This window comes from Thunnus thynnus, chromosome 17 (assembly GCF_963924715.1).
Source record: "Thunnus thynnus chromosome 17, fThuThy2.1, whole genome shotgun sequence".
Lineage (NCBI taxonomy): Eukaryota > Metazoa > Chordata > Actinopteri > Scombriformes > Scombridae > Thunnus > Thunnus thynnus.
Window position 1 is genome coordinate 22,735,001 of NC_089533.1, and position 104,455 is coordinate 22,839,455.

Consider the following 104,455-nt stretch of genomic DNA (forward strand, 5'->3'; position numbering starts at 1 on the left):
GTGCATGGTCAGCATGAAGTCCAGCTGTAAAGTTTATGTTTAGAATCCCAAAAAGAGCCAATGTAGAGTCCAAGACTTTGGATTTGGGCTTTGGATAATTAGCAGGAATACATAGCCAAGAGAAAAGCAAGCAGAGCAACAGTGGAAAAATGGAGGGATGATAAGAAAGATGGAAGTATGGAATGAGACTTTGCTAAAAGGGAAGGAGAGGGAACAGACAAAGATGAAAAAAGAGAGGAGAAGAAAGTGAGAGAGTAGGCGATTCTTATTTAAAGATGAGCAGATTGTTGCACTTAGTGTGTTTGTGGTCATGCATAACAATCACTGTGGGGATCTTTGTCGAGAGAAATTCCTCCGCAGCAGATTGCAGAAGGCAGAGGTCTCTGACATTGTGTGCTTTCATATTATTGCAATCACCTGCCCTCATGAGCGGAGCCGCTGTCTTTGATTGCTTGTTTGTGTTTGTGAATGATGCTGGGCCATTATGTATGTGAATGTGTGTGTGAGATTCCTGACAAAGTAGGTGGGTGCTGGTCAGGTCAGGTCAGTTTGTTAGAGTTGGCTCCGCACAACAGCAATGGGACACCAAAGTAAACAGCACATTAAACAAGAAGTTGGATAGTGCTCTTATGAGGAATAAAGGCAGATTATACTGAGCTATGCAGCAACAGAATGGTAAACACACAAACACACCCACACACAGCGTCTATGATTTAGAAACATCTCCTAAGTTAACCCCGATTATAGAGAACGTGAAGTCAACGTCAGCACCATGTTGAATTTTGGGTGCGCGCCATGATGTGAGGATCGTGAGAATCCCGCTGCCTTTCCGTTGGTGAGGTGGAGCTATGAGTCGGTTACTTTTAAAACATTCCTGCATCAAAGTGTGTTCTGCAGCTTAAACATGTAGGTATTTATAGCATTTTGTACAGGATGCTTAAAGTAAGTGAAGTCCATTGAGAAGTTTAAAGCAAGGCTGTAAACTGAAGTTATACAGTGAAGTTCACAGTTCAGAAATAGTAGAGCTGATGCAAGCTGAGCTAACGCCATCATGATATGAATAACATGCTGACTACTGTTTTAAATATGTTTTGCACAGGTAACCCCTGTGAATAAATGTGTTGCATCAGTTTGGACTCAGAGATTCATTCTGAACCTGTAACACACCCAAGCTAACTGGCTAAGATTTAGCATTAGCCAGTCCCTGCTTTATTTAGCAATCAGCTATCAGTCTGCTGTTAGTAATCGCTTGTTAGTAACCAATACACGTCTCACTGTAACGTTACATTTTTTATGTCCAGCAGTTTACTCTCAATTCACATCCGTCAATGTAATATTTAAACTTAGAAACATCTTGTGTTATACTTGTGTCCATCAACAGGCCCACAGCCTGCAGCGAGGGGCAGAGCTGCATCACAGTGAGTGATGAAGACCACAGCAGCAATATGGGACGCCTGAAGAGACTGAACCTTGATGCAGGACATCCACCAACCATTGCTTAGATAAGTATTATCCTCTCAGTCTGCACAGCCAGGAGAGACAGCCTGATGGAGCCTGTGTTGATGTTTTGATGGGAGCATAAGCTGTTTTCAATAGTTTCAGACAGAAGCATCCAGGGGTTGAGCTGTGGCTGCTGTATATTAGTGTAAACCTTCACATACTCCTTTTGTAAAATAAAGTTTTATTCTATACAATTCTGATGTGGTGTAACAAGTACATTAGGAACAAGTACATTAATAAAATATAAATGTTTATGATTTCTGTGAATGTTCAAACTTTTGTCCATCTCTACATTTCTTTCAAAGACTGGCAGAGTGGACATGAACATTAGAGGGTCTACTGTCCAGGCTGGAGGTGTCTTCATCTCCTGCACTGTACAGAGGCTATGGCACAGGCTGCTTCTGTAAATACAATCACATATGTAAATTAATTGTATATAGATCAGTTTGAGCTCAATGTATAAGTATATTTGACCACTGAAATACAAAAGATAACTAACTTTCCTCCTTGGCTCTGTATAATTGTTATTGTCACTTCACAGTAAACTTAATTTAAGTTCAGATAATTATTGTTCTTTATGATGAACAGATGTTTCATCGCTGTCTGTCCTTTAACTGTCTAGTAAGTTTTGTTTTTTGTCTGATTTAATAATTGAGCCAAAAAGAGGAGTGTTACCTTTGTGAGTATGACTGTGCTCTTGCAGTTTGCCGGCGTGTGAATTAGCAGATCTTGCACCCAGCCACTGCAAAACTGTTCATGAGCTTCAAGTGATTTGTAACTTTTAAACTATTTAACCAATTTTTTAGCCAAACAAAAGAAAAAGGAAAGCAGGCAACCATCATAGCACCGTAGCAGGCACAGGCAGGGAACAGGGCGCGTTCCTCCCAATATGACGCCCCCATCCCAACATGCAATGCAGTGTGTGCACGTATCTTCACATTCCCTATAGACACATTGAAGACATATGATACTTAAATAATTAATTCTGTGCTAAAAATTTAACAGCTCACAAGCTGAAGCCAAGCACATTCTTTTGCCACATGGACACAAAGTAAAAAAAAACAAAAAAACACTAACACTTCCAAGACACACAGTGAGAAGTACGCATAAAAGTTTATTTGGATGTTCTGTGCGTGGGCTACAAATGAATGTAAGACAATCTTGTGAAACCGATCCCTCACTGAAGATTAAATCCAAAATTATGCAGGACTCAACCTGATGCTATTCTCTCATATGAAAGCAAACTATTTCCTAATTAGAATTATATGTACTTATGTGATCTCTCTGTAATAACAGGTTGGCTGTAGAAGCAAAAGATTACAGGAGACGAAAGGGAAAGAGGTGAGACACTGTAGCTACGAGGCAGTTTGTCTTTGACAGCATTCAGCCAGCTGTCTCTCTTATCCTCAGCACCACTCCTGCTGACAGTTTGAAGGTTTGTCGATGCGAATATGAGGTGTTAAATAAACAGGATTCCTCTTGGAACAACGAGTGGAACACAATCTTTGCTGAGTCTGGAGAAAAGGAGACGACCAGGGTGTATACATATGAGTCATTTGTGGTTCAAGATTTGAAATCCACCTCTAAACATGGATTTAGTCTGCTTTCCAATGGAACAATCCAAATATATTTCTACTCAATCATGTAACAGCAGGGATTAGCGACATTACTTAAATGACTGCCAGAGTAGAAGCTGTTCTGTAACAACAGCATTGGTTAGCATAGCACGTCCAATTGTTACATTTAAAGAATATGAATATGGTTAAAGTGGTCATAATCAATATTTTTAATATTTACAATGTAACAACATTGACAGTGTCAAAGATGTCACTTCTAGTAATGAACCTACAGAGAATTGCCACCTGACTCTGCAGCTCCCCTCAGCTTTACAGAGCTTTACAGAGCTTTTTTTGCAACTTTACTGTTTTGGTTCACTCTCACCGCTCTGATAGTGTTGTAGTAGCTGTTTTCAGAGAAAATGCTTTAAAAATCCACTGTACACTACCTGCTTTGTGGAGCATTTAGCAGCCTAAACAAAAACAGAGCTAAAAGAGAGTGAATATTGGACTTAGACTCACCAGGTGAACAGAAGCATGACTCCAAATGAACGATAATGTTGCTCTGTAACTGCTGGCTGTGTAAATAAGAAACTGTTTGTAGTAAAAGTGTAGTATATCAAATTAAAAAGTGATACTGTATGTCAGTGTTGTGTTCACAACTTCTTTCTGCTGCCCCAACTGGCCAAAAAAAATCAGTTAATGCAGATTTAACTTTGATGAGCAAGTTGCAAATGTGCATGAATTAAAAAAAGATATTTAAAGGAATACACTTACATCTGTATTGTAAATATTTAGCTTGAGCCAGCAGTCAGTTAGCAGGGTTGCCAACTTTGTGTACCTGGCTGGAGTGAGATTTTGATGGGCTTAATCACTTAATCACATACGTGCACATGACTTATTCATGTGCACATATTTGGATTCAATTCACAATCAGGATTTAAAACTGTGCACAGTTTGCATATGTGAGGAGAGCGGGAGCTTAGGTCTAAGATTTAAAGATACAGCCTGACTACACCACCCCAGGACTTTCACTCAGGGAAATATTCACAATTTCACAATATTAGACACACGCTAACCCAATAAAGGGCACACAGGTTCATTCATTAATGAAAGTCTTGTTGTTTCCCATATTGAAACTACAACATTTTATTGAATATTCTCCAGTTAAAAAATAACAATAACAAGGGTTTACACACACACACACACACACAGAGCTGAATATATGCATGGACACACACTCATTCAGTCAGCCAAATACGTCATATACATCAGTGTCCTTCACTATTTTTTTTATGGATGCCACACTGGCAGGACGGACAGCCACACTAACCAGTAAGTAAATCTGCCTACTAATTTGTCATCCCATGACGTACAATATGTAATGTAGCCAATGCAATCTGAATTAAAAATAGGCTTAGCTTAATACAGGGATGAACAGAGGCAAACATCTCCTTGACTTTCTTCATGTTATATTTGTAGTGTGTTGTTGCAGTCCCTGTGAATTATGGGTATTGGCTGCATTATCATAATTAGAGATCATTATTGATACCCCTTATTGGTCCAGTATTAGCCTAACCAGCACACTGTGGTTGTGTAAAACATACTGGTGGTGGATGGGACACTACAGGCAAAGCAGCATAAAGCATAAAGTACTTATTGGCTTTTTATTTGCAAAGGTTTTGTTGCAAGTAAAAAGCATAGTTGTCATCAACTTAAAATGTTATCTTTTACTTCTCCTTGTTCCCTCATACCTGTCAACATTGGGCATATGGGAGATTTTCTGGGACCCCTCCTGACCATAATTTTTATATTATGAAAAGGGTTTCCTCACTCAGCTCCAGAGATCTAATCAGCAGGTGCCTGTACTGCCTGCCCTGCTGTAATTGATGGACGGTTAATGTGTTCTTTGTGGCTTCTTGGGCGCACTTATGTTTAACAGACCTAGCATGGTTAACATCATTTTCCCCACCATGACCAACACTAAAGTTCAGTTGCTGAGGTCAACAACATTTTAACAGCTAAAGAAAACACCATGTTAATAGAGTTGTTGTGTTAGTACCTGTATTAAGAGCTCTGTAAGTCATTTTAGAGCAGGTTTCAATCTTGTGCTTTGACTTTTGTTAGTGGGGATGCCTTTAAGTTTATATTTGGATAACAGATTGTGCCTTTAAAAATATTTAACAGAACAGCAATTCATCTAGATACAGCTGTAAGTTCCTTACCAGATTTCCTGCTTTGACTTTGTTTATGTCTCTCCATCACCTGATGCCTGGGCTGCCTCTCTCCCTTAAACTTTTTCTTTAATCTTGAATTAGTTCTTTCTCCTTGTTTGTAATGGTGTCTTTCAGCACCGTCACATCTTGCAATTCTTCCTCGATTCTGTCTCCTCTTTCCTGATTCCTTCACTCTGAAAATGTAAAAAACCTTCCTTTAAAAATCTCAGTGAGCATAAAGCATAAATTTAACTTCTATGGTGTTAATTACAGTGAACAAACAACACACAGTGGGAATGCAGCAGCAGTTAAGATATCCAAGCAATCAAGCTAATGTTACGTTAAAATTACTGTAAAGTGGGCTAAAGCAGCAACACAAGATAAACTAGATGGTTAAAACAACACTAATGTCAATTTAAAAAACTTAAGCTCCACTTTTTGCTGAGGAGTTTTTGCTAGCTACTTACTTTGTGGTCCTTTGTCGGACATTATTATTCAATGGTGCACATGTCAGTTAGTGTCATATATGATCCTCTGAACTCTGATTCATTCTGTACTATGAAAGCAGCTCCAGTCTGCCTGCAAGCTTCAGCATGGAGGATTTGTTTGTTTGCGTAGCACGGGTGAGTGGTGGATTATTGGTCGCTCCCTGTTAACAGTAACAGATGTCTCCATGTCTCATACGAGGATACAATGTTCAGACAGAAAAAGCAAGCACTCCTTGAAGTTACAACAGAAACTGTGGTAGGTAACCGGTCTGACTGAGCCACCAACAGCTGTAAAGTGATGGGAAATTTGTGGAAACACTATTTCAAAATTTGAGAGGTGGGGAAACAGCGTTCACATGCGTTTAGTCTCAACTACAACCCTGTGTATAACTGTAAAAATAATTCACTTGGTTTAACTGTCACTCTATACCAAGAGGACTTTGACCATTCGCCTGTTCATCTCTGTTGGTGTTGCAGTGTTTTGGCATGAGAAGAGTTTGGGCAGCATGAGAGTGTGAGACTTAAGGTGAAAGCATGTGTCACATGCCATAAGCATGAGAGTTGGCAAACCAGTGGTTAGGCTATTTTGGCTTAGCTAGCTTAGCTTATTCTAGCTTAGCTTAGCTTAGCTTAGCTTAGTTTATCATAAAGATTGTTTAAGAAGGAGTGATTTTTACATTTCACTTTTTGTATGGATTACAAACAAACGAGATTAAACATGTTAATTAGTGAGCTTTAGAGGTGCAGTTATTCGGATGTTATCTTTGAACAGAGCCAGGCTGCCTGTTTCCCTATTTCCAGTCTTTATGCTAAGCTAAGCTACATATTTAATGTACAGACATGAGAGCAGTATCAATTTCTGTATTTCCCAAAATGTCAAACTATTCCTTTAAACTTCTGCAGATTTTCTTGAAGAACAACTTAAAACCAACACTATGTATTCCTGCAACTTGCTTCAGAGGTCAGTCTTGCTCTTCAATAGCACTTTTTATGCCTTTAAGTTTTCCACTGATGCCTTTTCACATAAGCACAATGCATTAGTGCTTTGAGTTCCCTTCCTTCTACATGGGGGTTGCAATGCTACCTGACAACAACATAGTTCAAGTCAATGCCAATGGAAAATGTTTCATTAATGTTTTTGTCCTCCATATATCTAAATTTCTGCGGCACATAGTGTTGGATAGGCATCGAGGCAGAGCTGATAGGTGGTAGAGCAGTTAGGTTGAACCTGATAAAACAAGTGGTAGATGATCCTTATTCACCATGTGCTGAGAGCCCAGTATTTGTATCTGTATTTGTTGAGGCAGCAAAATTATTTGTATTAGTATTTGTATTTGAATAAAAGTGGAATGAGGCTTAAAAATGCTGTTTTTGTTTTTATTTCACTTTTAATTTTAGAAAATTAAAATGTTCCAATAAGTGTTCATTAATAAACTATCTTATGAAGGAGGTCCCCACACAGGGTCTCAAACTGGAGTCTCCCAGATCATAGACGACAGCACTGACTACTGAGCTAAAACTTTATTCATCGCCTCATCGCAGACAGACCTCTACCTATTTATGAACCCATAACACAGAGACAGCACACCGTGCAATGTGTAGGGAAGAACCTCGAAGGCGATTAGTGCTTTTCACTTTTCATTTATTGCTTATTTTTTACAACCTAACTTTGTGGAAAGGAGAAGGGGAACAACAGGTTATGGTCAGTAGCTCAGCTTTATCTCTGGGGAACACCTCCAACTCCGGAAGTGATGTCCAAATTAGGAACTGTGTGTCATGTAGCAGGTGGATGTGATTCCCCTCATTGAGACCTGCTGATAGATGTAACAGCGGAGCAGAGAAGAGAGACTGAGACAGCGATGTAACCAACCTGCACGCTGGTATTTGACATGTTTTGTTTTTTTCCTGAAAACAAATAATTTTTAAAATATTTTATTGAAACAAATATTTGTTAAAAAAAGCCCCACTATTTGTGCTTTGCTGAATAACGTATTTGTATTTGGGCACACCCATAATACCTCTACTGCATGTGCTCCCTGGATTTTGTTAATCGATGATGACCCCTGACAGATGCCAGAAGAACTGACGCAAATGGATTTCTCTTTTTCTTTTCTTTTCAGTTGACCTTCTGAAATGAAAGATCATAAGACAGTGTATGATTGAACTCTTTTTGATGTTTTTCGTTGCATGCAAATCCCACATACTTAGATTTCAAAATCAATCCATAATTAAAAGGAAAAACAGACTTGAAGATCCATGTGTGCTGCGGGACACCACTGGTATGCAGCACTCATAAATCTACACAAAGTTTTGTTGACATTCATATGGCAAAATTCACAGCTGCGGGACAACAGTGGCCATCAGAGGCTCAGACAAGGAGAACAGTCCTGAGAAATGTCTGTCCTTCATCCTGTCTGGCTGCATCCCCCACCATCCGACGGACCGGCAGAGCCAGGGAACGAGATTACATCACTAGATGTTTTCAGGGACTTGATCTGAGTCACTCACTCCTTAATGCATCTACTGTTTTCAGATTGAAATCAAAAAATGAATCACTGAAGAAAATGAGCCGTAAAATTAGCAGCAAAAATATTAGGACTTTCCAGTTAAGGGCCTGGTATGGCAACTTATTTGGGAGTTGTTGTTGGATTAGTGTGTGTCTGTGTTTCATCCGCTCTGACCGACTAAACCACAGAGCAGACTGAGGTACACCTGCTTAACCACTGAAGGAAGTACAAGCCAGCTCAAATAGGTTAGGATGTATCTTTAGTGTTTTTAGAGACATTATTTTGTTGGTTTACATATTTGTGGTCATGCCCTCATTGTGAAATTCATGCTCTTTCCTTCACTTCCTCACGTCTACATTGATTCCCTCTGTTTACTCCCACCAAATGCTAATTCTTTCCTGCCATTGCTCCTTCTTTCATCCACATGCTGCACTTCTACCACACGCACATCTATCTATCTATCTATCTATCTATCTATCTATCTATCTATCTATCTATCTATCTATCTATCTATCGTGTTCAGACTCAATTTCTCACAGCTTTACCTCCAATGTCTAAATGCTTCACTTGAATTGGCCTTTTTGTCTCTGATACAGTGTCACCTCCTCCTCTTGTATGACCTCTCTCTTCAGTTCAAGCCCAGATGTGCTTTGCAGGTGCACCCTGTTAGTCACAACCATTGCACTCAGCCCCGTTGGGAATCTCCCATCCTGTTTTTCACTTCTTCTATTTTCATTTCGTGGTCATTTATCGGAGACTCTTGGCACAGTCCACCGCTAACAAAAACATGCTTCTGGCCCTCTAAAGTGCATTCATGACATAACTCAAGAACTAGATATTTAGTTGCACCGGAAAGAGTGGGAAGGCTGTGAAGGTGAATGACCACCACAGATTATTGGCTGCATGAGAGGGAGTGATAAAAAGGAAAAGTACCAAACTTACATGGAGGTAAAGAGAGGGGGATGTACGCAAGGAGAACAGCAGAAATATGACTTTAGAGATGAGCTGAGGGAGAACAAAACATTGGAGGGAGCGTGAAAAAATGTGCCATTTCACATTTTTTTCCTATGTAATCACCCTCTCCATGTTCTCTCATTCGCCCTGTTTTTGCCTCTTCTCTTCTGTCTGATTAAGTAAGTCAGATTGAAGAGTTAAGAGTTTGTTCCTAAATAAGTTTAGGAACAAATTCAAAACTACTTAACTTAAATAGGGTGGTTGAGTCACAAATCCACTTTACCAGAGTAAACATCTTTGAAATCTGACAGAAAACAATCAAGCTCATTCATTTTTGCTTCCCTCGTTGTGTTGGTATCTGCCTATAGGAACAGAACATAGAATATCTCATGTTAAAGAACCAAACCACTGCTCAGCGGTTCCAGATTTAACAGCCTAATATGACCGCATCACTGAATATGTCTGTAACCCCAGAGCCAAAACATCTACAACCACAACATGTGCTTTCTCTCTCTGCTCCATCTGACTCCATCTGACTCTCTCGCCACTCTTAATCATGAGTTCCCCCGCTCTTATCTGTAAGCGGGGTTTATCTCTATCTTTATATCTGTCTTACTGTTTATCTGTCTGTCTGAGCCCTGCTGATTCCTGGCATAGTATGTCATCCTATTCCTGTTTGTTTACTGTTGGCGAGGGTCTGCAGCTATTCACAGAGTTTTTCTGGCTAAGTCAAATGTGATGTGGTGTTGCATAACTCTCAGATATACACCATAGAAATGTTGTTCTGTGTCAATACTACATTAACTTTGACATAAGTACTATGTATAAAGACATGCTGGGTGAAACACAGCTGTTTAGCTTGTGTATAAGCACTTAACTTTGTTTTGAGACAAAACAACTTGCACCTCAGACATCTTCACAAATATGTGTTCTTAATAGGCATAAGTATGAGGGTGATCACATCCTCATTTTCCATTATGTTTACAAGTGACACGCAGAAAAACAGAGTTAATGGCCTTTATGAGAACAAAGATTCCATTGATGGAAGTTAAAGGGATATTTTACCCAAAATCCCCCCTATAAAACAACAGTGTAGGCTGCTCTCTGAAACAAACACCAACACAAGTACAGTACATGCTTCTCTACATATGACATATGGGGGCCAAAAAGTAAAGTTAGTCCATGCGGTGTCTGTATGGTGTTCTTTTCATATTTTGCTGCCGTGCTGGCAAACACAGCAACAAATATTATCATGTACCTGCTATGGAGCAGGTTAGACGCCCCCTGTGCCAGCTTTTCCTCACCCTCCTCTCTGCCTTTCTGTTTACCCTTTGCATGTTTTTCTCCATTCCTCCTCGTCTCTCTGTCATCCACTTCTTTTTTGGTGAAGGCGTGGGAGTCGGGGGGAGAATGTGAGCTAATACTCTGGTCTGATTAAATGGTGGAAAAGAGGGCTGATAGTATGAGGAGGGAGGAGAGAGGGCGAGGGCTAAGGGGAGGTGGTGAGGAGGGAGTCGGTGGGTGAAATGAAGAGGGTGGGGGGACATGAGGTGAGTATAAAAGCGTTGCTGTCAGGAATTAGGAAATATTCCTCAGGAGAAAATACACAGAGAGATATTTCCAAGACTTCTCACTCCATAATCACGGTAAGTACATTAGAGCAAATAATCTCTTAAAAGTAATGGCAGATGAAAAGTAGAAGTATTTTACATCTTTTAACCAAGCAAAACTTTGTCAAAACTTCTAATTTTCTGTATTAACTGATGTCCTCAAGATGTATCTTTGACTTTTTTTAATATAATGCAGCAACTTGCAATCGTCTTTCCCTGCTTACTGTAATACAGTAGGCCTACAGTCTGGCTCTGTTTTTGATATGTAACCTTGGGTTGGCTCTGTGCATGTCTAGCATCATGCCAGCGGCTTTTTCCAATGAGGTGGGCACATTCTGCCTACAGGGGAGTTGGCTGCGAACCCTCAAGGACCCCTACTAAGATTCAGACGGGCATAAAATTCTGCAGACACTGTTGTCAGCACCTCACACACACACACACACGCACACACACACACGCACACACACACGCACACACACACACACACACACACTCACACACACACGTCTAGCTGTCCTTGCCAGCCTTTGTAAGTAGCTTTTTGAACTTTGGGCCCCGGGCTTGCTGTTCCTGCGCCCACTGAGTCTGGATTTGACTGAAGCCAAGCCAGCTTGAGGGGCTGATGTTAAGAGCACACTGCGTGAGTGTGAACGTGTGTGTCTGTGTGTGTGTTTATGTATAATGAAAGCAGCTATTGACAGCGAAAAGAGGGAGAGGGAGGGGGTTGCTGAAATCGAATCCCATCCAAATCCCACAAACAGTAGATGGGGATGAAAGCTTTTCTGGAGCGCAGGCATGCGAATATAGCATGTGTGCGTGTGTGTGTGTTAGAGAGACAGAGTGAGTGTGTGTGTGCGCTCCAAGTTGGACATCTGACTTTGCCGTTTGTACAGGTGTCACACACCTTACAATAGGTTTGCTTGAGTGTGAGCCATATAGAGCCATATAGAATACCTGCTTCTTTGTAATTACAGTTATCTCCCTGCATTACGTTTAAGTGTATTTGGACTCCATTAATTGGCACTTACACAACTATTCTCAGCCACAGCTGTACTCTCGTGGTTCTTCCCATAAACTGAGGTTGCAGCTGCTGAATGGTGTGTGGGGATTTGGACCTGACTCTGTCTCAGTGAAGGTCTTCAGTGTGGTCTTAGGAACAGAACTTTAGTTTGTGCTTGTCCCATGCAGAAATTCTGCAATATATACAGCAAGGAGAAAATAACATATACATATCAACAGGGCAGTTTATATCAGTAGTTTATATGTCTGGCTCTAGCTTTCATATACACAAAACCACAGGCACAGATTTAGAAACTTTGCCACTTTAAGTCATCTATGCTTAGTTGTGGTTCTTCCCTGTTTACCCTCAGATTCAAAATCTAAGCCAATTTTTCTCTCTTTATGTTTCTCTTCCTCTCATTTTTCTCTCCCTTTTCCTATATAACTCTTACTTTGGTGCTGACATGGCTCACCGAAACACCTTTCTCCTGTTTTCCAGCAGACAGGCAGATAAACAAGCCGCAAGATGAGGAGCCTTCTTCAGTGTCTGGCACTCTGTGCTGTGGTCTCCCTCTGCGTCTGCTATGGTACAGATCCTCCCCTGCATCCTCACTGTGCTATCATTCAGCAGCTATTATCTATTTATAAACTGCAATGTGTCAGATACAGACAGCGATTTATCATTTATGATTAACCACATTCCATGTTTTTCCCGTAGACTCTCATGAAAGCACAGAATCCCTTGAAGGTGATTAAATGTTATCTCTCGTTCATGGAAAAACATGCATGCATTTCTAACAAATATGACACAGCCTGTTACACAGAAAAGCATTTACATCTCATTTTACCCTCCACTAACATTTCCCCACCCTGTAAAAAAACCTGATCCCTGATCAGTTGCATGCCTGACCTGCTTAAAATAGGAATTTTTGTCTAGTAAAGTTTTGTGGTTGCAGATTTGTTTGTGGCCCCGCATCAAGCCAACGCATTCATCCCGCCACAGAGGGGCAACGCACACAACCCACCCAGAGGAAACGGCTTCAACTATTACTTTGGAAGGTAAAGCCCACAACCACATATATGCACACAGAACACATAAACCTTGATCTATCACGTACAAAATGGATAAAACCACATACTCACAAAAACTGACATGCTGACACTCAAGAAAATGCACATTAACACACAGACATGATGATTAAGACAAAACATAATGAGACTATTAAACATCTACATATGCTTAAAACATCCACACAAACACACAGAGCCTAAAGCTGAGGATAAATGCTTGAATGCAATAATTATGTTCATGAGATTAAACAAGAAATATAACCAAAACCAAAGCCGCTGGCTGTTATGTATCTGTTTCTGATTACAATTCTCTTCCTTGTCTCTCTTCTGCTCACCTCATTCCATCCTCTAACCGTCTCTGTCTGCCTTTGTATATCTGCTCTCCCCCTCGCCCTCCCTTCTTCCATGTCCAGGAAGATAAAGTCTCCAGCGGAGAGACAGGCGGAGATCTGTGAGGACTACTCTCCCTGCCGCTACTATGCCTATCGCAACGGCTACCAGCAGGCCTACCAGAGATACTTTGCGTCCCAAAATCAACCCCAGAGACCAGCTGCAGCTCGTCAATACTAAAACTTAAAGTATCTGTCTGTCTAATGCAAAAATGATCATTCTCGTCTGGATATGAGTGTGCATTACTACATTCCACATATCCTTTTATATAATTTATGTTGTTTTTATGGCCTCTTCTAGATGTGATATGACAATCCTAGAAGAAAACACATTTTTATAAATACTGAGGCATCCAGTAAGGCTCAAATCTCCTGGCAACCCATCATTATACACATGTAGAAATACATGACCCATCTTTTATATAATCTCAGGATAACTTTTTATCCACTATTATCACACCTTCCCAGCATTTATGAGATTTATGTGATGTGCTTGAATGAAAATGACTCTGTTTTGCGCACTGTTCGCTAACCATTTCTTACATTATCCACCTATCTATGCAGGCCAGCACTGTTGTCAGAGGGAATAATCTAGTTTTCTTTTCATAAGGTGTATCTGTCACATTGTGTGTCAGAGATTATTTCCATTGCTTTGAAAAAACAATAAAATCTCCTTTATTGGGGTTTGTCTTAATCCTGTTTGTGCCATTTGTTTGCCACATGGGAGTGTTTTGTATTTAGTGGAAGTGTTCGCAGATGTTAGAATGATAGTGGTGAAACTTTTGTGAGTGCTAAAGATAGAAAATTAGCATGAAGGCTTGAGAGTAGCCCAGAAAAATTATTTAAGAAGGGATTTCATTCAGAAAATTGATTTCCTGTTGTGATTTTTAACAAGCAGTGACCTGACGATGAGTCATGTCACAGAGTTAAACAAGGACACATACTGTACTACTGCATGCACTGCTGACTACAGGGTGTAGCAAAGATTGAGGTTCTTGTGATCTTAGGAGGAATCTCACATCTGCTTGTCCTCGCTGCTTCAGACAGTCATGAAAACAAAGACAGGTCAGCAAACAGTCAATGTCCGCCAAAAAAACACAGTGATATTGGATGTTTGTTTTTCTATGTCGCCACGAGGCCACAAATGTGCGCAATTAAAGATGTCCTGGGACTGAATCCTTGAAGTCCCTCGGTGAAACGAGACAGGGCACCAGCACTGAACCAGACAGTGAAATTACACCCCGTATAATGCTGTCAAGACCGGTCCAGAATCTAAATATCCAGTCAGAAAAAGGAACATGAGAGAGAGAGAGAGAAAAAAAAAATCTCAGAACCAATTTTCATATCATAAATTTAGGAAGTTCAGAGGATTTTTTCAGAAATACATCTATGGTAATATATATATATATGTACTGTAGTAGCCAGAGAACATCAGATACTGTTATTGAGTGTTTGGCCAAATTCCCAATGTTTAAAATAACAGTTTTCAATGCAAAGTCATGTTTTAAATAAAATGAAATTACATGTGCCACTCTACTGTATGTAGCTCTCTACTTCATTGGCAAACAACCACCCATGTGTTTTGGTAAAAATATCTTTGCACATTTCAAATTACCCTTCCAAAACTCTTCAAACAGACTGGGGTTGTTTCTAAGTGTTGCCTTCTTTATGTAGGAAATCACTGCGGTTTGTAATAAAAGAAAAAACCCTCAGATTAAAATCATGTCACATAATGAGAGACAGTGGTTTCTCCATTTCAGTTTGAATGACAGAGTTTTCTGCTGCATGCACTTATTGACCTAAGTGGAAAAGTGTGTGGGTGCACTGTAAAACTCTGACCTCTCCAGGCTGACAGCTGGCATTGCATTTCTAACACTTCATAAAAACTTTTTATTATCATCTCCAAATATGACATCAAGTGGTCTGGTTAATTTTATTCTGCAGCGAAATCCATGTAATTCTGTGTCTCTTTTTGGTGTTTAAGCATGCCAATTCAAATTCGTTACCACTTTTTTTTCATTTTTACACAAAAACCTGCCTTTTCAAGGTGTAGAAAAAGAAACTCAGATGCACATGCAAACAATGAATCAAAGGGACAATCTGGCTTCTCAGCAGCTGCTAAAATGGCCTAAACAAGGTGTAAAATGTTTTTCACTGAGAGCCACTTCCAGAGGCTGATATTTGTGGCTATCAGTCACCCACATTTATTTTCTCATCACCTATGCTTTAAAACAAATACCCACCTTTTGGAAGCAGAGAGTCTACATTCTTTCTGTGTGTGTGTGTGTGTGTGTTTGTGTGTGTGTGTGTGTGTGTTTGTGTGTGTGTGTGTGTGTGTGTGTGTGTGTGTGTGTGTGTGTGTGTGTGTGTGTGTGCATGTGCGTGTGTGTGCATGCGTGCGTGTGTGCATGCGTGCATGTATGCATGCATGCATGTGTGTGTGTGCATTTATGCAAACAAACATATTCATAAAATGTGATTTTGTATACACGATTTTTGTGGAGGTGTGTATTTTTGCGTCTGTGTGGGTGGGTGATACTTGATTCCCTAACCAATCAAATATCCATGTCACAGTGAGGGCCTGCATCTATAAATTGGAGTGTGTATTTATGTACATATGTGTAAGAGAAAGAGACAGAAGACAGAACAGTCTCCAGTCCTACTTGTTGCCTGATACTGCAGACGCTGAAGAAAGAAGCTGAAAGATGAAGACTTTGGCCATCCTGGTTCTCTGCTCTCTGGCAGTCATCTGTCTGACTTCAGGTAAGATCTACACAGCTATATGCAGACTTACACCCTACATGTTAGAAAAAGCTCTTTATTAAAACACTATATTATATTATTTCAACTTCAAGTATTTGTTACTCTGAAAACAAAGTTTAAAAACTGATTTATTTGACTTAAGTGAAGACAAAGTGTTGCATTAAACTTTGGTAAAAGGAATCAATTGAAAAAATGACACTTCCTGCGCTGAAAATTTAACAACAAAATAATTATTATTCATATTTTTCTCTTCATTTTTGACAGATGCCTCAACTGGCACCCAGCTTGCAAGTGACAACCCTGCTCAGGAGGGTAAGATCATGATTCAAAAATATGATTTTGACTGTATCATCAATATGCATGTATTCTGCCACAGTTTATGAAATCAATTACTATGTAAGTGTGAGTCAGTCACTTGATTTTCAGAAATGTTCAAGTGCCTCCTTCATAAAATTAATAAAAAATAGTTTAACATTTGTTTGAAATAAGTCACATTTACTGTAGAATATTGATCAAGAAAAAGCAGATTTCAATCTTTCACACATTGCATCAATTCTGACATGCACTACTGTACATTCTATATTACAGTATATTACTATCACTGTATATATCATAGTTAACATTATAGTTATATATATATAGTCAAAGCATCTTTAGTCTATATTTTGTAGTTTTTTAATTGTATTTCAAGATTTCAGATTTTATTTAGTCTATATTAGTTATCGTGTATGATCTATCTATCTATCTATCTATCTATCTATCTATCTATCTATCTATCTATCTATCTATCTATCTATCTATCTATCTATCTATCTATCTACCTATCTATCTATCTATCTATCTATCTATCTATCTACCTATCTATCTATCTATCTATCTATCTAAAAAATCAATATTTTAAACACAAAACAGTTCTTCATTTCTGCCGACATTTTCAAGCCTGATCCTCCACACATGCTTTTATTTGGTTGATTTTATCAATATAGGCACATATTGATATAAAATCCTATGTATTTATACAATGTTTCACAAATGTCTGTAAGACATAGTTATGCTAAATGTGCATGATGTGCAGGTTTGTTTGTGGAGAGGGAGCAGGCCTCTACAGTTGTGAGACAGAAGAGAGCTGCTACAGAGTTATCCCTGACCCAGCTGGAGAGGTATTTCAGTGGTCGTGCACCCTCACATATCAGCATCAAATTCAATTTCATATCTATCTGCTTTTTAATCTAACATTGTCCAATCATGTCTTATTGGTTCTGGATGATCTCTTGATTGAGTCAAAGATTAGATTAGATACCGAAACATATACAGTTGTATCTTTTCTATCATCTGGAATATCATGAATCTGTGGTAATTCCCACCCTCTCTCTCTCCACTCAGCCTGAGAGAAGTATGTGAGGCCAACCTGGCTTGTGAGAACATGATGGACACCTCTGGAATCATCGCTGCCTACACCGCCTACTATGGACCAATCCCCTACTAGAAGCCAAACCACATCCACTAATTGCTCATCACCACTTTCTTTTCTTTAATTCCCTTTTTATCACATTGAACCTTGAACATTTTTCTAAGCACATGCGCAAAAAAAAAAACTTGCCAGTATGTAGAAGTTATTACACCAATGAAAAAGCAGGAGATGTAGGGATACAGATGTGAGCAGATGGGTGAGAGTAGAGCAAGAGGATTGGCATGTGAATATTTTTCCATCCTGCATAGACCCACACAATTGTCGCTATAGTTCTATCATTTCTGTCAGCCTGTAGAATAGTGTGATGACATTTAATAAAGATGAATAAACTCTGCTTTGTGTGCTCTGTTATTGTTCCCCACCTGGAATACTGGATAAATAAACATAGTTAATATATATAGTTAAATCATATTCTACCTGATCTGCACTAAATGTTTCCCCATGTGTGTAGATTACAGAACTGTATGACACTTACCTGGTAGTTAAACAAATAATATTAGATATATGACGATGTTAGAACAACCAGAGCCGCCCATGTTTGTTTACATTTTTATTTGAACAAATGAAACAGAGGGAAACCCATTTCAGTGAAAACAATTTGTTCTACACCAGACGTTATTATTTGATTTTACACAGTCAGGGCTGATGTCTACACCCATTACCAATACACCATGTAATACTGATGATATTAAGTTTCAGATGTATCACATTCATTCACTAATGGAACTACTTTGACTTACATTATTGCCCCAGTTGAACATGAGTATGACATCAAAAACTGCAGACAATGAGCCTTTATTGGACAACAAGAGCGTCATTTCACCACCCGTTTCTGTCTTTAACTAAATCCAAACATGCAGACTTTGTCTCCTGGAGGTTTTCTGGGTTGTGAATGCCAGCGTCTCCCTTTCAATTTAATATCTGTGAGCTCACATGAGTCACATTTCTCTGAGTGACTGATAAAACCATTCTTGTCATCAATACAGGAAAAACCTCTTGAATTTGGAGTAAATCCACTTTCTGTGGTTGGACTCTCACATCAAGTCCAAGTCCATGGCTGGACATATAAACCAGATACTGGAAGTGTTTGCTAACTTTGGCTGTTTCCTCTGAACATTATCCTTATAAATATATTGTTTAACACAACATGAATCTGGTCCTCCCCGCTGTATTTACTTCACATCAGATCCCCTAAAGCCCCTCATCACCAGAGCAGCGTCATCATCAGGACATCATCATAACATGAAAGTCCTCTGACACATCATCCCATTTTGGACAGACTTGGATTAGATTTTTTCTTGCCTGACACTGCTCCTTGTATAGAGCATCAATATGCTCTCTTGCAGCTGTAATTGGTGTAGAAACACTCTGCCATTTTGGCACTGACTTGAGTCAGACAGGTCTATCATCTACTCCATCACAGAAACTACTCTGTTGTTTTTGCTGTTTATTGTTACTGTACAAAGGAGACAGAGATAACAGAAAAAGAGAAAATGAGAAGAGATAAGATTCACAGTACAAAAACCATACAACATAACAAATCATAATCATCATAACTGTATCACTATTGACCCAGAGGTGTCTTGTGTTTGATGATGTGAAGCATGCTGTTTGTATCTGACTGATTTAACTAGTTAGTACTTCTGTTTACCTCTGGAAAGAATGGGTAATTAATAGAGCTGGGTATTGGTACTCCTTTAAGGTATTGACCAAAATAACCCAGTACCAAGTAGTATCGAAACTCCTCCAGTCAAAAAATACCTGCATTCGATTCTTTTTTTACCCTGATCTAGAGAAAAATGACTATTTGTATGGTTTTACTTGCAGACAATCACCCCAAGTGTTCTTCAGTTTAATGTGACGTGTGATTAACCCACTACTTCAGCAGCTACAGTCTGTAGTGATAATACTTCATTGTACAGTTTTGTACAGTTATTTAATAAATATTCCAATAATTTGAACACTTTCAAAATGTATTCATGTAAAAATAATTTGGATGGGGAGGAGTGATGGTATTCTACGCAACTGCTTGTTGGGTATTGAATGAAATAGAAAAAAAAAGGTACTTAAGTATTATATTGGTATCAGTATCACTTTAAGGGTATTGGTATTGGTACTGGTATTGTAATTCTTAAACGATACCCAGCCCTGGTAATTAATGAACCTACTGTACATTCTATATTACAGTATATTATTGTCACTGTATGGTGTTCAGTATATATTATAGTTAACATTATAGTTATATATATATATATATATATATATATATATATATAGTCAAAGCATCTTTAGTCTCTATTTTGTAGTTTTTTAATTGTATTTCAAGATTTCAGATTTTATTTAGTCTATATTAGCTATCGTGTATAATCTATCTATCTATCTATCTATCTATCTATCTATCTATCTATCTAAAAAATCAATATTTTAAACACAAAACAGTTCTTCATTTCTGCCGACATTTTCAAGCCTGATCCTCCACACATGCTTTTATTTGGTTGATTTTATCAATATAGGCACATATTGATATAAAATCCTATGTATTTATACAATGTTTCACAAATGTCTGTAAGACATAGTTATGCTAAATGTGCATGATGTGCAGGTTTGTTTGTGGAGAGGGAGCAGGCCTCTACAGTGGTGAGACAGAAGAGAGCTGCTACAGAGTTATCCCTGACCCAGCTGGAGAGGTATTTCAGTGGTCGTGCACCCTCACATATCAGCATCAAATTCAATTTCATATCTATCTGCTTTTTAATCTAACATTGTCCAATCATGTCTTATTGGTTCTGGATGATCTCTTGATTGAGTCAAAGATTAGATTAGATACAGAAACATATACAGTTGTATCTTTTCTATCATCTGGAATATCATGAATCTGTGGTAATTCCCACCCTCTCTCTCTCCACTCAGCCTGAGAGAAGTATGTGAGGCCAACCTGGCTTGTGAGAACATGATGGACACCTCTGGAATCATCGCTGCCTACACCGCCTACTATGGACCAATCCCCTACTAGAAGCCAAACCACATCCACTAATTGCTCATCACCACTTTCTTTTTTTGAATTCCCTTTTTATCACATTGAACCTTGAACATTTTTCTTTGCAGTTGCGCATAAAAAGCTCGCTAGTATGTACAATGACATTTAATAAAGATGAATAAACTCTGCTTTGTGTGCTCTGTTATTGTTCCCCACCTGGAATACTGGATAAATAAACATAGTTAATATATATAGTTAAATCATATTCTACCTGATCTGCACTAAATGTTTCCCCATGTGTGTAGATTACAGAACTGTATGACACTTACCTAGTAGTTAAACAAATAATATTAGATACATGACGATGTTAGAACAACCAGAGCCGCCCATGTTTGTTTACATTTTTATTTGAACAAATGAAACAGAGGGAAACGCATTTCAGTGAAAACAATTTGTTCTACACCAGACGTTATTATTTGATTTTACACAGTCAGGGCAGATGTCTACACCCATTACCAATACACCATGTAATACTGATGATATCAAGTTTCAGATGTATCACATTCATTCACTAATGGAACTACTTTGACTTACGTTATGGCCACTAGATGTCCCCACTTGAACATGAGTATGACATCAAAAACTGCAGACAATGTGGCTTTATTGGACAACAAGAGCGTCATTTCACCACCCGTTTCTGTCTTTAACTAAATCCAAACATGCAGACTTTGTCTCCTGGAGGTTTTCTGGGTTGTGAATGCCAGCGTCTCCCTTTCAATTTAATAACTATGAGCCCACAGGAGTCACATCAGATCCCCTAAAGCCCCCCATCACCAGAGCAGCGTCATCATCAGGACATCATCATAACATGAAAGTCCTCTGACACATCATCCGATTTTGGACAGACATGGATTAGATTTTTTCTTGCCTGACACTGCTCCTTATATGAAGCATCAATATGCTTTCTTGCAGCTGTAAGTGGTGCAGAAACACTCTTGAGTCAACTGTATGGTGTTCAGTATATATTATAGTTAACATTATAGTCATATATATATAGTCAAATCATCTTTAGTCTATATTCTGTAGTTTTTTAATTGCATTTTCACGATTTCAGATTTTATTTAGTTTATTTTAGCTATTGTGTATCATCTATCTATCTATCTTGAGTCAGACAGGTCTATCATCTACTCACAGAAACTACTCTGTTGTTTTTGCTGTTTATTGTTACTGTACAAAGGAGACAGAGATAACAGAAAAAGAGAAAACGAGAAGAGATAAGATTCACAGTACAACAACCATACAACATAACAAATCATAAATCATAATGTATGAAGTGTATAATGTCGGAGTGAATGTATGAGAGTGAGTAATTAATACTAGCTGACAAGTTTTATTTCATCCAAATTATATCATACTAAGTTTTGTTCCTTAGCTCACATCTCTGTATTCATTGGGTTCTTTTATGCTAATTAAATATCATGATAAAATGTTAGTGAGTTTTCTCCCACAGGAAGTTACCAAAGAAAATGTACTCTAAACTGATCAATGTTAATGGCACTTTGGGTTTAAATTTATTTCCTCATTGAGAGGGAAACAAAATCCCAAACGTCTTTTCCTTGGCCTTTGGAGTTCCCCTTGCATTTTGCCATGTGTATGTTTACCGCACACTGCATAACTGTATCACTATTGACCCAGAGGTGTCTTGTGTTTGATGATGTGAAGCATGCTGTTTGTATCTGGCTGATTTAACTAGTTAGTACTTCTGTTTACCTCTGGAAAGAATGGGTAATTAATAGAGCTGGGTATTGGTACTCCTTTAAGGTATTGACCAAAATAACCCAGTACCAAGTAGTATCGAAACTCCTCCAGTCAAAAAATACCTGCATTTGATCCTTTTTGTACCTTGATCTAGAGAAAAATGACTATTTGTATGGTTTTACTTGCAGACAATCACCCCAAGTGTTCTTCAGTTTAATGTGACGTGTGATCAACCCACTACTTCAGCAGCTACAGTCTGTAGTGATAATACTTCATTGTACAGTTTTGTACAGTTATTTAATAAATATTCCAATAATTTGAACACTTTCAAAATGTATTCATGTAAAAATCATTTGGATGGGGAGGGTGATGGCATTTTACACAACTGCTTGTTGGGTATTGAATGAAATAGAAAAAAAAGGTACTAAGGTACTATATTGGTATCAGTATCACTTTAAGGGTATTGGTATTGGTACTGGTATCGTAATTCTTAAACGATACCCAGCCCTGGTAATTAATGATCCTGCATAGACATCAAAGAAAGTCTCAGACCAACATGGCATGCGTGTGACTAACATAAGCTGGCAGCATGTTGCAGTTTTAAGAAAGTACCTGGTAGAGCTGCTCAACCAGTCTAACAATACCATGCCCTGAAACATGAAACTCTTAAGAATCAACATCATTGGTTTCTCGGAACACACACACACACAGACACACACACACACACACACACACACACACACACACAATACCACGTGATACAAATACCTCACTACCAGCTCAAACACTGCATCCAAAATGTTTCTTATGTAAAAGTACAAAAGTTTGGCAACCAAATGTACTCAACCCTCAGGCCTTGCTTTAAAATAGTATCAATTAAGCATATTAGGGACCTAAAAGGTCCCCATCAAAAACTGCCATAAAAATATTAGATATCTATATTTTTTCCACTTTCACTGAGTTCATTTTTTAAACTACCTTCAGTCCTGATCATACCTACCAAATATTCATTCAGAATTTCAACCCTTTAAATGCTAGTTTTTTTGATGGTACCACTTATTTTCATAAAAGAAAACACAAAAATTGAAACATTTTCAATACACTAAGGGCAAGTAAGATTTTTTTTTTTTGATAATCACGGTCTGGGATATGTCAATGATTAGCAACAACATTGATATTTATGCATTATTATTTTTTATGCAGTATAAGATTAAGGTATAGATTCTGACCTGTTAACTTATAGTGTATGAAAAGCGTCCTATAACGCTTCAAAGTTTTTACTTTCTAATAGCATATTATCCTATTTGCTCTAGAAATAAAACATAAATACAACATCACTTCAAACAACATTTATTTTACAAAATAAATAAATTAAAACAAAATTCAACATTTAACATTCAAAAATTCAGAACAAAAATGAATGAGTGTGTGAGTGAGTGAGTGAGTGAGTGTGTGAGTGAGTGAGTGAGTGAGTGTGTGAGTGAGTGAGTGAGTGTGTGAGTGAGTGAGTGTGTGAGTGAGTGAGTGAGTGTGTGAGTGAGTGAGTGAGTGAGTGAGTGAGTGTGTCCGTGTCTGTTTGTGCATGTGTGCGTGCGTGCATACGTGTGTGTGTGTCACAGGTAAGAAATGCATAGCTTGAGAACTGGCTGCATGAAATGAAATGAATGCATGAAATGAGCCTGGCATAACCCCTAGTGGAGAGAAATTCTAATGGTATTTATTTGTTCTTTAGGACAAACAGGAGAAAATTGCTCAATCAGCTGGAAAATAGTAAAAACTACAATTTTGAAGCCAGGGCTTCAATTTGAAAGCCTAATAAAATAGAATGCATGGTTATACAATATTGTGGCCATGAGATCAAAAAATGCAGTTTTTTTTTTGAGTGCCTGTATTTTGGCTACAGACACATACATACACACACACCGATTTTTCCATACACACACATACATCACATTTAGACATCCCTACCCACACATCCAACTCATTGAAGCTGCAATATACTTGGCTGCAGAATTCATAATAGTGGATTAATGCCCCTAGTGGAACTAGGTAAACAGCATGCATTTTTTGCACAAAGGGTTAAAAAAGAAAAAATGGCTCAATCAGCTGGAAAATAGTAAAAACTAAAATTTTGAAGCCAGGGCTTCAGTTTGAAAGTCTGAAAGTCAGTTTGAAAAACAGAATGCATGAATTTACGCAGTAGTCAACCACAGGATCATAAAATGTGGTTTTAAAGGGGTTTCGATGGGACCTAAAAGGGCCTTACATGCTGAAAGTTTATAGACTTATTACATTAAGTATTATAGACTTAATATAGGATCTGAGGTTGGATTTCCAAAATTGGATGAAAAAATACACACCTTTGCCAAAAATCATGGCTAAAGCATAATCACAGCCAAAATAATTGAAAAAATAAAACGTTAAAGACCCTTTTAGTTCCTAGTGAGGCACAAGGGTTAAAGTATCAAAGGTAACAGCAATAATTATGCAGTCAGTATTATATAATTATATTATTGTAACATTATCATTGATTTTATCATCATCTTTATATATTGTTGTGTGTTTAATCAGTAACAATGCTTTATTGCATTTTGTGTGTAAATTGTTCATCTAAAAAATAACTAGTAGCTGCATCTGTTAAATAAATGTAGTGAAGTAAAAATGCAGTATTTTCCTCTGATGTGTAGTAGTGTGGAGTTATAAAGCAGTATAAACTGTGAATACTCATGTAGAGTAGAAATACCTCAAAACTGTACTTGTTACTTTCCACTACTGGTGTCATTTGATTATTTGCTCTGAATAAAACTTTTTTAAATCAAAGTTTCATGATATGTTAAATAAATAAAATCTAAATATTGTTCAACATCCGGCCCCACACCTCTCCCTCCTTCTTGCATGACATGTTTGTCTAAACTCTAAATCTGGAAAGTCCCACGTGCATCACCTGGAATCAAAGCATTAAAAGACTTCCCTGTGGCTGCTGCTGCAGACACATTTATGATCCCAGCGCTGCCACAGATACTTAGCCAGCAGGATGGACCTGTTAACATTTGATAAGGACAACCATGACCGTATTCAGGCAGTGGAAAACTCATTTAGTCCTTCAGGGAGTTCTCTGTCCCAGCCGGGTCGGATTCTGATAGGAGAGGGCCATCTGACGAAGCAGGGTCATCGGAAAACACAGCCTAAGGCCTTCTTCCTCTTCAGTGATGTTCTGGTGTACGGAGGCATCATCCTCAGCGGTCGCTGGCATAAAAATCAGAAGATTATCCCTCTAGGTGAGCAACTCATCTGCTTCTCCTGCATGTGGCTAACCAAACTTGATCTAATGAGGCAGAATACGTCCCCTGAAGGGAAAGATAATAATCAAACTGAAACTTTCATTTTTACCTGAGTTTAGAGTGCTTTAACATTTACAGGGAAACATGAAGAAGGTTGAAACAAAGCTAAAAAAGCCAGTTGATTTTTGTTAAATGTAAAAATTCCAATGCTTTATCACCATAAATGAAATTACTATCACCTCCATTGTTTTAATGTGCTGGCAGTAGTTTCAGAGGTGGATATCTCAAAACCTCAGCCCATAAAACCAACATTATCTGTATGGCTAAATCATCATGGAGCATGTCAGAGAATACACTAAACTGTGTGGGCTTATTACTTCCAATGATGTATATGATGATGATATAACTGCCTTCAACTCTATTTTATGCCTTTTGTTTTCTTATGTAGAAATGTGAAGTTTTGAATGTGCCAGGCAACTGGTCATAATAAATCATAGGTAGAAAAGAGTGCCAAGGGATAATTAGAGTGAGTTAATTCATCAGTGAGTAACTTTTTCTTGGAGGACAAGCTCGTTGAAAAGTATCTTTGTTATGTTTAACATCAATATGTCATCTTCACTGTCATTTCAGAGGACATCCAGCTGGAGGACATGGAAGATGGTGTGGTATTTAAGAACCAATGGCTGATACGTACACCACGCAAGTCTTTCTTTGTGGCCGCTCCTTCACTGGAGGTTAAGCAGGCCTGGATGGAGCACATTGAAGAATGTCGGTCCAACCTGCTGCAGTGTAGCAGCCGCCAACCAGGGTCAACCTTTGCTGTTTCCTGGATCCCAGACCGCGCCTCCTACAAATGCATGCGCTGCTTACACAAGTTCACTGCAACCAACCGTCGACACCACTGCCGTAAATGCGGCTTCTTGGTCTGCAATTCATGCTCTAAACACCGAGCAGTGATAGGACACATTCACCCCACTAAGCGGTTGAGAGTCTGCAAGCTCTGCCACACGAGCAATGAGGAAGTGGCTGAGGAGATACCTCGCCAGAGGGGAGACAGCACTGAAAAGAACAGCTCAGAGGAGGATGATTTGGCAGCATCCAGTGATGAAGAGGAGGTGGGTGAGGTGATGCAGGACCAGCTCCCAGCAGGTGGCTGGACTCCAAGATGGGGCCAGAAGGGTACCTATGTTTACGCAAAACCAATGCATCTGCAGCCTTAGTAAAACATAACCACATCAAGACTGTTGTACATAACTGCTGCTCACCATCATTAAACATTCTGGTGTCCTATGAACAATAGATAGTTGACTTTTTGAATGGATTCTGATGAAATTGGATCCAGCTAATTACAGTAGCAGCTTGTTAGAAGTCCATAGAGAAAACCCTTAAACAAGAGAATAATGTAGCCTATTAAGTTAAGAGTTTGTACTTATTTACTGCTGTGAGAATTGTATTATTGCTGCACTTTTTACACTGTGCTTATGTAAACACTTGCTGCAAAGCCATCACAGAGCACCTTTATCTTGTCAGAGCGTTATTGTTATTTGATGTCAGAGGATCTGACAGTTTATTCAGGCCTCAGTGTGATTTTAATCAAATGTGCATGTGTGTGTGTGTCAGTCGCTGTTTACATTTTCACTACTCTATCATCTACTCTTACATTTAGCTTTGAAAATATCTATGAACAATAAAGCACTTAGACAACAAGTAAAAGATTTGTGTCTGTTGTGATGATTTCTCGAATGTCATCTTGAGTGCATCCATGTTACTTTTTCTCATTGTCATTTCTCATTCAGATGCATGCATTTTTCTCTCTCAACTTAAAGGATACATTCACAATTTTTCAAGTCTGTCTTAAAATAAAAAGTCAGATGCCCCTATGAACATTGAAACATATTTTGCTCGCTGTAATCATTCCTCTTGTTCATAACAACCATTAGAAGATACCCTCAAAATCTGGTCACAATGTAGGTGATAATTATAAGCAATTATAAGTCAAGATGCTCAAAGTGAACAAGTGATAAACATAACAAATAACAACAATTATAACAATTGCCATATTATTTCTAATCATAGATGAGTCATTTCTGTGTAACCTGTGTCAAACCTGTTCGACTGGGCTTTCTCACAAGGAACAAGGAAATGTGGCCTTTTTTTCTCACACAAAGATGTTTTTTAATACAGAGTGAATTTTGAGTGATCCTTCCCCCTAAAGGGAGAAGTGGACCCAAACCATGCCAGCAAAATGCCCCGCACAATATAACAGAGCCACCAGATCCCCTCAATGTAGGGGATGAGCATTCAGACCTGTACCGGTTGTATACAACAATACAATACTGTACTAATTCCATTCAGCAATTGTCAGTCGGTTTGAGAGTCAAAATGGCGAAATCAGTTGGCCAACATTTCGTATTCCATTATAAAGGAATTTAGATGCAGATCTTAAAGGGCAGGTTGACAATTTTTCAAGTCTGTCTTAAAACAACAGTCAGGTGCCCAAATGAACATTTAAATGGGCTTTTCTTGCCATATTCCTTCCACAAACATCCTTCTGTGCAAAACATGTATTAAAAGTTTATCTGAAGGTAATATGAAGCTTCAGCTGTCCAAATCAAGCAGATATCTTTCAATGTTACAGTCTTTAGTGACAACGTCTGTACTATACTTCCACTGCAGCTCAACAGGGAAACACTGTCAGAGGAAACACAAAGACGAAATTTGATGCTAAAAAGACTGTAAATGTGTCAGATATCCACTTGGTATGACTTACTCAGACTGCTGAAGCTTCATAAAAGCTTCAGATAAACTTTTAAATGCATTTTTGCACAAAATGACTGTGGACATACTGTGGATTTTGGTCTCCATCACTTACAGTGAAAGCACATTTGAAAGGAATCTTTTAATAGCTGGTATGAATGGGAGGAATGATTACAGCAAAACCTCTTTCAGTGTTCATATGGGTTGTTGTTTTAAGACAGACCTGAAAAATTGTGAACCTATTCTTGAAGATGAAACAGTGAATCAAATTAAAATGGAATTAATTCACAGTTGTCATCCCTGATATTTGTTCAGTAAAGCTCATACTATGTAATATCAACTAACATGTCCTATATAAAACCACTTTCCGAAAACTTGTGTCACACAATTAAAATGAACAATGAACGCTCGTGCCCTTTAGTGGTCGCAGTGAGTAGCTACACCCACAGAGCGTGTAGTAACGCACTGTGTCCAACAGGCAGCAGTGTAGACAAATGATTATACATGCTCTTGAGGCAAAACATCACACCATAATTATAATATACATATCATAAGTCTTTAGTAATGCATATGTAAATAATAAAAACCTAAAGTAGCAAAATGTTTTTATTATTTTAAAAAAGGAGGACCGCTTCCAGCGTATCACCACTAACTTGTTTTGATGACGTCAAATTCGCCTCTTCCGCTCGGTCTCGCGGCAGTAAACATGGCGAACGGCTAACGATTCAGTCCCGACGGCCTTGCTTTTTCTTTTCCAGAGATTAAACTATACGTATTACGTTACATTTGGCGCACAGAGCTGCGTGCGTAGGGCGCTGTGCTCTGCAGGTTTTACTTGAATAAAAGGTAAAGTCAAGTTTTGTGCTGCTGTCCAGGCTAACGCGGCCCTAGCATAGCTTGCCGGTCAAATGCTGCATGACCAGCTAACAGTTAGCTTTGTATCACAGTTGAATTATCTGGCTTCATAATGTTTGCCAGCCTTTTAAAACCTCAGCAGTGTTTCATTACGCTCTGTTTTGCACCTTATCTTTTTATATTGATTTAGTTCGTGTAATAGTCGTGTCTTGGGTGTCAACTAACTTGTTAACTGTAGCTAAACCGTCCATAGAGCATGCAGTGTTTTTTTTCATAATCAACGCTGTATTCCCAGATAGCTACAGTTGTACCAATACCAAAATGTCAATTCTATACACCAAGAGACAACTATAGTGTTGTTATCGGTATCTAAAGTTAAGTAGAGTTAACTTATTTGCAGATGTGCATAAGTTTTCAGTCATCATTGTTGTTTTGATACTTGGCAGGGTGAAGGAGACGCACCGGCACGATGGGGCGACGTTCAACCTCCTCCACCAAGAGTGGGAAGTTTATGAACCCCACCGACCAGGCCAGTAAGTATCGATCATAACCTACATCTGGTTCCCCTGACACTGACATGCTAGTTAAAACCTGAAAAGATGGTTATCTATTGCTGTCAAATGTCAGAAAGATAACAAATATGAACTTGTTCTCCACCTTCTTTACAGGAAAGGAGGCCAGGAAAAGAGAGTTGAAAAAGGTACTCATTGTCTTGAGGCATAAGAGTCACTTTAAATGTACTCTGTCATCTTAAAAATAAAAGTAATTTTATTGTGTTGATAACATCTCCCCTCATTTGTGAATACTCCCACTAGAACAAGAAGCAGAGAATGATGGTGAGAGCAGCAGTGCTGAAGATGAAGGACCCCAGACAGATCATCAGAGACATGGAGAAGCTGGATGAGATGGGTGAGGAGGCTGAATTTGTATGTTGCTATTGAACTGGCATTTGTGCAGTTTAAAATAGGTCTGTGAATGTATCTGTCCTTAGTTCTCTTACTGTAAAAAGATAAGAGTTGTATTGTTATTAAAGTGCATTGCATAATTTGTTTCCAAGATTTAAGGACCATTTCAACATTCATTAATCTATAACCAAGATTCACAATATTCTGAATTTCACAAATAATTTGCTGGCTCTTCTGTAACATCTGCAATAGAGTTCAACCCAGTACAGCAGCCTTTGCTGAATGAGAAGGTGTTGAGGGACAAGAGGAAGAAGCTACGTGAGACATTTGAACGCATTGTCCGTCTGTATGAGAGGGAGAATCCTGACACATACAAGGAGCTTCGCAAACTGGAATTGGACTATGAGACCAAACGTGGGCAGCTGGCTCTCTATTTTGACTCAGTCAAGGTGTGTTTGTGTGTGATTGCTCTGTGTGTATTTTTTATTTACTGTATTTCTAGTCAAGGGTTTGTAGAAATGTAATATTTATCCCTGATGAATAGAACTTAAACATCAAAGGTTTTGATTAATATTAATCCAAATGGGGTTGAAGCATTTGCATAAAATTCAGGAAATTATGTACTGGGAAGGACCAACATCCAGTATGTGTCTTTTGATGAAATCTGTACACAGCATGTTGAGCTTCAACACTTAATATTCTAGTTGCTTTACTTTGCTTAGGCTTTTTGGTGATCATGTATGTTATGTCTTCCTTTTCAGAATGCAGAGTCTGTGGAGGTTGATAGTATCCCTTTACCAGATATGCCTCACGCCCCCTCCAATATCCACATCCAAGACATCCCGCTACCAGGGGCTCAGCCTCCCTCCATACTGAAGAAGAGCTCCTCTTTTGGGTAGGCATTAACCTTTGTATGTGAAAGGCTTCTGTAGTTTAACTCAGTATATGATGCTGCTGAATTTGACTGTGCCACTGAGGTAATTAAGTGTTTTATTTCAACTTTGGCATTATTTCCCTGTACGATTGAGTCAACTATCAATCATTTGTCTGTTCCAAGAAAACTCTGCCATTGCTTTGCAAAGCCACAATAAAGGAAGCTAAATTATGGGCTACAATTTAAATAACCTAACACCCAAAATAGGTTTGTAACGCAGATAATGTGTAGAAAGTAAGTACTGATGCTTTTATTAGACGTTTGTTGTTGTCTTGTAAGCCAATGATGGCCGGGCACTCTTTGTTGTATGACAATGCATCCATTCATTCATCATCTCTCTCCTTTGGCTGTTTCCCTGTTTCTCACAGTAAAGGATCTCTATCGTCATCGTCCGGACCAGTGTTGGCAACAGTGCCAGGTGTCCCACGTTTACCTCCTGGAAAGAAACCCCCTGGTCCCCCACCTGGGCCCCCGCCACCACAGGTCCTGGCACTGTACGGCATTCCTGCTCGACGAGCGTATGGCACGGATGCAGGTAAAGCACACACTGTTCCCTCAATGACTACATTTCTAAATTCATTCAAGTGATTTTTGTGGGAGCAGGAGTTCAGGGATTTTGGATGAGTATTTTGCTTTTGATGATAATAGTGCTTTGCTTTCATAACTGTTTCTGCTCACATTTCTGTGTTGCCCTAACTTTTTTTTTTTTTTTTTTTACAGAGCCCTCCATTCCTGGTTTAGAAAAGGACCCTTCAATGGACTTGGGAAGAGACCGGGACAGTGGCAGTGAGAGTGACAGAGATCGAGATGATGTGGATGACGATGACAGCGAGTCTGAGGAGGACAGTGAAGAAGAGAGAGATGAAGGGGGAGACGGTGACCAGAGAATGAGTGTGGACAGGCAGGATGATGAGAGGGAAAGAGAGGACGACAGAGATAGAGGTGAAAGACATGCTAGTGAGTGTTTTAGAATTGTGTTGACTTGACTTAAAACAGCTTCCTTAATTTTATATATGCATGCTGGTGATTTCTGTTCTTTTATTTTGCAGAAATGTTATGTTTTTTAGGTAAAATAGAGGAAAATTGCAGTATTATCACAGTTACAGTTTTAGAAAACTAGCTTGTTAATTCCCATCAGTTGGTTATCATAGAAAAATGTGTTAATGTCTTAACTTCTTTAGGTCGCAGTGTGCGTTTCGCAGACATCCCTGCAGAGGCCCCCCGTGAAGGAAAGAGGAAGAAAAAGAGGTTGGTGAAGAAGACCAAGGCCATTACCCCACTGCAGGCCATGATGTTAAGGATGGCAGGTACTAGAGTTTACCAGTGTTATTGTTAAATACTTCCTAACCTTTTTTTAAATTTCTGATGACGTGGTATATTATTATCTTTTGTCTTCAGGTCAGTCTATTCCTGAAGAGGAGGAAGAAGAAGAGGTAGAGGAGGAATACACAGATGAATCAGACAGCTCGGACATTGAGGACAGGGGACCGCCAGGTGACAACCAATCCCACCTGCGTCCACCCCCTCCTGGTGGGCCAGTGGGACAGCAAGGGCCTCCACACTTGCAAGGTCCGCCAATGGCTGGGCCTCCACCACTGGGTCCACCCCCAGCTCCTCCAATGAGGCCTCCTGGTCCACCCTCTGGCCCGCCTCCTGGCCCACCGCCAGGTTAGTTACAACATTTTTAGCGAGAATACTTCACTCCAACTCTGAACTGGATACTAGAATAAAACTCTGAACCTGTTATTTTAAGATGTGCTACTGGTACTAATTCTCCATATGTAAATGGATACACTGTACGTCATTTAGATGATATATTCTGTTATTGTCAGGTGCTCCTCCGTTCTTGAGGCCTCCTGGTATACCTGGAGGCCTGAGGGGTCCAATGCCTCGTCTTCTTCCTCCTGGACCTCCACCAGGCCGGCCCCCTGGCCCTCCACCAGGCCCTCCTCCTGGCCTTCCACCAGGCCCTCCACCTCGCGGACCCCCTCCCAGACTACCACCCCCAGCACCACCAGGTAAGCATATGTGTGCAGTGTAAAGGCACTCATCTGTGTGTGTGCATGCACATATGTGCAATATTGACATATCATCATATATATGAAAGCATAATTTATGTTTTAACTTATGGAAAAAGCTCAACTCTGGAGTGGCAAAGAGGAATTTCTCATACATCCATACATCTGTCTTATTACAGGTATCCCACCTCCTCCCCCAAGAGCAGGAGGGCCCCCACGTCCACTTGCCCCACCACTCTCCCTCTTTCCTCCCCCTCTCAACTCCAACGTGCTCAGTGCTCCTCCCAACATTGTCCAGCGGCAAAAAGGCTCAGGATCTGGCCAGGATGGTTCACAGAGCAACATGCCACCACCTGCTATGCCCATGCGACCAGGTGTCATGCAGATGCCCCCTCCCCCGGGGACTGCTGCAGCCTCCGCAGGCACCAACCCTGGCAGCAACCCCCCCAGCCACCACCACGCAGCTACCATCGAAAAACGAGCCAACATTACCTCTGTCGCTGCTGCAGCAGGCAACCTGGCAGCGGGTGCAGCCTCTGGTGGGGCCACCATCTCTGCCAAACCTCAGATTATCAATCCCAAGGCGGAGGTCACCCGCTTTGTGCCCACGGCACTGAGGGTGCGTAGGGACAAGAGCGGAGTAATGCCCGGAGCAGCAGCTGGGCCTATGGAGAAAGTTGGGGGTGGTGCTGGAGGAAGGAGGGGAGATGAAGGCATTGGAGGTGGCATTGGGCAGAAACAGCAGGCAGCCGCTGCTCAGATGGGTTTGGCGAACCCAGCCCAGATGGGTGCTGTGCCTCAGCCCAACATGAAGACTAAAGACCAGGTGTATGAAGCCTTTATGAGGGAGATGGAGGGACTCCTCTGAGACCCGAGGGTATTGGGGGTAATGTTCAGTGAACAAAAGGAATGCATTTGTTTTTGATTTCTGTGTTTTCTGTGCAGAGTAATAGAGGTAGCTTTCTTCAAGGCGAACAGCCAATTTCTCTTTTTAAACCAAGCAAAGGCTGCTAATTTCCTAGTACTGGTCTCATCGTTGTTTAACCTGGACTATTATTTGTTGTATCAAAGACAACGTTAATTGGATGTAAATGTCTGATTATATATGTAATTGGAAACATTTCAATTGGTTAATATTCCACTAGGCAACTCATAAAGAGAACACTATGCTCTGCACCAGAGACTTACAAGTGCTTTTTGTTCTTCAGTATATTATTTCTTTTCCTACAACTGTATTTTTCTCCAGCCAGCTGTTTGTCATTTGTCATGACCTGAAAAAGCATTTTGTATGATTGTATTACTGTTTATTTTATTGATGATCTCCTAAACATGTTGGACATCCAAACAATGATGTGAATGTTTGTCAACCATTGACAAAATACATGTCTGAAACTGTTAGATCTGCAGCTAAATAAATATTTCAAGACCCGTTTTTACCTAATGTCTCAGTGTGATTTAATAATAGCAAGACAATATAAGCAACACACCCATAAAATGATTATTAACAAAATAATTAATTTCTGGATGCTTTATATCTGAGAAATCTTACCTAAATCCCATCAGTGAGAAATTAAAATTCTCAGAATGTATTTCTCCTCGAAACTACATGTTTTAAGGTTTTATAACTTTATTGATTATCCATCATCTTTTTAAGATAGGCGTCATGTCATCAAATATCTCGTGGTTCATCGATCGAGACACAAGACAAAACGCGAAAGGACAGATCAAAAAAACACAAATTCCCATCATGCACTGCGCTTAAGCGTGGACTCTTCCGCACCTGCGCAGTGTGGAGCTGACCACACGTTCACGTTGGGGCGAAAAGCATGGCGGACGACTGTAAGGAAAGCCCGAAGCTAAATACAGATGAAACACTCGAAGGCTCGAGTAGTAATGATGATAACAGCAACGATAATAGCGGCGAAAACGATGAGGCAGTGAAGACCTTCAAAGATTTGGTAGGTTTGTCTTATAAAAGACGTTATTTTAGCACCATAAACAAGCGGCATCTTAGCAGTTCGAGTTAGCTAAAGTAAGCTAGTATCCTATGTAAACAGTATTTCTATCGTAGGAAATATTCCTGTTATCTGACAAAGTTTAGTGAATGTTTATAAATTGGTGGTACAACATTATCCGCATCTTACAAAGGTCTCTGCCTGGTGTCTTTGCTGTTTGCAGGGTGTCACTGAGGTTCTCTGTGAGGCTTGTGATCAGCTTGGATGGAAGAGTCCAACAAAGATTCAGATAGAAGCTGTACCGGTGGCTCTGCAAGGTGAGAGATCACAGTAAACACCTGTCAACTGATCTTGGGTCTGTGCAACCCATCAAATGTGCTTCCTCTAAATGCCAATAGTGAAAGAAGTATTCACATCTATTACTTAAGTAACTATTTAAGAAAAAGTGGTAATAGTGAAAGTCCTGCATTCAATGTGTTACTTAAGCAAAAGTACAGAAATGTTTAGCAACAGGTTCTTAAAGAGTAAAAGTTCTGGTGCAGATTGGCCCCTGTTGGTATTACAAGATTGTATATTATTTTATTGGATTGTTGATTAAATTTTTGATTAATCGTTTAGTCATTTGGTCTATACAATGGTGAAAAATGTTGATTGCCGTTTCCCAAAGCCCAAGATGCAACCTCAATGTCCACAACCCAAAAATATTCGGTTTACTGTCATAGAGAACTAAAGAAACTACAAAATATTCATCTGAAACCAGAGAATTTGGGCATTTTTTTCTTATAATATCACTTAAAACAATTAACCGATTATCATAATAGTTGGCAGTTAATTTTGTGTTGATGGTCTATTGGATTAATCGTTAGGCAGTGTTTCAGTGTTGTAGCTTGCTGTGGTGGAGCTAAAATGTTGTATATTGTAGGATGGGTTCATTTACTGTATAAACCTTGCACTGTATTTTACATACTTAAAGTTTTTTTGTGATTGATAATGTGCAAGATTTTGCTTTTTCACAGTTGAAGTTGATGTGACGCACCTGTCAGTAAAGCTTTCTGGTGCGCCTGAACTTTGTAGTAATTATTGTAGGTTTTTAAAATCTTTATCAGCAAAGTAACGACACCTGTCAAATAAGTGTGGTGGAGTAAAAAGTGAAGCACATCTCTCTGAAAAGCACAGGAGTAGAAGGAGAAAGTAAAATAAAAATAAAGTTCTCAAGTGAAGTACAATCCTCAAAACTGCACTGAAGTGGATGTATCTAGTTACTTTCCACCACCACTAAATATCTATGGCTTCTGTCTGTCTGTGTCTGTACCTTCTTCTTGAACTGCAGGAAAGGATGTTATCGGCTTGGCAGAGACTGGCTCAGGAAAGACTGGTGCCTTTGCTCTACCCATCCTCCAGTCACTGCTGGCCTCACCCCAGAGGCTTCATACCCTCGTCCTCACCCCCACCAGAGAGCTGGCATTTCAGATCTCTGAGCAGTTTGAGGCCCTGGGCTCCAGCATCGGTGTTAAGTGTGGTATGTCCATTAAAGATTAGCTTGTCTCAAATGATGCAGGAGACTTTTTCTGGTTCGGTAATTAACACTTTGTCTCATTTCTGTTGCAGCTGTCATAGTTGGAGGAATTGACATGATGTCTCAGTCTTTGGTGTTGGCAAAAAAACCACACATTGTTATTGGTAAGACCTTAAGAGAAACTAGAATCACACCCAAAGCAAGCAAATGTATTCATTTTATATTGAATTATCACTGTTGTACTGTACTTAAATCTCTGGAATTAGAACTGTAATACCTTGTTACACCTTTTATTATATATATATATATATATATATATATATATATATATATATATATATATATATATATATATATCTTCTTTTTTTTATCTTCTTTTTTTTCAATGAGCTGATAATTACAGCATCAGCGTGATGACGAATAAGTGAAATAAATGTGTTTGCAGCCACACCTGGTCGGTTGATAGACCACATGGAGAACACCAAGGGCTTCTCCCTACGAGCTCTGAAGTTCCTGGTCATGGACGAAGCAGACAGAATCCTCAACATGGACTTTGAGACTGAGGTGGGTCTCTAGAAATTCTTCATTGCATTTAACATGGAGACTTATTATTATTATTATTATTATTATTATTATTATTACATGAGTGGAAATATTCCTTTAATGTATTTGGAATACTGCAACAAAAATAATGAAATCTCTGACACTTTGAGGCTGTTTTCCTCTGACCAAGTTTTCTTTTTTTTGTCAGGTGGATAAAATCTTGAAGGTGATTCCCAGAGAGAGACGCACCTTCTTGTTCTCTGCCACCATGACCAAAAAGGTAGACAAGCACTATTATTCAGACCTAGTTGACAGGTGATCTCCAGTCTTTACAGCCTTGTTTAGTTGTGTGTTACTGGTTGATGAAAACTAATAAGTTGACACTGGAGCATTAAACCACTTGTAGAGCCTGCAGTTTGTTCTCTTGCACTGATATACTTTCATTTGTCTACAGGTCCAGAAACTACAGAGAGCAGCTCTGAAAGATCCTGTGAAGTGTGCAGTATCCACCAAATACTCTACAGTAGACAAACTGCAGCAATACTACATCTTCATACCATCCAAGTACAAGGTAGGGCACAGACACACATTCTCAATTCATGCTGTAATATGCTGCAAGCTGTCTTTTCTCTGTAGCCAGGATATCAAAATGACTTTATTATATTCAAAATATTCACTTCTTTTGTGGCAGGACTGTTACCTGGTGTCCATCCTGAACGAGCTGGCCGGGAACTCGTTTATGATTTTCTGTAGCACGTGTAACAATGCACAGCGGGTGGCGCTGTTGTTAAGGAACCTGGGCATCACAGCTATCCCTCTTCATGGCCAGATGAATCAGGTAGAGCATCAGAGCAACACACAACAAGGCCATCTCTCACACTAACACATTCCAGTTGGCTTTAAAAAGTACAAAGTGTCCTCTGAACTCTGAGAATCAGACAGCAGCCTTGATGATGATGTTTTATACTGAACTGTGATGTTTTGATGAAAGAGGCTTAGTTTTGCCCAAGCACCTATTTTCATGCTCAGTTTCTCTCTTTTGACAGATTTTTGATTAAACAGTTAAATGTTGCAGATGCTGAGTCTTCTCAACAAACAAAAAACATCATTCAAGACTTGTCATTACAGTGCAGTAACCAACACTGTTGCAGAGCTTTCCTCCGCATCCACTACAGCATAAACCACAGAACCATAAAGTACTTAATTTTTTATAACAGCATTCTTTGATGCAGCCTCAGTGCATAGTTAAGTGAGTTTATGATGTAATTTATATGTTGTTTTTTGCAGAGAAATGTCCTTGCTTGTTTAGCATTCAGAAAACTCAACATATCATTTTCAATCATCGTCAGTATGTTTACCATAAGGAGATAAACCTGTGTTTGAAGAAATTGGTAGCCTAGTTTCCCATCATCAGTCACAATAGAGATACATTTTATGTGAGAAGGTTCCACTGCTGCTTTATTGTCAAGGATAAACATCAGCCTTTTTTCAGCTGTGCTGTGAATGTCAAAAAGCTTTGGCTCAATTTTGGCTGGACGAACAGCACCCTCCTCTGGTTTTGTGCCATACTGCAATACAATTTTTCCCCGCCAAATCTGACATGAAAAAGCAGAGCTATTCTGCTTGATACAGTATGTGAGGGTCTATGTATTTAAGATTTTGAGGAAGCGTTTCCATCAGTGCTGCAGCGTCTTTTGCTGTTTTATTTAATGCCGTACTCACACTCTGGATCTTCCTCCCTTTGTTGGTCAGAATAAACGTCTAGGAGCTCTAAACAAGTTCAAGTCCAAGTCTCGATCGGTGCTGCTGGCGACAGATGTGGCATCTAGAGGTCTGGACATTCCTCATGTTGACTGTGTTATCAACTACGACATCCCCACTCACTCCAAGGTACTTTGGTGCTTGTGTTCTCATTGCAGGTTTATTTCATGATTTCATTTGTTTCATGGATTTTTTTTCAATCTGTCTGCCCTCATAGGACTACATCCACAGAGTTGGCCGAACAGCTAGAGCGGGACGGTCTGGGAAATCCATCACTTTTGTCACTCAGTAAGAAATACTGCCTGTTCATTTTCACTAGCGTCCACTCTTCCTCTTTAATGACGCGATTTCTTTTCCCCCGTTGTGCCTCCCTTATTAAATTGTTGTTTTTTTATTAATGTTAAACTCAGAAGTTTGCTTGTCTTCTACCCTTTTTTAATGTGTTGCTGTTTGTGATCTAAGTAAATGAGTGAAAATAAGTTGGTTGCACTAAACTGACACATCCTGTTATCTTAGGTATGATGTTGAGCTTTTCCAGCGAATCGAAACCCTGATCGGGAAGAAACTTCCTGCCTTCCCTACCCAGGAGGAGGAAGTGATGATGCTGGTGGAGAGAGTGAGCGAGGCCCAGAGGTTTGCCAGGCTGGTAAGTCTGAGGCTACGGTCGAATAATCTTTTTTGTTTAGGAAAGTTCCTAACTGAGTGAAATGACCCGGAAATATCTAAATGGCAGCCATGATAAGAGCTGGTTGAATTCTCTAAATGCTAAGGAAAGGTGCTTCAGTGCTTCCTCTCTAATCTCCTTTAGCATAGGGTACACTTAACCATCCTTTATGAAAGGAAAGGAGATAATTCTGTCCTACAATTCTTTGTGGCAACAATATTTAAATTGTCCACAGCCTGTATCAACCATAACAACTTATGTAGTGGTTCTTAAGCTATTATATACATTGGCTAATAACAGATCATAATAGGCATATTAACCATAACACGGAAGTCTGTCTTCTTCAAGAAAACGGATGATGATGTTTTTAATTCAACATGTTTGAAACTTAAGAATGATGATATGTAGGCCTACAGTAGTAGATTTGTAGGCCTAACATGTTATGCTTAATCTTGCGTACATTTAATTTCGTTTTAGTTTCTGACTGGTAGCCTATATTCCTTTTTTTTAAATTCATTTCGAACCTTGTAGGGCTGTAGTCAACCAAAGAAAATCTTGGTCACAGTGAACTCAGCAGCCACACATCTCTCCGTTCTCTATTTCTCTGTTTTGCATCTTCAGGTTAGGCTAACCTATTGTTGCTAACTTTGGAGCTAACCTCCTAAACTTTTCCAGCACTTGGAGAAACAACAGATGTGATGTTTTAGCATTTATTAACTGTTACACTGGAGTCTGTGCTGTACATTTACTGCCTGACTGACAACTTATTACTAACCTTTTCCTCTGCTCTGCTTGCATCCATCGTCACTTTCCTGCCGCTCACTCTTTCCCACCCGCTATACACATACTACTCAGTATTCCTTAACGGAGTTGCGCTCCCAATAGTTTCCTAGGTAACGATGCAGAGGTTAACTCGCATTTCAGAACAGCGCTACACAGAGGCTCCCAAACGCTGTTGTTTTCCAAATGAAAGGATATTTGGTGTTATTTTTGGCATTACAAAATATTTTTTTGGCCTGGCAGGGGTTCTCGTTGTTATAATTATAGGAGAAACACTGATTCAGTAAACATTCAGTATGTTCAATAAGCGCTCAGCAAACGTTGAGTACAGTTAGACCCAGCAGTCTCCATTAGATTGGGTGAGTTCAAAATTCTGAAAATAACAGGGATGTGTTGAATACACCCCTGTTTTCACAGGTAATTTGTTAGTCTGTCCCTCCCGTCGCAGGAAATAATGGATTAATCCTGGAAAGCTATTGATGTAGCACTTTTTTCCTTATGAAAGTAACACGATATTCGTATTATATTGATTGTTTATTGAAAAAGTCACTCAACCAATGAAATTTAAGTGAGAAAAACAAAATTTTGTCTTCCTCAGGAAATGAAGGAGCAAGGTGAGAAAAGGAAAAGGCCCAAAGGAGGAGACAGAGACGAGGATGACACAGAACAAGCAAGCGGAGTGAGGAAGAAAGTGAAAGGAGGACCAGGAGGAGGAGGAGGAGGGAAGAAGAGGGGTGGAGCAGCCTGGAGGGGAGGACGCTGAGGCCTCCACCATTAATAGACTGTACATAACCACAACATACAAAGCCTCTCCTGTTTTTGATGTTAAACTTGATTATGACAACAGCATGTTTCCCAGCATTTAGTATGGGAGCATACGACTATTTAATTACAGAAAACATACTTTTCTTGTCCCTCTAACATTTTTCCATTTGTAATAAAATGCCACTGTAAAACAAAAGCTTGTGTTTGTTGTAGGGTGATTGAGTTAAAATGCTGCTGTTGTTGCTTTCAGACACAAGAGGGTGGTGTTTAGTTTACAGCAGGGGAATGGGAATGGTGACTCAAAGGACCAGTGTGTTTAGTGGCATCTAGCGGTGAGGGTGCAGATTGCAACCAACTGAATATTCATCTTCCTCTTCCAAGCGTGTAGGAGAACCTACGGTGGTCGTGAAACTCGCAAAAATACCTTTCTAGAGCCAGTTTTTGGTTTGTCCGTTCTGGACTGAAAGTCAGGCTACTGTAGAAATGGCGGGCTCCTTGGAAGAGGACTCGCTCCCTCTGTAAGATCATGGACGTATTAAGGTAACGAAAACAATGATTCGTATCTTCAGGTTATTATACACTAATTAAAACATATTAATGAATATTATATTCCATTTCTGCCGATATATCCCCCTAAATCTTACACACTGGTCCTATGACGTGAAAATAGAATAAATATAAAGAACTTTCTTTAAATTAACACGTTTACATGTTTGGATGATTTGACTTTTTTTCTTTTTGATATTTTGTCAAGGCTTGAAGACCTGTGAGACATCAGAAGGCGCCAAAATGTTTAGCAGTGACAATACCAAGTTATTTTGGAAGTTACTTGTAATGTGGGCAAGCAACAGTTGCAATATCCATCACTCTTTAATGCATGTCATTGGTTTGCAGCAAATTGGGGGGTTGGTTTCTTCTATCCAATGATGGAGAGGGGGAGAGAAAAACCGCAAAGTGAGAGCCCAATTGTCTGCAGCCTGCATCTAGTGGGTGTGTGCAATGCATAGATATTTGTGGGGTAGATTATAAAAAGCGCCCACCACAACCCAAAGTCCTGATAAAATGTTTATTAGTGTGTTTATTCATGAGAATAAAGATATAGTGACAGACATCGGCGCACACAACCTATATTTCTCCTCAGGTGAGTCATCCCACACAGTGTGACTGTGGTGTATTGATCTGCTCGGTGAGTTTCTATGTGAGCACAGTCCATCGTAGGCGGGAGCAGCAGCGGTCAGGTCTGCTCGGTTTAGGAGGGGCCCCAGTGTAGAGGCAGCACTGTGCCTGTGGTGCATACCAAAGCCCAGATACATGCCTGCATTTCAATTGTGTGTAGCTGCTAGTTGCATACAGGGTGCACATCAGGGGGAGATCGGACTGCTTGGTGAACAGGATCCGACCGCTGCTTCGCTGACAACACCAGGTAAGTTAGTTCATCACCGCGAGGACGCGGGGGTGAGAGAGTCGCGTGGGGTAATTAGTCCATCAGTGTAGATGAACCGACGTCTCCAGGCTGGAGGACGGAGGTGTCTCATGAAACTTAGTTGGACTACAGTCATTATTTATGTGGTAAGTTAAGAGCCCACCTTTTAATGTGAGGTAGCCTGTAGTTTATACCTTCCCTCCTATTTTTCACCCAGACAGGTGTAAATGACGCTAAACTTACTAATAAGTGTTGGTTTGAGTTAAACAAAACATACAGATAGTAATTTTTTCTCTGAGGCTAATTGTTTTTGTTTATTCTAATTGCTGTTCTCCCGATAATGTGTGGACCTTTAAATAATAGCTATCTTACACCGGTATTAACCGTCTCACGGCATATTCCGGTTGCCTAATTTACAAAAGCTGTGTCGCAGTTTAATTACCGCAGATATTAGCCTAATATTTGTAAACAGGACTTCAGCAGCAAGTTTTCCCCCCCGAGCCGCTGGTACCCGTTCAGTCTGTTTTTTGGGGACTTGCCAATGCACAGTCATCTTATGTGTTGTATAAGCTCCATCTGTATAAGTGTAGGTAGCTTGAAGATATTACCTGGGCGACAGCGTTATATGCTACCGTGGGTATTTTCTATTCTGCGAGCTTTCTAGAAGAAAAATGAGGACTAGTGCCGTTCACGACGTCGCTCCGTCCCGTTTGATCTGCTGCGAGAGCGGTGTAGCCTACGCAGTATGCGCATTATTGTGGCACAGACCCCTTCAGTAGGTCATGCAGACTGTCAGACCGCAATAAATCTGTTTTAATAATATGGTCCAACTTTTAACTCATCATATTGTGCAGTGGTGACATACGGTTTCCCTTGGTAGGTAGGTAGGTAGGTAGGTAGCCTACTTTATTAATCCCCGGGGGGACTTTGTTTGTTGCAGCAGCAATAACAATACACATAATAGAATGACACAACAAGAAAAAAGACGATAAAAATAAACAATAAATTCTACAGGATTGAAATATACAAATGTGGAAATATACAAATGCTATGTAAGAGCTGGGTGTGCAGTAAATGTCCAGGTTCATAGTGGGTATCTGTCTGTGCTGGAGGGGTGGAGGGTTGGGGGGATTAGTCCATGGGTGAGTTATCCCTACCTCACTGTGTGTCCTGGGAATTACTTTGTTATATCAGATATGAGTGCAAGACATATATTTTCATTCATTCTTTCGGTCACACAGAAGGATCCGATTGTTTATAATGTGACTTTTCATATAGTCATGAAAGATGTATAGCACTAAAAAGAGATAAGAATTACACTGAGTGCACAAAATATTTGTGACACTAATCATAATGAAATGAAGGTAAAACGTTATTCATTACTGAGTATGGAGAGGTCACAGAATCAAAGAGGGATATTGGAAAGTTTCAGGGGACACATTAGGCGTGGCTCCTGTTCCTGATATCTTGTACCCTACATGTAATATAATGTAATGTTACATGTAATACCAAGCCCTGCACCCATGTCTGTTCTAGGTGGCCACATTGCTCTGGTAAACCCCAGATAAGATGTCTCATCGGAGTGGGCAAGAGGACCCCGAGCGGTACCTGTTTGTGGACCGCGCTGTGGTCTACAACCCAGCCACGCAGGCTGACTGGACAGCCAAGAAGCTGGTGTGGGTCCCCTCAGAGCGCCATGGCTTTGAGGCGGCCAGTATCCGAGAGGAGCGTGGCGAGGAGGTGTTGGTGGAGCTTGCAGAGAATGGCAAGAAGGTGGTGATCAACAAGGATGACATCCAGAAGATGAACCCACCCAAGTTCAGCAAGGTGGAAGACATGGCTGAGCTCACCTGCCTGAATGAGGCATCTGTGCTGCACAACCTGAAGGACCGCTACTACTCCGGACTCATATATGTGAGTGACTAAGACCCTTCAGAGATTGTTGTGTGTTTTTCTAACAGTTTGTAATTTCCACACTGGGGAATGATTAACCTTCTCACAGATTGCCTGCTTCTCACAGCTGTAGATTGAATTTCACCCCTACTCGTTATAATTGCAAAATGATGGTCAGTATCTCTGCTTGTATGCACGCTAGTCCTAACTTTTAGCCATCTGTCTCTGCACAAGTGAGATCTCATATTTATCAGAAAGGGCAAAGACAGGACATTGAACTTTTTGCTGCTCTGAATGAATGCTGACCACACACACACACACATATTGGCACACAGTATGAGTGACAGATCTCTCTAGTCTTTTAACCGTTGCCAGACTTTTCCCTTAACTTGATCACCTCTCCTTGGTGCCTCTGGGTTACAGATAGTTACCTCCCCCCTTGGCTTCTCTCTCACCTCAGTTAAAGGCAGGCCTCTTCCATAAACACTGCTGCTTTCAGTTTGTTTGTCCTGCCCTGTGCCCCTACTGGTGGGCCTTGTTTGATCACAGAGATGACTTGACCCCTCTCTCTCTTTTGTAGCAGTCCCACTGTGTAAAACTAAACATGTCTGGCCCAAAATGTGGGGTAACAGGGAATGTTTTTTACACCTTGAATGTCTTGTTGAAATCTTGAAGCCATATACAAACTAATTTGAATAAGTTTTAAAATGCCCAAGGATGGAAATCAACACAAGCACTGTCATTTTCACTGCCCATTATCACCCTGAGCAAGTAGCTGTAACCCAGATCACAAGACAACCATGTATATATATATATATATACACATACATATATACATATACATATACATACACACACACACACACACACACACACACACACACACACATATATATATATATATTTATATGTATGTTTTAAGCTCACTTTTCCCCATCCTCAAACACAGTTTTTATAGTAGTTTGGAAAAGCTCTGGTGTCTGTGGTTAAAAATGTAATCCGAAACAAATCTGTGTCAGTATGGACAGTAATGTGATTTTCTTGTCTAATCTCTTAATCATAATATAATTTTCTTAATTTTACTGTATCATGGCCAGAGCTTGAAGTGGTGTATATAACTGCATTGCCACTGTCCTCATAATCTAATTTCACTACAGATGGAGCTGCTTTGTGATGTTCTAGTTGTGTTCTTGACCCATTTAGTGACATGAATCCAGGAATAGTATGTGGGCTGATTATCACCTGAGAGACTCTGGTTCAGGGACTACAGGGGGAATTTGTTGAACTTATGATTTATCCTCCTCACAAGACATCATGAAACATCACCACTGACTCTCAGTAAGACCTGTTCTCTTCAGTGAAGGTGATATTATCATTTGTCAACACTAAAATGGAGCAAACGTCACAGAAATTGCTCAGTTCCCTCCTTGATTCCTCTACATTTTAACAGTTATACCATAGTGTCATGGTTCCTGCTTTTTTTCGTGGTTCAGAATTGGCTTTGGAGCTTGTTAATTTGCCCCTTGGCTAAGAGAAATTGAAAACATGTGTCTGGCTGACTGTTTTGGTTTTCTATCAGGAAGAGAATTTTCCCATTCAGCTCACTCTTAGGAGAAGAATCCCTCTACATACTAAACCTTTCCCAGTGTATTTGACTTACCCCCCGGAGCTCAGCTACATCTTCTGCAGACATATTATAATGCCTCCCCTATAGCTGAGGTGGTCAGGAAGACATCCATCGCTGAATCATAGCGTGAGCATCACAGATCAGCTAGAGTCTGCTAAAAGTTGAGGCCATTCCACACCAATCTTTTTATAAACCTTTATCTTTTCAAAAGTACGGGTTTTATCGGACATGCATGCTGCAGTCCATAGCTCGCTTCACGTTCAGATATTAAAGGCTCTTCTGCTCTCTGCCCTGTTGAAATTGGAACAATAATGGGCACATTTTTAAAATAGAGAAAGCTAAACTGGTGAATTTGAGCCAAGATCCTACAAAGAATTAAAAAAGATGGATTGCACCATGCAGAATACCATAATAATAGAGGTTTGTTGTCGCTTGCTCTGTTGGCTTGAGAAAAAGTCTCGATAATTGAAATCTTTTGCAACATTATGTCATTTGTTTTTGTCCTCTATTGTTGAACCTTTGAAAATGCTAGTGTGTGGTGAAACTTTTGTTCCAAAACAGATTACAGACCACAGATTGAATTTTCAAAGTCAGATGATGAGTCAATGTTACTGATCAACGACTCTGTCAACCCCTCTACACATCGTTATGAACAAAAATCTTATTTATTGACATTTAAACATCAAGCAACTTACCAGTAGTATTGGCGTAATAGGTGTGCATGCTCTTACCTAGCATATGTTTTTATGTGGATTGAACCTTTTACTGGCCAGTAACTGAATCCTTCAGGCTACCACTACATTTTTAGGCCACTGGTCTACATGTGATTCGTCTGGCCTAAGCTGGCTCCTTCCGTGGCCCTTTGCCCATCTGACGGTTCCATCCGTGTGAAGTCACTCAGCCTGTTGGGCCAACTCGTTTATTGTAGCGGCTTGCTATCTGTGAGATGGTGAGTCACAGGCTAACCACAGTGCTAGACACTAGGCTACGCCACACTAGCAGGGCTACAAGCAGGCCTTTGTGTCGTTAGATAAGCCTCAGCTGTCAGAAAGCCTCAGCATTCTTCCATGGCAAAAAGATTGTCCGTCTGTCTGTCTCCTGCCGCCCACTTCAGCTCTGCTGCTGCTCAATGTCCGTCCTATCTTCACCAACTCTACTCTGTTTCCCACACTCCCTCTTCTCCTCTCTTCTTTGCTGGCTCATTCATCCTGGACAATAATGACATTGAGATTGACATTGTCTTTCATTTGCATTTTGAACTCATCTTACTTCTTGCGTCCTTACTTTTTATGGCATATTGAATATTTCTGTGATTCAAATGCTGGATGAATGCAAGCCAAACTTGTCCTACTCAAAACTTGTTCTTTTTTCTAACATGGATCTGCTGCAGGGTAACAGGTAAAGCAGCACAGAAAAAGCAGGCAAAAAACGCACAATTATGCTCATTCTCATATCCCTGTAGACGAGAGAGTTATTTTTAGTGAAGGGTTTAAAATACTGCTCCCTCCATTCATTTTATATGTTTGAATTAAAGTCACATGTGGTCTCGTTTTTGCAGGACATTGGGCTCTGATGTAGTCTGTTGCCTGATTATAATTGGGCTTCTTTGACATTCTGTTTGCTTTTCATGTCACCATGATTTGAAGAATTAACTCTCCACTCTTACACTTATGTGTGCTGAATATAGAATGCCACTTATTCATGCTGCATTGTTAAAGCACTGCGGCATAACTTTGAATCCACCAGCCACCCTCCTCTAAAATTCAATGAGCAAGAATAGCCAACTTATTAAAGCTTGAGAAAAGCAGAAGGTGTCCTGTTGTCGATGTGATTTGAAACCATGCATCTCAGAGTATCGATCATCATATTTCAAAAGCCTAGTCTGATGTATTAGTTAGCTTTGTTGTGAAATAAGTGGAGCAGAGTGCTGTTAAGGGAATGGTCAAGGTCTCCTGTACTCAACACAGATCAATGGCACCGAGGCTTTGCCTCTGCACCCAGAGTGCCCTCTCCTCTGCAGTGGAGAACAGTCTATCCACAAAGGCACGCTGCCTGACTGATCAGATATAGCAGATGGGGTCGGCTGTTGTGTCTGCTGTTGCCTGTGCGTTGCTCAGCTGTTACTAGGCCACAGCCTCCCCTCCCCTGGATCTGATTTCACAGTGGAAATATCACCTTCTATTTCCTGGACCAGGCCAGCCACAGTGGTTTGGCAGGCGGTGTTGAGTTAGTCGTATGGTCTGTTAGCTGGCAACAGTGGTGGTAAATGTTCTTAATTTTGCATTGATCATGCTTTAGTACTGCAACATTTTTCACAATAACTCCTGGTGGGGAAGCAGTAGCAGTGCAGCAACAAGCACGCAAAAAGTTTCTTTTATGATTTTGAGGTATTTTTGTTTGTAATAATAAGGGACATCTAACTTTGCCCCAAATAAAAATCTCAGTCAAATGCAACCACTGTTGTTATTTTTAGAGATCAGATTACATTTCAGTTTATAAAAAAACATGCATATTGAAGAGACATGATGCAGCAAATTACAGTGCACCCTTGTGGCCTTTAGCTGGCTGGGACAGTCCTCACAAACAGTCCAGGTATCTCTCTGCAGCCTCGCCAGCTGTCTCACTGCTGCATGTCGCACAATTGAAGAGAACAGAACAGACCCCCTATTTATAACAGCTGCAATTTTCAGATAAGGGGGAATTAATTTTTCATTAGCCTCGAAAAGGAGAGTGGAGAGTTAGAATTTCAGCTGTGTCTCTCTATCTGAGCTCTCCTCCCCTCAGGTGGGGAGCAATTTACTGGAAGGCTGAGAACACGGTGTTTGTTACGCCTCTGCTTCTCCTCTGGATTGGACCTCAGGGAGCCCGGTCAGCCGGATTATTGCTCCACTCTTCATCTCTCTCTCGCCTTCCTCACCTTCTTTTCCTACCCCTTTCTGCTTTTTTTTGTCTGTATCATCAGCAGTACAGAGCATTGGTTGCTCAGTGCTGACTGAGGGCCCTAACTGAGCTATTACATAACAGCTACAGTATGCTGTCTGCTCTCTGGGGCCCCTTCATCAACCTAGAGCTGATGAGTCACTCTTGCCACAGTGCCTCACTCAGCCTTGAATGTAGTCTTAATTGTGATGCAGATGTCATGATGTGTGGTGGTTTGATATGAAAAGATGACTCTAGAACATTCCTGTTTTTTTTTTTGTTGTTTTTTTTAATATTACATCTTTGATTTTTGGCAGTACTGTATTACAATTTGCGGGTATGATGCCATTTAATTGCAGAGGGAGTAAAACAATAAATAGCTCTTGAAACAATTAAAGCTCTTTAAAACGTAGGCTCATTCGTTACAGACTGTAGTCAGTAGAGAACGTGTCTTTTTATGAACTCCAAGGGCCATGCTGGCAGTAACATAGAGGAGGCTATTCCAGAGGAATTTCATCTTCATCACAAAACTTTTCACTGATCTTGCTTCTCATTTTCTTCTCCTATTCTCCTGTTTTTGTAGTTTTGTTATGCAAGTGTCTCTTGAAGAAATGTAACTGTAGAGTGTACATATGGTCCCAGAGGGAGACAGAAACAAACAAACACGTCTGTCACTCTGACCTTGAAGTCAGTAGTGAGCTAGCTGCCTCTGATCAGCCTGACTGCTTTCTAAACTCCATCATTGTATGTGATATGTGCCCTTTTGTAGGGGTCCACATGTGTTTGTATGACTTATCTTTGCTTACTGCTTGCTTTTGATTTTGTTTGTTGTGTTTCTTGTGCCCATCAGCCCTTTTCTCTCACTCTTGAGCCTCAAGCTTGTTTTCATTATCTGTTAATCTATTGACATTTTTGATGCTTTATTAATTACTAATTAACCAATGACTTCCCATTTTAGCACTGCAGTACTTCAGTTTTGTTATTACTGTACTCTCTTTCACTCCTCTTGAAGATGTAAGGTCCATATATAACTGTAGTTAAGGTTTACATTCAGTAGGTACATACTGTATGTGAGTAACTAGTGAAATAAATAAGGTTGGGCATCTGTGTGGGCCTCTAGGATTAGCCTAATATGCCAGTAATGAAAGTCGGACTACTGGTAAGCAGTTCCCAGCTCTTTCTCTGTGTCATCTGTAGGGGGAATGCAAAGCCCCTATAGCATCTGCAGAATGAGAGAGAAGCAATGCCCCACCAGGGCCTCTCACTCATTCCTGGCTGCCATGCTGCCTGGTCGATTCAGCCTACAGCATAGCTGAGAAGTGTTCATACCACACACACTCTCTGGGGAGAGATATCCAGGCTAATTACACAGCTGAATGCAACACCATAAGTCACAAAGTAGGCTAAATGTTTGCAGCACAAGCTATTTGGTTCAACATGAACCTTAATAATATCCATAGACTCTTTATTGACATTGTGTAATGCTGCTGTAGATTTGAACTCTCTCATTAGAACTCACAAGAAACAAGAGTCTGTTCAATGTTTCATTTAGTCACCCTCAGTCTGCCCTGTTTCTATCACTGTGTTGGATGCCCACCATGATGATGTAAGCTCCTTAAATGTGGGTAATGACTGCTCTTGCTGCACTGATACAATGCAGACCAGATGACCTAAAAGTTAGAAAATTATAAACCTGGATGTGCTTTTTTAAATTTAAAAGTCATTGATTTTTTTATATAGTATTCTTTTTATATTAACTTCAAATTCTGGCGAATGAGTTAATCCTGCCTCTTTCAATGTGGGTTTGAAAAACCCAGGTTGAATGTCATAGTAATATGTTTTATACTTTTTTGAAAATATAGTGTCTGCAGGCTCTCTTTATTGCTTACTGTCTATTCATTTCCCATGGTTGTCTGTTTGTATCTTTAATTACAGACATACTCTGGCCTATTCTGTGTGGTCATCAACCCCTACAAGAACCTGCCCATCTATTCAGAGAACATCATTGAGATGTACAGAGGGAAGAAGAGGCACGAGATGCCTCCACACATCTATGCCATCTCTGAGTCAGCATACCGCTGCATGCTTCAAGGTATGACAGGCAGTCGCTTTCCTCCTTTTATCTTGCTTTTATGAAGCTCCTAACTATCAGTATTAATCTTCATTGACAAGTGTAATAAAATTTGATGATATTTCATGTTTGTCTGTAGTGTGAATTTTATTGTTTCACAACGCTACTTGATGGAATTGTAGAATTAAAAACAATAATTTCCAGTGAGATACTAACACTTATGGGGAAAGAGACATAAGCCATTTCTTAGTTTATTAGGATATTTTGTCTTTTGATTGGCAAGAAAAATTGTGGTATTGGTATTGTTAGGTGCAGTTAAGCTGGAAACTGAGGCGGGTTGTTTGCGTTTTGGTCTCTCCTGGCTGAGAGTTTAGCTCATTTGCAGGCAGCATGGGGTTTGGCTACATAGTCCAGGAGATTAGTGTGTGAAGAAAGTGTGTAAAGTGTGTGAAAGGTCACAAGGTCAGAGAGGATGTGACATCACTGATCATGTCTGAGAGGAAGATTAACTGTCTGGCAGGTTTTTCAGCTGTATCACCAGTGTCATGTGGTTAATTGGTAATTGAATAGTAACAAGAGGCTGTTCAATACTGCCCCCAACGCAGTAAACGCTGGGCAAAGGATTTAGTATTGAAGTGTTAAGTTGCATTGTTCATAGTAAGCTTGTTCTTAATATTATTGGTACAAGTGGTATGCTACACTCATGTAACTTGCCCAGTATTTCTCCAAACCATGTATTGATTTGTTTTTTAAACCACTGTAACCCTTTTTCAACTTCAAATTCATACACCAGTACAGTATTTTTGAATGTCATTCTTTAAGAAGATAGATTTGTGTAGCTGCCCTTATTTTTCATTTTCTCACTTAGATGTAGCTTTTAAAGGCTTTTACTCTTAATTTTTTCATTTTGAAAACCAAATAATAATTCATTTCTATAGTCTCCATTCGTTTTGTTCAGTATATCAACATATCCTGCCAGCAGTGAAGTGAACGACAGCCTCTGTGTTTCACATGAGAGCAACATGCTGCAAGTGGCATGGGTAGGATCTCTAAGCTGCTAATAGCGTGGGTGGTGAGAGGCCTTCCTGCTAGAGCTGATGCCCTGTGACAGAGGGATTTGTAGATAAAATGAGGGAGAGAGAACAAGAGAGTGAGACTGATGAGGAGGCAAAGAGAGAGAGAGCAGGTTCAACCAGCATCAGTCTTCAGGTTGTCATTAACTACTTAACCTCCTGCACTGATCCTGTCGAACAGTCTTCATCCTGCACACACACTGCTAAGCTCGTCCTCATTTTGAGATAAAGCTGTTGCATGCTCAAACCCCTTAGCATGTTCACGGAGAAGCCAGGGCTCATGTTTATTACAAGTCCATGTCAAGTCATCCACCCTAATTAATGTTAATGTTAAATAAAGCATGGTATATTTGAGAAGAGCTGTGTGACTTGTTTTGATGGACTTGTATTAAAGTTCACACTTGCCTGTAGTAAAGACCCACAAGACACAGGACTGTGACCCACTTTGGGTACTGACTAATTGTTTTTGAATCTCTGATGTAGAAGAACCGCTGTGATAAGCAGAAGCTTTATCAGAGTCTATCAGTGTTTAGACAGCTTTAGCCTCGATGCTGTGTGCCATCACTGTCAAACCGTGGAACAGCAGCATTAGTTTCTCCCTTTTGTTTCTCTTGAATGCTGTTTCACATCTGAGATATTTTAATCTTTAAATAACATGTTTGCCTATGTTTCCCTTGCCTTTTATTTTTCATTTGTCTCAACACTCTTCATCCTTAATGTGTCCTTGTCACACATTGTCTGATTGACCTCCACAGCTGCTCTTGTAAAGCTTCAGGATTTGTGTGTCTGACTGATGTGCTTTAGGCTCTCTGTCATTACATGCCCTCATACTGCTCTCTGGTCCCTGGACTCAGCAGGCTGCATCTCCAAACAGCTGAGACCTTTACTGGAGCTCTGGGGTGAGCAGGGCCAGAACATGGACCACATATCATAGTGCGTCAGTTCTCAAAGTTTGATTCAGGACTTTTAAAGGGACAGTTCACCCCCAAATCAAAAATACATGTTTTTCCTCTTACCTGTTGTGCTATTTATTCATCTAGATTGTTTTGGTATTTTTTTGGTGCTTTTAGCACCACAAGCCGAGTGCCAGCCAGTTCCATTGTATTCAAGAGAAGGCAGACATCTCTACGGCCAATATCTCCAAAACTCTGCAACTCACACCAAAACGATCTAAATGGATAAGTAGCACTACAGGTAAGAGGAAAAATATGTATCTTTGATTTTGGGGTGAACTGTCCATTTAAGTGTAGATTAGAGCTGTGAAGTTCATATTCAAGTTCACAGTTGATATGTTGCCCAAACCTTCTAAAGTCACATCATTCATTTCCTCCTGTTTGTATCTCTTTTGTTGCATTTACCATCTGTTCCCCGCTCCAAATATAGCTTTACTCAGAACCACAGATACACAAAGAATCACACAGACACTCCTCCCATCCTTTTATCACCATGCGAGATGTTTGTCTCGATATGGGACACCTCTCTTGTGCCACCATTCTTGTCTCTGACCCCCTTTTTCCCTGCATGAGGTGTTTATTCTCTCAGGCCGCTGTCCCTCACAAGGGCTGGGGCAGTGGAATGAGGTCATTGCTGTCCCAGCTTTCCATACCATGCTGTGCTAAATTCTACAAGCTGAGTCATCATCAAGCTGTCACAGTCGTAACAGCAGCCCAGTACCCACTGTCGGGCTCCTATGAGCAGGAGGGCATCACCATGGATACCTGTGTGTGTATCTGTGTGTGTATGCATGCGACCAAAATAACCTTTGCCAGGGATCTCAAATAGAGGTGTCACTTAGTGAGCGACAGTATTTTCAATGACAGGAAAGAGGGACTTTTGTGTGTGTTATCGACTGAATCTCCTTCAGTCTGTTGAATATGGCGACTGTCTTGTTCAGGATGAGAAAAGCTGTGCCTTTTAATGCTCCAAAGCTATTGCAAAGTATTTAGGATCTCCCACTGTTTTATAATTGCTTTCTTTCTTCTCTCAGTGACTAGAGCAACTGCCCTCTCTCATTTCCACCCTTTTCTCTGCTTCACTTACTAGTTTGCTCAGTCTTCTCCTTTCTTTTTTCTTTCAGCCAGAATGTTCTGGCTTGGAAGACACTGAAGAGGAAAATTCCCCACATCCTTCAAGGCATTTTGGTCGCCTTTCACTTAACATGAAAAATACAACCGCAGCTCTGCTGGAAGCTTTGTGGTGGCTCAGTTTGCTTTGTTCCTTCCTTCTCCTCCTTTGATCAGGAAACACAGGAGGACGAGTTTGTGGAATGTCCACTTTCTCATCACTCCTCCACGTCAGGATATAGCCAGGGTTGCCATGGTTAGGCCTCTGTTTAACGGACAACGTTGTGTCCCCATTTTCTCTTATTTCACATCTCAACCAGTCAGAAAAACAAGACTTAGTCTCTGGCAGGTTTCCAGGTTCCCTGTGTCTGTGCATTTGTGTATTCAACAGTTTTCATTCATTTTTTTCTCCCCTCACCTCATTAGTTAGTTGTCTGTCACTCATAATGCTGTTATGCAGGAAGACAGATATGGAAACTGACAACTGCGTGGTACAGTAATGTTACTGCAGCCCAGTTTACTCAAGGGACCACAAGGTTGGTCACATGGATGGTCATTATTTTCTCTGGTAAATACCACGGATGGCTCTGCATCTATGGTACCACCTAACTTGTACAGGAGTACACCCCTCTTTGAAAAACATCAAACATGTTAATATGCAGACATGCATGTGTGTATGCTTTTCCAAGGCAAGGGAGCATTAAATTGACAGAATTTGGTTTGCAGCTTGGCAAAGAGATTAGACATGCACAAGCTACAGTGGGATTTCTTTAGATTCTTATGTAGTGCCAGTCTTGTAACTCCAATGCATGTCAAGGTTATGGCTGCATTCTGAAACATATGTAATGAGGTGGAATCATTTGAATGTGGGATCATCTTTGGGGCAACACAGATGGCACTGAGGGCATGACACATTCAGAAATGTCTCAACAAAGAAAAAGCAAAACATCTGCCTGTTTCCTTCTATTAAAGAAGTGTTTGGACAGCAGATTTTTTTGACATTGCCTCCAAAGTGCTGTATATATCAGGTATGTGGTTGTTAGAAGTGTGAGAAGGATGAATGACAAGGTTTGCTGGCAGTATTTCTACATTCTAGTCACACAGAAAACATGAACTACCAGATGTTTCAGGTTTAAAGCATGAAACTGAGCTCTCACCAACATCTTCATGTTGCAGCATTGCTTATTTGTGTGAGACATCAGGCTGGAGCTGCAAGAAAGAGACACCAACGCTGGCAGTGTACTCCAAACCAAACTAAAATGTGTGTACTTACACAAGCAAAACAGTGGGTTTATGATTAGAAGGAGGGATAACATTTGGCTTTGATTGTTGCAGCGTGTGCAAGCTGGCCACCCCTCAATACACTGATATCTTTAACTGGTCAACAGTGTCATGTTATTAGTTACTTGCTGCAGTATTTTCTGTATATAGTAGTTAGACTTAAAAGTTTTGGATTGTTGAGCTTTTGAGGTACAAACTGCATTTGTTCCCACTGTAACTTGCAAAGTCCTTCATCTGATGTGGACACGATTTAACAAGACCCGTAGTTGCAGTTAATATACTACTACTGTCATTTCCTTGCAGTGCCGTATTCAACAGCAGTCTGGGAACACAATATATACTGCTGGCCTCCATTTAACCCTTTTGAAAGGAGTACTCTTTTTACAAGTGGAGAGACAGACAGAATACTGCAGTATTGGGAACTATTTCTCTAACTGTATTATTTTTTTTAACAATAGCAGAAGTAGTGTTTAATGGTTGTAAAATTACATATTTGTGTTAAAAATATATCCTCAAATAAGGTAATACAGAGAGTTGCATCCCATATATTGTTTCCATCAACAATCATGAGTCCTGCTTTGCATGAGCTTCAGGTATTCCTAGATATGAAATTTCTCTTATCCAGCAGAGCGGAGAAGGGGATATAGGAGGTAACACAACAGTCAGAGGAGTGGAAAATGTCTTGCAACGCAGAAACGAGAGGGAGGACCATGCTGTGAGAGATGGGGGGGAGAAAGGAGGGATTGTTGAAGACCTTAATTTTGAAGGGGATAGTGGGAAAGGTCTGAGCAAGGATACAAGAGGGGCACACTGGAAACCCCTACAGACACTATCAACAGGTTTGGTAGTGGAGATTTAAGCATAAAGAGGAGAAGATAGAAAGGAAAGAGGGCAAAGAAAAAGACTGAAAAGAAGAAAAAGAGGGGATAGGAGTCATGCAAAAGCAAGAGGGGGCAGAAGGGACAGAGTTATAGGGGAAACAGAGCAGAGGGTACAGGGGAAAGGCAGAGGGGGTGGCCAGCATTGTGCCTCACAATAGGGGCTTTGTGCAGTTTGAAGGGGGCTGGGACCAGAGTGCTGTGTATGTGTGTGTGTGTGTGTGGGTACAGACAGGGAGGCCTGAAGCTACACAGCTCTTCCCTGGGAAATGAGGCCTCTTGTTGGGGCAGTGAGGGCCTTGAGAGAAGGGCTGGTGGAGGGCACACCCAGGGCCTGAGTGACAAGACAGGTGTGGAGGGTCAATGCTAGTAAGGAGTGTGTGTGTTCAAAAGGACTGTCTGTACTCAGTACATGTTCAAGAGATGACTTTCAGACAAATGGGGAAGCCTGTTTAAACATCATGCATGCATGAGTGTACTGCAAACACATTCTGTCTTACCGTCTTTTAATGACAGACAGCTGTGGAGTTCATACAGGATAAAATCAGATTTCTGTTAGGGGGTCATAGAACAGTTCTGATTTATGGTTATGTTCCCCCTACATGTACACATGCAGACACTTTTCCTATCTAACCTGGACAGGGTAATGTTTGGGAGCGCTGTTCTGTGTCAGTCGTCACAGACATATATAAGTATGTGACTGTGTCATGGAAAGAAACCTGGATCTTGGCTTTCTTTGTACTTTTTATCTTCAGATGACATTTTTAGACATGATGGACTGATGAATTTCAGGCTAAAATAACAGAATAAGTATGAATGTTGAGAAGACTTAATGAATTCCACCTGCTTACCTCTTGTGCATCAGTTATTTAGCAAATTAATCCACTGGTATAAACAAATCTGTTTAACTGTAGCCTGTTTGTGCAATTGCTGGTTGTCAATACTCTCAGCTGCCATGTCTTGACCTATTGTGGTAGATGTTTGTGTGAGTATCAGAGACAGTCATATAACTGAGAGAGGTTGTGTGGAGATGATTTATGATAGAGGCACTGTCATGTATTGCCCTCATTCTTGGATAGCGTTGTCATGAGAGACACATAGCATTGATACCAGCAGCCTCAGCACGACATATAGTGTTACCTGACTGGTGCTCTCACTGCCCTCTCACTGACACCCATAACCTTACAACCCACTGCAGGCCAGGGAGAAAAGCAGATACTGTAGCTGCCCGACTGTCTGGCTGCTGTTACTCGGTTTAATGAGCTACTGATGACATCTGTGCATGTGTATTAATCTGAACTCATTCACAAAAGCCTGGCCTTCATCCAAGACTGCAAATCATATCACTTTTTTAAATTTTCATGGCAATTTTACATTTAAGCTGACTGTATATTCAGACTTGCTTGTTGGATGGTGGAAATGCCCATTAAATCCCCCTCCCCCTGCACCTTTCCGAGGGTGGATAAGGTTGGTGTTGTGCACAGCCGTTTCTGTAACTTTCCGAAACAGACAAGACGACATTCACACCCACTTCATGCAGTGATTGGCCAGCTGTGCGGAGGTGAGAAAGGAGTCAGGGTTTCGACATACCTCTCTAGCTCTTCTTTTACATTCACAACTATTACATTCATAACTATTGATGTCACTTTTCATATTCATATTAATATACAAGTGCAACACTATGACTGCTTTCCAGGACTGTCTGAAAATGTGTGCCTGTATTTAAACGAGAACGCGTCTCCCCCATCCCCCTCCTCTCTCTTTGACTGTCGGCTTTTCATTCCGCCTTTAAGTGAAGCTGTTCGTAACAACTATAAACACATCTTCTGAGCGACCATAAATAAAGCTTTATTCTTTATATATTCTTGAATATTTGTTACACCTCTACTTGTCACTGCTGCAGTGACCTAGATTCATTTGTATGTGTCATACTAACTAAATGCTTTTACAACCTTTTACCCTTGTCAGATTTTCAGATTTAGTGTATTATTTTTTTGTTATTTCACTGATTCCATCAGATTCTGTCATACACTGCAACACAGTTTCCCTTCTGTAGCGGAACCCCTGCTCCCCCTTGTGTGTCTGGATTCCTGTGGGGCTGCAGAGCTTAGCACTGTGATATTAGAGGTGCCAGCATAAACACACACGCACACACATACACACGAAAACAGCCTTGTCCTGTTGGATTATGGCAGGCCTAGCCATCACAAAGAACCACAGTGGACCAAACAAGCCACCCGTCGGCTGCCATCTGCAATCGATTACATTGCCAAATACTTTCTGCCATATCTTCCACAACTGCTTTCTCTCCCCTTTCATTGCCCTAAAGGCAACACCCAACAACACAAGGCTAATTTTACACTCTCTGTAATATTGCATGCTGTTGTGCAATACCCTATTAGCATAAACAAAACTGTACATGTGTGAGACTTATAGTTCAAAATGCAGCTTGAGATATCCAAAATCTTGGAGGTATTTTAAGGGTTAACAGTGGGCCAGAGAAATGTGTAAAATCTATCAGGGATCGCTAAGAAGCAATGAGACCCCTAATAGGTAATCCTTGTAGACAGTGACAGGCATGGAGAATGGATGGACATGATGAGTTTTGACTGTAGCAGGCGATTTGGGAGTCGTCCATGATGCTTCAAACTAGATATATAGATTGTGGGGTTTTGTGGGTCTGCTGGGCTCACGTACAGGAACAGAGTCAACTTATTACTATTGTTTTTGGACAGAATTCTGAATTTCTCCTTTGATGAACTTCACCCACAGAGAAAGTGTGCTATTATAGCAGCAGAGGTGTTCATTAAAAGTAACCAAATGTAATAAAAATGTGTAAAATCTTGAAGGAAAATACAGACTCTTATGTTGTTAGGAAAATGTTTCTGTATGATGGTGTTGATGAGTTAGATAGGTAATGGCAACATATATGCGTTTCTCTGGAGCAATTATTGTTAATGAGTTCATGACTGGAATGTGATTGAAGCTTTTTTAGCCAGGCTAATAAACAATGGTCTGAGCAGTGACAGAAGCAGGGAATACATCCCACCCCTCTTCGCTCTTGTGGGAAATGAAAACATGAGAGTGTCTGTGTGTTTCTGCGTTCTGCTATTTTGACGCTGCTGATACTTTGTCTGGCATGACCCCTGTGCTCAGTGAACCAAAAGGTGGATTACATCTCACTGTTGCCATGTATTTTTCTTTGCCATGTGATTTGTATGTGGATATTAACCAGTGACTGAGAGCTAAAACATGCATAAGCTACAGGTAGGACAACTATTCAACCTGCCCAGTTTTCCAGCATTAAACTATTTCACTCCCACCCTCACCAGATGTGACAGCTCCACTCACTGAAGTTGAGCCATGGATTTCCATTGCACTGTCAACACTCTGCTATGCTGCCGTATAGCTGGCACATATCATCAGGGCAGCAGACATTAACTACAGTTAATTCAGAGGAATACACGTTTTAGAATTCAAAGAGTCTTCCAATTATCTTGAAGATGTTTACCACACCAGCCCAGCATCTCTCCATGAAAAACATGTGGGATATGATTCTCTTCTTCTCTCTCTCTCTCTCTCTCTCTATCACTTTATCTATCTCGATACCCCTCTTTTTCTCTCCCAGACTTTTCTCATTTCACCCCTGCGTCAGAAACATTTGAAAAATGTGCTTTGTGGGACTTAAAAAAGGAAAGACTCCAAAAGCCTGTCTAAATGCTCTCTGCGGAGTACAGCTCAGACATTATAACACAAGCCTTACAAGCCAAACACAAGCCCACAGGGCATGGAGATAAGAATCTGAAATTAACACGCAAGAGACCCTGCCTTCCATATGTTTGTGAAGCTATTCTTAAATATTTTAACAACTACTGTTTAACCTGTTACAGGTTATAGTCTATTCCTTTTACTAAAGTAAGCCATCATCAAGGTGATCATGAAACAGAGCAGAGAATTTATGTATCCCATATTTTACTTGATGGTGATTTTGAAGGTTATAAGCTTGTGATGTGCCATGTGGATGTGTTTGGTTGTTTGTATTGTCTCTCAACTCTTGTCTCCACTTTATTTCTGGGCATGTGCAATTAAAGTGGCTCCAGATGTGAAAAGCCAACCACCTAATAAAGAAAGGAAGAGCCAGTGATAGCACAGACCAAGACACAATGTCATTTTCTTTGGGGTTTAGTCAATTTTTCTTGGCTTTAAATGAACTGCAGCACATGTCCTCAAGTGGGCAGAGAAGCCAAGCTGAGGTTGTTTTATATGGATCAAGTAATGCAGTAAAATTTTGGTATGAAATCACACATCTAAAAAAATCTAAAACCATTTTATGCATGTCAAGTTGTTTTCTGTGGAGCCTGGGAGATGTCATGGAGGTTAAAAAAAACTCATTAGTGTGCACAATTTAATAATTTGTGCTCTTAAAGTAATAATTTTGTACTCATTAACCTCTAATTTTGCCTTCTCTGATCTTGTAGAGGGCAGCAAAAGCCTTTCGAGAGCCAGATTATTAAACCGTGCATACAAAGTCGTTCTCCATGTCACCTCCAGGGCTCCTTAGTTTTCTCTTTTACTTTGATAAGAATGTTTAATCTACAGCACACTGACTGAGAGTCTCTACGGGGTTAAATGAGTATTGTTACAAAGAATCCTGACCATGACCGCTTGTGGGAAGATAAATCCTTCCCTTTTAGTTTATGACATCCCTGCAGTCATCTTCAACCCTGTGATCTATAATTCATATCTACAAACACAATTGAACAATAATGAATTGACAAGAATATAATTGTTAGTTGCAGTCCTGTCCTATCGTAATCCTGTAGTTAAGTCAAGTCAGTTTTATTTTTATAGCCCAATATCACAAATCACAAATTTGCCTTAGGGGGCTTTATAATCTGTACAGCAATACAACATCCTCTGTTCTTAGACCCTCAATTCAAATAAGGAAAAACTCTCTAAAAAAGGTTTTAGTTGTTGTTAAATAGATTAACCCTTTTATACCAGAAGCAGTGGAGTGTTGAACTGTATTAAACAAAGAGGTGTCCTGGTGGCCTTGTGGTTATAACATATAACTGCGTTGTTCCCACTTTGATTCCAGCTGTTGCATATCACACCCCTGTCTCGTTCTGCCTGTTTCCTTTCTGACTTGATATAAAAAATCCCAGGAAATACAGTAATCTGAAAAAAAACAGGAGAACTTAACATGCAGAGTTGTTCAAGAGAGGAAGCTCTAAGTGTGAATAATGAGAATAGCTTGCCATTGTGTGTGTTGGATCTCTCTCGGCCCTCACACACTTATCTAGGTGGTCCCTCACACACTGTTGTCATTTCCGAGAGGGTGGGGACATTCACCGACCCATGATAATCTATTTCTGTCTGTGATCTCAGCTGCCAACTGCCATCACTATCCTGAAACTGAATCAGAAGCATTGAAACACCCATAGGATTTCATCTGCAAGTATGTCAGTGGGCGACATGACATTATTTATAGCCGTAAAGCTCCTATGTCTGTTCTATTTCTACTTTCCGTCATGACTCCAATGTGCCACTGTGATCTCTCTCTGCTATCTCCATTTCACCCTGTTCGTTCTCCTATCTGGTCCCTTCCCATTACACCCGTCTCCTTCTCTGGCCAGCAACATCCCTAAACTGCTCTACACCCCTCCCTCTCCTAGGAAGTATTCACTAGTGCCAAATGTGAGGGGGAACATGCTGAGGCTGTCAGTGGGATTTAGGATGAGCTCCACCCGTTTGTTGATTCGTTGATGGCGTGAAAATGTTGCACGTCAACAGCCCATTTCTGCATTATTACTCTTGACATTTTAGTTACTGATTGGTACTGAGGGGAACTGTGTTATTTGTGTGTGGCAACATGTTGACGATGAAACGGCATCAGCTAAAAGCCATAAAAACAGGCATAACCTCCACCACACCTGCCCCTCATTTCCCTTAAACGTCAACTCTGTTGAACCACCAGGCTGCTGAAAACAACGGCTGTTCCACACCCTAGTGGCCCCAGTGCTGATAGGGAGGGAAACCAGGGGCATCCGAATTCCAGCACACACACACACACGCACACACACACACACACACACACACACAGATTGGTACACGCAAATGGCCAGTCAGCTCTGTGGGGCTGTCTGCCCTTCTGTTCGTAGGCTCATGAATGCCTGTGAATGCCTAACTGGCAGCTGGTTCAACAGCATTGCAGTGACTAATGCAGTTGAGCTGTTTAGTCACTCAGCGGATGCAAATGGCCATGTGTACAGAAACGTACATTGTAGTTACTCAATAGAGCTTGATCTATGAGCCAAAATGTCTACTGCAGCTAGTTATCAATACACAGTAAAATGTGCCAAAAAGTTGGGTGAGCATTCCTGTGGAAGCCCAGTATTCGTGTTAGATGATGTCATGTCATTATGCCTTTTACTGCTGACACTTAACAGTTTTGTATAAATTGCTACAGATCCAGCTTTTGCTGTTATTAGAAACAGACCTGCACTTTTGCGACTGTAGTAATAAAAAAATGTAAGTGGTGTAACTGCTGGGATGTTTTAGGTGGTTTTTGGCTTGAGAAAAGTAAATAATGCATTTGGACGTGCAGTTTTCCATCTCATAGACTTTTAGTGTTCATTTTAACAATTACCTAAATAATTAGTTTTTCACCTGAGGCAGTTTTGTATACACTCAAGGAGGCCGCCATCGGACAGCACATGTTTTAGTGGCGTTGAGCTAAGGATTTAGGATTTCCAAGCTTGTAAATGGTGTGGTACAATCTGTTATAGAGGATATTTTGGAGGATCTAATAGAACTTACTGAGCGAGTGTACACAAAGTCACGTAGTGGATGAGGGGCCAAACCATTTAAAATTTTATACACCAGGCACAAATTTGAAAATCTAAAATTCTCAAAGCTCAATAAGTTGTATTTCTCCATTTCCTACATTGATGGAAATGCTTTGGCTTTTTGTCCAGCGTTTTTAGAGTTTGTAGAAGGACACAAGTCATGAGGTAACTGTACCTCAATCACTACTGGTGCATTTCCAACTTCATAGTCTGTTAGTCTTATGAAAAGTGTTATTGGAGGATGTAGCATATTACTCTTCTTCAGCCCACTACTTAACTGTGTTTATTTTGCGTCTTATCATAATTGTTTCGGAAGCTTCCAAGTGACAGTTATACACTGCAGGTACCCACAGACCAGAACACTTCCCAGATCACGCTGGCTGTTTGCTACTTCCACCGTCTGGGAATGTGAATGAGCTCTGTCTCACTCACACACACACACTTAGAGAGCTTTGTTCCTCTGGTTTTAAGTAGCTCTGGATTCTGTCCTGTCTGTGCTTAAGGCCTTTATGAGTAAGCAGGCCACCATTTTTACATTACCTTTGCACTTACACAATCACCATATTCTGCTGTGACTGGGGAGTGTGCACAAGTGTGTGTTTGTGTGTAGCTGTGGGTATCCTTCACCAAATATAAGAGTAGTTTATGAGAGAGCAGCTCACTGTCTATCACTCAGGAGTTTTTATGTGAGTGAAGTGGTTGCCATGACACTAGAATTTTCACTGTGTTCAGTTGTGTTTTACAGCTACTTTTATGAAGCAAATTGTGAGAGGTTGAGCACTAGTGTGGAAAAAATGTGTTACATCCAGTTGCAAAGACCCCAAAAGGTTGAAAATCATGTTTTCAAGCCAACTTGCATTTTGTAACAGTTTTTATAGCTGCAGATTCCCAATGGGAAAGTTGTGTTTTTCTCTTTAATTGATCAAATAATTGAAAAAGTGAGTGTGTAAGCATGAGGTGGGCAGTGAGTTCCTCCATACTTAAATTATACTAAATATTGCATATGAGGAGGCAAGAGTTGGTGTCAAGTTTTCATTTTAGTTATCTTTGCCAATGTTATCACAACCATGAGATTAATGAGAATCAATGTGAATGTAATCATGGATTGTTTGACAGCTGGCTGCACAGAGTTTTTAAATAAACATTAAACACAATTTGCAACAATTAGGAGTACAATTTGTGGGTTTGGGTTGAGAGGCATTGAACTGCACCCATATTGCTGAGGACCATTGATAATAAATGGAGGTAATTATGATTTGGTTTGGTTTGGTTTCAGTATGGCGTTTAATTAGTCTCAAAGCCCGCGCACATAAAAAGCAGCACATGATACGAGTGCATGGAACAGTATCCGCGAGTGGAAGATTTGTGAAACCTTTATTTTGCTTATGAAAACAGAGAAAAGGGCGATTCCACTCCATATTTCTCCATCCAGACCACATTAGACCAGATCCAGATCAAAATCAACTATACTTAGACTTGTCAAAGCTGGACTAGGTTACCAAGAAGACTCCAGAGACTCATTAAAACACAGTTTCAGATATGTGAAACCTTTATTCTATTTGTGAAAATTTGCTTTTGCTACGATTTCTAACACTTTTTCATAAGTGTGAGTGGTGAAAAAATGGAGAATCAGCCTCTAAATATCATTATTTATGTTTCCTTTTGTTCTGTCAGGCAACTGCCTGTCTTTGACCATGTCAGTGATCAAACCAAACAGCCAATCAAAGGCTACTGACCATGGTCAGTATTCAAGTGTTTGGCAGTAGGGAGGGTCGAGCTCATGTTCGTCACAGCCCCGCACTCACGAGACCGCATTTGTGCACGTGGAGCAGAAATGCTTCCTTGCAAGGATGGTGTTCTGCTTGCGGATACTGTTCTGTGCACTCGTATCTCATGCACGCGCCTGGTTTTTATGTGCGTGGGTTTTGAGACTAATTAAATGCCATATTTCAGCTGGGGAGAATTTTATGGTAGTTGTGGTGAAGTAAGAGTCCTCAAACTTTTGCAGCCTGGAGCCCAAAAGAGAAATTTTGTTCCACCCTGGGGCTTACTGAAACTGAACAAAAAGAAATTACTGTTACTCTTGTTTGATGATGGTCCAGAATTTCAAGGTAACCAATTTTGACCCATAGCTTTAATTACATTTCCCTTTTATGCAGGTTTTAGCCCATTAACTACTAATTACTTACAGTTCATGTTACTGCTGAGCATTTTCTAAGCATACAATAACTAAATACAATAAGTTTTAGATTGTTGAACAGGTCTTTCTTACTTCCAAGCAGCAGTAGTGTGGAGCTTTTTGGAGGAAAATGCTCACCCTCTGAATGAGAATATAGTAGATTTTCTCTATATCTGGGCCTCTTGTCAATGAGAATCGCTACATTTACTAAAGGGAACTCCATATACAGTAAGGGAGGAGTAAATAGTTGACAGTCGATTACATGTATCGGTGTTAGAGCAGAAGGATAAACAAAGTTACTGGAGAGGGGTGCTGAGGCTGTATGAGGTTAAATGAGGTCGATAATACGGGGTTATGGTAATGATTGGGGCTTTAGTGGGGATGGAGCGAGAGGGGGAATGCTCTGGAATGTGAAGAATGAGGGTTTGTTTAATCCTCATGGGGGATAAATTATTAGCAGCAAAGGGAACCCTGCTGTGCAGGACAGGGCTGTCTCCTACCATGGGAGCCTAAAGTGAGATTCATGTTTGTGTGTATTGATATCGTACAGCCATGAGACAGACTGTGTGCTGTTTTTAAACTGATTTGTGTATGAAGTTCACATAATGTAATATTTTGTGTTAAGAGTGTGGAAAAAGCCTGGAAATGGCCGTTACATCAGTTGAAAGTATTGTATTCAGAGCTGCCTTCTCTCTGTCTTGAACATGGAGTAAAAGTGGAGCATTTCACCCTTCAGTGAACTGTGGTATGACACTGCAGCGACACTGATTGGGCCAAAAGCTGCCTTTTCCTCTGCTGTCATTTGAATTTTTATTTCAAACAGAGACTGTACTGTGGTCTAACCTAAAACTTGATGAATGAATGGGCCAACTTATTTTCATTTAACACTCACATTACTGATACGATTGGCTGTGAGTTGTTGTGAAGGCACAGCTAAAAGTTCTGACGAGGTGATCAAATTATAAACATCTGTCCTTGTGGAACAGTGATTTTATCTCCAGTAAGGTCCCACTCTTTAGTGCTCCTTAGTGTTCTGAGTAATCTGGCTTTGCACCATTCATGGAGACTTAAACCAGGGAAAAGAGGAAATGAGAGCAACAGAGAGAAAAGGGAAACACAAAGGAGGTAAAGATTTAGTGAGGCAGTAATGAGCTACTGGAAGGGAAGAACATGCTCAGTTTGATTGACCTATGCCTAGCCAGCATGGCATCCTGGGTAAATATGACCCAGCAGTTAGTTGCCGTGGTGATCTAGGAAGCAACAGCTGCCAAGAGGGCAACATGGACCAGATGGATGCATGCACCCACCCACTCAGAGCACAGGTCACGATAGACAGTTTCACATGAATTTTACAAAACTAATCCACCACAAAATGTTTACAAAACTTTTTAAAAAGAACATATTTTTCATTGGCAGACTGTCAAAGATCACAAGATCTGCAAATTCACTTCTAAACAAATACATATATGCAAGAGGCTGTATCTAAACACCGTTCCAAAAGCTGAGTAAGTGCTGAACATGCGAATAAAGGAGAACTGTCATATCTTGGATGTGATGCTCCTTCAAAACAGCAGCGCTTGTCCGATATCACTGCTGCTCTCTACTTGATGGATCAGCGTGTGTTTGATGGAAGAGAAAGCTTCTGGCAAGTACAGTTAATATCTACTTTATTTTGTGTGATATTATAGAAGAATACAATCATAAAGGGGATGCTAGATAAAAGGAATGATTGTCTATCAGGAAGAGCTGAGTGGTTCAAATGTGGAGGTGATGGAGATCCGCAGAGGAGTATAAGGTCAAATGAAAGGAAGGCATCAGAGATAAGCAGGGTAAATAGTTGTCTGATGAGCAGAGAATGAAGTGGCTGTAGAGCTAATGGAGGTTCAAATATGTGTAAGTTTGTAACATTTCTCTGCCATTCCCTTTCCCTCAGTCATGACTGACAGGTGACCTGTGTGCCAGTCACTTGTCTACAAACACAAAACACATCTTTCACATCACTTTCATAGGTCAGTTTAATCATTTATCCCACAAAGATACTAGACAAAAAAGTCGATCTGCCATTTCGTGTCAATGATCTGATCGGTCAACAGGTGCTGAGGTCACAATAACCAGAGATTTCTTTAAAATGATATGCCGTCACATACAGGAATATCGTAACATAATGTAAAAGACTGTTTAAAGACATTTTTCTGTATTTTTTTGTTGTTGTTATTGTTGTAGTTTTCATCTGTAGAGCCAAAGTGTCAAATAGTGGCATGAGCAATGTTATCGCTCATGCCACTACAATTCCAAGCAAATGGCTGCTGCTGCTGCCAGAGGGACAAACATAGTTTCTGTGCATCAGAAAATGTTTTTTCAGGAAAAACTTATTTGTCACATGGTGTTCATTAAGAGCACTTGGGGTAACGAGAGGTGCATTTCTACAGTCAGCAGCTGTGGGGCACCTGGGAGGACCAGAGTGGTGCTTATGGTGTACTTCTCAAATGTAAACACAAAATCAGACAAATCACAAAACACTTTTATCTCATCCACTGCAGATTGCAATTTCAGAAGCATGAGGTCACACATGCAAACTGGTTCTTTCTTCAATCGTGCAAAGCTGAGTTGATGTTGCTCAGAGGCTGTTTAGTGAGTGTGTATTTGATTATTAATGATATGTTACACTGTGTTGCGTGCCACAGTCTAGTAGGACAAGGTTGTGTGAAAATCAACATTAGATGCATCTGATAAGCATCAGGTTTGTGTAGATATGGTTGTGAAACACAAACAGGAAGACTAATCAAATTCAGACCTGAGTTTTGAAAGCTGCCTCAACATCAAGGGAGATGGGACCAGTTATAGTGAGCAGGTCATTCATTATTCCCGCTGTTACATTAACTCTCATCCAACACAAGAGTGCGTAGATTTGTTTTATTTGTGCATCTTGGGGCATGTTTGTGTTTGAGCTTGTCTGCATTACATTACATTCATCAGAAGAGACTTTCACTGGAAAGAGAAAAGAGAAGCCCTTTTCAATAACACAAGGTCTCCAGATGCACATACACACACACACACACACCAGCTTTTGTCACCTGAGGGAAGCTCACGCTTTAGTGCAAGAACAAAAGGTAACTTCTTCCGTGAAATATAACACCTTAAAGACTGTTTGAGCTGTGTGTGAAAACTGACCCACATAAACAAGGCGTCATGGGTTATATGAGGCAAATTTGTTATTCTGTGGCAAGGCCCACTGCTCAGCTCTTCATCCCAACAGAGTGGTTTTGGATGATTAGAGTGAAGACCACTAATATTCTGTTGAAGTTCTAGCCTATAATGGTCTTCTGCTGAACTTGCTTCAAACATAACGGAAGCAGGTCAAACACAACTAAATTGGAGAATTTTTTTAACATTTCAAAAAGGAAAACATTAAAAAATGCATTTTCTGCCTTAGCCTTGAGAGCTGCTGCCTTTTCATCTAGCATGACTTAATTTGTAATCTTCAAGCACAACCAGAGAGGCACAGTATAATATCCTGCAGTAGAGTCTATCATTCCCTCAGAATGAAGCTCATAGTTGTGAAGATGACGCAGACTGCATGGGAGATGGAGCAAGGTTATAATGCTGGATGTAGTGTGTGTATCTGTGTGAATGAATCTGAGGTGGCCCTATTCCTTTCAGTTTTGTTGAGCTTAGGAATGTAGAGGTGTTCCCAAAGTTGTCTTTTTCCAGGAAATGAAAGATCTCCTTACTTCCTGCCACAGGAATGTCAGCAAATATCAAACGCCAGCAGGAGGACTCACTCCGAGACTGCACAAGAAGAATTACTTGAAAATCAAAATTAATTATTGTTATTGTCTCTGTAATATCACAGTGATATGATTAAACATTTCCTCAGTGAAGTCTTACAAAAGAACTCAAAATGCCTTTGTGTCAGCAGAAGTGTGTTTATCATCACATTGTGTTACCAGAAAGGTATCCATACAGCTGCTCCTCCTGTGTGCCGCTCACCTCAGATGTTTTCAGCCTCTGGCCTTTGTTGTTGACACATGTGATGAGGTCATTTCAAATATATCAACATCCACTAAAAGTGATGTGATGTCAGGCTTCATTCATCACGTATTACACAAGCAGATAGTTTTGCGGTTTAAAGTCATGCCTGCAGGTTCAAGTCACAGTAAACTATTGCTATTACATGATGTTTTTATCAGATGGCTTCCTTAGATTTTGATCATATTTCATATGAACTGATGAATGCTAAGAATGATTTTGTAAAGACAATAAATGGATAAAATTGTGTATAAATGAGATGTTAACCTGAAGGATAGCTTGATGATGGAAATGATGAAAGCAGTTACTTTAAACAGAACGTCATAAAATTAGGTTTTGTTAAGGATCTACATAATTTGTTGACTTTTTTCTGTTTATTCCACACATTATCTAATGAAAATTATGCTTGTCAGGCTTTTGTCAAGTAGGCCTATGAGACCTTTAAACACGTCACCTGATCATTTTCACAGACCTAACTTGTCATCTCTATAAATATGTCACACACAGTTCATGTTGTTTACCAGTTGGTACATTAAATTAGGGCCCGTTCTGATTGTGACAGCATGAGATTTAGTCTAGAGTTTCTGTTAGCTGATAAACGGGTCACTTCCCACCAGGTTCTGGTCTTTGTAGTTCGCAGCAGGACCTTCAAAGTTGAGAGGTCACACACTTCAGTGGGCATAGCTAATCCTGTCATCTGGACTTTGGTCTGAATTCCTCTGTGATGAAAGTCTGTGTGTCAGTTTATGGACATGACACAGCATGACATCGCAGGGTAGTCTGGATGCTGGAGGCTGAGTAATGGCCTGTAAAATATACTCTTGACACACATGCTGGATTAATGTGACTTTGGTGTCTTGCATTCCTCAAGAAAAATCAATATCAGCTGTTTTTGTGTAGAAATTATCCTACCATACAGTGTTACCCAACATAATTCCAGTATTTGCTTATTGATGCTGTGCCCCGAATCAACAAAATGGTCAAGTTGTATTTCAGTGTGTTATAGTCCAACAGCTTTATTACTCTTGTTGTATTCTAGTTGCAATGAAGAGTAAAATCTGGGAGAAGATGGAAGGATGCTGACTGTGTTTTTTCTGTTTTCTCTGAACAGATCGTGAGGACCAATCAATCCTTTGCACGTGAGTACTGCAACTCTTAACCCTCCTAACTCTCCTCTACTGTCCTCTACTCTCCTCTACTGTACTCTACTCTTGAGGTCACTTCTCTATTAGGACAGATGGTTGTTCTGTTCTTTAAGGTGGTTCTAGTGATAAAGCAGCTTGATGGGCTGGAAAATTAAACTGTCTCTCACCTTAATAGGATTATCTTCAGGGTGGGAAATTAACTTTTTAAAATGTGATCATCTACCAAATGTTCAAATTCACCAGCCACTAAATAGTAAATCATTATTTTGTGTCTAAAATCTGCCAGACACTTTAATATTTTACCAGCATTTGGCTGGTGGCTGGTGCTAATTTCCCACCCTGGTTATCTTATATAAAGGCAGAGTCTCACTTCTTGTTCTCAATTATTTAAGACACAGTTACAATGAAAGTGCCTAGTGGTCCTTTCCGGTTTTGTCTTATTGAATTAACCCCTTTTCTATCTCCCTTCATGTTTCTCTCACCCTGAATCAGTTGACCAGCTCCCTTCATCCTGCTGTGTTTTATTTAAAGACTGGTTTCAAGTAGGTTTTTGCAGATGCTGGGTTGTGCTGCAGCTCTTCCCAATACTGAGGAAGTTATGAGTGTGGTTTAGTGCCCTGCCTTCACCGTCTATGGCAGAGAGTAATTAGGTGCCACACTCCTACAGTGTGGCTCGGGTTGACGCTGCCAATGAACAGACAAGAGCTCTTGCATAATCTGCCCTAAATTCGTAAAACTACACCCCCTGTTGGTGACAGCAGAGCCACAGTTTAATAAGTAGAGTGGTCTCACAGTTTAGGGAGGCTGCTTTCTCGCTGTAAAAACATTTCTGTTGATTTAACTGAGGAGACATCAGTTTGAAGTGTGTACATTTTTTTATTGAGATAACACAGAGAAATACTTTGGTGATTAAACTCCATCAAAACAAATCATCTTCAAAAGGAAATGTATGCCCATGAAGATGGAAGATACAAGTAGAATAGACCCAGTACATGGAAACAGGAACCTCATAGTTGAATCTTCCAGAACAATCTGAAGATCAAGTGCAAGTAGTAGTAATAGTAAATCATGTGCTGTGATAGTCGTCTGAATATTTTCATTTAGTTGAAGAGATGAAGCATCACTTGGTGTCAATACTGTTTCAGATGCTACATTTCCTCCAAAGAAGATGAATCCTCATGTAACACTAATAAGAAAAAAAAAATCATGATGTTTCAGAAGGAAAAATGTGAATATATCAACACAAGTTATCTGACTGCGATCTGCAAGCCGGCTCACCACCTGTGTTTATGTAGCTCTGACTCTCCTTAGTCTTAGAATAAAAAAGGCTGCATGAACTTCGCAACAACCACTTTTAATCCAGTTAAAATAACACAAGCCTATTCAGCATAGCATAGAATTATAGAAGGTCTTTCTTGTTCGCTATGTGGTATGTGGTTTAGCAGTGATGTGTTCAGAAAAACATTTGCAGACCCGTGGTCTTGTGTGAATGGTCAAAACCTGGTATTTACTTGTGTCTCTGTATTTACTGATGAATAGTTTGCAAATCTACAGTTTCCCTTTGGCTGCAATTTCCCTTCAGGATTAATAAAGTCCTATATCTGTCTATCTTGTCTCATATAAATAATCAAATCTGTGTTCACTATCCCTTGTCATACACAGGATTTGAAAGTAAGAAGGTATTACAGTCACTGCTGTCAGCTGTTAAAAATAGGCTTTAACTCCTAGATCACAGTCAAAACAAGCCGCAGAGATGATCTTTTGATTGATTTAGTTTATGACACTGTAATGAAATACACCAGTGAAAAGTAGCTGTTATGTTGCATTATGTCTACATGCTGTATCCCAAAGCACAGAACAGGGAGCGGCCCATGAGATGGGAAACTTGTAGAATCTCTCACTTAAGAGTTGAGGATACTGTTGACCCTCTGACGTGTGAGAAAGACAAGTTGTGAGAGAGTGATCAACAGAGGATGTGAGGCAGGAGGTACAGAGGCCCTTTTCACACCTGCCATTAAAAATCGTTTTGGGTGATCCAATCACAAGTGGACAGCTCTAATACAGATGTGAATGCACCCAAGACACATTGAGGGCGCAATGACCGGTCACTCAGACTACATTTGGAGGTGGTTTTGGCCACCTATGGCCACATTCTTTTAGATGTGTGTACATGAATGTATCCTGGGCACATTGAAGGACCACCTACTCATCTTATGTCCTCTTCATAAGCGGAAGTACATACACATTTGCGTGCCAACAGCATCATATTAAAGTGTGAAATAGGGTTGCAATAAACCCTTATTATATTAATAAATTACTCTTATTGGCTTTTTTTAACAAGTGTAGCTGTTGCTGTCTGTCTCTCCTCCACTCTGCTCTGTGTGTGTGGAGCCGGAGAGGCTGAGCTTTGCCCTCGGTAAAACACAGAGAGCAGAGGAGAGGAGAGAAACGTAGCACGATCATAAATGACCACGAAACGCAGTAGAGACTATGTTTATTTATGTTATTTACCTAATTTATGTGCACTTGTTTCATTTCAGCTCAGTGTGAGTCTCTACTGAAAATGGAAATGATGAACGTGTTTATTTGCATATAGAACAGGGAAGTGACATCTGATCACAAGTGATCACTCGAGACGCATGTGGAGACGCTTGTTAATGCCAGGTGTGAACTGATGTACTTAGAGCTGTCCACTTGTAATCGGATCTCCCAAGATGCTTGTTAATGCGAGGTGTGAACAAGGCCAGAGAGTTCACAAATTGAGGAGCCCCGCTGTAAGTGACCCCATAACCTCACATGTTCACACCTTGTCTATAGGAGAAATGATGTGAGAAAGTCAGTAAGTGGTTATTTCCATGAGAAATATTCCGACATGAGATTCCTTGACTCCTCTAAAACTATGAAGACATCAAGCCAAACTGTGATGTTTAACTGACTTGACCTATATTGCTATGCCTGTATCCAGTGTTGGAGGACTCGCCCATCGAATTCTAGTGCGGCATCTAAAACTGCAGTGTCCTATGTGCAGCAGAGCTAATAGCCAGCTAGACTAAAGCCACTGGCATGTAGCTAGATGTAGTGTTACTGGCCTGGTTTCGGTGTTGGCCCTGGTTTCCTGGGCTCTGGGACCTGACTGTGGGAGCTGTGGATGGCCCTGCCTGAACACACAGCTATCATTAGAGACGGCCCAAAAGCAGAGCCTGGAAACTTTGGAGACTGGCCCACTAAACCACAAAGTTCTCCAGTAAAACAGACAGACGAACATAAATGTGGAAAACAACAACAGACAGCCTGATGATCATACACTCTCTGCTTCTCCCTCTCTCTTCCTTTTCTTTTTGTTCATTGTTTCCTTGGAGTTCATCCAAACACCCCTAACTGACATAATGATGAGTTATTTTGGTTACGGTTTTACAGTGTTTTGTGTGTACCTTGCTAAATTGCGGGTAACTTACACAGATTGTTTCCTGTAATTTGGCTCTGTCTCACAAGTCAAAGCTAATACTTCATGGTTGCAAACAAAGGGTGTTTAATTATTTTCTGGAAGTGGGGAGGAAGACAGAAACTAAAGTGAAAGGAGAGTCTGTTTTTTTTCTCTTACTCATTCTTCATTCACTCACTGGTCCGTGCGTCTATGCTGTCTAACCCCTTTGTTTTCAGAGGTGAATCAGGCGCTGGCAAGACCGAGAACACGAAGAAGGTCATCCAGTACCTGGCCCACGTTGCCTCCTCACACAAAGGACGCAAAGACCACAACATTCCTGTAAGAGCCCCACTGCCTACATTTTTCCACATTTTGCCAAGTCTGGGCTTTCTGTTTCTCCTCTCCTCTCCTCTGCTCTCCTCTCCTCTCCTCTGCTCTCTTCTCCTCTCCTCTGCTCTCCTCTCCTCACCTCTCCTCTGCTCTCCTCTCCTCTCCTCTGCTCTCCTCTCCTCTCCTCTGCTCTCCTCTCCTCTCCTCTGCTCTCCTCTCCTCACCTCTCCTCTGCTCTCCTCTGCTCTCCTCTCCTCTCCTCTGCTCTCCTCTCCTCTCCTCTGCTCTCCTCTCCTCTCCTCTGCTCTCCTCTCCTCACCTCTCCTCTGCTCTCCTCTGCTCTCCTCTCCTCTCCTCTGCTCTCCTCTCCTCCCCTCTGCTCTCCTCTCCTCACCTCTCCTCTGCTCTCCTCTCCTCTCCTCTGCTCTCCTCTGCTCTCCTCTGCTCTCCTCTCCTCTCCTCTGCTCTCCTCTCCTCTCCTCTGCTCTCCTCTCCTCACCTCTCCTCTGCTCTCCTCTCCTCTCCTCTGCTCTCCTCTCCTCTCCTCTCCTCTCCTCTGCTCTCCTCTCCTCTCCTCTCCTCACCTCTCCTCTGCTCTCCTCTGCTCTCCTCTCTCTCCTCTCCTCTCCTCTCCTCTCCTCTCCTCTCCTCTCCTCTCCTCTCCTCCTACACATCATTATTATATTTGAATGAAATGTAATTTTACTCTGCTCTAGTCAAATCTAAAGTGCATAGCTTAGTTTTCATATTTAACTATTAAAGAGTTGTGTGTTAATCAGCAGCTAACCTAATAGATTTTAATGTAACCTGACTGATCACTGCTCCTGCTTCATGTCCAGTGCCTCTCTGTGAGAGTGTAGCCAGTGTGTACTGGTGGTGTGTTTCCTGTGGCTTGTGTCTGACATGAGCGCTTCAGGTTTTAACACTTGCATTTGTTTATCCATAACAAACAGCCCGAATCTCCCAAAGCATTCAAGCTACAGGCAAGTGTATCTCCTGCTGTCTCAAAGAGAGTGTGTGGTCAATTTTGGTGTTTGCGTGTGTATGTGCATGCTCTTCTCTCTAAATCTCCGCTGCTTTCATAATGACTTTGACAGACTAATCTAAGCTTTCTTTATGAGGTATTTGTTTGTGCTGGCTCAGTCTCCTCACATGATTATTTGAAGCCCAGTGAATCTGCCCTTAATCCAGCAGGCTCATGATAATAAAACATTTTGTTTTATCAGTTGGTTCAGGTTAAGTTGAACAGTGGAAATTAAGAAATTTTATCAGAAGCATATGTCAGTCAAGTGCAAATAAGTAGCTGTCATTAAATGTGTTGCGCATTAACTGACTCTGTATTGCCTTTTTGTGTACAGTACCAGTCAAAAGTTTGGACACACTTTCTCACTCAAGGAAATGGGAAACTTTTGACTGGTACTGTATGTTTGTCAGTCCTATGTTTCTGTGATTCACATTTTAAATGAACACGGTCTTTTGGAAAAGCACATGAACTGTGTGAAAATCCAACCACAGCCACAAACATCTCTCCTCAAATGTTTTATGCCAAGCTTCATCTTTACATTTTAGCCCAGGTGTGAAAAGACAGATATAAAAGATGTTGGTCAATCCTTTCATATATTTATGCATGTTTTCCATTGTTGATGTGCTCTAGATGCATGCATGTAGTTTGAATGAATAATAATAATTAATAATTAATTTCTAGCTTGGCCTATTCTATTCTATTCTATAGCCAAGCTAGAAATTAATAATGTTACTCCTGTAACCAACTCTGTCCTTCAATCCACATGTGGCTTTTATTGCACAGTCAATAACCAAACACAGGAGATGTTTCTCTGTTCTTGGATGTTATAGCCTCACCTGATTTTCAGACTTAAATTCACATTGGTTTTGTCCCAGATATGATTGAGACCCCATCTTCTGTTTCACATGCCCTCTACATAACTTGATATTTTTTGGCTCACCTCTTCTCTGTTTGATTTATCCAGTAGCTATTTTTCTTTCTCCCCTTTAAACCAATACCTGATGTTCCGTGTCTTCTGTAAATCTAATAACTATAGAAGCAGAGTGACTCCTATAGTCTGCAGCTCTGAGCGCACACAATCCAGGTGAATGCTTGTTTAATATGCTGCGTTTTGGTAGCTGTAAGCAAGTAGCTGAAACTCAGTGCCTCGGTAGTCCCCTGCCAGAATACACCATCCACACTGACCTCCTTAATGCTGCTCTCCTTCTGTATTGCATTATGGCTGCCTCTGAGCAAAGGCCAGAGGAATGTAGAACCAGGGATCGAGGATCGGGGGAGAGCAAAGATATGATGGAGGAGAGGAGTATGGAGGGGGGTGAAAAGTAGTGGAGAAGATGTAAAGCAGATCAGAAGAGGACAAATGGGAATACCTGTTTGTTTTATAGTTATACAGGGATGCGTGCACTGGTGTCTGTGTTATTACATGTCATTTAGAGCTGGAAAGATTAAGGGGAAAAAAGGAGAGATGGGGAGTGAAGGAGGAGAGTTGGAGAGAGAGTTCCCTACTCCCTATTTCTGTCAGTAAATCCCGTATTAGTTTTACTGGAGCTCTTCTGCATTTAGTTATCAACACATTCAGACAGACAGAGAAGACGGCACAAAGATGTCAAAATGCTGCATGAAAGACCAAACTACTCTTAATACTTGTATTTCCTTTGGCCCATAAGTTTGGCCAACCAACTTCTTCAAGCAAGTTGAGCTGATGTTATCATATAGGGCCAAGAGACAGTCAAAAGTACCCTTCTTTTTTTTTACAACAAATTCTTTACTTACTTCTATTCACAACTTTCTGAAGAGTAGTTTTTCAATAAAAGTTGTATTAAAAGAAAGGTTAGGTTAAATGTTTGCTTGTCTAAGCACCGGATCCTGGCAAGTAAGATGTAATGGTGCAATTATGGTCATGATGGAGGTAGATGGGTCCAAGAGTGGACTTTAAAGTGTAGTTATAGGATCAGATTGTAGTCATGGTTTAGATATTGATTGTGCATGGTGATTCGGGGGGCACCACTTATTTGCCCTCTTTCTTCTCTCTGTTGTACTCTTTCCTTGCTCCATGTCTGCTACAGGAATTCATATTGTCAATCCAACTTATCAGGTCTTCTGCTTAACATCACATCTCAGAAGGGTTATAGGTATTCCCATATTTATTTTTGATGGCTAGTACCGAACGGCCTACAGCATCAGCTAGCCAGGCAGCAAATCAGGATGTGATGTGCTGTGCCATGGGTGGTGACACTAGCAGTAGGAGCTATTTCTGTAATGCCAGTGCCCTGGATAGAGCAGATTGCGTCATGTGTAGGGGAACTGGAGGTTTTGAGGGCTGTAGGGAATGTCCCAACCGCCTATCAACCCAGGTTTTGAGATTTGGGAGGAAGCCATCATTACCTCCATGGTGGTACAGTCTGCGGATATATAGGGTATATCATCACCACCAGAGGAATGTGCAGGGCAGAAGAAGGCTCTCCCTCATCAACGCTAACTAACCACTTACTATAGGGTTTGTGTCAAAATATATTTGCCATATTGCCTATGTGGTTTCAAGGGTTCTGTCAAACTGTTTGGTTGTCTTGGCCCCTTAAACTTGTCGGGTTCCCTAGACAAAAATCACATTGTACTGCAGTTGACTAAAGTAAAGCCAACAGAGCCATGATAAATTACTGACTGTCTGAAAGATCCGTTTAGCATATCGAGACAGCTACATTTTTGTCTAGCTACTCTGTTATGGAGAATTGATTTTGCCATGCCAGCTTATGTATGTTTTGGCAAACACAGAAAAATATGACCAGTGATAAAAAAGATTCATCACATGATGCCAGCCGTTGGAAATTTTTGACGGCTAGTTGGCTTCTTACCTCTCTGTCTTTCTCTACAGGGTGAGTTGGAACGCCAGCTCCTGCAAGCCAACCCCATCCTTGAATCTTTTGGCAATGCCAAGACAGTGAAAAATGACAACTCATCCCGCTTTGTGAGTGTTCTGTTCCTGTTTAATTGATCATTCTCTTGATTTAAACATGTGGACAGAAAGTATCCAGTAGAGAAACAGATTTATGTCAACTCCACCTTCACTGTCAGTGCAGTTTACATTGGCCTTAACAGATGTCTACAATGAAATGTACATAATCCAAATCCAGCTTTGAAACATTCATGTTTTTATTCACCACTTCCCAAAGATAACAGTATTACTGTATGTTAAATATTTGTAATATGAGATATAAGTAAAAACAAAAATTAGATAATCAAATTAAACCAGTTTTATATCTCTAAGAAAACACTTTTTTATCCTGTCTTGCAAAGGTTCAATTTGTGCTGATTTTGACATTACTGAATTATATGCACTAGTGTTAGTTAATATTTAATTCATATTTCTTTGTGGCTGTAATGATTTTAATTGTTTCTTTTTAGTGGATTAGATTAAAAATAATGTTTTTTGTTCTTAAATCTTGTCTTATAAACATTTGTTCTCAATTTTTTTCCTAAAACATCTACTGTTATAAAGTGAACTGATTCAGTGCTTCTAATATTTTGTAATCTCTGATTACGTAGTGATGACTTACAGAATCACAATAATTCTCTCTCAGAGCATTCAAAATATTTTTTATGTGACTAAGTTAACCATGTGGCCAGATTTACCACCATGGTGCTCAGTCCACATGAATCACAGGCTGTCTCAGACCAGAAGCAATGAAGACCAGTAGACAGATGGGCATACATATTCACACACATTTACACACACACACGTTCACTGTCAGGAAACCACAGACATGCCTGAGATTCCTTCTCACGCGTTAACCTGGCTTTTCTTAATATAGGCATTTTGTTCTTCACTGTATATCTGTCATGTGCAAGAATCCACAAAGTGGTATTTAAAACCAACAGTGCCTGAAGGTTAAAGAAATACATAGCAGACAGATGCAGACACACAAACACATACAGTACAGTACAAAACATAGACTTTCAAATTAACCTGTGTTTTAACAAGTTCAGCAATGTTTTAACATAAATTTGCATCTTGTGTCCTGCAGGGGAAGTTCATCAGAATCAACTTTGACGTCACAGGCTACATTGTTGGGGCCAATATTGAAACTTGTATCCTCATTACTGGGGCAGGCTGAAGGAGCAAAAGGACAAAGTATTGTTTCAAACACAGCAAAGACAGATAAAAGATAGCGTACATATTGAGTTTAGAGCTGAGAGCAGGGGTTAGGCCACACGACTCACTGCAGCTTATGCTTAACCACAAGAATGCAATTCCTCTTCTGTGTATTCCTGAGTGAGTTGGAGGGTACAAAGCTCTAAAGAAAACAAGTTTTCATTGTAATTTCTCAATTTTATTGAAAGAGGTCATATTATGTCTGTTTCCCAGTTTCTCAATATTTTCATTTTCATGGTCTATTTGCAAACATTTGCATGTTTTTATGGTCAAAAAGTACCTAGTTACAGCTGTACAAGCCATGGATGCAGCCCCTCTGTCTCACTCAGCCTGAAATGGGCTGTGTGCATTTCTCCGTGGACTGAGCTTTTTTAAAACTTCCACAGTATTTATATAGCACCTAGACCTCCTTTATAATTGAAAAAGAAATGGAAATCCTCCTTTCTACAATATGTCCCCTTTAAGTTTACTTCTGCCCGGTGAAAAGAATAATAGTTAAAGTTCCCTGGGATAAAATTTTTATTGTTGCAACACTTGTAGAAAGAGTAAAGACTTGATCACCCAATGATTTGTAGGCTTCCTCTAGCATCCAGGTTTTCTAAGAAGATTGAATGCGTATTTTAGGAGAATTCTTGTCTTTTCTGTGGCTAAATTGAGCTGTCTTTTCTCATATTTAGAAATTTAATTATAATGTGTACATTTTTTCTAATAGTTTCAACAGTATCAGTCACTTGATTGTCATGTTGTTATTTCCTGGTCAGTCCTTAACCTTTGTTCTCAGACCTTCTGGAGAAGTCAAGGGCCATCAGACAGGCTAAAGATGAGAGGACCTTCCACATTTTCTACCGCCTCTTGGCAGGAGCTGGAGAGCATCTCCGAAGTGAGTGTCTAACCACTGCTGTAAGGAGCAGTCAGAGTAAACAAAGACCAAAAACAGTGAGGTCTCATGTTTGTGCTAATTTGCCTCAGGCAAGAGAGCAAGTTAAAGAAAGCTGGTTTGAATTAGCACCGGGCAACTAATCTTTCTCTTGTTAACTTTTAATTTGGCTTGTTAGTACATTGTTTCATGATGATGTAGAAGGGTTTTAGACTCTTACAATTCAACACTTAAAAGCATATTTCTCTTATGAACTAGTGGATTTAAAAGCTCACTCAATCTCTCCTTAACTTATGTATTTACTCACTGTATCTAGTTGTTTTGACCGAAACTGGATACAAATACAGCAGCTACTTCACTGTAGTCTGATCATTTTCTGACAACTTAAATTGTTACTTTTAAGGGTAAAAACAATACACATCATGGTCTTAATAGACTTAAGACTTTTTTTTAGAAAGTATACACTGAAAAAATTCAAACATGCAGTAAAGTACATAAAAACTACAAGAACAAATAGCAAACAACTAAAAGCTTGAATTAGATGATATTGATTAAAATTACCATTAAAATAATTAAATGTTTTTCTTTTAATTCTTTCATTTCCTTGTCTAGCGGACCTGCTCCTCGAAGGCTTTAACAACTACCGTTTCCTGTCAAATGGTAACATTCCAATCCCTGGTCAGCAGGACAAGGACAACTTCCAGGAAACGTTGGAGGCCATGCACATCATGAGCTTCTCCCACGACGAGATTATCTGTGAGTAGTGGTTCCAGATGTGCAACGATATACAGTTGACTCTTATTCTCCTTCTCTTTCTATAATTACATACCTCTTTTCTTCTCTTACTTTGCCATTTCCTAATCCCCACCCCCTGCCCCATGAGGATCAATAACGTGTTATTTTATCCTCGGCAGGCATGTTGAAGGTGGTCTCTGCAGTGCTGCAGTTTGGCAACATTGTCTTTAAGAAAGAGAGAAACACCGACCAGGCCTCCATGCCTGAGAACACAGGTAAACACCCAACATCCAGTCAAAACCATCGCTAGTGTCAATCATGATTCATGGATCTACAAAATAAGATGAGTGTCACCCCTCAGCGTCCACCACAACAGGTGTGGAAACCAAATCCACGTCATACATGCTCAAAATTTTTTCCCATAGACTGTGAGCACATGCTTTATTAGACACGTAATTACACCGAAGTGAGATTGTGTGTCTCTTGGTATTGGAATGCTTGTAATGTGTGAATCTATCCGTCAGATCTGTTGGCAGGCAATATATCAGAGTGTCACCACCATCAGATGTCCCTACAGTCTATACTCCTGTCACATATGACTCAGTATAAGACAGGAGGAAGTCACATAAAATATACATATGACATAGTTGATTAGTATTCTGTCTTGGGGTCAGACCCATTAAACATACTGCTCTTGGTTTCCTTAGAACCTAAATAAATATCTCAACACAACCAGGATCTGCAAAATCTGGGTATAGTCATATATCCTGGATTGTTAAAACAGAGTAAAGCCAGTGTTGCTCTCAGGCTTATTTATTAGATTTTTGACTTAATTATTTGAGCCTAGCATCAAACTTAGGTCAGATTCTTAAGATAGTTACAAATACGAATGTTTTTTATGAAACGTGATGTTGTATATGTGAACTGGTATGAAGTTTGCATTTATATTAAAGCAATAAGTTGCATGCTCCCTGCTTCCTTGCACTCCCAGCGGCCCAGAAGCTCTGCCACCTGCTTGGAATGAATGTTATGGAGTTCACTAGAGCGATCCTCACCCCGAGGATCAAAGTGGGACGAGACTATGTGCAGAAGGCACAGACCAAAGAACAGGTAAAACACTATTAATGAGGTTTATATCTGATTTCCATGTATTCATTTTTCAGCTGTAAAATGAATTAAAACATCATATCTGAAAAAGTTCAGTTGTACTGATTGTACTGATACAGATTTTAAAGTTCAATTCTAGTTGTATATCTGTGCTTTGATATCTTTCTGTCTAAAGTACACCTCACTTTTGCAAAGTTACAGGACATAGGATATGTTTAGGCAGGTCATCTAGACCATCTGGATAATGGTTTGTCTTGACTGTAGCTTGTGGTCTGACATCATACTGTCATAAATCCAAAACACACTATTTAAACGAAAACAGCAACTCGTTAATATTCTTATAGTTGCACCCATGGCATTTGTGTGTTTCGTGGTTACTCTCCTTGGTGGTTCTACCCTCTCTGTTTTTCCCTCAGGCTGACTTTGCCATTGAAGCCCTGGCCAAGGCAACATATGAGCGGCTGTTTCGCTGGCTGGTCCACCGCATCAACAAGGCCCTAGACAGGACTAAACGTCAGGGGGCATCTTTCATTGGCATCCTGGATATAGCTGGCTTTGAGATCTTTGAGGTGCTGATTGTGATGCTTTAACACAAACAAACTACAGTAGTTTCCACAAAACAAAACTACCTTCTATTCCTTATCGTAGATTTGTTCTTTCACACATGGATTAAACAGAATCCAATGATCCAGCTTGTCTGATCAATAGAATTTTCTATTAATTTTATCAATTCATAGGGTTTCAAGAACACACTTAATCTGATGATATTAACAAAACATGAACTGCTTGTGAAGAGGCCACCTAAAGAAAAACAAGGAAACATTTCAATATTACTTACTAACTTGACTTCTGCTTCATGCTTTCCTTTCAGCTGAACTCATTTGAGCAGCTGTGTATCAACTACACCAACGAGAAGCTGCAGCAGCTCTTCAACCACACCATGTTCATCCTGGAGCAGGAGGAGTACCAGAGGGAGGGCATCGAGTGGAGCTTCATCGATTTTGGTCTCGATCTGCAGCCCTGCATTGACCTCATTGAGAGGCCGGTCAGTGGCCTCCGTCTGTGTGCATTTGTGTGACTGTGTGTGTCTGCTTATGAATACATTTGTTTAATGAAATCTGCCTTCTCAGACTAACCCCCCTGGTATTCTCGCTCTGCTGGATGAGGAGTGCTGGTTCCCCAAGGCCACAGACAAGACCTTTGTAGACAAGGTGCTCCAGGAGCAGGGCACACACACCAAGTTTCAGAAGCCACGTCAGCTCAAGGACAAGGCTGACTTCTGCATCATCCACTACGCAGGGAGGGTATGTATTTCAGGTCCATTAAGGTGCATCCTGACTATTCTCTTGGGAACTAGAGTAGTATGCCACTACTGTTAGCAGACAGCATGTCTCTTTAAAACTAAAAAAATGCTGTGTGCATTTTTGAAAGCCATTATAGTCAGTAGTTCATGTCTCCTTTACAGCTTCTGATTCGTCCATGTTCTCTTTGTTTTGTGCAACAACTCTGTCTGGTCTGTGTTTTGAAACCTCTCTCGGAGGCAGACTTCACTCCTCTGAAGGCAGTTAACCAGGTCATTGCCTGAAAACAAAAGCCCAGTTGTCATACTGCTGCTGGAGGAAACCCACATCTGGTTCACATTGGTGTGAAATTGAGTCTTTGGTGCCTGGTGGTTACATAACAGAGGCTTTCAACTTTCACCGTTGTGTGGTGGTCTGCCATCTGTTAAGAGAAAACAATACTCCACAACATTCCAGAGAGGACGCTTGTCAGTCGCAGCGTGGAAGCTGATATCATCCCTAGAGTGATAGTTTAATCAGGTTTAACTGTTTTCTTTTCCTCTCTTGCACATGTGTGTATGAACACAGTGGAGAGCATCAGTCAGTCATGTCTAAACATCAGTCCTGGACCTGAGCTTTACCATGACAAACAGGTGAAAACCTCAGATCTAGCCAGATATTAAGTATCAAATATTCAGTACTGGAGCCAACATTAAATTTGAACTTCATAAAATAAATCCTGCATGACAGAGTGATACTGAAGAGGAAAATAAGTGCAAACATTGTGAGTTTGCTTTTCCAGGATCCTGATGAAACCCATATGGAGATCTTACATTCCTCATCTCAGGTTCCTGACCGTGTCAATTACTTGTTACGTTCTTCTCTACTCCAACACTCTTTAAAGTGTGCTAGTATGTTAGTCATGTCATGTTACAGAGACTAATCCCATCAACACACTATGATCAAGTAAGGCCTGACGTGGTCCCAGGTGGGCACTGTGCTGTCAGTCAAATAAAATGTGTTTTTATTTTAACCCTGGTGCAGTTACCAGGTGGTTGAGGTATAACCCAACAATGATTCTTATTATATCAGTATTGTATGCAATTATTTGATATGATTATCTGAATGTTCTACTATGTATTTATGGTCCCATAGCAAATACAGCACATCTGGCACTTCCTGTAAGTTAACATAACTGGCGAGTGGTATTTGGAAGCACTATATTAGAGCCAGATCTAGCTGTCACTTTAGGCATACTACACAGACTGTTGCAGACAGGTGAAGCAACAGACCAGCAGCAATTAATCAGAGAGTGAAAGCCAATCCTCTGAAAGTGTATTTTGAAAGCCTTTTTTTCCCCTTTACACTGTTAACACTGGAGCATAACAGTAAGGAAGGTAAGGGGATGGGATGACATGTAACAAAGTTCATGAATGAAATCTGATTTGATGCTGAGTTGTTTTGATTTTCACTGACATGATGCCAAACCTTGCAGTTTTTCCTTTCTATCAATATTATAACAGGTGATGTGTGTGATTGTTGTTGGCATATACAGTACACGTTAGGTTGGGTTGTAAATGCATGTCTCTGCCATAAACTTATTCTCATTTTTATCATTTTTATTTAAAAAAAACAGTTCCATAATGCTGAGTCTGTATGTGTTTGAGTTTTTGTAGGAAAATGGAAATACAATGAAAGATTTTGGTGTGCAACTATTAAAATAATACTGTGGAATCACTGTGTTTACTTAGGTGGACTATAAAGCTGATGAATGGCTTATGAAGAACATGGATCCCCTGAATGACAATGTGGCCACGCTGCTGCACCAGTCAACTGACAAGTTTGTGGCTGAGCTCTGGAAAGACGGTGAGTCTCTTAACCATATTTTGCTGTGTAGGAGCTCATCAAGCTTTCAATTTTACACAAGTTTATTAAAATACAATTTTATCTGCTGTATAAATTCTAATGAACCTACATTTATCCATATCTGCCCAGAAGGACACATCATACATACTGTGTAGTGAAAAAATGAGACACAAAAAGAAAAGCATTTAAAAGAATTATTGTCTTTATCTCTTTTGGGTCTTTAGATGGCAATGTTGGTTTGTCCATCAATCAGTTTGTCCACCACTTTGGTCCAGACTAATAAATATCTCAACAACTATTAGATAAATTGTCATGAAATTATAAGTGTAGCAAATACATGTAAAACATTCCCATCAGCCTCAGTTGTACTTTGCGTTTAGTGATAACTAGTTAGTATGCTAATGCTCTAAACTAAGATACCTGTTAAACATTACTATGTTAATATTGTCATAGTGAGCATGTTAGCATGCTGAGGTTAGCATTTAGCTCAACGCACACCACCTGTGCCTAAATAGCCAGAGCTGCTAGCATGGCTGTGTGATGTTGCAAAGCATATCATCACTCAGTGAACTTCGTATTAGATGAAAATGGGGAATACATTCTCTCTTCTCTCACACTTCCGAGTTTCATCCAGCAGTGTGTTTCATGGTTTCTCTAATGTGGGAGTTTTGCCAACAAAAACACCAAATTTAAGTGAGGTAAACCAGAGCTGAATGACTGATTAATTGCTAATACTGTATTTTCTCTACATTGTTCATAGATTGGATGAAGTGAGCCATGGTCTTAAGAAACTTCATTTTAATTTGACTTTTGTTTTCTATGGAATCACAAACGGGTCAAATGGAAAGCAAATATTTATAAAACACTTTCTGGACTAATCTTCCTCCTGATTAATGATCAGCTATGATAACCCAACACTAACTTTAAATAATAACAAGGCTTTGGTATTATGCATGTACTATAGTATTCCAGTGGATGAACTGACGTTTACTCTTCAGTACACTTTTTTTTTAACACAGAGAACAACTAATGAATGTTTATGAACATTTGTATGTTAGTGTGAGTATGTGAAATGGGTGTTTGTAGGCTTTCTTTTTCTCTCTCACTCTCCTGTCTTCTTTCTCTGTCCTTGTCTCTGTTGCTGTAGACATTCAGACGTTTCAGAGAGCCTCTTTCTATGACAATGTGTCTGGGCTCCATGAAGCTCCAGGTGACTAATAGTAACAATTAACCTTCATGTACCACTGGCTTCTCCTCATCCTCTGCACGGGAGGGATCATTGGTTCCCTGTTGTGTCATGGCTGCTATGTGCACCCCTCTGACAGCTCCCCTGTGGCTTTGCATGGCTGTACTCCTGTTGTATTTAAAACATCTGATGTCAAAAACTTCCCTTCTTCCATCAATGCTGATGGGTTACTCCCACTTATTACTCCAATAACTATTGCTTAAATGTTAAGCCAGGCCAGGTAAGGCATTTCTTTTTGTATTTGTTTTGTGGTACAAAGTGAATTCACACAATGCAAAACAGATTGATAGCATTATTGTCAAAAGGCTGAAAATCTGAAACAGTAAATATTATCTTGGGCTGGTCAGATGGATGAATTATAAAGCTGCTTTTAGGGCCTGGTACATATTGACTAAAACATTTTTTATTTTAATGATTTGGTGGGACGCCATGTTCAGAGGAGGTGTCACAGTGCCTAAAAAGGGCAAATAGCCTCTATCCACTTTATGCAATGATTAGCAATCCACTGATTAACATATATTTAAATATAATACAGTGACTAAATAAAATTGTTTGCGTTCAACAGACTTAAACCAGTGTGTGTCAGAGCGAACAGCAGATGGAAATTACCAGTGTCCATATTTTAGGAGGATCATTGGATCCAGAGATGATTTAAGTTTACCTTGCGAGGCAGCTGGATTTGCGGGATTATGACATCACGAGATCATGCGAGAATCCATCTTGTCAGGCTTCAAATTATGCATTTGTGTCTGAACCACAGGTGGTTTAGACCAATCAGCCTCCTATGAGGATTCTTGTTTGATCTTGTGATCTCGTAAATCCAGCTGCCTCGCAAGGTAAGACGGTGATAGACAGTGATAGACAGATTGTTCATCCACCTGCCAAGCATTTTTTGAAAGTGTCTGCCCTTTTCCAAACAGTTTCCAAGGATGACTTCTCAGATGGTTCTGTGTAACAAACCATCTGGCACGTCAGGATAGATTTAAGTTCCCTCTTACTTAGTGCTGCCAATAACTAAAAGAGGGGAATATTTGAAGAACCTGCACACCAGATATCTGATCCATCTCACTGTTATTAATCCTTTTTTTTAGCATTTCTGAGCAATGTAGTGTTGCTGAATTATCATCCAGTTAAAGATTTAACCAAGAAAATCTTAATAGGGTCATGTCCTTGATTTGAGTAGAAGTTGTATACTAATTAAAGAGAAATTAAAACAATTTTTTTTTGTTATACTAAAAAGGTGCACAGCTTCTATTCATATTATGTTTTATAAACTTTGATTGATTAGTGCTATGATGATAAAGGGATAAGATGTAATTTTTATAACATCAGTGAATGTTCAACTTCAGTGCACCTAATTTGCATGCAATTTTTGATTAAATGCTGTGGTGATACACAGTGAAAAGCTGTTGAAATTTAGTTACGTACAACCAAGTTGCAGGGGAAAAAATGACGCAGCACTAGATGTGCAGAGTATCTATGGCACTGTTTTCAGTTTCAGAGTGCAAATTGGTCACAGATACTGCTGATGTTTCTGTTGAGTTGCTGAATAAGTCTCATCTTGTGTCACCAGTATTTATTCCTTGTGCTGTGGGGAATTTTTTTTCCCCTGTTTGCATAATGAAAGTAAATTAATGGAATAATCCTGCTCATTCTTGTTATTTGGGTTTGCTATTTGTTGTGATTCTTACAGATTTTATCCAGTGGTTGAAATCAAAATGCTTGATAACCTCCCTGTTTTGGCAATATTCAAATGTACGGTATGTTACATATTTAAGAGTTCATCTCTGTGTCCTGGCTGTATTAAGTAATCGACCGCTGTCTGATGAGCATCAGGACAAATCAGGTAGATCCAGTTTTAAAATCATTTTTGAATGAAGGACTGTTCAACAGATTGCTGGCTGGGACAAACCAGCTCTGTGTGTTTGTAATAACGTTAGCTTATAGAATCAAAACAGCTGATGGTCTCTGATCACAACTGATGTGACTGTTTTCAAAGCAGCAACATCATTGTCTGTCTTCATGCTTTATCACAAAAATAGAAAAGAGCAAATCCTGTTCAGTTTAACGTTTCCTGATGAATATCCGCATTGGATTTAAACACTAATACAAAACCTGAAAGACAATTTGTTGGCTTTTCTCTTTTCTACATATTATAATTACCCCGAGCGCATCACTTTGATGTATTTTACATACATCTATCAATAAAGATAGCATCACAAACATCACGTCAGCTACTGTATCTACCCCTCTGTTAATACAGTTATCTGTCTTTCTCTTCATCTCATCTTTCATCACCAGTTGACCGAATTGTGGGTCTGGACCAGGTTGCAGGCATGAATGAGACAGCGTTTGGTGCTGCCTACAAGACCAAGAAGGGCATGTTCCGCACCGTGGGACAGCTGTACAAGGAGCAGTTGTCTAAGCTGATGGCCACACTGAGGAACACCAATCCCAACTTTGTCCGATGCATCATCCCAAACCATGAAAAAAGGGTCCGTCTCAAGATTGTCACAGTTACCCTCAGTACAAGCTGGACTGATAGATATTGATATATGTACTGTTTGATAAAGCTTACTTGTGATAAGCTTGAATGAATTTTGCCCAAATGTAAAGTTTGTTCTTTAACCTTCTCAATTTTTTTTTGTTTTGTTTTTTCATTTTCATTCTCCTCTTGTTTTCATTCACCTTCTTTTGTTCCCCATCTCCTCCCTGCTTTCTTCTTTCTTCTTCACCCTCCTCACCCAGGCTGGAAAACTGGACCCCCACCTAGTTCTGGACCAGCTGAGGTGTAATGGTGTGCTGGAGGGGATCCGTATCTGCAGACAGGGCTTCCCTAATCGTATCGTCTTCCAGGAGTTCAGACAGAGGTAATGCTTTACCTCTGACTCAGTTAATGTCTGGTCATCACATGTCCTGTAAAAATGTGGAAAATTTAGATGATACAGTAAAGCATATAACTTTATTGTCATAAATAGATGACCATAATTGTCATAAATAGATAAATAATAGGTATAAAATATGACATGATATGGCTCTCAGAAACCTAGCAGTATGCTTTTTCACTCTGTTAATAAAAGAAGGATCTGGTCTCTGATATTCTTTCACCTTTGTGAAATTGTTTGATCTCTGTAGCTCTGTAACTGTCATTTAGGAGACGCAAGCCTCTACCACTTATTTCTCTCCCACGTTCTACATCTTATAGCTTTAGCCAGTTTGAAGCAACAAATTTATTTTTTTTTTGTCCTAGTGACTCTCTGTCCTTACAGTGGACTTCTCTCTCTGCTTTGTGTCCAGGTATGAGATCCTCACTCCTAACGCCATTCCCAAGGGCTTCATGGATGGCAAGCAGGCCTGCGAGAGAATGGTAAGGTCTTGTGTCTCAGTCGAGAACAAACGCAAATTATCTCGACTGCTGCCTCAGAGTCACACCGCTCACATTTGAAACAAGGCGCTTCATTTATTATGACTTTCTCAGGTTATAAGACAATGAAATAATCCAAATGTTCATCATTTGAGTGTAAAAACAGTCTAAATAAAGTATGAAGAACCACCTCATCTTTAAAGCAGGAATTTCTAAATATAAAATAGATTTTGTGAATGATCTAGTCCCATTACTACACAACAAAGAACAGTTATTAATTTAAGTCCTCTCATGTCTCCCCTTTCCTTTGGTAGATCAAAGCCCTGGAGCTAGATGGCAACTTGTTTCGTATCGGCCAGAGTAAGATCTTCTTCAGGGCTGGAGTCCTGGCCCACCTGGAGGAAGAGAGGGACCTGAAGATCACTGACATCATAATTTACTTTCAGGCCGTCTGTCGAGGATATTTGGCACGCAAGTAAGGGCTGTCTACTTAGTTATTTGTTTATAAAGGCCCAGAGTTAGTTTGAAGATTTTATCACAAAAAATTTGATTTGACTGTTGTCTCAATATTTGTTCTTTTCCTCTCTCGTAATTCTTCAGAGCCTTTGCTAAGAAGCAGCAGCAGCTTAGTGCACTGAAGGTTCTCCAGAGAAACTGTGCTGCATACTTGAAGCTGCGTCACTGGCAGTGGTGGAGACTCTTCACCAAGGTGTGTGCCTTTGTGTATATACATGCATGCTGCCAAGAATGTTTGTGCAGTGTGTGTCTGCCTATAGAAGTCACTACCCTTCTGGTAAGGATCGTGCCAGCATTGAGGTCCAAAGGAGAACTGGTCAGATTTATCAGAAGAGATACTATAATTTCCCATTTAAATCTAGCTCCAATATGTCAGCTAGAATGTGCTTCGTCTTCTGAAACATTTCTCTTCATCTGTACCTGCAGGTGAAGCCCCTGCTGCAGGTGACCAGGCAGGAGGAGGAGATGCAGGCTAAAGATGAGGAGCTGGTCAAGGTGAAGGAGAAGCAGACCAAGGTGGAGGGAGAGCTGGTGGAGATGGAGAGGAAACACCAGCAGGTCAGTTACAACTGCAGAAATACTCTGTTAGTGCCACATTTTAACAACATGAATTTTCATGATGCATAATTGAAGGCATTAACATTATTTATGTGTAGTTAATGGAGGAGAAGAACATACTAGCAGAGCAGCTGCAGGCAGAGACAGAGCTGTTTGCAGAGGCCGAGGAGATGAGAGCTCGTCTGGCTTCCAAAAAGCAAGAGCTGGAGGAGATCCTCCATGACCTGGAGTCCAGGCTGGAGGAAGAAGAAGAAAGAGGCCAGGGCCTGCAGAATGAGAAGAAGAAGATGCAGTCCCATATCCAGGTATATCCTAGAGATATGGAAATTTAAGTAGTGGTTGCTGAAAAACAATTTTTGCACTGTTGGAAATATATTTCAAAAGATTAGTCTTTGAAATTACTTTAAAAAAAAAAAGTTTGCTATGATTAAATACTTGTGTGTGTAGGACCTGGAAGAACAATTGGATGAAGAGGAGGCTGGCAGGCAGAAGCTGCAGCTGGAGAAAGTGACAGCTGAGGCCAAAATGAAGAAGTTTGAAGAGGACATTTTGCTACTAGAGGACCAGAACTCCAAGTTCATCAAGGTGAGAGAAAAGGGTCTACATTTCAACTACGGGTTTAGGATGCACAGAGATGTAGTGTAGAATTGTGAGGATTGGTTTTAAATAAGAGATGGAGGGTCTTTTCTCCTTTAATAAGATACAGTCAAAAGTTTCACAGCATTGAAACATGTTGACACTGATTTGAGAGGCTAGCTGTGCACTAACCTACCTGTATCTCTCCCCCATCTTCAGGAAAAGAAACTGATGGAGGACAGAATCAATGAGATGACCTCGGTGCTAGCTGAAGAGGAAGAGAAAGCCAAGAACCTGGGCAAGGTCAAGAACAAGCAGGAGATGATGATAGTCGACTTGGAGGGTAAATTAACAGAATGCATAGAACAGGAAAGCAGAATAAACTTGTTCAATACATGAGCCTGTAAACTTCAAACCATGCTCATGTTTCTTTGTGATTTAATAAACCATTGTTTATTAAAATTATTTCTAATTCAGAGAGACTGAAGAAGGAAGAGAAGACCCGTCAGGAGCTAGAGAAGGCTAAGAGGAAGCTGGATGGGGAAACGACCGACTTTCAAGACCAGATATCCGAACTTCAGGCCCAGACAGAGGAGCTGAAAGCTCAGCTGGGCAAGAAGGAAGACGAGCAGCAGATACTGCAGGCTAGGTAGGAGATACTGGGACCACCTGGGGGACAATGGAGCAAAACTGTTCAGTACAGGTCACATCACTTCACCAACAAAAGTATTACATAACTGCACGCGAGCTAAATATGGGTTCCAGAGTTTTAATATTGAGTCACTGAGATTCTGCTACATGAGTCAGTCTCAGATAAGTGCTGCATAGCTGTGCAGAACAGTCATCACACTAAACATTATTGCACGATTAATTCACACCTGCCAGTTTATATGACACATTTTATTGGACTGACAACACTGCAGACACTTATATCGCAGAGATCTTATAATTTAGTAAAAAATAGCCTGTGAGACTCATTGTCCTGCAGGCTGCCTCAACAAAACATATTCATCCACTGATTGTCACTGCATTGGAATGTGTTTGCGTCGTTTGACTGTATGATGGGTGGTCATGTAATTTGTGTGGTATTAATTAAGTTTAGTTCTTTGTAAGTTTAAAACCATGCATCTAAGCAGCCTGCATGCAGCTTATTTAGGAGTCTCCATCATAAGAAAACTGTTGGCATCAAGTGAGTTATGAAATAGTGATTTTGTCTCTGCTGCCACCCAGTGGCCACACAGCAGATGAGTTCACTCAAGGAACTGAATGTGTGTGTGTGTGTGTTAATCTTTTCAAGCAATAGTTTATTTATAAACACAAAAGTTAAAAAATGTAAAATGAGTGAAGAGCTAGAAGAAAGAATTTTTTTAATGATATTAAAATAAAATTCAGGCTGCAGCATATTTTTTGTGAGGTTCCCCGGTCATATTTTTTTCAATCATACCATCACAGTCACAATGTTTTTTTCACTTTGTATCTGGGATCTTGTTACGTGTTCTTCAATGTTCTTAATGTTGAACAGGGGTGAAGATGAGGTTAGCCAGAAGAACAACGCTCTGAAACAGGTGAGGGAGCTGCAGGCCCAGCTGTCTGAGCTGCAGGAGGACTTAGAGTCCGAGAAACAGTCCAGGAACAAGGCCGAGAAGCTCAAGAGGGACTTGAGCGAAGAGCTTGAGGCCCTTAAGACAGAACTGGAGGACACCCTTGATACAACCGCAGCCCAGCAGGAGCTTAGGTACTGCACTCTGCATTTTACTCCTTGATTTACATTTTTATAATAGACAGTGGTCTATCAGGAAACAGGAAAATTAAGTCTTTTCTGTGTCCTTATTCTTTGTAGGACCAAGCGTGAACAGGAAGTTGCAGAGCTGAAGAAAGCCATTGAGGAGGAGACTAAAAATCATGAGGGTCAGATCCAAGAGATGCGACAGAGGCATGCCACTGCCTTGGAAGAGCTGTCTGAACAGCTGGAACAGGCCAAGAGGGTGAAATACCTTTCCACAATCTACAATCTAATGTCACAGGATTATCAAATCCTTCAAAGAGATAGCGACATCACTTCATCATGTGACTACACTAATGTTTGCCGTTCATTATGTCCAGTTTAAGGCTAATCTGGAAAAGACCAAGCAGAGCCAGGAGAGCGCCAATAAGGAGCTGACCAATGAGGTCAAGAGCCTACAGCAGGCGAAGACAGAGTCGGAGCACAAGAGGAAGAAACTGGAAGGCCAGCTGCAGGAGTACATGGCCAGGGTCACTGAGGGAGACAGGGCCAAGGCAGAACTGGGTGAACGCACACACAAACTGCAGGTGAGGGGTGGAGATGAAAACATGCTTGATTTAAAACAGTGGAATCAATCCAAGTAAAATGAATACAATCAAAAATAGTGTTTTTTTCCCCCATATAGTGATGGAATCCATGTGTTTTAGGTGAAACTGGTACCACCTATGAGAAAAAATAAACCATATATTTGTAAATGTACTGATCATAAAGAAATATTGTCATTAAAGGTAGAGTCAGTGATTCTGGTGAAAGATTTTCAGCACACTTTTTGTCAAATTCAGCAAATATCTCCTCACTGTCAGCTAGCTGTCCCTTCTGTGAGTGCATACATACATACACAGCACTGGCTTTGTGAATGGGAAACAAACAAAGTGGCTGGAGCGAGCCACACAATAATATTCCAGCCAATCAGCAGCAGGGGGCGTTAGTGCTAGTGCATAGGACAGGGGGAAGTGTAATGGTGAATGGTGAATGGTGGCAAACCAGAGAGGCGGAGAGTGTGGATGGACTGTTGTGCTAACATGAGACGATTTTTTTCCACCAGTGATAAAGTGTAAGAGGAACAGAGGTGACTCTACAGCTGACGCATCACTCTGAATTTTGCCATATTTCTCTTTTGGTTGTTGCCTTGGCAATGTGCATCCATGAATTTGGGGTGCAGAGTTTCTTAGGGGAGACGTGTATTTGTTTGGGTGTTAAGTTCAAATATAAACAATCTTTCTCCAGAATGACTGAGTCTACTTTTAATGGTAAACTTCAGCTTTCATGTCTTTCTGAACACTTCTGGATGTATAATCCTCATTTTCTTTGTGCTTTATTAACAGAAGATGCCATAGATTAGCTTAAATTTGAATTTCTTTCTTGATTGTAAAAGCCGTATACTTTAGAAATTTAATTTTTAAACTGTTCCTTTATATTAGAGGTAGACTGTTCTTCTTACTAACAGTATGCAAACCAAATGAATGGAAACTGTAATGATGCAGTTTAACTGAAAAGCTAAGTGCAAAGTTGAAGAACGCAGTTGTGATATAAAACCACATCTTTGACAAGCCTATTTTTATGACAGTGTTTTAACAATACATTTAACCTAAATTGATTGACTGGTTTAACCTTTGTACCGCCCCATACAGACTGAGTTGGACAATGTTTCAACCATGCTGGAAGATGCAGAGAGGAAGGGTATCAAGATGGCCAAAGATGTCTCTGGACTAGAGAGTCAGCTACAAGACACACAGGTGACATACAGCGTCTCTGAGCATGAATCATCAAGTGAAAACTAATGACTACTTTCTGTTAAACTAACTGGACAAATATTCATTTTCTTTTAGGAGCTGCTCCAGGAGGAGACCCGCCAGAAACTAAACCTCAGCAGTCGTATACGCCAGTTAGAAGAGGAGAAGAATGCTCTGCAGGAGCAGCAGGAGGAGGATGAGGAGGCACGCAAGAATCTGGACAAACAGATGCTGACCCTACAGGCTCAGGTAGGACAGATGGTCAGCAATGTTTAAGTCATATTTTTGTTTATTCTTTTCTGAATATGTCCTGTTTTCTGTTTGTAGCTGTCAGAGAGTAAGAAGAAGCTAGAGGATGATGTTGGAACAATCGAGGGCCTGGAGGAGACAAAGAAGAAGCTGCAGAAGGACATGGAGCTGTCCAGCCAGCGTCTGGAAGAGAAGACCATCGCTTTTGAAAAGATGGAGAAGACAAAGACCCGTCTGCAACAGGAGCTGGATGATCTAACTGTAGACTTGGATCACCAGAGACAGATCGTCTCCAACCTGGAGAAGAAGCAGAAGAAGTTTGATCAGGTGACTACGCACAGATATTTTGTTCAGAAAACAATTTGGGAGTGAAGTGAGTTTGTAAATTTGTCTTCAATATATTTTTAAATATTACTATTAAATCCTCTAGTTTTATAGGTTAAATAGATTAATTAATTTCCTCAAATTACCGTTTTCACAAATTACAAAGATAATTTTCATAAAATTCCAATCTGATGTCCTCCTCTGTAGATGCTGGCTGAGGAGAAGAGCATCTCAGCTCGTTATGCTGAGGAACGTGACCGTGCTGAAGCTGAGGCCAGAGAGAAGGAGACCAAAGCTCTGTCCATGACCAGAGCTTTGGACGAGGCACTGGAGGCCAAAGAAGAGCTGGAGAGGGTTAACAAGCAGCTACGTGCCGAAATGGAAGATCTAATGAGTTCAAAGGATGACGTGGGCAAGAATGTGAGTGTTGGGATCAATACAGTACATATGAAAAAAAATCTGCCACAGAATTTTTCTTTCTTTCTCCTTCCATCCTCTCTTCATAAACCCTCATCTCTCTCTCACCAATCACCCTCTGTGTATCTCCTCCCTATCAGGTCCATGAGCTGGAGAAATCTAAGCGTACTCTGGAGCAGCAGCTGGAAGAGATGAAGACTCAGCTGGAGGAGCTGGAGGACGAGCTGCAGGCCACAGAGGACGCCAAGCTGCGTCTGGAGGTCAACATGCAGGCCATGAAGGCTCAGTACGAGAGAGACCTTCAAGGCCGGGATGACCAGAACGATGAAAAGAAGAGAGCGCTGGTCAAGCAGGTGCAGGATAACACTTAAAAAAGTAAAGTCATGATGGAAGAATATCCTATAGTCCCACAACACTAATATCTTGTTCTGGCTGCTCCCCTCAGGTGCGAGAGATGGAAGCAGAGTTGGAGGATGAGAGGAAGCAGAGAGGTCTGGCTGTAGCTGCTAAAAAGAAACTGGAGATGGATTTGAAGGATATAGAGGGTCATATAGAAGGAGCCAACAAGGCTCGAGATGAAGCCATCAAACAGCTGCGCAAGTTACAGGTATGGATTTGATACATATGTTTGAATCAGTTACGCTTCATATTTCACCCTCCATTCATACCTTTCCCATTCTAAGCACTACAGTAAGCAGCCATTCTCAGCAATACGTTGTCTCCTTCAGGCCCAAATGAAGGACTACCAGCGGGAGTTGGAAGACGCCCGAGCTTCTAGAGATGATATTTTTGCCATGTCCAAGGAAAATGAGAAGAAACTCAAGAGCCTTGAGGCTGAGATTGTGCAGCTACATGAGGTACAGGACTTCAGCCTGATGCATGGTGGAGCTGGAGCTATTTAGGGTTGTAGACTGTTGATTTATGGCAGCTGGGTTTTTGTATGTACTGTATACTCTACTGTCTAACTCATGATATAGCATTGTACGGTCTCTCTCAACATTCAATGACGAAGTGCTGATAACCTGTGTTTCACCTTTAACTTTTCTCCTGTCTCTCTGTCATGCTCTCTCTCTTTGCAGGACCTGGCAGCATCTGAGAGGGGCCGGCGCCATGCAGAGCAGGAACGGGATGAGCTGCAAGATGAAATCTCCAACAGCACCTCTGGAAAGTAAGTTACACTCCCCTGCTCGACCATGTTCTAAACCTTCTTGTATTATTTTTTATTTTGCATCAAACCATAAGTATTTGGTTCTGCAGGGAGGATTAGTAGCCACTTTTAAGATGCTCCTCTCAGCCAGGACATACAGTATTTATATGGTCTTTTCTTTCAACAGAAGATTATTGAAGTCACATTTTGACGACATAATTCTCTTACTTTTCGTGCTTCAGGTCTGCTCTGATGGATGAGAAGAGGAGGCTGGAGGCTCGTATTGCCCAACTGGAGGAGGAGCTGGAAGAGGAGCAGGGTAACATGGAGCTACTCAACGACCGCTTCAGAAAGACAACCATGCAGGTGTGGTGTGGTGTTATATTGAAATAGTATTGTGTTCATACTTTTTTACCATCTTTGTTCATCCCTATTTTCATCGGACTAATATAAAGTATAAAAAAGATTAAAGTCAAATCATAAATAACATGAGGTTCATACACGATACTCTCTCTATCCTCCTCTCTCTGTTACCTGCTCCCCCTCTCTCTCTTCCTTCCTCCTTCCAGGTGGACACACTGACTACAGAGCTGAGTGCGGAGCGCAGCACAGGCCAGAAGAGTGAGAATGCTCGCCAGCAATTGGAGCGTCAAAACAAGGAGCTGCGGGCCAAGCTGGGCGAGCTGGAGGGTTCGGTGAAGAGCAGGTTTAAGGCCTCCATCGCTGCCCTGGAGGCCAAGATAGCACAGCTGGAGGAACAGCTGGAGCAGGAGGCTAAGTGAGAATGATTACATTCTCGTCCTCGCTTAAATGAATGAACATTATTTGTAAAGCAAACCCTGTTACTATGAGATCAAAATTTAGTCAAAAATAATTGTCTAAAACACATTGATAGGTTTACCTACATTAATCTTGCTCCTTCTCTCTAACCTTCACCTGTTCTTCACTGCAGGGAGCGAGCAACAGCCAACAAGATTGTGAGAAGGACCGAGAAGAAGCTGAAAGAAATCTGCATGCAGGTGGAGGATGAGCGCCGCCATGCCGACCAGTTTAAAGAACAAGTATGTCTGTCACTGCTGATATGAACACTGCCGTAATTAGCTGTTTTCAAGCATCTCTTTCTACAATGTAGACCAGGAAGCAACCCTGCAGCCCTAAAATGCCAGCCTGCGCACCCATTTTAAATTTCTCACTATTGTTTTTTGTTTTTCTGTGTTTGTGTGTGTAAAGGTGGAAAAGACTAACTCCCGCATGAAGCAGCTGAAACGTCAGCTGGAGGAGGCTGAAGAGGAGGCAACAAGAGCCAATGCCTCACGCAGGAAACTGCAGAGAGAGCTGGATGACGCCACCGAGGCCAGCGAGGGTCTGAGCCGTGAGGTGCACACACTCAAGAACCGCCTCAGGTACGCTGAAGCAGACAAAAGCATCCACTATCTGTCACTTATAGTAAAGCAACTGCTGAATAGGTAACCCACACAGGTGTTTTCACTTTTTTCTTATTAGCTTCCTTGTTAAGATTGTGTGTGAGTTTGATGGAGAAATGAGTAGCTAACATTTTACCTTTGAACATATGTTGGCTTAATGAATGAGGGTAAATTATCAGATATTCATCTTTTCCCTCTCAGGCTTTTGTCTTTGCTTTTTTTTTTTACTTTGGCCTCCGGTGTCAACACCCTCTCTCTACCTCTACACCTCTTCCTCCTTCAGGCGTGGCGGCCCCATCAGCTTCTCCTCCAGTCGCTCAGGCAGACGTCCGCTGCAGGTGGAGGGAACTTCCTCCTTGGACCTCCTGTCCGATGATGAGCTGGAAAACAAGATCACTGACAACAATGCCAACGAGACACCAGCGCCCCAGCCAGAGTAGAAGAGAAAAAGCCTTAACTTTTGCTCTCCCATCTACGCATCACCTCTCAGCCCCACCGGAAAAACACAGACACTTCCAGCTTCAATAGGGACCCTCTTGTTGCCCCTCTGGCTACTTCAGCACTTAAAATCCCTCGTAGCTCCTGTCTGAATAGATCAGTTCTCTCCAAACCACATGCTGCATGATCTAAGCAAGAATACCTAAAACACCATATTCCTGACCTTACTTCTCGACCCTAAACCTTAGCAGACACCAGCAGTTGGACCCCACTTAAGCACTACTCTGCCTTACCCCTCCTTATCAAGCTGCAGGGCTGTTTAATAGCAACTTCCATTCAGTATAGATGACTTCACAAACCCCCCGTAGCTCTCTCTTTGTGCACACATTAGAAATAAGCAAACCTTTCCTGATGGAGTTCATCCACCTGCTCATAATGCAGTGAGTGCACACGTGTCTGGATGAACATGATAATTATCCTCAGTTGGACCAGTATTTAGCTGTTTAAAACGCTTCCGAATGCTAAAATAACAGCATTGCAATATCTGAAAGGAACAAATTATGATGAAAGCAAACAACCTTCTGACTTTATTTTTTCATCAATCTACAACATATTCATCGTATGAATCAGTTTAGTTATGTTAGTTGAACTGTAACTGAATAGTATTTTTCCACTCCTATGCTAGGATTGTTTGCTTGCATATGAATATAGAAATGTGACTGTATTCTGCCTTGTTGCCTCAGTGCTATGAAACATTGCTCTCTTGACCAGTATTGGATTCTCAGATGTTTGACAGTAGGTCAGTGTCGACTTGTAATTATTTGGCGTGAGTGCTGTGAAGGCAGCAATCGCTCATGTTCTCTTGTTTTCTTCTTCTTCTTCTTCTGTGCCTTTTTCCGCTTACTCAAAACTCAAAACACATGTACGCCACATATACTGTTCATATACTGAAACATGCGTAATTTTGTGAAGGTCAATGTATTTTCATAAAATATTCATAAATTTGCATATGAAATGAGATGTTAGTGGGAAAACTGATTTTCTTCGCTTGGATGTTACAACAGTGATTCATACTGTATGTGAAACCGTGCGGGATTCTGTGTAGATGGGTGCTACGACTTTTCTTATTGATAACTTTTATACTTTTTGAGTTATTAAGATTTAAAAACAATCCAATAGACCGACTGTATTTATATCTCTGCTGTTGTATACAGTTTAAAAAAAACCTCCATTCATATCTCAATATGCTCAGTATTATACATTGATAAACTGTACCTATGCTCATTATGTACAGTTTATGAATTAGTAGGGGTTATATAATGCATTAAAGTCTATGGAGCCCAATTCACTTCCATTGTATTTATAACTCACCTGTGAACAGTACAAACTCCAGTCAAAATTCCAAATGCTGCGGATTAGACAGGATCAACTGTGCATCAGTCCGTGATGAGTCATCAACCACTTCAGTAGTAATGTCATACATTTTCAAAATCATTTGCAGAAAAATAACGCCTATCTGTATGACAGCAAACACACATTTTCTTGTCTGTGTGTGTGTGTCTGTGTGTGTGTGTTTGTAGAGTAAACTAAAATGCACAGGCAATAATTCCACTGAATTAAATTCAGATTGTGGAAACATAAAATCATGGCAATCTTAAATACCTGAATAAAATGAAAATCATTTGGTTGCTGTCGCTGGTCAAAGGATACACCACACTGTAGTGTTCATTTTGTCTTCGTGTCTCCATTCATTTGATCAAGAGTATTATTATGTTACACCTACTGAACACAGAAACAGCTAGACCAATCGTGGCCAAAGAAGCTGTCAAAATGATTCAAATCAACCTCAAATATTTCTGATATAAGGTGTTCACTTTCTCCAAAAGAATGCGTTATGCGCTCTGTCAGAGAGGAGATAAAGTGTCTCTAATGCGCCGAGTTGTGGAAACAACTTCTGTAATCCATCATGTGACTCATAGTAATAATCACTCCATAATGAAAAGAGACGTCTGTTGTGGAGTAGGAGAGACGGAGGCAGAGAAGGAGAGCCGTTCAACGAGGAGAACAAAACCTCCCTGACATACACCTCAAACTCCCCCGGTAAGTGTAACTGTAGCCTTGTAGCTGCTGGAAAACAATCATGAGTGACCTCAAGGTGAAGCAAGGTGGCGTTTATTTACATAATTTAGCTAGCAGGCTTTTTTAAAATGGTCTTATTCATAAAATTGGGAAGTAATGATGGAGCAGAAAGCTATGAGGATCAACAGATGTTCGTCTGTGCCACTTTTTACGCATACAGGCTACTTCATTGCACTGACTAGTTGTGATATCTTGAGATGTGGTGTAACTATAAACGGCTCAATTTAGTGGCACTTTGTCAAATATGAAACTTTTTTTCAACTGCTGCTGTGTTGCTCGTGCCTCTGTGGACATCAACGTGCGTCGTAAAGCCGGAGGAGGTGGTTCAGTGAAAATCATTTGTCATTATCTGTCAATTCCTTTTAGAGACAAAAACCAAACGGCAACAATGAACACAGTTAATTGTAGGTTTCAGCAAATTGCCCTACACAGTTGTGACCCGCAGTCTGACATCAAATATTCAAATGCAAATCGACCGGTGAATCACAGCCGGTGGAGCTGTCCTATAAATACGGACACAAACCATCCTGTTCTCCTCGCAGGGCCTGATACAGGTGCTTCCTGCGGAGCGGGAAAGAAAGAGACAAGACAAGGTTTTTTTGGAGGGAGAAGTGTAAAACCGTATGATGTCCGTTGTGGGCGCCCAGCCTTTCATCAAACCAATGCAGTCATCACCTTCCGTTTCGCCTATCCAGAGGAGACACACACTTCCCGCAAGCGAAGTCCGGCCGCTCAACACACAAGATGCCATAAGCGTCTTTGAAATCGAGCGGGAAGGTAAGAAACCCATCTTATCCGTCACATATTGAAGCAGAAATCCGCTCTGCTGAGGCACAAATTCGCTCTGAAGTTTTGCTGAGTCAAAAGACGCATTTCATCAACAAGAGAGTTTTGCGTAAAACCATTTGGCGCTTCGACAGATCTAATTCCCTTTCGCTCTTAATTTATTTGTCAGATATTCTTTTTATTTACCTTTTAAGGAGATTGTGTTAAATCTATATTCCTTCAGCAATACGTTTATTGGGCAGTTTGGGCCGCTTTAAGTGTGCGTAAAAGTAATACGAAACCATTTTTGCGCATGGACTCATTCTCTCTCTCTCTCTCTCTCTCTCTCTCTCTCTCTCTCTCTCTCTCTCTCTCTCTCTCTCTCTCTTCTCTCTCTCTCAGCATTTATCTCAGTGTCAGGTGAGTGTCCCCTTCATCTGGATGAGGTGCGTCATTTCCTCACGCTGTGTCCGGAGCTGTCCATGGGCTGGTTTGAGGAAGGCCGCCTGGTGGCTTTCATCATCGGCTCTCTGTGGGACCAGGACAGGCTCACTACAGTAAGACATCCTGCATGTCTCCACCTTTCCAGTTCATCATTTAGCTACCTCTTAAAAACAAATTCAAATATACACATAAGCAGTAATTATGACATCCAACCATGTGTTTTTAACTTTGCTCCAGGAAGCGCTGACTCTCCACAAGCCCTGTGGCTCCACCGTCCACATCCACGTGCTGGCTGTCCATCGCACCTTCAGGCAGCAGGGCAAAGGTCCTCTTCTCATGTGGCGTTACCTGCAGTATCTCCGCTGCCTGCCCAATGTGCGCCGAGCGGTACTGATGTGTGAAGACTTCCTCATCCCCTTCTACCGCAAGTCTGGCTTCAAGGTCCTGGGCCGCTGTGCCATCACCGTGGCCAACCTGACCTTCACAGAGATGTGGTACCCTATCAGCGGCCACGCGTACATGCGGCGCAACAGTGAAGCAATTCGTTTCCCTCAGCATCCCTTGACTGTGCCACTGACAAAGACTGACGAACATGTTGATGTATGACATGGTGGTTTCATCTTTTTTCACTGAGATGATATATCTGCACAGGTTGTCTTTAATTTAAAAGGCACAAAAAAATAAATAAATAAAAAATCAGTGTTTTACTCTTTGTAGGATGTTCACCACTTGGTGAGTATTTCAGGGTCTATTTTGTTGTTGTTTTTTCTCTTTTACTTAAACTCGTCAATCTATATTGTGTGAAGTTCTCCCATTGTGAGATTGTACAATAAAAACAAGAATGTACTATTCTGTGATGTGATGTATTACATGTTACCAAATTCACTTTGTTAGGCTATTCTGTGTATCGCTCACCTGTGAGAGGAGTACAACAACAACAACAACTGTATTATTATTAACTCTGTATTATTTAGGTGTTGCATTTGTAGTAGACATTTGGATTTGTGGCTGTAAGCTGTCTCCTGCTTAACACCTTTCTGGGCTTCCCACAACTATGGACTGACGTCAGCGACTTTAGCCGCTCAACCGCAGCTCCTCCAGCTCTATTAGGGGGCTTTAGCTATTGCAAACGTCGGAGGATTTAGAAGAGGATCCACTCATCAGTTAGACTGCAGATCCAACGACCTTACTTAAATCAACATATATATTTTTTGGTTAGTGGGGAACAGCTGTTTCAGCTTGTGAAGCCAGATTTTGTATTGTGATTTTTATTTTAAAGTTAATTCTCCTTGGGGTCCTGTATCTGTTACAGTATCACAATTTCAATAAAAATGTTTTATACTGTTTTTTAAGATGGAAAAGATTTTGATTTGTTCACTTTTTTTTTTTTTTTTTTTTTTTTTTTTTTTTTACCAAAAGCTGACATTAACCAAAATAGGAGTGTTGTACATGCACTGACTGACATTTACTTCATTGATGTTTATCTAATAAAAGATTTACTTCAGATTTCAGCGAATACCTCATTATCACAATTATTCATAATGTGAGGTTCCTTAGCCTTCCTGTAGTATAGTGTCACTGTTTTATGCCAGTATCTTCAGCTGTGTCTGAACTGCACCACTGGAGACACAGTCCTGCCAGTGGGAAGCCTTATGCTCTTGAATGGAGCTTTAATCCATGACACAGTCACCGACTCACGTCTAATCCACTAACGTGCCAGGCTGAGCAGCTCCCTCTGCTCTCAAGGACAAACATGGCACTCAGTGGTCACCTCAAAAATGACCCAGAACTCCAATTAGCATCGGCACACAGTGAGCAGAGTGAAGGTCTGATACCAGTACTTCCAGCAGCAAATATTTTGTCATAAGTGTTCGTTGTTCCAACCAAGAAAGAAACCTCAGCCTACCATGTGACAATGAAAATGATTTTTTTTTATCTAGCAGCAGAAATAGTTGCCTGTACTCTCCATGGCAGAGGAAAGGAAACAGTTTTATGCATAAAAATGTACAGAGAAAAGGAATTTACAGGTTTTGTTTTCATGTAGCTGAATTCAGAGACAAATTAACAAATATATATTTTAAATCCATATCAATCTACATCAGTACAACCAGGCAGTG

At 40.5% G+C, this 104,455-nt stretch overlaps 7 protein-coding genes across 14 annotated transcripts; all 7 read left to right on the plus strand.

The window, feature by feature from the left end:
- Nucleotides 1-10,722: 10,722 nt before the first annotated feature.
- On the plus strand, nucleotides 10,723-13,984 carry mgp (matrix Gla protein). 2 transcript variants are annotated; one of them, XM_067616436.1, is made up of 5 exons: nucleotides 10,723-10,867; nucleotides 12,333-12,417; nucleotides 12,549-12,578; nucleotides 12,787-12,889; nucleotides 13,315-13,984. In XM_067616436.1, exons 2-5 carry the CDS (start codon nucleotides 12,357-12,359, stop codon nucleotides 13,469-13,471), a joined length of 351 nt encoding a protein of 116 aa, XP_067472537.1. In that variant the 5' UTR covers nucleotides 10,723-10,867; nucleotides 12,333-12,356; the 3' UTR covers nucleotides 13,472-13,984. The 2 variants fall into 2 exon arrangements, with proteins under 2 accessions (XP_067472537.1, XP_067472538.1); XM_067616437.1 differs by having other exon boundaries at nucleotides 10,733-10,867; nucleotides 12,330-12,417.
- Nucleotides 13,985-15,564: 1,580 nt separating this feature from the next.
- Nucleotides 15,565-20,600, plus strand: bglap (bone gamma-carboxyglutamate (gla) protein). 2 transcript variants are annotated; one of them, XM_067616113.1, is made up of 4 exons: nucleotides 15,565-16,053; nucleotides 16,318-16,365; nucleotides 20,127-20,211; nucleotides 20,435-20,600. In XM_067616113.1, the coding sequence occupies exons 1-4, from the start codon at nucleotides 15,996-15,998 to the stop codon at nucleotides 20,535-20,537; spliced, it is 294 nt and encodes a 97-aa protein (XP_067472214.1). In that variant the 5' UTR covers nucleotides 15,565-15,995; the 3' UTR covers nucleotides 20,538-20,600. The 2 variants fall into 2 exon arrangements, with proteins under 2 accessions (XP_067472214.1, XP_067472213.1); XM_067616112.1 differs by lacking the exons at nucleotides 20,127-20,211; nucleotides 20,435-20,600 and adding exons at nucleotides 17,129-17,213; nucleotides 17,437-17,858.
- A 4,690-nt stretch (nucleotides 20,601-25,290) lies between these two features.
- Nucleotides 25,291-27,150, plus strand: LOC137168392 (pleckstrin homology domain-containing family F member 2-like). The gene is made up of 2 exons (XM_067570946.1): nucleotides 25,291-25,537; nucleotides 26,171-27,150. The coding sequence occupies exons 1-2, from the start codon at nucleotides 25,294-25,296 to the stop codon at nucleotides 26,758-26,760; spliced, it is 834 nt and encodes a 277-aa protein (XP_067427047.1). The 5' UTR covers nucleotides 25,291-25,293; the 3' UTR covers nucleotides 26,761-27,150.
- Nucleotides 27,151-28,952: 1,802 nt separating this feature from the next.
- LOC137201312 (WW domain-binding protein 11) lies at nucleotides 28,953-34,445 on the plus strand. 2 transcript variants are annotated; one of them, XM_067616289.1, is made up of 12 exons: nucleotides 28,953-29,143; nucleotides 29,599-29,685; nucleotides 29,821-29,852; nucleotides 29,968-30,061; nucleotides 30,310-30,506; nucleotides 30,819-30,952; nucleotides 31,360-31,526; nucleotides 31,712-31,948; nucleotides 32,173-32,298; nucleotides 32,390-32,659; nucleotides 32,824-33,009; nucleotides 33,189-34,445. In XM_067616289.1, exons 2-12 carry the CDS (start codon nucleotides 29,622-29,624, stop codon nucleotides 33,875-33,877), a joined length of 2,196 nt encoding a protein of 731 aa, XP_067472390.1. In that variant the 5' UTR covers nucleotides 28,953-29,143; nucleotides 29,599-29,621; the 3' UTR covers nucleotides 33,878-34,445. The 2 variants fall into 2 exon arrangements, with proteins under 2 accessions (XP_067472390.1, XP_067472391.1); XM_067616290.1 differs by having other exon boundaries at nucleotides 31,712-31,933.
- Nucleotides 34,446-34,791: 346 nt separating this feature from the next.
- On the plus strand, nucleotides 34,792-41,189 carry ddx47 (DEAD (Asp-Glu-Ala-Asp) box polypeptide 47). The gene is made up of 12 exons (XM_067571042.1): nucleotides 34,792-34,967; nucleotides 35,188-35,281; nucleotides 36,295-36,483; nucleotides 36,573-36,644; nucleotides 36,926-37,044; nucleotides 37,232-37,303; nucleotides 37,478-37,594; nucleotides 37,715-37,861; nucleotides 38,776-38,913; nucleotides 39,002-39,072; nucleotides 39,301-39,430; nucleotides 40,827-41,189. The coding sequence occupies exons 1-12, from the start codon at nucleotides 34,836-34,838 to the stop codon at nucleotides 40,989-40,991; spliced, it is 1,446 nt and encodes a 481-aa protein (XP_067427143.1). The 5' UTR covers nucleotides 34,792-34,835; the 3' UTR covers nucleotides 40,992-41,189.
- A 321-nt stretch (nucleotides 41,190-41,510) lies between these two features.
- Nucleotides 41,511-100,338, plus strand: LOC137168448 (myosin-10-like). 5 transcript variants are annotated; one of them, XM_067571038.1, is made up of 42 exons: nucleotides 41,511-41,533; nucleotides 43,953-44,330; nucleotides 50,791-50,947; nucleotides 70,389-70,416; nucleotides 74,083-74,185; nucleotides 75,130-75,159; nucleotides 78,073-78,165; nucleotides 79,223-79,286; nucleotides 80,132-80,230; nucleotides 80,840-80,983; nucleotides 81,142-81,237; nucleotides 81,954-82,072; nucleotides 82,486-82,638; nucleotides 82,941-83,114; nucleotides 83,200-83,373; nucleotides 85,101-85,215; nucleotides 88,763-88,956; nucleotides 89,210-89,331; nucleotides 89,759-89,828; nucleotides 90,140-90,300; nucleotides 90,426-90,534; nucleotides 90,768-90,899; nucleotides 90,998-91,204; nucleotides 91,347-91,484; nucleotides 91,695-91,818; nucleotides 91,953-92,124; nucleotides 92,998-93,210; nucleotides 93,316-93,460; nucleotides 93,579-93,785; nucleotides 94,890-94,994; nucleotides 95,088-95,240; nucleotides 95,319-95,567; nucleotides 95,772-95,984; nucleotides 96,122-96,334; nucleotides 96,427-96,588; nucleotides 96,710-96,838; nucleotides 97,061-97,149; nucleotides 97,371-97,494; nucleotides 97,698-97,906; nucleotides 98,081-98,189; nucleotides 98,359-98,531; nucleotides 98,836-100,338. In XM_067571038.1, exons 2-42 carry the CDS (start codon nucleotides 43,986-43,988, stop codon nucleotides 98,990-98,992), a joined length of 5,973 nt encoding a protein of 1,990 aa, XP_067427139.1. In that variant the 5' UTR covers nucleotides 41,511-41,533; nucleotides 43,953-43,985; the 3' UTR covers nucleotides 98,993-100,338. The 5 variants fall into 5 exon arrangements, with proteins under 5 accessions (XP_067427139.1, XP_067427137.1, XP_067427136.1 ...); XM_067571036.1 differs by lacking the exon at nucleotides 41,511-41,533 and adding an exon at nucleotides 42,065-42,134; XM_067571035.1 differs by lacking the exon at nucleotides 41,511-41,533 and adding an exon at nucleotides 42,239-42,416.
- A 140-nt stretch (nucleotides 100,339-100,478) lies between these two features.
- LOC137168452 (serotonin N-acetyltransferase-like) lies at nucleotides 100,479-104,216 on the plus strand. Its single transcript, XM_067571043.1, has 4 exons — nucleotides 100,479-101,090; nucleotides 101,672-101,906; nucleotides 102,297-102,451; nucleotides 102,576-104,216. The coding sequence occupies exons 2-4, from the start codon at nucleotides 101,753-101,755 to the stop codon at nucleotides 102,942-102,944; spliced, it is 678 nt and encodes a 225-aa protein (XP_067427144.1). The 5' UTR covers nucleotides 100,479-101,090; nucleotides 101,672-101,752; the 3' UTR covers nucleotides 102,945-104,216.
- Nucleotides 104,217-104,455: the final 239 nt, after the last annotated feature.

Bases quoted from the DNA above. Each gene is read 5' to 3' on its own strand.
- LOC137168392 (XM_067570946.1), top strand. From the start codon at position 25,294: ATGGACCTGTTAACATTTGATAAGGACAACCATGACCGTATTCAGGCA. The intron at 25,538-26,170 runs GTGAGCAACTCA...CTGTCATTTCAG, and splicing joins TCAGAAGATTATCCCTCTAG to AGGACATCCAGCTGGAGGAC.
- LOC137201312 (XM_067616289.1), top strand. From the start codon at position 29,622: ATGGGGCGACGTTCAACCTCCTCCACCAAGAGTGGGAAGTTTATGAAC. The intron at 31,527-31,711 runs GTAAAGCACACA...TTTTTTTTACAG, and splicing joins AGCGTATGGCACGGATGCAG to AGCCCTCCATTCCTGGTTTA. The intron at 33,010-33,188 runs GTAAGCATATGT...GTCTTATTACAG, and splicing joins ACCACCCCCAGCACCACCAG to GTATCCCACCTCCTCCCCCA.
- LOC137168448 (XM_067571038.1), top strand. From the start codon at position 43,986: ATGTCTCATCGGAGTGGGCAAGAGGACCCCGAGCGGTACCTGTTTGTG. The intron at 90,900-90,997 runs GTCAGTTACAAC...ATTTATGTGTAG, and splicing joins TGGAGAGGAAACACCAGCAG to TTAATGGAGGAGAAGAACAT. The intron at 97,495-97,697 runs GTGTGGTGTGGT...TCCTCCTTCCAG, and splicing joins TCAGAAAGACAACCATGCAG to GTGGACACACTGACTACAGA.
- LOC137168452 (XM_067571043.1), top strand. From the start codon at position 101,753: ATGATGTCCGTTGTGGGCGCCCAGCCTTTCATCAAACCAATGCAGTCA. The intron at 101,907-102,296 runs GTAAGAAACCCA...TCTCTCTCTCAG, and splicing joins CTTTGAAATCGAGCGGGAAG to CATTTATCTCAGTGTCAGGT. The intron at 102,452-102,575 runs GTAAGACATCCT...ACTTTGCTCCAG, and splicing joins ACCAGGACAGGCTCACTACA to GAAGCGCTGACTCTCCACAA.
- mgp (XM_067616436.1), top strand. From the start codon at position 12,357: ATGAGGAGCCTTCTTCAGTGTCTGGCACTCTGTGCTGTGGTCTCCCTC. The intron at 12,418-12,548 runs GTACAGATCCTC...TTTTTCCCGTAG, and splicing joins CTCCCTCTGCGTCTGCTATG to ACTCTCATGAAAGCACAGAA. The intron at 12,579-12,786 runs GTGATTAAATGT...TTGTGGTTGCAG, and splicing joins AAGCACAGAATCCCTTGAAG to ATTTGTTTGTGGCCCCGCAT.
- ddx47 (XM_067571042.1), top strand. From the start codon at position 34,836: ATGGCGGACGACTGTAAGGAAAGCCCGAAGCTAAATACAGATGAAACA. The intron at 35,282-36,294 runs GTGAGAGATCAC...CTTGAACTGCAG, and splicing joins TGTACCGGTGGCTCTGCAAG to GAAAGGATGTTATCGGCTTG. The intron at 37,045-37,231 runs GTGGGTCTCTAG...TTTTTTTGTCAG, and splicing joins ACATGGACTTTGAGACTGAG to GTGGATAAAATCTTGAAGGT.
- bglap (XM_067616113.1), top strand. From the start codon at position 15,996: ATGAAGACTTTGGCCATCCTGGTTCTCTGCTCTCTGGCAGTCATCTGT. The intron at 16,054-16,317 runs GTAAGATCTACA...CATTTTTGACAG, and splicing joins AGTCATCTGTCTGACTTCAG to ATGCCTCAACTGGCACCCAG. The intron at 20,212-20,434 runs GTATTTCAGTGG...CTCTCCACTCAG, and splicing joins TCCCTGACCCAGCTGGAGAG to CCTGAGAGAAGTATGTGAGG.